The following is a 124,454-nucleotide window of genomic DNA, read 5'->3' as shown; positions in this document are numbered from 1 at the left end:
AGATTAAATCGATGAATCACTCAAGAATTGCAGTTCGAGCATGCGCACTACGATTAACAACCAAAGACTAAAAGAATGTGCTACTACGTTTGCTACTCGAGTCTGGCATAAACTCGTATAGTCGGGATTTGATTTGAACTGTCATTCCAGCATACCACAGTTGCAAACAAAAAAGGTCCAATCGAATTCCACCAATTCGAGGATCAATATTGAATGAACAATATACATGTATATCACCTCGATTTGCCGCTTTTGAACCGCACATAAGCTAAATACCGCCCACAGGCGAGGATTACGAAATGCATACGTAAAATAAGATGGGTACATTATTTCTGCATCGTTATCCCCATTCTCCCATCAGCGGTGGTTTAAAAAACACAACACGTTACAATGCCTTTTTGCATTACCGATAGTCGGCATTGTGACCTGGCGCTGAAAAAGCTCGTTGATTGGGCGGGGGGTAACAACTCGTGTATTGTGTTGTCAATATCACACAATATATATTCCGTAAGACTCTCATTGAAAAGTTGTGGGTACGTGCATCTACAGAGTAGGTCAATGTGTGAGGTCGTAGACAACTGGAATCATATACCTTGCTTGCGTTCACCTCAATACATCTAACAATAACATAGTATACGATATCCATGGTTCGTGTTCGTTTATGCCATACCGTTTTAAAATAGGCTGGATATAATGATTGTAAAACATCCCAAGACCTGGAAGTGTGTCCATGCTATTGTTCCACCTCGAGTCGAAAATTTATTAGATTGAAATAAATCCTCAAAAAATTCTCGATATCCCGTATATTTATTATATATTATTGCTTGCTATCATCAAGCATATACTTCAAGGATGGTAAAACTGTGCATATTTCAGAAAAGACTATCTTCCCCGCTCGTTCAACTTTACGAAAATACAGGAATTATGTTGAACGCTCGTATCATTGCAATACATGTGTGTTTGTCCTATAATACATTACCTGTTGACACGTTATATTAAGTTATCGGAGAAATCTAACATGTTATTTATAGTCACTTAACGCTCGAGAGTGCGTACAAATGACCCACCTACATATATTGGTTAAAGCAGAAGTGAAATTCTGAAGAGCGCCATCATCAACTTCAAGAAGTTAAACTTTTGTTTTTTTGAAACATGTACGAACATTGTTAAAACATTATGTATTCTACTACCTGACGTGCGTGTAAAGTGTGAACTCATGACCACAGTGTATTTAATGTACCAAAAGAACGCCGAGCGTCCTTTATTTGAGGCCAGCGTACTCACAATGTCACACTCTTTTGAGATATTACATAACATGAGACGCGAAAATATGTGTGATTTTGCCGATGAGTAAACCACGGTTACTAGAACTAGTAACTGTGAGTTAACGCAAGAGCCCGTGCACATTTCTAAACATATAAAAAGTCAGTTTATGCAATGAAAACTGAATGTCGGTCATTTGACCTAGGGTGGTATAAGGTGACTGTAACGTCAGCGGAAATATTCGCACCAATTTTACACCGCGTTGTATACAGTACATTGACACTGCTGCATACCAAGAATTCTTGTACCTTGTCTAAGATTCCTTACAGCTTCCGTGGTTGTCAGGTTATTTTCATGATGAAAAAACAAACCTTGGGACAAAACCTGTCAATACCGTTTTATTTCTAACGCCGGTCACATGAAATTCAGACCTATCTGACAATTAGGTATACCGTATACAGTCAGCGAGTCAAATAATATTAAATAAAACAAATAACATATTAGTTAAACAAGGCCATGACGGATCACGTGTTGATTTTATGATTGATTATCCAATGAGAGGTCGGGGGACAATAACACTCCCTCGAAGTCGTAACATTTAAGCATTAGATTGGAGTGGCAGTGACGTCATAACTGCATATGAGTGTGTATTTAATACCGCCCTGTATATATATTACCATAGCAACATATATATGCAAGCTAAATAACAACATTGAACAGCGTCAACAAATATATTGGCTTTAATCATTGTCAAAGACCTCTTGTTTCTGTCATAGTTGGTACAGACTGCGTTATTAATATTTCACATGTCAATGTTAGCGGGTCGCGTGTGTAGACTTACGTCTTTTTACGAAAGGTTTTTGTTTTCAATGTTATGTTGTATATGTAAACTTTACTTGAAAAGCTGTCACGAAAATTTTGTTTTCATCTACACGGGTGAATTGAACCTACTTCGCAATAACAGCGTCACAAATTACGATGGAGCAAACTGCGACTAATTTACAGTAAAATTTTGTTGGCAATCTGAATGTTTCTATTAACGAATATTAAATACGCAAATATACATTCTTGAATATTTTTTCTTTTTTTTCATTCGTGTTTTTTCTTCTAATTATTGTGTTAGGCGTAACCAATCAAGACGAAGTATTATTTAATAGTGTCTGAATGGTGGATGCCACTAGATACCCGTACCGTGCGTTTGTCTTCATTTAGCACCCATAGGCCGTTTGTATGTAAACACTTTTTTGTTAGCACTTTAAAAAATCGACGTATTGACCCCCTTTTCAAAAGATGTTTTAAAAATCGGATTTCTTAGAGTACACTCAATTCATGACACAAACCGGTGTTGCCATGGTATTCATGACACCTATATGAATCGCGAATAATGGGTCGCATACACTGCAATTAAGTGTATGTACGAAATGAACTCATCCAATAAGACCACGTTTGACAGTACGCACGCTGATAACACGCACTGTATCGTGTTAAACCTTTTAAAATCGTATGCATCTTGATTTGTGTAGTGCATTTATTCAACAATGTTTGAATAAATCAACATTTGTTCTATCCTATCACTCTCATCTCCACACCCTTGTACTACCTTGTCAACTAAAATATGTTTCCTTGCATGCTTCTCGTAGCTTAAAGGGTAAAAGTAATCTTATGTTTAAAAGATAGTAGTATCGCATTTGACAGTATGTAATACTATAACTATCACGGCTTAATGGAACACATTGATCATATAGTAGGTTAGTAATGTCATATTTCTCCGGGAATTACTTGATAACAGTTAAAAGGCGTTGATCGTCGATCCGCGTCGTGTTCGACGTGGATTCCCTGCAAGATACACAACGCCGATACACGAAACTCGGGCGCGCGCTCAGCAGCTACGATCACTGCCCGTTAATAATCTCATCATCACTGCCCAGAAAACCAATTCATCATAATTACGGTTTTTTGAATGATAATATCAATAACCATATTTGACAATAGTTAATTAATGTTGTCACTAATTAAATACTACATATGATCATGTTTAGTGTTTAATGATATTCATTAATTACTTCCTTATCTCAGCTAATGTCGATTTCCCAAAACATGCATAAATAATAATTAGACGATTATAAAAAACATTCGTGTGTTTATAATAACGAGGACTCATTAAAAATGTCATCGGTACTTTTTGTGATAGGTAATTATTAACTACAGCATTCAGAAAATATATGGGGGTCGTATATATACGTCTTACGTTTACTACTAGAGTGACGCTAACCACTTTTTCTTCTGTTGACAGATCAGAAGCCACTCGTATACCCAATACGCTCGTTACATTTTAAAATCGTGTCTTTGAGAGTGGTAGATACGTGCGTGCTTCTCCCCTGGGTACAATTGTTGAACCACATACGTCGACGGTACTTAGTGCTTGGTCGCATTTCTCACTGTCGCAAATTAGCCAACGTTTTAAATGCCACCTCGTTGAGAAAATAACCGATCCACGTAATTTTAAAATATTGTTTAACAGCACGCGTCGGCACTTTCGACGTATGCGCCGTCATTAATGTTGTGCCAAGTAAGAAGAATGTGGCTCTAGGTGGGGACGGCAGTATCACGAACAGATAAACGCCCGTGCTCAATCATAACAATGCGAGACCAGAGTCAACATTTACGTTTTGCTTTGGAGACAATACGTTTTTTGTCGGGTCAGAAAATAACACAAATATGTTTGTACTCTTTAAAAATAGCCCTTCATTTCGTTTCACGCGTAGCCATGATGTGTATTTAAATGCTTCATTTTGGGAAATGCTTAGCGATATATATATAATTTAATTCACTTACTTCTACCATGTGGCATAACGATTTCTTGTAGGATTTCGCGATAGTTGGGATCAAGGTCCTCCTCAAATTGTTTGTACCCAGGGTAGTCCTTGCTAGGATCGTACCAACCAGCTCCCTGAAACAAATGAAACAGGGCACCACCGAACAGCCAGCAGTCTCTGTACGGGGAAACGTCTTTATCACTGTGAATAATTGCGGTTGTATTCCACTCGAACGTACGCAATATTTCCATCATAAACTCGGCCATTTTTAAAAAGGGACCGTGAGCTCGTGTCAGTGTGCGGTAATCAGCCATGTCTTTCTTCGCAAATTCCTTTGCTTTAGCACCAGTCGTCAGGAAAGGTATTTCCCAGTGCGCAGCGATTCTGGCGAAGGCTGCGGCGGCATAGTCACACGCTGGTCCGAGAAATACGTCTACTTGTTTTTCCGTGATGAATTCTACGGCACGAATCGGAGCAACGGCGTTAGAACATCCAGAGTCCACTTTTTTAATTGTTATGTTCACATTCCGTCCACCGAAAAAATGTTCCGCCATCATCAACTTTTCAACAGCGATGTCGATCGCGGGACATGCCATTTCGAACCTGTACGGATAGTGTCGTATTTCCGGCGGTGTGTCAGTGTCCTTAGGAAGAATGACGGCGATTTGTATTTCGATTACATCTTCGCCCCAAACGTTGCTCTCCAGCGATACGTCGTTTGATTTCGCGGTTTGGGACAAGACAAAAATGAAAAGACAAACACAAAAAAGTGCGTGTGTACGCATCGTGTTTTTCAGCGTGTACTTAACGACAAACAGAAAACAACTAAATATGCTTAATATGTTAAATAAGAACACCGATTGAATTAGCGAGGCAATCGTACGTGACTTAACGTTATATATAAACAGCCCAAGTTAGCTTTTCTTCGCAGAACGTACAGTGTCGTGGCATCTCCCTGCCTGGGCACACCTTGATTCCTTCTCCCGCAATGGTCAACGCAGAGTTGAGTATCCGTCACGGTGAAAATCTACGAGTATGTAATCCCAAGTAGCGAACGACTTCGAAACGAGTTCACGTTCTCACGCAGTGCACTGTAGAGTTTCCGACTCACCTTGTGATCTGTGCCCACACACTTTGTACTCCTCTGCTTTGGTGTTTAACCCACGAAGATTAAATCGACGAATCACTCAAGAATTGCAGTTCGAGCATGCGCACTACGATTAACAACCAAAGACTAAAACAATGTGCTACTACGTTTGCTACTCGAGTCTGGCATAAACTCGTATAGTCGGGATTTGATTTGAACTGTCATTCCAGCATATCACAGGTCCAAACAAAAATGGTCCAATCGAATTCCACCAATTCGAGGATCAATATTGAATGAACAATATACATGTATATCACCTCGATTTGCCGCTTTTGAACCGCACATAAGCTAAATACCGCCCACAGGCGAGGATTACGAAATGCATACGTAAAATAAGATGGGTACATTATTTCTGCATCGTTCTCTCCATTCTCCCATCAGTGCTGGTTTAAAAAACACAACACCTTACAATGCCTTTTTGCATTACGATAGTCGGCATTGTGACCTGGCGCTGAAGGAGCTCGTTGATTGGGCGAGGGGTAACAACTCGTGTTTTGTGTTGTCAATATCACACAATATATATTCCGTAAGACTAATAATAAGGTGTATCGCACGTGAATGAAGAACACACTGGCAATTAATGTTAGTGTAAATTTCATAAAACTACGGGTGGCGCCGATATTTAGCGATTATTAGAATTGCGTTCAGTGGAAGCCGAATGCTGGCGATGTCATCATTTGCGATGTATCGCACTTTAGGTACACTTTTAACAACTAGTAACGAAGAAATGTCAGCAAGCTCAAGTAGGTGTGGCGCTACGTGACAACTCATATTTGTTCGTCTCTGCGAGCATTTCAAAACCGCTTGGTCGTTAGGTTACCATGTATACTCATTGCGTAAATCACTTTCTAACAAGTTGAAACTGTGTATGTCGGCGGATTTTCTTTGATACGACGCGCGACCTGTAAACATAATATATCTTTCATAGAAACACACGTTGCTTATTCCGCAACATACGCACACACTGTATCGTTCGTTTTTTTCTGAGTGCGAATCAAATTCAGGATAAAACGTAAAATATAACACTACCTACTTGTGTAGTAATTTCACGATTGCAAATTACGTAGTTTGTACACAGTAATACACAAAGTGCGGGTTCACTATGTACCATCTGCAAAACAATTTGGCAAAAGATTATTGCAACAACCCACCGAAATATATTTTATTATTATGTGTAATTAATTTTTATACACAACTATATTGTTGTAACTGATAAACCAATCTCTGTTAATCTCTCTTCTATACAACGACAAAGCGCCGTAATTATATGCTCCGTCACTAACGGATTTAATGCCGCATAAAAATAAAACTCCCATAACAACGCGTGGGTATGTCGTGAATCAGTAAAATAATACATTAGTTAAAAAAGAGGGAAGGTGAGGAGTTAGCTATTTAATGTAGCCCATTACGTGTTGTTAACAAAAGCGGGAAAATGTTACCTACATGTACATCTCGTCAAAAATCTGTGACGTCACACGTCCCAGAAAATTCGAGTTCATCGCTAAATATATAAACAAATAAAGATGTAAATTTGTCTTAAATTACTAAAATTATCAACTTATGTTTGTTTATGTCAGAAGATCGTCATTTGAAATAGAAAACGTAAAAGATAGAGATTACGTACGGTGAATCAGAAGAATATAAATAACGCCCTCAAGTGGCTACCCATAACATTGCGGTCCCTCTCTTCCGAGCAGGAACATCGAAACGCGCCACCAACGTACGTGTCTAACTAAACCACTCGATGAATGAGTTGATTCATAACGCATAGTGGACCTTAGTCGAAAGTGGCCGCTGAGACACCATTGATTACGAGTAAGTCATAATACTTGTTTCTATCCTTCGAATAGTGTTATATTCGCTCATGTCACCATGTTTACTGTTTCATATACCGTGGTTATTTAGCTCAAGGGAACAGTGGACGGGTAACGGAAACAAATGCAACATTATTAGAGAGAAAAAAACAAGTCTCGTGGTTTTTACAATGACAAACCTTGGTAATAAGCTAGTACTAGTACACCCTGACCACTTACGTCTTTAAATTATGTTCTATGTGTGGCCTTAATCATTCCCATATATTCTTGAAGCACTATATACTACAGAAATATACTTTAGACAATATAATTTAGACATATTGTATTCAGAAAGAAATATCCAAGCACTCAGTCTAGTCATTTATAAGATAACAAAAATATTCATATATTCAAGTAATCGACAATGAATCAATTAAATCTGACAGTCATTGGTCCGTCCAAAGTACCTAAATATCGCCACGGTCATGAAATTAACAGTTGTCCATCTATATTCTAGTAAAACAGTGAAACAATGATTAAATATTAAATATATTTTTTGTTAGCACTTTAAAAAATCGATGTATTGACCCCCTTTTCAAAAGATGTTTTAAAAATCGGATTTCTTAGAGTACACTCAATTCATGACACAAACCGGTGTTGCCATGGTATTCATGACACCTATATGAATCGCGAATAATGGGTCGCATACACTGCAATTAAGTGTATGTACGAAATGAACTCATCCAATAAGACCACGTTTGACAGTACGCACGCTGATAACACGCACTGTATTGTGTTAAACCTTTTAAAATCGTATGCATCTTGATTTGTGTAGTGCATTTATTCAACAATGTTTGAATAAATCAACATTTGTTCTATCCTATCACTCTCATCTCCACACCGTTGTACTACCTTGTCAACTAAAATATGTTTCCTTGCATGCTTCTCGTAGCTTAAAGGGTAAAAGTAATCTTATGTTTAAAAGATAGTAGTATCGCATTTGACAGTATGTAATACTATAACTATCACGGCTTAATGGAACACATTGATCATATAGTAGGTTAGTAATGTCATATTTCTCCGGGAATTACTTGATAACAGTTAAAAGGCGTTGATCGTCGATCCGCGTCGTGTTCGACGTGGATTCCGTGCAAGATACACAACGCGATACACGAAACTCGGACGCGCGCTCAGCAGCTACGATCACTGCCCGTTAATAATCTCATCATCACTGCTCAGAAAACCAATTCATCATAATTACGGTTTTTTGAATGATAATATCAATAACCATATTTGACAATAGTTAATTAATGTTGTCACTAATTAAATACTACACATGATCATGTTTAGTGTTTAATGATATTCATTAATTACTTCCTTATCTCGGCTAATGTCGATTTCCCAAAACATGCATAAATAATAATTGGACGATTATAAAAAACATTCGTGTGTTTATAATAACACACGAATGATAAATGATAAAATGTCATCGGTACTTTTTGTGATAGGTAATTATTAACTAAAGCATTCAGAAATATATGGGGGTCGTATATATACGTCTTACGTTCAATTACTAGAGTGGCGCGATTGTCTGCTAATAAATATAACCACTTTTTCTTCTGTTGACAGATCAGAAGCCACTCGTATACCCAATACGCTCGTTACATTGTAAAATCGTGTCTTTGAGAGTGGTAGATACGTGCGTGCTTCTCCCCTGGGTGCAATTGTGGAACCACATACGTCGACGGTACTTAGTGCTTGATCGCATTTCTCACTGTCGCAAATTAGCAAACGTTTTAAATACCACCTCGTTGAGGAAATAGCCGATCCACGTAATTTTGAAATATTGTTTAACAGCACGCGTCGGCACTTTCGGACGTATGCGCCGTCATTCATGTTGTGCCAAGTAAGAAGAATGTGGCTCTAGGTGGGGACGGCAGTATCACGAACAGATAAACGCCCGTGCTCATTCATAACAATGCGAGACCAGAGTCAACATTTACGTTTCGCTTTGGCGAGAATACATTATTTGTCGGGTCAGAAAATAACACGAATATGTTTGTACTCTTTAAAAATAGCCCTTCATTTCGTTTCACGCGTAGACATGATGAGTATTTGAATGCTTCATTTTGGGAAATGCTTAGCGATATATATATAATTTAATTCACTTACTTCTACCATGTGGCATAACGATTTCTTGTAGGATTTCGCGATAGTTGGGATCAAGGTCCTCCTCAAATTTTTGGTACCCAGGGTAGTCCTTGCCAGGATCGTACCAACCAGCACCCTGAAACAAATGAAACAGAGCACCACGGAACAGCCAGCAGTCTCTGTACAGGGAAGTGTCTTTATCACTGAGAATAATTGCGGTTCTTTTCCACTCGAACGTACGCAATATTTCCATCATAAACTCGGCCATTTTTAAAAAGGGACCGTGAGCTCGTGTCAGTGTGCGGTAATCAGCCATGTCTTTCATCGCAAATTCCTTTGCTTTAGCACCAGTCGTCAGGAAAGGTATGGCCCAGTGAGCGGCGAATCTGGCGACGGCTGCGGCGGCATAGTCACACGCAGGTCCGAGAAATACGTCTACTTGTTTTTCCGTGATGAACTCTATGGCACGAATCGGAGCAACGGCGTTAGAACATTCAGAGTCCACTTTCCTAATTGTCATGGTCACATTCCGTCCACCGAAAAAATGTTCCGCCATCTTCAACTTTTCAACAGCGATGTCGATCGCGGGACATGCCATTTCGAACCTGTACGGATAGTGTCGTATTTCCGGCGGTGTGTCAGTGTCCTTAGGAAGAATGACGGCGATTTGTATTTCGATTACATCTTCGCCCCAAACGTTGCTCTCCAGCGATACGTCGTTTGATTTCGCGATAAGGGACAAGACAAAAATGAAAAGACAAACACAAAAAAGTGCGTGTGTACGCATCGTGTTTTTCAGCGTGTACTTAACGACAAACAGAAAACAACTAAATATGCTTAATATTTTAAATAAGAACACCGATTGAATTAGCGAGGCAATCGTACGTGACTTAACGTTATGTATAAACAGCCCAAGTTAGCTTTTCTTCGCAGAACGTACAGTGTCGTGGCATCTCCCTGCCTGGGCACACCTTGATTCCTTCACCCGCAATGGTCAACGCAGAGTTGAGTATCCGTCACGGTGAAAATCTGCGAGTATGTAATCCCAAGTAGCGAACGACTTCGAAACGAGTTCACGTTCTCACGCAGTGCACTGTAGAGTTTCCGACTCACCTTGTGATCTGTGCCCACACACTTTGTACTCCGCTGCTTTGGTGTGTAACCCACGAAGATTAAATCGATGAATCAATCAAGAATTGCAGTTCGAGCATGCGCACTACGATTAACAACCAAAGACTAAAAGAATGTGCTACTACGTTTGCTACTCGAGTCTGGCATAAACTCGTATAGTCGGGATTTGATTTGAACTGTCATTCCAGCATACCACAGGTCCAAACAAAAAAGGTCTGAATACCGCCCACAGGCGAGGATTACGAAATGCATACGTAAAATAAGATGGGTACATTATTTCTGCATTGTTCTCTCCATTCTCCCATCAGCGCTGGTTTAAAAAACACAACACGTTACAAGGCCTTTTTGCATTACCGATAGTCGGCATTGTGACCTGGCGCTGAAGGAGCTCGTTGATTGGGCGAGGGGTAACAACTCGTGTTTTGTGTTGTCAATATCACACAATATATATTCCGTAAGACTCTCATTGAAAAGTTTTGGGTGCGTGCGTCTACAGAGTAGGTCAATGTGTGAGGTCGTAGACAACTGGAATCATATACCTTGCTTGCGTTCACCTCAATACATCTAACAATAACATAGTATACGATATCCATATTTCGTGTTCGTTTATGCGTATACCGTTTTAAAATAGGCTGGATATATGATTGTAAAACATCCCCGTGACCTGGAAGTATGTCCATGCTATTGTTCCACCTCGAGTCGAAAATTTATTAGATTGAAATAAATCCTCAAAAAATTCTCGATATCCCGTATATTTATTATATATTATTGCCTGCTATCATCAAGCATATACTTCAAGGATGGTAAAACTGTGCATATTTCAGAAAAGACTAACTTCCCCGCTCGTTCAACTTTACGAAAATACAGGAAGTATGTTGAACGCTCGTATCATCATTGCAATACATGTGTGTTTGTCCTATAATACATTACCTGTTGACACGTTATATTAAGTTATCGGAGAAATCTAACATGTTATTTATAGTCACTTAACGCTCGAGAGTGCGTATAAATGACCCACATACATATATTGGTTAAAGCAAAAGTGAAATTCTGAAGAGCGCCATCATCAACTTCAAGAAGTTAAACTTTTGTTTTTTTAAAACATGTACGAAAATTGTTAAAACATTATGTATTCTACTACCTGACGTGCGTGTAAAGTGTGAACCCATGACCACAGTGTATTTAATGTACCAAAAGAACGCCGAGCGTCCTTTATTTGAGGCCAGCGTACTCACAATGTCACACTCTTTTGAGATATTACATAACATGAGACGCGAAAATATGTGATTTTGCCGATGAGTAAACCACGGTTACTAGAACTAGTAACTGTGAGTTAACGCAAGAGCCCGTGCACATTTCTAAACATATAAAAAGTCAGTTTATGCAATGAAAACTGAATGTCGGTCATTTGACCACGGGTGGTATAAGGTGACTGTAACGTCAGCGGAAATATTCGCACCAATTTTACACCGCGTTGTATACAGTGCATTGACACTGCTGCTTACCAAGAATTCTTGTACCTTGTCTAAGATTCCTTACAGCTTCCGTGGTTGTCAGGTTATTTTCATGATGAAAAAACAAACTTTGGGACAAAACCTGTCAATACCGTTTTATTTCCAACGCCGGTCACATGAAATTCATACCTATCTGACAATTAGGTATACCGTATACAGTCAGCGAGTCAAATAATATTAAATAAAACAAATAACATATTAGTTAAACAAGGCCATGACGGATCACGTGTTGATTTTATGATTGATTATCCAATGAGAGGTCGGGGACAATAACACTCCCTCGAAGTCGTAACATTTAAGCATTAGATTGGAGTGGCAGTGACGTCATAACTGCATATGAGTGTGTATTTAATACCGCCCTGTATATATATTACCATAGCAACATATATATGCAAGCTAAATAACAACATTGAACAGCGTCAACAAATATATTGGCTTTAATCATTGTCAAAGACCTCTTGTTTCTGTCATATTTGGTACAGACTGCGTTATTAATATTTCACATGTCAATGTTAGCGGGTCGCGTGTGTAGACTTACGTCTTTTTACGAAAGGTTTTTGTTTTCAATGTTATGTTGTATATGTAAACTTTACTTGAAAAGCTGAGTTTAGTCAACTATTAAATACCGTGCGCGTGTCGATTATCCATAAAACTCTGTATTCCTATTGGTCGATTAACACCACGTGAAACCCGATTGACCTGACGATAACTGCACAGTTGCACAGTGATTGGCGTAAACACACGAACCAAGGAAAACAGTATGAATCAACAATATTCAATATTTCGCCTCATTTAGACGTACCGTATAAAATAGATTTTAATCAAAACAATGGATGCATATGTCGTTTTTCGATGTTGTACTACGTGACAACCACAAGTCGCGTTATAACAAAATGTTGATTTCATTATCTTACAATATACTCCTTTTCTCATCTAATATAGCCTGTGTAATATTCATTATTGTTTGAATAACAGAGCTCGAGTTAGGAAAAGGGCATCAGAAAAATTGCTGTTACAGTGTCACGTCGATGCTTGATTAATGTAGAGAACTCGATGCCGAGTTTCAGCCGGCGCGAGGTGGGTCAATTAACGAGGTACTGACAGAGTCGAGTACTTCCCAAAACGCATTAAACATATAACATGTGGCTTCAACAAAGGCGGCAATGTTTCAATTAAACGATACGAGGTTTAATGTGTGTTTACAGAATGACGTTGTCAGATCAACACTAGTTAACAAACACAATAAACGGATTATAATAAAACTGTCCAAAGACCAGTAAGGTCGTCTTTTATCCCGGCGACGAATATACATACACTGCGTCACGTCAATCGTGAAAGTTACGGTAGATTGTTTAGTTTTACTCAGTTTCAGAACTACGTCGGAATAATGAGGTGTATCGCACGTGAATGAAGAACACACTGGCAATTAATGTTAGTGTAAATTTCATAAAATTACGGGTGGCGCCGATATTTAGCGATTATTAGAATTGCGTTCAGTGGAAGCCGAATGCTGGCGATGTCATCATTTGCGATGTATCGCACAGTAGGTACACTTTTAACAACTAGTCATGAACGAAGAAATGTCAGCAAGCTCAAGTAGGTGTGGCGCTACGTGACAACTCATATGTGTTCGTCTCTGCGAGCATTTCAAAACCGCTTGGTCGTTAGGTTGCCATGTATACTCATTGCGTAAATCACTTTCTAACAAGTTGAAACTGTGTATGTCGGCGGATTTTCTTTGATACGACGCGCGACCTGTAAACATAATATATCTTTCATAGAAACACACGTTGCTTATTCCGCAACATACGCACACACTGTATCGTTCGTTTTTTTCTGAGTGCGAATCAAATTCAGGATAAAACGTAAAATATAACACTACCCACTTGTGTAGTAATTTCACGATTGCAAATTACGTAGTTTGTACACAGTAATACACAAAGTGCGGGTTCACTGTGTACCATCTGCAAAACAATTTGGCAAAAGATTATTGCAACAACCCACCGAAATATATTTTATTATTATGTGTAATTAATTTTTATACACAACTATATTGTTGTATCTGATAAACCAATCTCTGTTAATCTCTCTTCTATACAACGACAAAGCGCTGAAATTATATGCTCCGTCACTAACGGATTTAATGCCGCATAAAAATAAAACTCCCGTAACAACGCGTGGGTATGTCGTGAATCAGTAAAATAATACATTAGTTAAAAAAAAGAGGGAACTTGAGGAGTTAGCTATTTAATGTAGCCCATTAAGTGTTGTTAACAAAAGCGGGAAAATGTTACCTACATGTACATCTCGTCAAGAATCTGTGACGTCACACGTCCCAGAAAATTCGAGTTCATCGCTAAATATATAAACAAATAAAGATGTAAATTTGTCTTAAATTACTAAAATTATCAACTTATGTTTGTTTATGTCAGAAGATCGTCATTTGAAATAGAGAACAGAACGTAAAAGATAGAGATTACGTACGGTGAATCAGAAGAATATAAATAACGCCCTCAAGTGGCTACCCATAACATTGCGGTCCCTCTCTTCCGAGCAGGAACATCGAAACGCGCCACCAACGTACGTGTCTAACTAAACCACACGATGAATGAGTTGATTCATAACACATAGTGGACCTTAGTCGAAAGTGGCCGCTGAGACACCATTGATTACGAGTAAGTCATAATACTTGTTTCTATCCTTCGAATAGTGTTATATTCGCTCATGTCACCACGTTTACTGTTACATATACCGTGGTTATTTAGCTCAAGGGAACAGTGGACGGGTAACGGAAACAAATGCAACAGTATTAGAGAAACAAAAAACAAGTCTCGTGGTTTTTACAATGACAAACCTTGGTAATAAGCTAGTACTAGTACACCCTGACCACTTACATCTTTAAATTATGTTCTATGTGTGGCCTTAATCATTCCCATATATTCTTGAAGCACTATATACTACAGAAATATACTTTAGACAATATAATGTAGACATATTGTATTCAGAAAGAAATATCTAAGCACTCAGTCTAGTCATTTATAAGATAACAAGAATATTCATATATTCAAGTAATCGACAATAAATCAATTAAATCTGACAGTCATTGGTCCGTCCAAAATACTTAAATATCGCCACGGTCATGAAATTAACAGTCGTCCATCTATATACTAGTAAAACAGTGAAACAATTAAATATTCACTGAATTAAATAAATGGAGATACTTTTAAAAATGAATCAAATCTCATATACCTAAATCTACAAACAATATATTGGAGAAATTTGACAAGATAAACAAATCTGACTAAGGCCAGCTAACGGATACTTCAACCAAACATAGTATGGTGGTACAAATCATAGTGATATCCCAGGTTGTTTTGTATCGCTAGGATAATAAAAAGGCTATATTTTTTTATTTTGTCACTGTTATAAGAAGACGAATGATTTGAGTATTTTACCAATTTAGTTAGCCTAAATATTTCTAACATTGATAGGCGATTTTAATGAAGTTTTACACAATATAAATATCAAGACAGGTGACCTAAACGCAAAGATGTCATACCATAAATTGATTAAAAGCATTGATAATCTCAAAACCGGTAAAGCATCTGGTTTTGACAGTTTTTGTCCTAATATTCCTAGTTACCTCCCAGTAGAATTTAATAATTTGTTATTCGTTCACTAAAATACTAAACGATGGTTGTTTTCTCCATGAAGGGACTACATTTGCAATTGTGAGTTGTCCGTTTAATAAAACAAGGTAGTAAGGATGGAGCTAAAATTATCGTGGCATATCTTCATTGTCAATGATTACAGAAATATTCATTTCTATTTGATATAATAGAATCAATAAGTCAATCTATTAAAAATCTATTGTTATAAGTTAGCCAAAATTAATAGCAGGCGCAAAGCTTTTAATATTATTTAAATATTGCACTAGAATGCAAAGGCAAATCTTCGTACACCTAATGATTTGATCATGAGGGATTACTTTCTAAATATGGATATCTTTCTAAACAATTTGGGTAAAAGCTTCACAGGCAAATGTTCACTTGTTCATATCGGCGTTTCCACCTATTTGTTCCCGATGACCTGGCAGATTATTAGTATTAGTGTTATAGGTTTACAGCGCCTTTTAAACTAAAAAATAAATATTGCAACAAGTGGAAATTGTCAGTCAACAAATAACATTGAGGCCATCGGAGATCATCTTTATAACAAGCTCATTGTGTCCGGCCCCAAAAAGTCGTTCTGTACAAAACCCTTGATTTAATAGTTTAGTCGAATGAGTTGGGAAATACGGGGGTGAATTTCGATCATAGTAAAATTACAATCGTCTCTCAGATTCTGTAGTCCTCTTAATCTCAAGTTCAACTGGACATATCATTGAAATATAATCACTAAATTTAGGATTGTTAATGGAAAGTACACCATTAACATATCTGAATGATAAACTAAATGGTTTGGCTTATGTGTACTGTTGGTTTTTAACTAATTTCTGTAAAAAATCAGCTTCATCCAAAAAAAAAATCTGACAGCAAGGGAGCACACTTTGTTTTCATTGGAATGTCAATACAATGTTGAAAAATATATCCTCCAAACTCGATAATTTTGTTCAAGTTGAATATGTCAATCGTAACTAACCACTATGTATTGTTGTTAGATTAAAAATACAGTAAGAGTACAGTAAGGCAGAACAATACAATTTTTTATTGAAGCTCACACTTTTGTTTCGCCTTTCATGAACTAGGTGTGCAGTAAATCTCGGTATAATATGGAACCGATAGTTATGCAAGAAAATGTGTCAAGCGCATGGGTTGTATAGACGTTAATATATAGGTAATCACGTGATCACTGGGGATATTTAAATTTATTTTATTTTGCAAATTCACAGTTCCCTTTTAAGGAGGAGCATTCACTACTAACATTCATTTTACAAATGTTATTGGACTACTGGTCTAGTAAAAATGTAGTACCGCTCCTTTAAAAAAATGATTTATCGCCTGGTTGTCGTCGCTGTTCTGTCATCTTATTGTATAGTAGATTATACTCCTTTCTTTCTGTAGACGCGAGGATATCACCCGGAAATCAACTGATGTCAACATATTGTAATATAATATCTAACAATTGAGATATCTCCAAAATAAATGTATACTGAAACTATGCGATAAAAACTATCTTGCTACCTAAAATTACGTAACCCTTCGGACTTCTCCTATTATACCACACTGCATCACCCAACGCTGCTCCGTTTATGACCTAATTTAACTACCACGTGTAAAAAATAATCACACGCGTTGATAAATGATTCTATCCATTACATTTCGGTAACATCTGCATCTCGTTATGTACATGACTCCATTTTGGAATGTTGTGGTGTTCGTGTTATCGATCTCGACATGAATAATAATGCAAATGCAATGAATTAGTAGTCATGAGACAGATTCCAAATTTACCGTTTGTCAGCGTTGAAAGCATTACTACTTATGATATGTGATGTATGGAATGCAAATTTCCATCCCGGGTAAGTTTGTAATGAAGTAAAATCACTTCATATCTGGAGAATTAGTATGATCTAAACCTAAACGACACTTACATTATACGAAATCAAATAGTTGGATATCAAACAATCAACGATTATTTATATTTCACCGGATGATGACGAACGCCTTGGGGGAGATACAACTCAGGGATATTACACGCAAGACAAACGAGTACTAGTCTAATACACAGCATGGTTTACGACTTCTACTACTTCTAATTCATTCGTAAGTTCAGTGATTTTATTAATCTATTTGTCGTGAAAACAGATTATTTTTCACAGTTTATAGTCAGTAGACAGATTATCACAGTCCGACATCATGGTTCTCATAATTATTGTTCTCGTATCTCCACATAAATAGCCAGTATTGTCAGTTACCCCACGATGCTGCTGTTTTGCGTTGCCTATACAGATTTATTTATACACTGACTACATGATCATTTATATGCCATGTCACATGTACTCAGAGAACATTCAAATACAAGTAAAATAAATAAGTTTGATTTTTACTACAATGATTTCTAAACTGTACATTTCGATGAATTGTAAGGTTAAAAAAAACAGCACCGACATCGAAATAATAACAGAAAACATCGAAAAAAACATTCCGTATTTGTTTAAATATACTGGAAAGCGTTCTTTTACCGCATTCATGTAATGTAAAAAATCCAAGCGATGAATTCACGATTCAAAAGATCCATGCAGCAAAATGTGGCCGCCATATTGCTTTTTGAGTATGACGTACGCGAACTTCGAACAGATAGATGGATAGATGCGCACGCCGAGTGACTGTGAGAAACAGAGCGCATCTCGGCTAGAAGGAATTCTGTTTCAACACTGTCGTTGTGTATTTTGGAACGCATGGTGGCGCTATGAACTTGGGTTTCTGACGTTTATCCTCTAAAATCGAAGCTATTGGTTTTATACTTTTTTGTTTACAAAATGTTATTCAAAATTGTGTTTTAATATCCCGTGACAATTGTGTTATGATAGCGACTTCGCGTTCGCACATTCGGTAAACACACCGTTGCATCATTGCTTAGAATCAGCAACTTGCATATTTAGGGTGGAAATTATAAACATTTATTTCAGGAATTAGACAACGACTGCAGCGATTGGCTGATCGCATGTTTACTCTGCCACGCCTTAAAGACTTGATATTTAAGATAGAAAGTTTGTAACCTTTTGTAAGAGAGAAGGAGAAGAGGAAAGAAATGGGTGAATAAAGCTGGACTATCTGTAAAGAACTGATGTTTATTTCTTTGGGTCGAGTCTGGTATCTCTACGTCAAGTCAAGTAAGACCAAGTTCCTTGAACACGAAGCTCCTGTTCATAGCAATTGATTGACAATTGGTCTTCAATTTTTGTGATGGTATTGTAGTCATTTCTGATATATCTTGTGTCATTAACTATGGTTCTTCCCATAAACTTGCGTAACACGTCCACATGGCAACGCAAATAACAGTCGATAAAACTACACCATTTATCACACAACCGTAACTATCACCAATCGGTTTTCGCGCTGATGAGTTTTCAATAAACATTAATATTATTAGAAACTCATCAGCGCGACAACCGTGACAATAATGATCTGTTTTTCTAGTGATTTAGCTCGCTAAACCGTACGTAACTCCGGTGACAGTCATTTAATTGAGGTCGAACGAGGACACAATTACTTTGCTAAATGACTTCACTGTATTAGAACTTCCCTCAGAAAGTGGAACAGATAGAAAGCCACGAAATGGTCGTTTGCTTCTATTAGTATTTTGCTATGGACTTCTCGGTATGTACTGTTGCTATTTTCCCTGCATCCTACATTGCCTAGAACGCTATTTTGTGCAATTCTCTCATAAATCTGTGAGCAGTATACGCAAGCATCTGAAGTAGACGACATTTTCGCTTTACAGAGTATACAGCAAGTTATCGGGAATATCTTTTCCAGTGACGTCATATTGTTCTCGTTCGGCCTGAAGAAAATGGCTGCCACCAGAGTTACGTGGCCCGAAGCATTAAATCATGGGAAAAAGAACATCAAACTAATGTTTTTTTGTCACGGTTTTGGTTTTGGTGAGAGTTTAATATCATATTATGAATTGGCGTCAGCCTGATGGTGTGATACGAGAAAATAATCCCCTTTTTATTTGTGGTGTCATTTGACGTCGCACGGGTGTGTTACGCAAGTCTATCGGGGGAAACCTAGCTCTTTTGTAGCGATAAAAATCATAATGTCCTAAAATAACAAATTTAATGACACAGAATATAACAGAAAATTACTAAAATACTATGACAAAGACTGAAGACTGACACAAAAAGAGCTATGAGCCCATAGCTACATTATCAGTGGAGTCGACTGACTAGTGCAGTTGTTAGCATAATCAATTCCATATAATAAAATTGTCATATACATAACGTCAAAATATATAGTTAGCGTCACTTAAGTATATTATATGTTGCGATCCTATGGCCCCAATCTGTTAAGTACAGAATGGCATTTTATTTGACCGATTGGTTCTATGTAGCTCCTATGAAGCATAACGTGTCTTTACCTTACCTTCAGCGGCGTTGAAATATGCGTATAGCACGAGTGAGTTTGAGTAGGGTTTGTATTGTGGACAGACATTATTTTGTGAATTGTATTGTGGTGAGCCGACTTGTCGCTTCGAGTATTTGCTGTCTATGTGAATTAGATACCTGTGTTATACGTCGAACGAGTAATAAGGTATACAAAGGCCACTTGACGAGGTTCATATGATCTAATCAAACATGTAGTTCATGAAGTTCTTAGGTCAATTATCGCTAACGGCGCATTTCTCGACATAGAACACTTCCATTCACCAAAGGCTATAGCGTAATCGTTTGGGTAAGTGCTTACGGTAACATAGTGACAACATTAATGCAACTAAAACACGACACAACTGTCATGACAACCATAACATGCCATAAAAAGCTTCACATTGTTGATTCACCGTATCTAGTTATCAACAAAACACCCATTCTTAATCAATTACCGTCACCTGTCGCGTGACCTTTTCCCCCCAATGACCATTTGTCAACTCCCACTTTAGTTGACGATGAAGCGTGTATATTTCGGAAAGCCATTGATGTACGTTTCATAGAGGAACGACTCTTCACTTGTATCGAGTTATTATTAAATTATTTTCTGGCATATTATTGATAATATTATTTGCCTTATTTTTTCACAGTTAGTTAAATAATTTGGTGCATCTAGGCGATTGCTTTAATGTGGCAACATAAAAAAAACTGTCATAATGGTGGATCGCGTATTTGAAATGTGTGGATATATGTCTGCACTATAACTGTCGTGACTTTGATTTCAACCCTGCGCTAATTGCATAGTTCACTTTTTGTAGTGCTAATGGAACTTAATTAAAAGCAGTTGTTGTGTAGGTTCCGGTATCACACTATTCAACTTTGCTCATTACTTCGGAGACGGTAAACACAAGTACACGTGTTAAATAATTAGCATTAAATTAGCATATCTATGTACGGTCACTGGGTTCATAATGCGAAGAAGATGTCGTTTTTATTTTCAACTTTAAGTTTAATTTAAGCAATATATATTTGCGAATGCACTTTATAGACAATATTTGCTTAAAATATTGAAAGTGTAAAACAATGCACGCTTCGCCCTGCCTGCACGTAATCTGTAATATAATATGTGAAATTAGTTCTGCGCAAAATGCGTAGTCACAAAGTATCCGCTAGCTTGTATCAAAGCAGGGGGACCGTCACCTGCGCACGTGCGGGAATTGAGTCCCAAGCGACGATAACAACACAAGCTAAAAATGCAAAGGCTCTTGGGTAGACGCTTGTTTGTAAACAATGACACGCTATGGCCATCTGACGCATGCGCAGGCGACGACTCCCCCGCTTTAATTATTACAATCATCGAGCGTCGTGTAGTATGTTCTGATCTGGTTGTGCGATCTTCCTTTTATGTGACTTCGAAAAGGGCACCCCCGGTTAAGTCTAATCTCACATAGAATGAATATGCATCATAGACCACATGTTGCGTATAAGCCAATAACACCGCCAGTCGAACAATGGACATACACGGCACGTTAACACAAAACGAGTAACTATTGGTCATTGCGAGACATACAGGCGCCAATATGTTCGAATCTTATTAATTTCTAGACAATTTTCCATCAGAAATTGACAATCAATTCTATTATAGGGAGCGTGCTACTGTAATGTTCCATTATGACGACCACCACTGTGATAGTCAATGCGACATTTAAAGAAATGTTTGCAGCAATTTGATGTGGTTTTTTTTATGTAAAAGGTTGCACTATTTTATTATTTAGCCTGTGCAAATATAATGTAGTAATAATCGAAAAAAAAACCATGATCACAGTAATTGTCGTCGATGTTGTTGTTAAACGCGAAGTCAATAAAAAAAACATTTAATGAGTCCATAACTGAATAGACGAGTGTTTTGTGGAAACGTTCCGGAGATTAGGCATTTTAAGCGAGGATCCAATCAAGGCGACGATGTGAAGAAATATAAATAATTGTGTTTTTGGTCAATCATTATCGTGTTTTCGCTAAAGTTGGGATAGAGTCTGCAGGCATTGGTTCAGTGAAACCATGGAAGGTGAAACCGTACAAACATCGCGGTGTTATACAATACGCATACGTTCTTTGGAATAGAAGAGTTTTTATATTTTACATGTAAATCAGTCATAATGACGAAAAACTGACGTAGCAACGTTGATTCGTAGACACTTTTCAAAGACAACAGAGGCGCACCATTCATTCAATTCATTCATAAACACCTCCTGCATTAGATTGACATCAATAGTTGCGTCATCACAAAATGTGCCTGTCTCATCGGTCTTTAAACGCCGCATATTCTTTACAATTTACCTTGCATTTCACAAACAGTTTTAAAAGTCATCAAATAATGTTCCTGGTCAAGCATGGCATAGAATCTTACACGTCTGCGTGTATATGCCCAGTATACGTGGGGATACAACTCGTCTAAATAGTACATGAATGTCCCGTTTTGGTGTTTAGACTTCTGGCAGTCACACCGCGTGTCGCATCGATAGCGAACGATGTGATAACAGAGAAATCAATTATATCTCGTCAATCAACAATGAAATACTACTATACAGTAATATTGTTTCACGTTGAACGTGACTAAGATTATCGTGACCAAATCTGGATTAGCTTCCTGGCAGTCTGTTCAAATATTGTTCGATTTATTCATTTTTGGCGCCAACATAAATATGTTATCGATGTGTCTATGATTGTCGTTGGAATATGGATTTTTCTCCGTCAAAGTCTTCAATTGCTACGAAGACATTTAAGTCGACAAAATCGGTCAGAACACGGACAATGTGAAATAAGAATCAGTTTAATAACTGCCGCCAGACTAGTATGAAATTTCTTTTCACGTGCATTTTGGGCTATATATAGAATTTGATTCAAACTCTGAAACTCGCAGACATTTTTGTTCACATGGATACGTTACGATTGTAACACTATTGATAATTCGTATAGACCCCGCCAAAGAAATTCTACGATGACAATAACGGTAACCGAGAGGCGTGTTATAGTAACACGTCGAAACGCAGCAACGGTTTGAGCAAATGACATCAGCTGCAAATATGTCAAATATATATTAAATATGGCTTTTCAGTGGACTGAATTTGAAAATAAAAATTGTAAGACCCGAGGTTTAACAGAATTAACAATACATGGTTCATTTAATTTGCAACGCATCAACTTACTTCTAGCCTGGGGTATAACCATCGTTTTCAGCAGCTCTGAGTAATCGTGGTCCGCTTCTGTCGGGGAATATTCACTGAACGTCTCGTAACGTTTTTCGTCTGGGTACTCGATTCCAGCAGCTGTCATGGCTGCAAGGAGCGCAGCGTTGAAAAACCAACAATCCCGGAAAGGACGAGTACCGTCGTCTTGGTGTAATACTGCTATTCGCTTCCAATTAAAATATTGTAACACCTCCACAAACGCCTCTGCCATTTTGATGTGAGGAGGGTGAGCCCTCGTGATCATTTCGTATTCCTTTTGCGTCTTGTGTCCGAAGGTCTGGGCTTTCGCCCCCGTTGTTAATATCGGGATTTGCCAATGTGAGGCGAATCTTGCAACGGGCGCAGCGGCGTATTCACAAGCGGGTCCAAAGAATGCCTCCACACCGAGTCCCTTAATATTTCCCATGAGTTCCACAGCTCGTATCATCGAGGCATGGTTTGAACACTCGGAATCGACGTAGGCCACGGATATATTGGCATCCGTCAGTAGATTACGATCATTTCGCACTTTTTCTACCGCAATATCAATACCCGGTGCAATCATAGGTTTTACGTACGGGTACATGAGATCAATGTTTAAATTATCGGAAACGTGAAAATGCCCCGGCTCTGTAATCATTGCCCCGATTCGTATTTCGTACGAAGCGGCAACGGCATGCGCAATAAAGCTAACTAACAAACAGACTAAACAGAGTAATAACGAGAAACAGTGTGATAAAAGCCCCATTGCAGGCATCGATGCGTTCAATAGATATAATGGAAACCACACTTAGACGACACACTCACTGCAGCCAACACGATCCGTGATGTAAGCTCTATTCCAACTTTACGTCAAATATGCAAACTTCCCAATCCAATAAAAAACATCGACGGTTACACGGCATTTACATTCCATTTAGCGAATCGCTGACACAACGACCCGACTGATGCGTCGAATCATGGATGCCCAATCCACATGTGAATAGCTCTGTTATGCGCATGCGCATGCGAACTGAAACAACTAATTACTTCTGCCGTTTCAGAACTGAAAAGTACCTCGGAAGACTGGTGTGCATATTAATTCAGAACAGTTTTATCATTACCCAACAAGGCTCTCGCCATAGAAACAATCTGAAAACAAGAACCACGTAGTAGATCAGGTTAAAATATGAAAAAAAATGCTAGAAATGTTTGCTATAATTAATTCTGTAAACGCGTCTTTGAAATCTTACATCCGGGAATGTATATGTCAAATTCATATCACGGCTCGAGAAGAACGAATTTGTTATACATCGCAGTTTGCCGCCAGACGTATTGCCACCTTGAATATGTAATCAACGTAGTCGGATTAGGTAACAAGAGCTCGATCACGAACACATATTTTAGCTGTGAAATTGTTCACCGCAACTAATTTCCGCAATCATGATAGAGAAGCCATGATATTGTCTCCTTCCCGAACTGTATTTGTTATGAGCTCCAAAAACACATAGCTTGAGGAAACTGTTCATAATGAATAATACACTTGTCTTCTTCAATCTCGTTTTATAATTCAATGATGAACGATACATTAATACTGATAATAACATTTCAGATATAAACAGGATATGACGTAGAGATTCGGTCCACTTTACCCTGAAATCCTACCAAAATGCGGTTGGAAATGGAATCCAATACGGTTTATTATTCTTCGTATGTGGTGTTTTTGCTGTCACGGTATCGCTTTTCAACTCAAACGTGATAACTATTTCTATTTTTTAAGTTTGACACCTACCACATAATATAACTGTCATTTCATTGTTTCGTTACCAATTTATTGATCAACAAGACATTATTAACAATAAATAGACAATTATATTCCCTTACCAACTACAGTTATGCGCATTAGTCTGTAATATGGCGAACTGTTGGGTAATGTTTTGTCCGAATAATTATACAAAATATGCTAACACGATGTTATTGGAAGATATAAACCAATTAACCTTCAGTTACAGGCATGCACGTGTGATACTGTACGTACGGTAGCCTGAAAGTCTCTATTGATTTGCACTTGAATGTTAAAATGAATTGACATTGTATTATTCCCTGAAATGGTGACCGTATGGAAGCATTCGACACAATAATTAGTAAATCTCGTTTATTTATCGGCCACCTATTAACGATTACCGAGGCGCTCGCGCGAAAATAAAGCTTTTTCGAATCGGGTAATTTACAATGACAGACAAATAATGAGATGGAATTAAATTGAAGAGGATGAGAAAGTCCGTAGCGTGCGTTGACACAGCAGAGAAACTGACTTCATTTAAATGCACTCCGGCGTTTTATGGAACTTGGCAGTTCAGTTGCGATTGGAATCTCCAGGATACGACAAATTACTTATATACAAAGAGAGCGACAGTCACGTCAATCATACAGCCAAGGTGATATAATGGACAACACGGCGAGGCTGTCGCCGCTGAACACAGAGGCGATTTAGACTTTAAGTTGTAATCACGCCGAAATGAACAATGACAGTTGGTGCGTATTTCCTGATGCAGGTATGCCTATACACATTGAATGACAGAGAAATGCAATAAAGACGTAAACTCGTTATTTTGTTATTTCCATTGCATTCTGTAGCTATTATGCGATGCCAATTCATTTATTAAACACGCAGTTGTGTCGAATTGGTACACCATGAATCTGGCTGCGAAATCACGTGAATAACGGTAGCGTCAATTGGAAATCAACAGATCGAAGTAGGAGTTTATGTTAGACAAGCTTGTATTCTATGTGACTGGCTGACGTTAATTGCTGACTGATAAATAATAATATATAATATCGTACATATACATATCAATTTTTTTTTTAGATATCATAGAATTTAACAACAAAATATCATGCTATATATGCCGGATTGTTTCATAATTATATTTTCAATAACGTCTATAATTGGAATCTTGTTCTCATAATCCTATTAAAATAATTAGATCTCAAACTAAATAATGATGTAGTAGTATTCAAATTGTTCTCGTCGACTGTAAGTATTGTAATAATAAATGACGTTTATAGTAATGATACACGACGTAAGCGTAATACCCGATGAATATGCAATTATTACGTATATTATGGACATCTTTTTCAATTACAGCATTGTGTCGTGCACGTTATTAACAAAGCCCCTTTTAGCTTGTGTTAGTAATCGAGATCAAAAGGGGTGTTAAAAAACGATATAATTCTAACATTAGTTCAATTTACGGCATACTATAGGTTGTCATTGATATAATCGATGATCGTTACTTTTAAAAAGCGTCGGAATCTCATGCTTCTGTACCCGGGTTTCTTTGTCACGCCGCTGCATTTACTGTGATGTTAACACATCTTGTTTGACGCTGCTTATTCTATCACTCCTGTGTTCAACGCTTTACAACATACTGAATCAGAGTTGAAATGATATCGACGTATTCCGCTTATCCCTACATTTGTGGCAATACATGCAAGACTAAACATATGTTCATCTATCATGTCGACTTGAATATTTAATTATCACGCAGAGTATTTAAAATACTTATTCATTTACGCTACCGATCTATTCTCTAGAATTTAAAATGTTGCGAAAGTTATATAAATATATATATATTGTTATAATCAAATCAATCATAGTTCTGTATGTGATCAAATGTGTTTACGCCATGTTTATACTATATCACTTCTTAAAAAACGTATAACAGCAAATTTTGGAAAGTGCATATATTGAATGGAACATACTTAAATACTAGTCACAGTCAACAACGCACATTGTTACGATAACTAAAATTGCATATTTGTATGTATTTGTATGTATAAACATTAATACATCACACAGTCTGCAAGTATGAAATACTTTTAGAACATCTTTTTAGATGTTTACCAGTCATGCGCGTTTTACACAAAGGTTTTTCAAACATAAAAATGATCAATTCAAATAGGTAATACTCAGCAAACACTCATTAGATTCCTTCACTTTTCTCGGAGATTGTAGAAGTTATATATATATATATATGACCACAAAAGTCACAGAGACCATTGTTGAATTTAAGCATACTGATTAGGCTACATGAATGTAAAAAAACACAGTAATGGAAACTGAAGCAAAATCCCTATGACTGTTATGTTATCATGTTATTCTATATTTTTCAAGCAAATGTGGGGCATATCCAATTTATTATGATCATGTAACATCGATTTTTAATTAGTGCAAATTATAAGCTCTCATAAAATGTATATTTTTATATGGTTTAAAACAATTTACTATGAAATAATTAGTGTGAATTTTACACGTGAAAACCTTTAACATATTCTTAATTTTATACAAAGCAAATATTAAAGTTGTGCCGCAGCATGTCGTCATCTCCAATATTATTGTGAATTATACAGCACTCGAATCTAGATGGATTTCTTCTTCAACTGATTAATCGGTGCATTGAATCTCTGCTGCTATGTTCAATAATCTACCAGTATTTTCCTAATTTCCGGTATAACTATTCATTGTAATTCACAATGTGAACGCATCAGATATGAATGTTTCCGTCGTGGTTCGACGTATTATAGTGAAATGAAAACATACGCAGCCCCAACTGATAACATTTGTAAAGTTAACTGAACGATAACATTTTCGGTGTATTGTAAAATAAACCACTTGTGTGTGTCAAACACATATTCTCGTCACGATGTCCGCTTATTTTTTAATCTAGTATATACACCTAGTTGACAGAATTCGTGTGATAGTCATGATAAAGATAAACAAAGTCTTTTTATTCAGCGCGCCACAGTAGTTACGTAGCACGCCACAGTCGTCACACAGACTGTCACATGCGTCACGAAGCGCACTGCAGTTGCCACATTCGTCAGGCAGCGCGCGTCGTTGCGCAGCGCAGTGTTAGCACCCGTGCTCTCTTTAACTACTCGGTAATTTTTTGTAAGAGCTTAAATTGAGAAATTGCGCACTTCCGGTCAATTGGCGCCAGATAAAAAAAGGTCCGCGCGATGTTGATTTTTTCATGAACGTACCCTACGGCACTCAGCTTAGAGCGTTTTCGGCTAGATCGGCGGGGCGCGTGTAAAGAACGCTCACAGCGCAAGACGTAAGACGTGCCAGAGCAAACCCGGATGCGACGTTTCGATGGCGGCTTCATATAAAGAACATCATAAATATTGAAAAAGCGCATCTTATTTAATAGCCTTTCTGCTATGTAATATCCATTTTTATTCAATGTCATGAGACATGTTAGCTAGCAAACACTGAACGTGTTCACCCCCGCTTGGCCGTGTTCGCAAACTTGTCACTCAACTAATATATACGCATTCGCGAAATGAATGGTGTGATTTGTTATCTTTATAATAATATTCTGTCTACAAGTAAAATTGTTTTTTATCGTTGTCAAGTTAGGATTTGAGCGTTGTAATATCGGGTGATGATATGTTCTAATGAATGGTAATTGATAAATATGGCGCGGGCGTAGAATAAACTACCGTTAATAATAGTCTGTAAGTTCATGTTTAATACTGAGATGAAATTCAAATACACTATAATGAACGCTACACGGAAAGGTCCAAGAAAAAAGTGGGTCGAGTACAGCGCGTATTAAATGTAATCGACCGTGTAATTACAGTATGAACGTGTATGCCCGTTGCAACCGATAGGGGTTACCAGGCAGACATTTCCAAGTAGACATTTTTTTGCGATGAACGTGAGATTTGCAATAAAGTATAGAAGTACGAACGTCACTTCACTGGAGGCTGAGTTTGCACTGATTGCTTCAAAGCGTATAGAATCAATAATGAATCAAACAGACTGAATGGCGACTTTCGATATGACAGGACGTTCAATTGTGATTTCCGAGTCGTGTTTCAACCTTGTCTGTAAAATTCCATACACTGACGGCAGAGTGAGGAATGGTTTGAACGATCACTACTAAAACAGGTTTTGTTGGTATATCAACTATTGATTCAATGTACGATTCGTGAATTTGATACCAATGAGGGACAGCAGAATTGAGATACGTACGCCATCTTTGTTTTTCCGTCCTCATTATAGTCGTCCCCCATACGCAGTCACACGTTCGTATGCGATTAACGTGAGACAAATGTATAACTCATTGTGACCGTTTCTAAATTGATATGACTTTCCCCTGACAGTCTTTAAGATACATCGATGAGTGGTGATCTGTCTTAATCAAATGTATTACAGAGATGTTTGACGTCATCGTCGACATTTGAACTATCTGTTAATTTAATCGCACACGATTCGATAAATGTAGAAACTAGACGCATGACAATTTTAAAGGGCGGTGGCTGTTCGGGTTGTTGTGCATGCGCGGGAATTGAGTCCCAAGCGACGATAACAGCACACGTTAAAAACGCAAAGGTTCATGGGTAGACGCTTGTTTGTAAACAATGACACGCTATGGCCATCTGACGCACGCGCAGTTGACGACACCCCCGCTTTAAGTTAAATTCGAAGACTCATTATTGTTAGGCTCAATACTGTAGATAATTCATGCGGCACAATGTTCTATCAATCTGTTCTATACAATCTACACCAATCTGCGCTCGCAAATTAGCATATTCTGAAGCGAGCTTCACTTTTAGCTCGACGCAATGATCCCGGGACCCGCCGTAGGCGGCAGTATTTTCATGCGAGGTCAATTTAGGATCACCAAGTCATTCCTAAACGTGTAATTAGGACTGAGTCGAGAATCAATTTTGGGTCCCAGAAATAAACCAAAGACGCTTATTTAGGTATAATTTGCGCCGTCAAGACAAAGTTCAGGTTAATAAAATAAGATTGACGACGTTTTCCCAGTAGAAACAAGTGAAATTATTTGTTGAAAAAAGCGGAGAAAAATTGATACGCAAAAATCGTGACGTCGACTCTACGCATGCAATGCAGCGTCATGCAAATTGTCTACAGTACAAGTACACGCATCTTTTGATGACGTAGATTATTTTTTCCAACGAGCCTATGATGCCGTGCAGACATTGTACTAAAGGTAAGAGCCGTTGCCCTTTTCCACAAATTTTAATATATTCTCAAAAATTGCTTTACCTCTAAAACTCTGCACACCATGCTATGATCATTCAGTGTTTTCAACTAAGCGACTCATTACTTAGCAAAGCCGATTTTCAGGATGTATTGGCACATGATGTCATGAATCAGAGAAACTAATGACCAAAAATAAATATTGCATCGTATATAAATGATGACAGCGATTTACTAGGCCTATGGCCTGTGAACTCATATGTGTGTGATGTGCACATGCACGGTGCGACTAGTAAGAATTACCTAACCTACCGGTCCTCCACGGCCTCAGTTGTCACGATGCATCTCAATAAAATAGCATCTAAAACCAAAATAAGGCCGATGTGTGTACATACTTGTACATTAATAGTCTGGTCTATGCAGCCTGCAATAATGAAATTGCAAGAATGGCATTGGCAAAATGATGACCTCGGATGTAGGCATGAATATGATTTATAGTCTTTGCCCATTAATGTAATGTTATAGTGTCTATGAAGTATGTGATCATGATTAATCTTCATGATCTTTTGTGACCACACATTGATTATTCGGCATAGGCACCACACACTGTATAATATTGAGCAAAAAGTCATGCAAGAAATTGCATTTCATTCAACACATTGGCATGGCTGGCTGTATTCATTCTTACTTTTTCATGACCATTGTTTAGCCCACTACTATTTCTTGTAATTTAGGCGGATTTTTGACACATGCAAGAAACAGCAAGAGCTGCAATGTGTACATCAGGGGGCTTTTATCATGCTTGTGATGTTGCTATTGTAGGTAAATGGCCACAGCAGGAATGTACATAACTGTCATTTATTAGGCAGAAACTGATAGGGACCAATTCCATGTGCTCGTGTCTACATACACATGGACATCAGTGAAAATTTTGCTGTCGCCAGCTGCCATTTTTGAAATGGTGCCACCGATAAACAGTTCATGCCACTCACCTCAACCTTAAACAATGACATGTGTTGTCATTTGTTGTTAAGGCCAAATTTTATTTTTTATAGAAATGAGTTACCTTTTTCTAAAATGAACAAAAGTTGATATTAATATCATCATGTAAAAAAAAATGTTTAAAATGATTGTATTTAATACAGACTGAACATATTGGGGGAACAAATGAATCTAAAATAATAAAATCCCTGCCTAACTACCCAATATTTTTTACCCTAATACCGGAAACACCAAATTTGTTTTTCATTGGCCTCATAATGGTTTGAGATCTTTTTAACATGATCCACATAAATAATGAGAGATGAACTGAGATTCTGTACAAACAGGTCCATGCATTTACATTCTATGTTTCTGGTTTGATGTTGACTCATTTACAGCCCTGTCTTTGGTGATACCAGGATTTTACTCCTTATAGCATGTGTGCGGGCTGTCTTATGCAAACCAACAATGCTGTCTTTGCACATGGTCAATTCACTCCGGTTATATGTCAGATGACACATTACCATTGCCATGCGATAAATTCATTACTTTTACGGGTTCTATCAGTCTTATGAGATTGATATCATCAATGATATTCCTATGAAGTACAATTACATTCCATATATTCTCTTTGCACCTACTTTATTGTCTCTTCATTCTGAATGGACAGTTGGATGAACATACAATAGCCTAAAAGTAAGGAGGGTATATTTGTACAACACCCTGTAACTTTGCATGATATGGGTCTATAATACTGTCTTGTGCAATTTTGTAAACAGTTGACTACTGTTTTTGTACAGTTTATTGTTGCTGCACACAAACAACAAGATATAGTATTTTCAGCAATATGACTACTACCAAATTGGTTGTCGGTGGTGATACCTATCATTTGGGTCTTCCGTCAACACTTATGTGCTTTTGCACCACGAGTCGTTTCATGCACATCATACCAGATTTAATCATGACACTGTTGACAACACTAATTTACCTCATTATAATGTAAATGTGCATAACCTGTGTTTATTTGCAATGAGAGGATGCTTGAATGCATGGTAGTGCTTTCAGCATCCACTCACCAGTTATTTACAATGTGCCTCAAGATTTAATTATGGAAGTCCAATCATTTCCAAAGCATTATCTATTTCAACAATTTTCTTCCTGTTGAACACTCCTCTAAGCAACACCTTACTCAAATCATTCATTACGATTATATAATTCTTACCACTTACTTGTTTGTTTTTTTTAATTTTCTTCCAGGCGAGATAATTCAACCATCACCTGTATCTTCTATTGGTTAAACTTTTTACTTTATTCTTTCTTACTCGATTTTTTTTTGTAAACTTGTTGTTTATTGTTGGTGAAATAAAAAAAATAAAAACTGTTTTATTTCCTTGTTCATTACAGACAATTATTTTATTCACAATATTATTACATGGTTGTCTTTCAACTAGTCATGCTAGTGATGTCTAATAGCAACTGGCCAAATTACAATCGAGTCGTGGGTGGGTCACAGTCAAGTACAAATCTGCCATTCACTGCCAAAGAACAAATATAATCATTCTTTCCGATCAAGTACTTTATTCCCCCCCCTCTTGATTCAAATGACATAACCAAATAACTTAGGACATCACCTACTTTCTATAACACACAACATCATATTCACATAATTGTTCATACATGTATACATTGTCACAGCAAAATCAATTCCATAAATTTACCAATGGCTCAAGCAAATCATTTTTCCAAATTAACTATAGCCTCTTTTGTAAGCCATCTAATACTTTTGTCTTGTGTTGCAATTACATAACGTTAGTCCGAAAATGTCAGCCTTTATTATTTGAACACTCTGGAAAACACAATCCTAAGGTTACTATTATATTGTGCTGGTCCCGTTAACTCTGGGTTTACAAAGATTTGTTTCTGAGCGTGACCTACATTGCCAATTTATGGGTCGTTGATTGAGGTTTGGATAATGGTGGCGCTTATTTTGTTTATTCTGTTACAACATCGCAATCAATATACTAGTATGTTGCAACACGGCACTAGTATCTTATAACATACAAGTCACGTGTCTTGTGAGTACATTGCATTAACTGTTAGCAGATTTAAATTAGAACGGAGATCATTATGTATATGTTGTGATACTTCCTTATCCCACTTCTCATACTTCTACTGTTACACTTTATGAATGATGTTTGCTCGACGGATTTAGTGTAGTAATGTGCGCCGTTTAACCGCTTATATACTAGTTCTTCTTTATATGCGTGGTTTGTGGCAAACCACAATAATAAGTCACCACACATTAAATCTTAACGGAAACAGCGTGGGGTCAAATGTATATATAGTCGTGCATTCGATCAACGACAGACTGCACATTTAGTTAAGTGATTTTTTCAACACGTGCAGGAAATGAACTTCCATTTAAGTTCGTTCTATTATGAATGTCAATATCGTCAGGTCACGGGGAGTTTAAAAGCAAATCTCCCGTCGCGATGTCACAAAACTGTGTCACGATTTCGCAGTATAAGCTAGGGTAAGATAATCGTTACGTAATATATTGATACACAATTGATTATTGGTGTATATGGTACGACTTTGCACTGTTTTGATTTTGTTTCGCACATTTTAACACAATCCTTTTTTTTTATTAAGATCAAAAACAAATGTACAAACCTCGTACGTACAAACTTCGTAGGATATTTCCTCCGGAAAAACACAATTCATTTATGACAGCCATAAATCCATTCAATCATGGATTATTGTTAGCTTTCCTAAATATTCGCATTCATCTTTCCACCAAAACAAGGGGTACTTCGTCTTACAACGATAATATCAAAAGCCACGAGATCGACACCCGGGTCGAACTGACGCGGGCATTCTGGATGCTGTGAATAGTTTTGCATAATATGATTCAGCACAATCTATTAGGAAACGATATTGATCTCTTTGATTATCGATGAATAGTGGTTTGGATTACGTATATCGATTGCCAAACGTGAAGTTACAAATGTGTTAAATTACCACAGAGGGCGCCACTTAACATTATTTTGTTCCAGTGGTCTTGAGATCTTAGGATTCTTCGCACGCACATGCATACTTGTTTTCCCGACGGAGCGTTTATGAACGCTACTTCAATTGCTGCATGATGAATTTAAATTACCCACTCAAGGCTGTGACAGGTTGCGATTTCTGGCTAAAGTGTATCTGTCTGTGGTATGTTAATATTTGTCAATTAGTTGCCATTTCTTAAATTAACTAAGAAATTATATCGTATAACGTGAGACTAACATAACGCGTTAGCGCCCTCGTGCGGTATCATCAGCATGACATCCTTCCACATCTGTTATATTGCCGAACGTGGTTTTCTATTATCTGGCAAACTTTTGTCTATTTTGCACATGTTTTTTTTTTTTGTTTTTGTCTAGGCACAATGTCAAATTATAGTACGTGTCAATTATTCGTTTCAAGTATGAGTGCAATAAATGAATTCTTTTCCGCTGAGCCGTAAAGTTCTTCTTCACGTACTCGGAAAGGTTTAAAAGTTATGTAGTGACTGGGTTTATTTTTTTTATATTAAGATTAATTAATAGCACGGTAACAATATTTAACGTTCAACATTTAACATTAGTTATTTCAATACATGCATTAAAGGTTGTTTTTAAATCGACAAAACATGGTCTGAAAAAGAAAACAAACACTTCCCCTATTCCACCGTATTTGGCGCACTTTACCAAGATGCAAAATCGCAAAAAACAAATATGCAAAACTTGTTTTTCTCTGGCTTAAAGAAGAACTTTGAGCATGCGCAAACAGACACATACATAATATGTATAACAGCCGGCAATGGCCGAATACAATACGGTCAAGCCCAGAGAGCACAAAATGGACGTACATAAAAAGTGATCAATGGAAGTCTCAACAAAACATAATCAAAATTTGTAGTCTGATTGAATGTTCTGAAAAAAGACGTAATTATAGTATTTTTGAAAGCTTAACCGTCGCCACATCAACAGATTTTGAGTGCGAGATATTTAATACATCTGAACAAGTTCTGTATAAAAAAAAGGACACTCAATTTTATTTTGCAATATGTGATCTCCCTCTAGTGGCAGTAAAATGCGATTCCCCGCCATCGACGTAGTGGGGTGTTTTTTGTCATTGACAGGTTTAAGGTATTCTGGATATTAAATGTACGATTTCTGTAAGTATTACATGAAAATGTAATTTATCCACACTTTTCGAAATCAGTATCGCCCACCAATTTATGAGATGTCGCCTCATTCTTGTTTAAGAGCGCTATTACATACATGAAAAAATGGCAGTCGTCGGCACTTACGTGAAATGAATTTATTTTGTCCTGCAGTTTTGTGAAAGATTTTTCAAAAGTGAAAGTTCACAGCGTCGGTACTATATTCATATTTTCGATTGATTTTATTTCACTAACACCTGATAACTTATATCTGCCAATTTTGTGCCAAAGACTGTTTGGCAGCGTGTATTGAGCTATTGTTCATTTGTGATACAACTGACAACCTTTATTTATTATTATTATCAGTCATGGATTTGTTGGCATATTATTCTACGGGGTGAAAATGATTGATATACTACTATGTGTTTAATGAACTGAAGATGTATTTGTATTTCTAAAATGGGTTTCTTTTTTTTCAATCTCGATTCTTCACTAGTTGGTTCTTGTAAGAATTAGAAACCATAGAGGGGACCTGTTGAGGTTCAGGTAATAAGGATCTTAAAACACGGCATCGAAGCGGTTTAACAGAATACTTGTATTTGTATAAATATTACGTTAATTCTGTGTTTACATCTAAATATGTTCTAATATAAAAAAAAGCATGGCTATGGATCTGGCGTCGAGATAACGAGTGATTAATGGGGAAAAGCAACACCCGTGTGTACACCGATAAGAGGATATGTGTGATATCATAAAAGCTAATGTATTATTCATGTTACTTGAGTTAGCAGAAAGGAAACGGTGTATAATACAGCCCTTGAATAGAAATAAATACTGTGTTTTTACTGTGGTATAAATACACTGCATACAACGCATAAATGACGATTTACTCAATGTATAAGTACCCTCCACAAATGTAAAGTAGGGCCTGTTATCTGGCTGGTGATATCGTTATTTATAAATGTTTCAACGTATTAGGAATCCAATTGAGAAACACTGAAAGAATCTGAAAACAAGTATAGATAGATAGAGCACGTAAAATGTAAAACATGTAAAACCGTATTTTTGGAATGACTATAGTGACGTAGTGCACGGCGCAATGTCGCATTCGTGAATTCAAATCTCGCGTGTTGCGTGATTATATATGTTCGTATTGTAATGTAATGTTTTTGTTTTTTTAAGTGATTTGTGTATGATACATGCTCCCGTGAAAAATTGCACGTTGTTAAATAAAGACCAGCATCTTGCACAACAAAGCTAAGAAGAACGACTATTGTTATTAAAAAATTCCCGATTTTCTATGATTATACGCGATAACGTATTTGTGTGACATTTGAGCAGAATCTAAGCTCCCGTTTTTTAGTGGTTCTTTTTTTTTATTCATAGTGTTTTATATATAATACTCAGATTTTGACAATTTATTTTATTCAATATTGTTTCCAAATATTCTTTCGAAAAAAAAATAAATTTAATAAAAGCAACTTGTTTGCAAATCAGAATATTATCTTTATTGAATAGAACAATCTCTTCATAATGAGACATATTTAATTATTATTTTACATTCATGTGTGTATATTTCCATAAACTAATAAAATTGGGTTCAAAGGAAAGTTCAGAACTGACATTAGCTTGTAAAACCCGAGCATTGGATCATTTATTCGTGAATTGGAAACGGGTTTAATACCAACTAGGGATTAACAATTCCTGTTAACCTTGGCGTTGTATTAAAAAATAAACCACAAATACGTTGAACGCTGATTTTTGACTCGTTAAGCATGGATTTATAATTGAAACACGAACGTACATTTGATGGATAGAAGCTGCTGTCTCCTCATTAAAATACAAATATAATTTTGTATATTTATTTAATGAGCGTGAAAAGATTGAATCGTTAATGAATTGAATTTTTTTAGAGTCGAGCAAACTACTGCCGGGAACCTGATATCGTGTAAATTAAATGCACGCTGTATGTCCAAGGACACACGTGTAATACGCAATCTATAAATACTGTCTTTGACTTTTGACGTGGTTTACAGCGTGCCTAACAATGGATATAAAGCCACACCCTTGACACACGTGCATGAGTATTTCTACAGCTAGCGCGTATATTAAACGGCCACGCAATTCTGACATCGGTAGTATGCATCCTTATAATACATTGTTCGACGATTAAAATGTTTTTTGTAAATTGATGTGTCTTTTGAATAATGACGTAAATGTATTCAAAATCACAGAGGGCGCCACTTAACATTATTTTGTTCCAGTGGTCTTAGGATTCTTCGCACGCACATGCATACTTGTTTTCCCGACGGAGCGTTTATGAACGCTACTTCAATTGCTGCATGATGAATTTAAAATACCCACTCAAGGCTGTGACAGGTTGCGATTTCTGGCTAAAGTGTATCTGTCTGTGGTATGTTAATATTTGTCAATTAGTTGCCATTTCTTAAATTAACTAAGAAATTATATCGTATAACGTGAGACTAACATAACGCGTTAGCGCTCTCATGCGGTATCATCAGCATGACATCCTTCCACATCTGTTATCTTGCTGAACGTGGTTTTCTATTATCTGGCAAAACTTTTGTCTATTTTGCACATGTTTTTTTTGTTTTTGTCTAGGCACAATGTCAAATTATAGTACGTGTCAATTATTCGTTTCAAGTATGAGTGCAATAAATGAATTCTTTTCCGCTGAGCCGTAAAGTTCTTCTTCACGTACTCGGAAAGGTTTAAAAGTTATGTAGTGACTGGGTTTATTTTTTTTTTATATTAAGATTAATTAATAGCACGGTAACAATATTTAACGTTCAACATTTAACATTAGATATTTCAATACATGCATTAAAGGTTGTTTTTAAATCGACAAAACATGGTCTGAAAAATAAAACAAACACTTCCCCTATTCCACCGTATTTGGCGCACTTTACCAAGCTGCAAAATCGCAAAAAACAAATATGCAAAACTTGTTTTTCTCTGGCTTAAAGAACTTTGAGCATGCGCAAACAGACACATACATAATATGTATAACAGCCGGCAATGGCCGAATACAATACGGTCAAGCCCAGAGAGCACAAAATGGACGTACATAAAAAGTGATCAATGGAAGTCTCAACAAAACATAATCAAAATTTGTAGTCTGATTGAATGTTCTGAAAAAAGACGTAATTATAGTATTTTTGAAAGCTTAACCGTCGCCACATCAACATATTTTGAGTGCGAGATATTTAATACATCTGAACAAGTTCTGTATAAAAAAAAAGGACACTCAATTTTATTTTGCAATACGTTATCTCCCTCTAGTGGCAGTAAAATGCGATTCCCCGCCATCGACGTAGTGGGGTGTTTTTTGTCATTGACAGGATTAAGGTATTCTGGATATTTGTCACAAGGCTTGTTTTCAGTTAATTAATAATGGTAGCCAAATGAGGACCAAAAGACCTTGCCTTGTGTTGTGGGTTCTTTACCCATTATTGGGGTGACCAGGTTTGGAAATGTACACGAATTCGACACACACGCTTGCAATAACACGAAGATGTATAAACTTTCAACTCAATATTTAATAACACAACTATAAATAAAGGGGGAATAATACAAAGCGGGCATATACGGAACAACTGATACATATACACGCGGCTTCAAGCTCCAGTCACGAGTGACAAGTGACTGGAGTATGTGGAGCCAAAAGTAAGAAAAATATGTAAAATTTAACAAAACTATTTGGTGTTTCAACTAAGTGAACCGTTCATACCACAGTTGGCAAAAGTATGAAACCCAACAAAGCATTGAACAAAATAACACACTACGACTCTAAAATAATTTTAAAATAATCATTATGCATACCATGTCGACAGTACAGTTCATGTGGAAGCGTTGACCTGCTGTGCACGCTGTCGAAGTGGAGATGGACACGCCCTATTCCAGCTGGCAACGGAGCATTGAACCGGTTACACTCGACATGGATGTACTAAGAACCAAAGGCTTCTTGGCAATGTGGTTTAATAGTAATGCGTCAGTTCCTAGGAAATGTACTCAGCTCGCAGAACCATTGGTGACACCCACTATAGAAGACTGCATCCATGGCGATTTCTTAAAAAAGGATAATAGAGCCGGGTCTTCCGACGCACGAATGATGTGCATACTCAGCAACTGCGTGGCAGGAAAGACGTTGACAATAGATTTTCCATTCATTAAATACCATGCATGAATTAGCATAACAGACAATTAGCATGTAGATCCTTTTCAGTAAGCAATTAGTTGGTTCGTTGACATTGGTGGCGTTCTTACTACTCCACTTAAAATTAGCAGACGTACGCGCATTTCACCTTGAGTGGGGAATCGACGTCCCACGTACTCAAGACAATTCGTTGCTGGGATTATTCTGCCCAGGTTATATTTATCATTGCGAATGTGCATGCTCCATGGAATTAATTTTATAATAATTACATTACTATGATCTGAAATTACATATGTATTTTGGAACTTTGTGACAATATTAAATGTACGATTTCTGTAAGTATTACATGAAAATGTAATTTATCCACACTTTTCGAAATCAGTATCGCCCACCAATTTATGAGATGTCGCCTCATTCTTGTTTAAGAGCGCTATTACATACATGAAAAAATGGCAGTCGTCGGCACTTACGTGAAATGAATTTATTTTGTCTTGCAGTTTTGTGAAAGATTTTTCAAAAGTGAAAGTTCACAGCGTCGGTACTATATTCATATTTTCGATTGATTTTATTTCACTAACACCTGATAACTTATATCTGCCAATTTTGTGCCAAAGACTGTGTTTGGCAGCGTGTATTGAGCTATTGTTCATTTGTGATACAACTGACAACCTTTATTTATTATTATTATCAGTCATGGATTTGTTGGCATATTATTCTACGGGGTGAAAATGATTGATATACTACTATGTGTTTAATGAATTGAAGATGTATTTGTATTTCTAAAATGGGTTTCTTTTTTTTCAATCTCGATTCTTCACTAGTTGGTTCTTGTAAGAATTAGAAACCATAGAGGGGACCTGTTGAGGTTCAGGTAATAAGGATCTTAAAACACGGCATCGAAGCGGTTTAACAGAATACTTGTATTTGTATAAATATTACGTTAATTCTGTGTTTACATCTAAATATGTTCTAATATAAAAGTGCATGGCTATGGATCTGGCGTCGAGATAACGAGTGATTAATGGGGGAAAGCAACACCCGTGTGTACCCTGATAAGAGGATATGTGTGACATCATTATAGCTAATGTTTTATTCATGTTACTTTGGTTAGCAGAAAGGAAACGGTGTATAATACAGCCCTTGAATAGAAATAAATACTGTGTTTCTACCTTCGACAGGGTACATCATTGCTCATTGTTTTACAAATTATCGAAGACCGGTCTCAAAGGCAAATTATTTAATTCCTTATATTCAATGTACCAGCATGTAAAGGCAGCAGTGAAAACTCCCTGGGGGGTAACTAACTACTTTAATATTAGTATGGGTTTGCAACAGGGCTCTGTGATTTCACCTCTTTTATTTTGTTTCTACATTAATGATCTTCATGGGGCTTTTCAACGAGGTCATGAAAGTGTAGTTTACCTGTGTGCTTTGAAATTGTGTTACCTATTGTATGCAGATGACCTGGCTCTGTTTAGTAGTACACCCATTCGTTTACAACGATTATTGAATAATTTGGCAGACTATTGTTCAAAGTGGAGAATTACAGTGAACCTTAAGAAAACTAAAATTATTGTTTTTCGGAAAGGGGGTCGTTTAAAAAAACAGTGAAAAATGGTTTTGGAAGGGTAAAAGCATTGAAACTGTTTCAAAATATAATTATTTGGGGGTTATACTTTCCAGTTCTGGAAAGTGGTACCAGGCACAAAAATATGTTTCTCAACAGGCCAGTAAAGCACTTTTTTGTTTGGAAAAAAAGATACAGAATTTGGGTGGTGTGCCGCCTGATGTTGCTTTTCGTATATTTGATTGTAAAATCCTCCCAATTCTCCTCTACGGTAGTGCTATTTGGGGCACTCATTCTGATATTAATGATGTGGAGAGAGTACACAATAAATTTTGCAAATTTTTACTAAGTGTTAGTTTGGTTGCCACTAATTCCGCTGTTAGGGGAGAGTTGGGTCGGCATTATCTTAGAGTGTATGTAAATGTTGAAATTATTCGTTTTTGGTTAAAACTAATACGTGATGTTTCTCCACATATTTTAAAAGAATCGTATAAATTTCAACTTAATATGGCAGGAGCAGGTGCTATTTGCTGGGCTTTGACAGTTAAAAATCTTCTCTATAAATATGGTTTTGGACATATTTGGATTGACCAATATGTAAGTAACTCTATTGCATTCCTGGAACTATTTAAACAGAGGTGCTTTGATATTTCCAGACAAGATTGGAGCTCTGAAATTAATAGAAGTCTCAAACTAGTAACTTATTGCAAGGTGAAACATGAATTAACATGTGAGAAATATCTTACAAATATTGGTCAGTCTTATGCAATATATAGAAATGCTTTATGTAGATTAAGGATCTCGTCCCATGTACTACAAATTGAAAAGGGTAGGGCCAGTGGTACTCCACGTAACCAGAGGTTGTGTCCTTTTGGCTGTAATGTAATTGAGGACGAATACCACTTTACATTAGTTTGTCCCAAATATAGCTCCCTAAGGTTGAAGTTTATTGCACAGTATTACTTCTCCCCACCTACAGAGATAAAGTTTATTTCATTATTTCAGAATCAAACCCCGTATATACAATTAAACCTTGGTAAATTTATATTTTATAGTTTTCAAGTACGTCAGCTTATGCTTGAAGAGAACACTTAATTATGCAAATGTTATGTATTATGATTTTATATTTGTTTTTCTTTACTTGTTTCTGCGACCATTCCAATCTAATTTATTATGTATTTATTTGTATCTGTACATAAGGCCAATGGCCACAGTACGAAATAAAGATATATATATAGATACTGTGGTATAAATACACTGCATACAACACATAAATGACGATTTACTCAATGTATAAGTACCCTCCACAAATGTAAAGTAGGGCCTGTTATCTGGCTGAGGATGTCGTTATTTATAAATGTTTCAACGGTATTAGGAATCAAATTGAGAAACACTGAAAGAATCTGAAAACAAATATAGATAGAGCACGTAAAATGTAAAACATGTAAAACCGTATTTTTGGAATGACTATAGTGACGTAGTGCACGGCGCAATGTCGCAGTCGTGAATTCAAATCTCGCGTGTTGCGTGATTATATATGTTCGTATTGTAATGTAATGTTGTTGTTTTTTAAGTGATTTGTGTATGATACATGCTCCCGTGAAAAATTGCACGTTGTTAAATAAAGACCAGCATCTTGCACAACAAAGCTAAGAAGAACGACTATTGTTATTAAAAAATTCCCGATTTTCTATGATTATACGCGATAACGTATTTGTGTGACATTTGAGCAGAATCTAAGCTCCCGTTTTTTAGTGGTTCTTTTTTTTTATTCATAGTGTTTTATATATAATACTCAGATTTTGACAATTTATTTTATTCAATATTGTTTCCAAATATTCTTTCGAAAAAAAATTAAATTTAATAAAAGCAACTTGTTTGCAAATCAGAATATTATCTTTATTGAATAGAACAATCTCTTCATAATGAGACATATTTAATTATTATTTTACATTCATGTATGTATATTTCCATAAACTAATAAAATTGGGTTCAAAGGAAAGTTCAGAACTGACATTAGCTTGTAAAACCCGAGCATTGGATCATTTATTCGTGAATTGGAAACGGGTTTAATACCAACTAGGGATTAACAATTCCTGTTAACCTTGGCGTTGTATTAAAAAATAAACCACAAATACGTTGAACGCTGATTTTTGACTCGTTAAGCATGGATTTATAATTGAAACACGAACGTACATTTGATGGATAGAAGCTGCTGTCTCCTCATTAAAATACAAATATAATTTTGTATATTTATTTAATGAGCGTGAAAAGATTGAATCGTTAATGAATTGAATTTTTTTAGAGTCGAGCAAACTACTGCCGGGGACCTAATAGCGTGTAAATTAAATGCACGATGCGTGTCTAAGGACGCACGTGTAATACGCAATCTATAAATACTGTCTTTGACTCTTGACGTGGTTTACAGCGTGCTTAACAATGGATATAAAGCCACACCCTTGACACACGTGCATGAGTATTTCTACAGAAAGCGCGTATATTAAACGGCCACGCAATTCTGACATCGGTAGTATGCATCCTTATAATACATTACACGATTAAAATGTTTTTGTTTTTTTTGTGTTTTTTTTTTGTAAATTGATATGTCTTTTGAATAATGACGTAAATGTATTCAAAATGTAATAGGTGACGGCTTGTAATGGTCAGCTTTTGGAAGGTGCCGACCATCCAACCCCACCCAACACTCAATTTAATGTATCATTGTAAAAATAGTTCCAATCAACGGCATTGTCATGGTATATAAACGTGAGACATGTACTGACGACACCAATTATTTACCAAGCGTCGTATACTTATTAAAATCACACCTTGTAACAAACCCAATGTCAATCGAATACTTCATTTAAAAAACGATATAACGCTTTGTAGGTCTGTTATTAAAAAATCATTTTCAAGGTCTCATATCATTGTATAAATAATTACATCCGGGCTCCCGCCCTCAACACTCAACTGAATCAATATCCATATATTGCGAGTTTGATGCTAAATTTATTTCTAAATAAATTTTCAACAGGAACAGGAGAAACTTTCTTATTTACATTTTTGCCGCAGCTACCTTGTGTATATCCCCACTACAACCTCTAGTGTAATGTAATCGTACGTATTTTTACTGTATATAAAGGGGTAATTGTTCTCTGCAAAATCTTTGGTTTAATAATTTGTAATGTTTAACGAATTCATGTTAGCAAATAACATTTTGGTGGTCATATTCCATCTATGTGGAAAATGAACACGAAAAGTCCACTGGATGAACATCGTTGAAAATGTCTACTAAACTGTTTAGTGACTTACGTCGTTCATGAGACGAGTGGTGTTTTTCACTGGCATCCGAGGTGCCAACCAGACAACGTGATCAATCGAATCAGAAACGTTACATGCAACAATTAATAGTCTCCAATTATCTTCTGAACTGCCAAAAACGTATGCGCACACATTATAACAAATACAGCACAGAACGAATACTGGGCAAACTTGAAGAAAGAGCAAGTTTAACTCAAACAGTTCGCTAATCTTAGTGCTGTGTGTGTGGGTGTCTGTGTGTCGATACAATGTATTGAATGTATCATGCTTTACATAGACATCCAATGTCTTTGCAACTGCAATGAACAAAAACGGCAAGATGGTTGTGATGGTCAATGACATCGATTTGCATGGCGCTTTAATTGTTTCGAAAAGAGATGATTGTTCTCCTTATCTCGTAAAATCTTTTTGAAGAAAATGATTAGGTTACTACTGATTATGAATCAAGAACGCACTAATTGTAGGAATGTTTCTGTTTAATACATGTCATTCATTCTGTTTCTGGCCGAGTTTTATCAAACGTATTTTTAAGATCAGAAATGTAAACGATTTATCGACGCGCTGTCTTTTATTTTATTACACGTTAATTAAGAGCTCGTTAGTGAATTCCACAGTGTATATTTCATGATCGACACTTCGTCAATTCCCGCGAAGTTTATTCACCGTCGTTTGTATATCGTGGTGAACACCCAGGTGTAAAATGAGGTCAATTCCATGACCTCATTCGCAGTACGACGCTGAACCTATGTTTTCATTGGATATACCACATGTGATTTTACAAACCTGAGTTAATTACTGTGTTGGCTTGTTATAATGATGAGTACCAATGACAGCTGAACACCATGCCTGTTTTCGATTGTTGTTTTCATTGTTAGTTATTTGGTAATACGCTGGTTTTCTAACCTTTTCATGTATAATCGGATATTATATTAGTGCGCAATTTCGGTATTCTCATGATTATCTAAATAATATTCGTGTTTTCCTGATAGTATTCATAATTCTGTGCCTACAAAAAAGAAATTCGTGTCCGTGCATTCGTTTGTGCAGTGGCAGAATACTATTTCCGACCCTTCATTTCAACGCGGATTCTTTTTTTAAATAAAGAAGGCGTCTGCAGCACATTGGAACATTTTGATTTTTATGGGATTAATATTATTTATCAGATAAATATTAATATTAATTAATTAATTGCAACCAGCAATACTAGATTCGAACACACGACCGAGGCAAGCTCATGTCGTTGTAAGGCATTAGTCTTCAGTTAAAATTCCTATTGACAACAATGCAAAAACTGGAAATGTGATACTATTATACACATAGTGCCAATAAGTGAACTACCTAAAATTTAAAAAAAAATCAAATTAATAAATGGCAACATTACAGATGGTGGAAGTCACACAAATAAAGCCGATGCAACTACACTAAAATTGGCTGTATTTAAAAAGTTCATAATTATGATTGCACCATTTCAAATTTAGTTTTTTACTAAAATTTCACTTACATGTTTAGGCTTGGTTATTATTGTACTACGTTAAATAAGTTCAAAATAGACCGGATAACATTCGTACCCTACGTGACCCCGCACGATCGTACGCATTCTAATTGTGAGGTGAAACCTGTAGGCAGACCTACCACGCGACAGGAACTGCCCTGAAAAGACTTCTTGAATTATCATGTAGTGAACGCCGCCACACAGTTGCAATTACAAAAATGAAACTCAGGCTATAAAACTCATAAAAGGCATAATAGGAGAATACAATACGTCAATTTATTCAAATTTGGTAATTAATATATACATTTTTCAGTTTTTTTTTATTCCATACATACATACATCCATCCATCCACATCATATACGTGCTTCTTCGCCATGAGACACAATTTATAAAAACAGTGTATTAAATACAGTGTTTATTAGTCTAGACACTGGTGAATCTCTGATAAATGATTTATTTAGTAATTTATAGGAAAACATGAAACAAACCAGCAAATTTCCCAGTGTTAAGCAATTGGTGGCGATGGAGCTAATGCTCACGAGGGAATGGTGTGGCTTGCATAAAATCCAAAACATACATCTGATAGTCTCTACATTCAACTTATTTGAAGATGCGCTTGTCGCGTATCATGGTTAGAGGCCCCTATTCACGTATTCGGTTTTATTCATATAAAAAGCAATGAAGTACGATGAACCAGATGTTTACTGTGTAGACCCATAATTTCTTATTCAGCCGTTGATAAATGGATCGCTTTTATTGACAGCCACAGTGGTGCTGTTACCTCTGAGAATGTGGTTATGTTTTTCCCGGCATAGGTAATTTGCTTGTCTATGAACAGAATAACTCACAACCTATTCGATGCATTGTCACAACAGTTTTAGAGTCTTTGAAACCCGGACCAATATATTAAATTTTGTGAGAGCTCATGATCTGGTTGCAATAGAGGCAGTATTTCTGGAACGATTCTTCACCATTGTCAGATAACTGAACAAATTGTTGACGAATGAGCACGGCATTTGTTAGTGATCGCAATCAGGACATGAACCGATCGATTCGATTTCATGACAGATTTTAGACAGGGTGCCACTAAGACGGGAATGTTGCAAAGCCTCCCACCTCTTATGATAAATCAAAATGTCATGAACGTATTAGTACTATAGTCTTGGGGCAAGAGAAATGAATATGGATGTTATGGAAACATATTGTTTGGAAAGATTCTTCACCTTTTATTATATAACCACTAATTTAATGCCAGTTCTATTTAATATTGCACATTCTGGTTGTACGCACTACGCAAAGAAAAGTTCACAAAAAAAGCCCCTGATATTGTCTTTTTACTAATTGACTGTCATGTCTTGAGCTTCGTATATTGACGTGAATGTGTGAAAGCTATGCCAAAATGAAACTACACTGTAATTTGCATTTACCTAATCAACTGTAAAGTTTGTTGTAGGAACTACATTTTGCATGTTACCAGATAGGGTCATCAACAATTATTAGGTTTGCGCTTTTGAACTGGCTTCTAAATTAATCTGTCAAACCAGAGATTAAAACTACACAAAAGAACACTTAATTCAATCGTCTAAGTGTCATGTTTTAACCCCGTTTCTTTTAAAATTAGAGCGTCTAGGCGATATTTGTCGACAATTGAGTTAAAAAATAAAGCGATCGGAAATATTTTGATTAAAGTAACAATGCGGTATAGTAATTTAATTTATATTCTTACAAATTGCACGCGGATAAATTATAAACGCATTTTAGCATTCGTTTATTTATACTCAGATACCCCATTTAATAGGTCAATGTGTCGTTCCGGCAATTGTGGAAAATATTCGTAGCTGAATTGTACAACAAAAACTAATTTGTGTTTATAAAAGAAAATCATATTATTCAGTTTTATTTGTTTAAGTTTATGTAAATTGCATAACTGCTTAGCTATTGCACTGAATAAATCATATCATTGACATTTTGACAAGAACAATGTTTATTTATTCCGAGTTTACTTGTAAAAATGTTTACTGTTTATTGCGCATAACCTTCATGTTTATTGCACATAACCTGTATGTTTATTGCACATAACCTTCATGTTTATTGCACATAACCTGTATGTTTATTGCACATAACCTGTATGTTTATTGCACATAACCTTCATGTTTATTGCACATAACCTGTATGTTTATTGCACATAACCTGTATGTTTATTGCACATAACCTGTATGTTTATTGCACATAACCTGTATGTTTATTGCGCATAACCTGTATGTTTATTGCACATAACCTTTATGTTTATTGCACATAACCTTAATGTTTATTGCGCATAACCTGTATGTTTATTGCGCATAACCTGTATGTTTATTGCACATAACCTGTATGTTTATTGCACATAACCTTCATGTTTATTGCACATAACCTGTATGTTTATTGCGCATAACCTGTATGTTTATTGCACATAACCTTTATGTTTATTGCACATAACCTTTATGTTTATTGCGCATAACCTGTATGTTTATTACACATAACCTTTATGTTTATTGCACATAACATTAATGTTTATTGCGCATAACCTGTATGTTTATTACACATAATAATAATGTTTATTGCACATAACCTTTATGTTTATTGCATGTAACCTTTATGTTTATTGCACATAACCTTTATGTTTATTGCACATAACATTAATGTTTATTGCGCATAACCTTTATGTTTATTGCACATAACCTTTATGTTTATTGCACATAACATTAATGTTTATTGCGCATAACCTGTATGTTTATTACACATAACCTTTATGTTTATTGCACATAACCTTCATGTTTATTGCACATAACTTTTATGTTTATTGCATGTAACCTTTATGTTTATTACACATAACCTTCATGTTTATTGCACATAACCTTTATGTTTATTGCACATAACCTGTATGTTTATTGCACATAACCTGTATGTTTATTGCACATAACCTGTATGTTTATTGCGCATAACCTGTATGTTTATTGCACATAACCTTTATGTTTATTGCACATAACCTTTATGTTTATTGCGCATAACCTGTATGTTTATTACACATAACCTTTATGTTTATTGCACATAACATTAATGTTTATTGCGCATAACCTGTATGTTTATTACACATAATAATAATGTTTATTGCACATAACCTTTATGTTTATTGCATGTAACCTTTATGTTTATTGCACATAACCTTTATGTTTATTGCACATAACATTAATGTTTATTGCGCATAACCTTTATGTTTATTGCACATAACCTTTATGTTTATTGCACATAACATTAATGTTTATTGCGCATAACCTGTATGTTTATTACACATAATAATAATGTTTATTGCACATAACATTAATGTTTATTGCACATAACCTGTATGTTTATTACACATAATAATAATGTTTATTGCACATAACATTAATGTTTATTGCACATAACCTGTATGTTTATTACACATAATAATAATGTTTATTGCGCACAACATTAATGTTTATTGCACATAGCCATAATGTTTTCCGCACATAACTTGTGTGTTTATTGTACATAACATTAATGTTTATTACATATAACATAAATGTTTTGTTTTGAATGATGAAAGCCGGGCGCGCTGGGCCAGGCGTGATACGGAAAAATATTGCCCCGATGAGAGGGCGCAATTTCCAAGGCGTTACGAGGCCGGGTAATCTTCGGGCGGAGCTACGTCACAAGACGTTCTACGTTGCTTAGACGCGCACCACTGTACCATTAATTTCTATGGGCTCCATGTGCGCGCTGCTGTGGAACGCCGGTCGAGCCGGTGAAAATTCGAGAAAACAACGCAAACTCAACTTTGAAGTAATCCCGAACAACCGATTTTATATATGTTACACACACAGGGCTAATCTTGTTACACTGTTCAGGGGAGTCTCAACAACCATCCCAAAGTACCGTTTTCTGTGAGCTTTGGTTGCCAGGCGGTGAAAATGCACGGATGTCCGCCCCGAGGATACGAGGTATACGTTATGACCAGATACAGTTAATTTCTGAATTAAGTTTCATAATAAAACAAATACATACTTACTTACTATTCAATATATTCTTAAGGGCTGTATTTTTGTTTTATATTTAGAATCTCACGCCAATAGTATTAACAACTGATATGTTGACAGGACTACGTGAAATGTAATGAATGATATAATGTACATTGGCGTGCATTATTGCTACTGTATTCAAAAAGAGTGGAGCTCTTTATGAAATTGTTCTTTTGAAATGCCTGTTCGTCATTATAAGAGTTGTTCGGTTTTTATGCTTCGTGGTGAGCTTTTTTTCAAATCAGGACATCTCTGTTAAGACATTGTCATTTACAAAACTTAATACAATTTAGTCTTGTCACCGAAGTCGTAGGCAATGATCGACAGATAGGGTCGTGTAGCGATCGAAAGAGATAGAGTCGTGTGTAGTGTAGTGATTGTCGGAGAAGACGTACGCTGACTTATCACCTTTATTCTACATGAGAAAATTAATATATATGTAGCTCATTTAAACAAATGTATCGCTGAAAACTTTACTATATCGCAAAGGCATGACGGAGATGTTGAATGTGACAGTAGTCGCTCATCAAACAGCGTGAACAACATTCAGTGAACGGTACAGGCGACATTCAATTAATATGATTGCGTTATTAAATTTCAGGAATATTATTCAATTCACAATGGACGGGGTTTTCAGCCAAACGCGTCACGTCGTTAACTCATGCGACACGCGTTCGTATTCGAAACAATGTATTTTACATGAGTTTATACGTTGCATGTGACTTATAGCGTACACACGGCGCTATGACTGCCTCACACATTTTGACATTTGGTCTGCTTATTAAAATACACATATTGACTTTAAAGTGTTTAAAGATTGCATTAGACACGATTCAAACCAGCATGCATAAATTAAAATTAATTATGATTCAATCGCTTCCTGCAATAATAAGAGAATCGTAATGATGCAATAAAATATGACTATTATATACAGGTTCGAAAACAATTCGGACACATATAGTATGAATCAAAATCTCGGCTAATGGGGAAATGTCTGACAGCAGTTCTATTTTAAAATACCATTCATTCCAAAACGTTCCTAAAATTGAATCCAATTTATTCGAAGAATTATTTGCGTTTCGTTACCAACTTGCATTTCGTACAGATAATTGCCACTTTGCCCCGACATGAATAATCCATAACGACCCACCTGTATCAGTATAGATGTATAGAGCACACTAATAATGGCAACGTGTACGAGTTTACCTCGGTAGTTACCAGTAGCCCCAAATCACGAGTAAAAATAACTCGAATAATGAGTCGGCGTTTACAGCACGGATCATCCTGAACACTTTGACAATTGAAGCGACCGTCGGCTCATCAAATGAGCAAGCCATTAAATTCGCTACAAATTACAAATCTATGAGAGCGTGGATACTTGCTCCCACCGTCGTTGAATATGTTCGTACACATACATGGACATGCATATCTCAATGATGTCATCTTCATAGCTACAATTATTGCTGTTTTTATAGGCTTTTATAATGGCCTTTAACATCGGAAGGGAAGGCAGTTCAAATTTTCAACGTTGCGTAACATTCGTTGACAGCAAAAACTCATTTTAATTCATTTCTATATCAAACACACAACGACACGCATTCTATTTATATATTTCCTAAGATTAAAAAAGATTGATTTTCATAATTTATTTATACTTGACAAAATTCAAGACTTCTTCTTTCTTACATTTATAAAAAAAAATATGGAGAATTTGAGGGATCAGAAAAAATCAATTTCGGCATAACTGTTTTATCAGTTAAAGTGACTCTTCCAGATATGCGGAGATAAACTGTGGTTAAATTCATCGTTTCCCCAGATTCTTTGAACTTAAAATGTTTAATTACATCTGTGTGTCTTGTCGAGAGAATACAGTGTCCTCACATCTGCATTTTAGCTTGTAAACACAGAATACAACATGCAGCGGAATTTTAAATTTTCAGTTTATGACGTAATCTTTATAATAATCTTATCATTTATATGTTTCCCGAGAATAAGTCACTTTTATTTTAGGTGTCAGAATAATTTGCACTGAGAGAATGATTATGCAAATTAGTCATTTTCCCAAATTGTGTTTTGTCGTTTGTCAGGAACATTCAAAGTTAAATACATATCTACTTATGTTTTGTTTTCTGTTAAACTATTTGCTATGTTTTCTATATCTACAAAAACCGTCTGAGATTCTTGCCGCATGTTTTTTTCATTCGGGCGCAACGCAATTCGAGCTACAAGTATTTAAAACTTTTCGCCACATCCATTAAATAAATAAATGTTTTTCTTTTATCGAAGCAAAAACAAAAAATAAACAATATATATATTTCAAATTATTGTTGTCTAATACTCCACTAAGTAAAGACTATACTAATTGTAAACTAAAGACGTTGCTTTTACAGGATATAAAGCAATATTTGTTAGATGAAAACTTCAAACCATTAATACGCATGTGCAACGAGTGTTATTGAACGCGCCAAAAATAACCAGTGCACGTGCGTATTAGAGAATTGTATTATTTGACCAAACAAATACTTAGATGTGTGATACAAAGACAGCGTTCAGTCCTCAATTAATCATATTCCAATGTATCTATCATGCACAGTACCGAACAGTAATACAAAAGCGCGGTAGTCGTCGCGCTGCGCATGTGCGAGATCTATGGGTCTCATATAAACAAAGATTGCGACTTTGACTGTTGCGCAGATCAACGAGTACGAACTGAGACGTTTCCAAGCTTTAATTAAGTAATTTTCATGTGATTGGAAAGTATCGAACCGTCGGTAATCAGTGCAAGTCGCGCCCAGGTCAAACCTCATACTTGTGATTTCCATTTGAAGAACGCATTGGATTGTGGGAAAATCATTGTTTATCAACAAAAATGTCGCACATGCGCAGCGCGACGACTACCGCGCTTAACATTCGTCTGTTTTTGTCCATACTGCATTTGAAGTCAATATTTGGTTTTCAAAAACTAGGGCTAACATAATGTGTGTGAACTATTTTATTTGAAGAATTTAAGTACTTTTGTGTCATTTGTAGCTCTAATCAACATATTCTATTAATTTGTTAATACCAATATCATTGTTTTCTGTGATATACTAACGACTGTCAAACGATATACGTATTTACGATCGTATCTGAAAATCAAAAAACAAATGATGTTATCGAGCGCGTTTGTTTCCATTTGTGTTTGCACACAAAAAAACCACTTCATATGGGTTTAACTACATATTACAAAAGATGAAATCTGTTACTGTTTTGCTTTTGTGGCGACGGAAAATCAATGATATGCGTGGCCAGGCGCTTTATTCGCGATAATCAGTATTCTGAATGTTGTAGTGATGTAATGTGAGGTTCTTTATTTCCATGAAAATCTCTGGGGATTTTTCTAACTCGAGGTTGTTAACAAAATATGAAATGAAATTACCTGTACCTACTGAGAAGACAACATACGTGAGTTGCGTGTGTCTACGTACAGCGTGCATAGTTCCCGAAGCGAGCGTACAAAGTTCTCCAAAGCATTTGGCAATTATTTTGAAGACTTGGCGAGACAAGGATTTTTGTTTCCCTCAAACCATATTATTAATGAACAAGTTCGAACCTAGTCAGTTATCACATGCTCATTGCTGATGCCACACAGCATTGTGTAACTTTATGTTTAGTTCGTTAAAACAGTGCCTCAATTTATATGACTTAAAGGGAAAATAATTGAGTATCGGTCATTTGTCTAGCTGCGATATTGCCAGGGGCAAATATGAAATCGGTGAGTTGTGTTTCATTCCGTTACATTTCCACCCTACATATATGTAAAGAACCGTAACGATGCTGACGTTACATCTTTTATACATAATTAACAATTTTATATTAACGGCATTTCCTAAGATATCTATTCAACCTTTGGTGGTATTGCTGCATGTGGAAATGGAATGTTTATTTGTTTAAATAATAATAATATTAATAATAATAATAACAACGTCTGTCCACTGCTTAATGTAATAACGACTTAATTCCCCATATCGTCATTATGAGATATTTTTATTCTTTCATTACAATAACGTTGAAAATCAAATAGCGATTGCGAGGAAAAAATATTAGTGTATGTACGTAGGAATTTACAAGCAATTCATTAATTCGGAAAAATCGAAATTTGCATTGTTAGTACTACAGTTTTGATAATATCAATATATTAATTGGTTCTGATCAAATATATTTCGAAAAATAAATATTTTACAGTATGCGAAAGCATATAACACAAAGTAATTAGTATTATTAATGAACGAGCCGTGAATCACTTGCTACAATATTTGTGTTACAGAAGAGATGATTGCGTTTCACATATAGTTCATAATTGCAGTATTGCACTGTGCGTGAAATATTCGGTGTAATTTAAATCAAATTGCAATATAGTGAGAATAGTTAATTAGTATATTAGTAATTAGTTAATTAGTATGTTAGTAATACTTAATTAGTACCACTCATGTAGAACATATGTGTGTGTGACATCTGTCTGGGCGTTGAGACTAATAACTCTGTATACTTTTGGTAACATTAGTAAAAATAGATTTAAAAAAAAGCGGACTTGTAATATGACATTAGATATTGTGATATTACTTATCATTAACAGTTCCTGGATTCCACAATATAGCAATCACGTTTTCTTTGTATATAAAGGATGGTCTCGAAACAATTCAAACCCAAAACAGTGTCAAAGAAACAGTGAATTTATTCATTCGATTTCCTCTAATCCGAGATTCCAACCTACTGACTACAATTTTAAATAAATAATGGGCATTGCGCTGGGTCGTTTAATTTCAACTACTATATTCGATCGCTTGACGTCAGCATTTAATCCGCACCGATTACACTTGTGTCATGTTTAGATTGTTGATGAATTGTAAAGTCACCATCAGTGAACAGGTTATGAATACAGCTTCTGTTTATGGTTATTTCCAGTGATACACGTTAATATGTGTCGTTAAAATGCTTGTTTTACCGAAAAATTACAACTGACTTACATCGACAACAGCATTATCCGGTCAGTGGTAATCTCCATTGTTCATTTGTAATGAATTTAATTACGTAGAAAATATATTCATTGATTGAAGAGGTTTATCAGATTCTTTTTAAATTACTTCATTTACTGCCCCATGTGGTATTTCATTTGTAGACGCTTTTAATTAGATCTGATGTTAAATAGTTAATGAAGCATTATTTGATTTTCATCTCATTTCTTTGAATAACAAATTACACTGCGATTAAATAGACTAGCGCGTTAATAACTTTCCCGTCTTGTGTGTTGTTATGTGAACGTTCGTTTGATTGTAATTATTTTCAGCACCTAGGTTAAATTAAATTAAAAAGTATAGTAATTACAAAGTGATTGGATTTTAATGCATTACGTTAGGTTGTGTCAATATCACTGACTTGGGAGTAATAATAAATGTTGTCATTAAGTTATATTTTATATTTTAATTATATAATACACTCAATAGTATTTACCTTACCAAAATAATATTCGTAAGGTGGTAGTATGAGGTTATTTAGTGATTAAATTAAGACACACTAGCCATTATTGCGCGATAACAGGGCAAAGAAGGGTGTGTGAAATAATGGACGAGAGGCAGTCGAGCCCATTATTTACGCGAATATCCCCGTCCGTGCAATAATGAATTCCTGCAGCGCCATATTATAAGGGAAGTGAGCCAGTGAGGCGCAGCTGAACACATTGTTGCGCCTTGTCGAGCAAGGAGAACGCAGCGTTTCAATATTGAGCAGCGTTTAGTAGTATAATGGTCAGTAACCTGATGGACGGTATGAATGGCATATATATTTTCTGAACTCTAATAAAATAGTCATAAAACGGATTATTCGTGTAACTCAATATAAGTTTCACTGGTATGCATCAATGTCGTGTTTGGTGGTCATGGGGGATTCGCGTAGCATGACGTCATTCATTAATGACGTTAATGAATTTTGATAAGATAATTTAATACATGTTATTGATTTACTTGTTAACATTATGTACGGAAATATACAATGTTCAAGTTTCGAGCAAACATTATGCAAATGTCTTTATCTTTTGTTTTAAATGAAATTTTCCAAGAGATAATCGGACGGATGCGCTTGATGATTTGTATATAACCAGTTATTTATTGGATTTTACTCAAAACGTGACATCGTAAAGCAACATACGAACATTATTGATGATGTGTGTTAGAACGTCTCTTCTGTTGACAATACGTGCTCCGATTTATTCAATTCTATCCACAATCGGACACCAATACTGTAACGGATCTGTTTTTAAAGTACATATATAGATTTCAGTAAAAATATATCGAGATGATACTGACATCAGTTGCTACATAGATTGATTGTAATGTCAGACTCGCATTCGCTAACTATTCCAATTAAACCGATTATGATAACAGAATCCAGTGGTGCTCACCAGCGCGGTGTTAAACTGAGCTGACTCCATGTAAACATATATCAAATTATAAAATTTAATTTGAGCTTGTCAGTGGCGTTAATTATAGTCGACAGACATATTGGGTAGAGAAAAAATAGTTTCAACGGCGAAAACATTTCCGTGTTTCCGTATAGCTCGCCATGAATTGTCTGGGTATGAGTACGAACACAGTGATTTTCCGCAAAATGAAAAGAAGTTCTCGTCGAGACAAGCAACAGAAGGATACACGCCGCAACAAAAAAACAGGAAATTAAAGAAACACGAAGAGAAATGACTAATATATTGTTGATTTCTTACGTGACCCCGGACAAGCGTCTTTTTATTCTCCCCCTGTCTTCATTCGCATAATGCATTTCTATGTGAAATTAGTACTATACACGTGCACATAAGATGGAATAGAAACATGTTTAATTATTTTATCAATAAGCATGTTGATTAGACAGTACATTACTATTGTAGAGAATTGACAAGCGAAATGTTTTGTAAAGAGATTTTAATTGAATGCTACACAGATAAGATTGGGGATTTATAAATAGCTGTGGGTCTTGTAAGGTGTTTGTAAAATCTGGCTCACGATAACTTATCTGTACGTGGCAAATAATAGCAAAGGTTTATGTCATTTAAAGATGGAGTGCCAGTGAGGTGTTGGGTGGACGTACATGTCCTTTGTTCCGTACAGAAACATTCAGCTTAGCCCCGGATGATATTAGAGAAACCAATTACGGTACTTAAAATACTTTTGTACATCTCCGTGATTTACTTTCGTATTGTATGTTTAATTCACTTAACCATATAATATGTGTATACGACAAGATGATACGAGCAAGTATAACTAATAACTTCAGACAACGTGGGCGTAGAAACACTTAATGCACTTCGCTTTGAAAAGGCGTTAAATCAGTCATTAACTTTATTATGTGTACTCACCCCTGGCGTGTTTGCTTGCATCTAATAACATCGAGCTGTAGTTTTCTTTTTCAAAACTGTATTGGTCGAAATCTTGATAGTATGGTTCCGGGTAGCCACGTACGTCGTAAAGTTCCGACCAAATTGCGTTAATTTCCAGTGCGCAGATTCTACGGTTTTGATCCATCGGCTCGTCATCTGTTAGCATGGCAACGTGTTTGAAGTGGTAATATTCTAAAATATCGGCCATGGTTGTTTTCATATGGGAATACGAACTCATCATTCGAACGAGAAAGAATTCATCTTTTCTACCGAAATGATCGGACATTGTACCAGCCGACAACATCGGGATATTCCAATATCTGGTGTACCTTGCAACGGGCGCAGCGGCGTAGTCGCATACCGGGCCTAAGAACACGTGGACGGATTGCCGCATAACGAACTCCATGGCACGAACGGGACCGATAGTCAGCGAACATTCGGAGTCGGTGTAATCGACCACCAGCTCATAGTTGGGTAAATATTGGCGTACACGCTCGCTCTGGACTGCAATGTCGATCCCGGACAAAGTCATGTCCAAATTAATCGGATACGGGTTGTACTGTATTAGAGATCCTGGCACGATGACGGCGACGTTGATCTTTTCTCGCTCGCAATCACCTTGCAAAACGAGCAACATAGTAATCAGTGAAAAGACGGTGTTTAACCAAACCATTGTAGTCAGCTTGTAAACACCTCTACCAGATATACTGCTTATATTCAGTAGTGTAACTATATATCCGATTTACAACTAGTAAAATCATATGCCAGGCACACACGTACTGACTGTGACGTTGTCGTTACTGGAAATAAACGTCACCAGAGATCGTGTGCCACCAATACCAAATAATACGCTCTGATTGTGATATCGCATCCGTTAGAGGGCGCATGTCATTGTGATTAGTTCGAAACCAAATCGCAGGCCGTCAGAGCTTTGAAACATAGCTAAATATCCAAAATCTAGTTACAAGTGCATTAAGAGTAAGATAATGTATAATGTTTAATTTTATTACTTGATACCTCATGATGATAGACACATTGGAATATGCGTAAACTAAGTAAACTTAATAAACATGCTGATTACATCACGGTACTGCTCAAACAACGAGCTCACATGCATGATAGAAACTTATTTTTCCATCAGTCGAACATTATGACGTATACTGTAGAATCAACATTGTCTCTCAATCATATTTAATGAAACCATTAATATACAGTATAATCAATATTACAAATTTGTGTGTTTTTTTGTGTGTTTTTTTTTTTTATTTTCACGAAGAAATATTATGACACAACCGTCACCGTTCATTGGTGCCAGATTTATAATTCTGTTTTTATTCATTTATTTATATATGTATATTGAATTTATTATTTGTTTGATTTATTATTCATATCGGTAGATAACACTTCTTTGAAATGTACACGTTCAGTTGATTAAGTTGAATTAATATGTATGTTAGCACAGTACTAAATAAACGCATTGTGAGAGAACAGCGACAATAAGATATGGTAATACTTTATGAGCGAAGGATAGAAATCGAACATGGTGATATGAAATCTACATTTTCATACAAAAGGAGTCTTTTTATGCACAAAATTGGTAGATCTTTCACGCGTTCAGTCACTCATTGTTGTTTACGTTTATAGTGTAGGCTATGAAATCAACTATACTCTACACGAATCAAGGTTAAGGTCGCATTGTGATAATAGCAAGCTTAAGATAATCCACATGTTTTCGTTGGAGTTTAAGCCATGTAAACTCTGTCTCTTCCATTGATCCGTTAAGCAATAGGTTTGGGGAAACTCTCTTGACCCCGTTTTAAAAAATATTTACGAGTGAGAAAACATAACATTTCCACAAGTTATCTGTTTTCCATTACCTGTATATATCACTCTATAAAATAGATGTTGTGTACGTATTTTTTCATTAAATACATTGATCTAAAAAAATGCAGATGACAATAATGGCGTACGATCAATTGAAAAAAAAAGATATTTATTCACTTTCATTTTCAGAAGCTTTTGAAACTGTCAGTGTTGTTGTGCAAGCCATACCAATATTTTATGTCTTCACATTTCAAAATCGCGTTGGACGCATTGATATAAGCGTTACACACGGTACATTCCGCACTGCATTGTGAAATGTAAATTAAATATGAAGTCAAACTCCCCCACGTTTGTTCAAATTGCCGTAAAGATGTATTTATGGATGTCAACCGAGCACCGTTAAGTACTTTAAAGAATGAACTATAACGTTTTTATTCATGTCAGAGGCGTGAATAATCATGACCCGTGCTACGCAAATTTCGCTAACTGAACTTGAATTCAACTGAAATAAGTACCCCTTGACGTACAGGTAACTGCATATGTCAAGTCGAATTCAATCAATTGTCTTGACTGTTGTTAGAAAATGGAAGCCAATTGTGAATTTAAAGACTCATTTTGCGTGGATGGTAATCAAATATAACACACCAATCGGGAAAACACTTTATTTCGTTTCGCTGTGAAATGTCGGAAATGTCAAGTGCAAACATGTAAACATTTTGTGTAATTATATTTTAGTTTAAAGCCAAAATGTTCTTTTTGCCATCCTTGCTCATATTTATAATGTTGATAAAACATCGCAAAAGTGAATTCGGTCGTGAACCGTGATAAAACACTTCGTAGACACATATACATATATTAAAAATACATAGAGTTCAATCATATTGCAGTACATTGTACTGTCGTTTAAAACAAATATATTACATTAATAATAGTTAGAAAATGTTCGTAAACGTATTTGTTATATTTAATTACTGCCGACAATTTAGTTATTATAACGCGTTTTTTATGACGAAATATTATCTCAAATTACCCGCTGTTATTCAAAAATCAGGGTACTAAATAGTGAGTGAAAACAATTCGTTTTTTTACTTTGAGATCTATGACAGTTTTCCCCCCCAAAAAAACATCTTTCCCAAAATTCAATACTGTGAAACAAAAAAGAATGTTGTTTCAGGTTACCATGGAAACGTACGTCCATGATTGCACATAATAAACCAATGAACATTTTCATGCTAATCATGACCAACTCTCTCAAATTTACATAAGTGAAAACGTTAAAATCTTACTATATCGCGATGTTAAATTATTGCATCCCTTTACTGACGCTCTTACTGGCGACGGCAATTGACCTTTAGAATTAATTATCCAAACGTCTGAATATTTGTAAACATTATGCATACATAAACTAATTATAACCGTGCATCAACCAATCACGATTGAGGTAATTGAAAGAATAATACACCGGAATAATTTAATAAACTCTCACTGAATATAAATGAATATAGTAACGTGTTTTAATATATTTATACACCCACTTGCTGGGATGATTTTAGTTGTCACGTATCTAGGTAAATTTATTTTATTTATTAGTCTGAGCAAAACATGTTAGAGACACAGTATACTCCCATACGTGGATATGTCCTCACCTCCAAGTTTGTGTTTTGTCTAAAAATGTTATCTGCATTATCCGCAAACAAAAAAATACCCCATTTGAACAGCGTTTCAACTAAAAAAAAAATAATAAAGAAATAAAAATAAAAAGCAGCTCATTATACACTAATATTCTGTATGACCGTCGGATGTTCCAAAGAATATAAGTCCCCTCAACCGTTCAATATTCATGGGTAAATCCAGCTTTTTTTTCATTTTTAGTTTCAAGAGCATCCAGGGCAAATGCGCATTTACGATTGTAGAGCTACAGATTAAGTATTAAGTAGTGAAATCGCACCTTTTTTCGTGGATCGTTAAATTCACTCATTTGACCACTTCTCTGATACGTGTCAAAGATTGTATACATACATGACAAAGGTAACGAATTAGTCATTCTGACCCTACAGATATAAACGCAGTCAAGAATGTCCGTTTCAGTAGTTGTAAAATTTAGCATATTCTAATCGATTTCCATTGCAGGTGTTAATTCATCCACTAATCCAAGTAATTTATTTTATTTACTTATTTTGGTTAAGCAGGCCATCGATCGAAATAAACTGAAGAAACTAATTGGTTTGTTGGAATAATTTCTCGGGCGTTGACATTCAATATTAAGTTATGCATATATAATGACAACTAAATTTAATGAAGTAAATGTATATCAACTCTATGCTGTTGAAATCCTTGTTTGTGTGAAACTCACATCTTTCAGAAAGTAGTTTGATCGCGGGTTGGGTTTACATATATAGCAGTGACAATATTTTGTGTCAGTAGCCAATAGTATGTAAACTATTTTGGGGTTAAATCTGTTTTTTAGATAAACGGTAAAATGTCATTTTATAAGAGGTTACCATCGAGTGCTCACAATAAAACACATTTCCAAGAATATTGTTTATTTTTTAATACTTTCAGACATCAAAAAGTAGCACAATTATATATATTTCAATATTTCATATATTTTATTGAGATAATATTTTTGAAATATATTTCATTTTCCCCATCCTTGGAAACATGATATATTAAATATTAAATATGTACAAATAAAGACAATGACAATATTTTACTTGTGTGTAGTCTTCTAAAGTGATGTACCAAAATAATTTATTAATAGTCGAGAAAAACTCTTGTTTGTGTTTTGACCTTTTATTATAAGTACTATTGTGATCACCATACACGCTTCTAAATCTTTTTTACCATCATAATAATACTCACATATGTTCTGATTATTTATTTGTTTTCTAGGAATTATGTATGACTATATAGTGTAATGTTTTTGATAGTCGTTTTTGTTTCTTCTTGTGAATTGTCTTGTCAAAAGAATATTGAAATTGTACAACAATTTAATTTCGAATTATTGTCAACTAATGTATTGTAAATAAATGCATTGATATACAATTGTTTTGCCATTTTACGAGCCCGTGGCAGCGACTTATATTTCCATATAGTCAGGAGAACGTTTGACATCCCCATGATTTCAGGACTACGGTTTTTGGTGTGGCTTCATTGCTAATGATAATGTTGTCATACAGTCTGGTGGAAAGCTGTCTCAATTTTAGGACACAGATTTAAGTATGAAGAAATAGAAGCAGATTATGTAGTCTCCCTAATCTCTTACGCCCAGCTGGATATATCACTGGAATAAAATCACTAATTTTAAGATAGATGATCATTCACATATCCAAATGTGAACATTACAAAAATGGATTACATTGCATCTTTTGTTTGTAACTAATTTCTATAAAAAAATTAGCTTCATACAAATGAAGAAACAAATCGGACCGCAAGAAGTTTCGATACTTGTATATCTTCCAATCACAACTAATATGTAAATATGTCATCTTCAGTGTAGAAAAGTTTCACAACAATCTTGTTCTTAACACAGTAGATAGATCCGTAACCAATCATATTTATTTGCAAAAACTAAAACATTTTTTTTAGTAAAACATTCATGAAAGATGATTAACAAAGATTGAATGTGTCAAAATGGTGTCGCAATTATCTCAATGAACCAATTTTGATGGCAAAACAATCTCTACATTATGAAAATCGTAAATATTATGAAAATTTCACTCGACCTGTTTCGACTGATAATTATAGAATATTCTACAATAATCGATAATGAACATCGCACTCTGTGGTGTGAGTATATATTTCTTATAAGCATCACCAAGTAGAGTGGGCGCCCTCAACATTTAAAGTGACACAAAATTTGTTTTTGTGCCGTTGATAGATGGCAGTCTTTCAAAAAATAATATGTATGGTTGTTCAAAGCGGTATTTTATGGTGAGTCACACATTTTACAATTTTCATCAACGTGGCAGTCAGATGCGTAACTACTTACAAAATTGGCTACCAAACTCTAACACCTAACATTATATCCACGAATATTAGTTTCTTTTATGAAACTTTCGAAATGATTAGAATTTCAGCACTCTGTTAACAATATACCTCCACATACTCACGTACGAACACGTGTGTTCTATAAATACAGCCACGCAACATCAATGTTTGATATACCTTCAAGACTTTGGTTGTCGTTGGTAAATTGTATACAATTATAATTAAGTGTGCTTAGAACAAATTCATATAAAGCATGTTTTATTGGCACATATTTACCTGCATTCCATCGTAGAGGTAATACTTGAGTTTGAAATAACCAAATTAATAAATGACAATACCAAACTATTAATGACACTCTGAACATTGTCTAATAAGCGATTGTCATTATTGCCTCACAATAAAATCTCCGTGTTAGCATCTCAAACATGCTAGGGAACAACTATTGAACATTACAACGTGTCAGAAATTATGATCATTATATAATTATAAAAAATTACATTCATTACACAGATTGCGTAATTCTCCAATATGATATAATCTCCCTAAATCGGCATCATTCATTACTACATCAAAATGTGTGTTTCACCTCCAACAATATGTCTATTTAATGGGTATTTTCAAAATAATAATGTAAATTTTCTCCATTTGTGATGTGATATTAGATTGCAGATCCAACTTTATGTGAGTCGTTCAATCACGCACACCTACACATTGCCCCGGGTAATGTATCAGGGAACTAAGAAAGAACATTCTTCCCTCAGTGCATATTTCATGTAAATTGTTAAATGAAATGTCTGCTTTACATTTGTTTCTATTCAATTGTTTGATCCAAAAATATCGTATGGGTCGTTTAAGGTTTAGATGTTTTTGATTGGTAATGATAGAGAATTCTTTCCTAATTTTTAAAGTCTCTCAGATCGACCTTGTTTTATTGCGTGGTCGTCAATAATTACGGAATTATGTAATGATAAAATCGCAATTGTTGTCAACTAATAGTGTTCATTTGCCCAGATTCTTGGTGAATATCCCACCTCCGTATTACCATACCATACGGTACCATAACATTATATAATTGCTCTGATATGTAAATATTTCACTGCATATTTATCCGATATTGTCTCCAGGCATGCGTATACAAATTCAGCACAAAACAATTTAGAGGATGCTTTGGTTGAGCTAGTCACAGTAAAATGGTGTCTGTGTTTAGCTGTGTTGTCAAATTCTACTGTGAAGCGCCACCAGTGTTCATTCATTACAATGTTCCGACATAGAGATACAATTACATAGTTCACAACAAATCTATTGCGTGAAACACGGTGCGACTAAAATAACAAAACATTATTAATCTCCCTGCGTTTTGACAAATAAATTATTCAGTATTTACAAACTGCATGAATTAAAATATATTCACATTTTGACATTATCCAGCTACTTATTCTATAACATGGCACTGCACTTTAGATTGTTTGGCTTTTCTGGTAAAACTACTAACTCTATTTCCCCCAGATTGTTGAGAATGCTTTCCTCTAGGTAATCCACTGAATAAATATTTCTACATTATGAATTTTAACTCCAGGTCCTTGACTGGGATTTTTGGAATATTCTACTAATTTTTGTCAATCATAAACGTTGCAGTAGTAAGTATGTCTTATTAATATCGAGTAGAGTGGGCGCCCTCAACATTAGATTGAAACAACATTTGTCCTTGTCCTGTTGAGAGATATAAGTATTTCAAAAAAAAATGTATGTATAGTCTTCAAAGCGGTACTTGGAGGCCACAATTGTTGTTACATTTTACATCTAAGTGATTCTTCATGACCATTATCAGGTGTACAATTTAAAATATTTACGGGGTGATTACAAATAATTTGGTGAATTATTTGCATATTAATGATGAAGTGCCAGGAACATGAATCTTTTTTTTTTTTTAATATTGAGTATTTGATGCAGTGGCGACGTCGGGGGTTGACATAAATATAATTTAAAGAATTTTCTTTTACTAAAAGGCACGCACCTATACCTTTTTTGTCTTACCTATTTATCCGCGCTCAGTCCATACTTAATGATTTGGAACACCCAAATTATTTTTCGCGCCGATATCAAACTTTGAAAGACACTTCGAAGATTGTCTCACTGGCGATTGCGATCCTTATCTAGCTACACGTGCGCTGCAGATACCGTCATAATTGAACTGAACAATGATCGAACATCCCAACATGTCAGTGATTATGAACTTTTCATTATTATTGCATTATTAAACTGATAGAGTGATTCACTAATGGGATGTATTCTCGCTAAAATGCCATCCTTCATTAATATATATCAGAATATGTCGTTATTATGATATTTGATTATCTTTTTCTGTCAGAATATACGTAATTTGTCAATGACATCTTCATTATATCAATACCATTTGTGATAACATTCTATGTATCATTTCTTTATTAAATCGCTCAATCACGCGCACCTACACGTTCCCCTGGGTATTGTATCGGGGAACTAAGAAAGGACATTTTTTACTCGGTGAATATTTCATGTAAATTGTTAAATAAAATGTGTGTTTTATTTTATTTTAATTTAATTCATTGTGTGAGCCAACGATAACATATGGAGTCGCTTAAAAGATGAATGTGTTTGCTTGTTAAAGATTTCGCATTAATATCATTGACATCGGAACACGACACTGCACATGTTTTCCGTCGATGGAGCGACACCAGCGTTCAATATATTGCCTAGGTCTGGAGCTACACATTTCAGAACAATACAGACTACTCAATGAACCACAATGAGACTGAAATAACAAAACATTTTTAATATTACCGTTTTTTTTTTTTTTTTTTTTTTTTTTGTCAATTCGAGCACTCTATATTTACAAATCAAATTAAAATATATATCAACATTTTGACAATACCTAATCGATCATGTCTATATTATGATACAAATTATCGATTGGCACTGTACTTTAATCTGCTTGGTTATTCTAGTGAAACTATTCTTGAATAACCGCTCACTATTTCGACAGTCAAACAACTGAATAAATAATAAGTGAACTGTAATAGTTAAATAATTGTATTTAAATTATTTTGATATCATCAGCATTTCACTTTTAGTAGGTGTTATTATAACACACGAAAGCTTGTAATAAGAAACAAATTAGGCTTATAGTATATATTGTACTAAGATGGAATGCAGCGGGCGTTATTTTATTGAAAAAAAGTAAATCGACACGTTCACCTGTATGCTCGTGGAATTAATATCGAATTTTAGATTCAAAGTATCAAAAATAACATCATTAGAGTGCATACTACAACAAATTAGGCTTAGTAGTTTTGTCAAGAATAACTCAAATAGGATTGGAAAAGCAGGCTTCGTAAAATAAAACAATATACGTATGTAATAAAATGGAAAGAAACGACTAGTGGATGGCATGGGTAAAAGTGAAATGAATTATAACGCGTGGTCACTTTTAAGCCACGTGCGCAAGAGGTTCCGCAATATCATGACACGGCGACAATACCAAGTGAAATGTGGCCGTATATCGTTGTCCGTAGTCAAAGATGGCCTCGTCATCACGTCACATCTCGCATCACAACAATTCCATCAGATTTGCACTCCGAAAATCAAAAACAGAAATGGTATACATTCCACGTTTCACGTTGCTCTTGATAATAATTTCAAAATCGATCAGCCATTTATATGTAAATATTAGATTCCTATAGGATGGGGGTTTGTTCTCGAGATGTCTCATCGTCAGACTTACTACTGAGGTCTGTGACGTCAATAAGCCTATTACGCATAAACAAAGTTCCTTCCACCCTTGACCGAGTTAGGTGGCCCGAATCCGTTAGATTTGTGCGTCCCCTTAGGTTCTATCGGATCCTCACCCTCCAACCAATATGTCAGCTGCTTGCCCTTGCCCTGTGTACGAAGAATTTACAAAGACAGGTATGAGTTTATATAAAACAAAAACAAAAAAACAACAAGTAATGAGCTCCTTCAGATACCACGCATACCCACTCAATATGTTATTATTACAAAATGTTGAAGGTGATTTCTCGCTAAATCATGGGCCGACAAAAGGGATCCCACTTTGTAGAAGTCGATATTTGCAAGACAGAAAAGCGTACGCCATATTGATGTATGTAGCAAATCGTTATAATGGTTTGTTACATTCGTGACGCATCTCTCACTTGATTGTTCCCAGACTGTAATTATTATCGAGCATTGTTAATAAGGGACACTTCCGAAATCGACATATCGGCACAACTGTAGTTATGCTTTTAATTACTTATCTACGTATCTACGGTAAATAAAACTGAAGCAAGACGTGTCGCGTATCGTACAACGCCCCCTCTAGGCAATTAATAACTTGAAGATACGTTTCAAACATGGAGTTTGATTGGCGTCCGTGAAAACGATATCATGGAAATCGGCTCAAGTCTGCCAATTGAAATTTTACCCCAACCGCCCTCACACCCCTCTTCCAAATGTTGTCATGTGATGTTCTCAGGTGAAGCAACCAGTTGTGGATTGGTCAGGCTCGTTTTATAATGCCCCTCCATTGATTTGCGACATTATTTTTCAGCGTTATTACGTACCTTCATTTCCACTTCGCCTCGACATTTGAGCTGAAATGTTCCGAACGTTTCAAGGATTGCATTAGTTTCTTTGCTGACGTGGATTTTGAGCGCTGGAGAGAGGAACAAGTGAAAATATTACATACAATTTATATTTTTTAACTCGGTAGTAAAACGAACCTCGCTACAAAAAAGAAACATTCCACGGCTCTACGGCTGACAGCCATGGCCACTAAGAAAAATAGTTATGTTCTACATAATCAATTATTGCTTTCAATTCTCAAATTGACCAACAAGTTAAATTTTAGATTAAATTTACATTCAATATGGAATTTTGATTGGGTTGTTCTAAATTGCATTAAAAATTCAAGAATGTTTCAGTGAGGAATAGGGTTAAGAGTCATATGACCGTCTTGCAAATTGAAATACTTACGTAATCCGTTCGATTCCATCCTGGAAGCTGTGTTCACCGTGTCACCAAAAAGACAGTATCGGGGCATCTTAAGACCTACAACACCAGCGCATACCATACCTGCCATGACAGTAGACTGCTATTAACAACTTTTTTTTTTTTTATTTTTTGTAATTTTATTTGTTTCAAATAGACTAATTGACGTTTTAAATGTTAGAAAATAATTTGTGTCAGAACGTCTTAAAATTGTGTTTTGTTTTGCATCGTTCTGAATTAACTGCGAACGAGCTTGCTAGTCGCTGACGTAATATACAAGTGAGTGAGTTAATGGGTGGGACATCTAAGACGAACACATGGTGCATAGCGTTCGCTTTTACATCCAACACATAGCATAATACTGACGAGGAGCCAATCTGACGAGCATTTCAACTAACCTGAATGTACTCCTATGCGTAATTTTAACTTCTCGCCAGGTTTGTGTCTTATTTTGAATGTTGTAACAGCTACGAGTAAAGCTAGTGCCATTCTGCCGATCTCTCTGGCGTGATAGTCGCCGTTACGAATGGGTAGACCTGACACCACCATGTACGCATCGCCGATGGTTTCCACCTGCAATGTGCAAAATTGTTAAAAAAGCGTCGCTTTGTTACCATTGCCCTACCCCCTTAAGCTGCGCTTTGCCATGTACAATGTAAATGTTAGTATGATACAGTTCAATCTAGGTGTGTATGTTTATACGTATGAGGTAGTTGGCTTGTGAAAGTCCAGCTCGTCACTGTAAGTCTGCGCTCCTTACACGCTAGTTAGGGCCGTCTTATTTAGGGCGGTTTTTGTGGCGCGTTGAGCTGCGCGTCTGCTTATATTGACGAGATGTTTTGTCGTGGTCTTGGATTCAAATCCCGTGTCTGTGTTTATTAAGTTCGTATTACGCCTTATAATTTTAATAGTACTTTGGACAAAAACAGTTATAATTTGACATACCTTGTAAACGTGGAAATTATCAATAATTGCATCAAAACACGTGTAAAGGTCATTAAGTAAAGCGATGACCTGGAACAAAAAGGTATATGAACAAACACATCATTATTCAATTGAAACCATTGTCGTTTATATACTGCTTTGTTCTTATTCGTTTTCGTGGACATTGTTTTAATTTAATTTAACTTTTTTTATTTTATTTTTTGACAGATATATATAACATTTGTTAACTTTGGATGAAATGACGGTCGAGATCTCACCGTAAGCGCGAAAGCCGCACTATTCCATCTGACTTGTAAAACCACTGTTTTTGATACAATTTGATACAAGCTAAGAGGTCGTCAAAAGACACGCAAAATCAAAACATGCGGCTCTGTCGCTCTCGGTGAGATATCGGCGGCCATTTTCCCCGATACTCTATTTGAATCTTTCTTCCTGAAATGGACATTGTATAGTTCGATGATGCAAACGAAAGTGGAATTACGCATACGTACCTCCATGGGAGTACTGGAAGCGGAAAGGGCTGTAAATCCAACGATATCGCTGAAGAATATAGTAACGCTGTCGAATGCCTCCGCTTGTACGGCTTCGCCTCGTTTCAGCTTATCAGCAACGGGTCTAGGGAATTAATCATAGATATTTTGATGGGTACCTTAGTAATAACGATACAATGTTCTTTATTGGATTGCATCACCATGGTGCATAAAAAAGGTCAATAAAACAATCTGATTTAACAAATAAACCTACTTTGGCAAGACTTGATACAATAACTCTTCCGCTCTTCTCTTCTCTTCGTAGAAAGCTTCGGTTCTCTCCTCCACTAAGCTTTCAAGATTATTTGCATATTGTTCCATACGTTGTAGTAAATTGTCCAGAATGTTGCCAGTGGCACTTCGACTGTTACGTAACAAGGATAAAAAACTGATTAGCCTAGATATGTAAATGTAATCGTTAGAAAAAATTACCCGTGTATGTATAAGGTGTGTATGTGTGTGTAAGACGCAGACACTCCACAATCTACTTACTTATTTAGCTTCCTCATCGTTGTTCTGAGGGAACTGAAGTCTGGTCTCTCAGCCGGGTCCTGTGCCCAGCATTTCTCCATCACTGGATAAAGTTCTTCCGGACACGTGGCTTTATCTACACTTGGTCTGAAATACGGTTTGTTACTTGCTCTGACCTTCTGTACAATTTCTGTAAAAAATTGTAAAAAATGTAATGTGGAAGATGTATTAACATTATTGTTTCGAAATACAAATGAGCTTTCAGAACACCAAATACGAGAAATATTTTGCTGATATTTCAAAATTTTTATATTGTTGTCAAATAAACTTTAATCAAACAGGGAGGCATTCATGATGATAGTAAACCTAATGTAAAATCTACTGTATGGCAAAATGTTATCCATCTGACCGCGGTAACTTAAAATGGAAAATATATTTGAAAGTTTCTCGTGATTGTACCAATGCTGGAGACTTTACAGCTTTACATATGTGACAGTCGTCACGCAGCGCGCCATAGTCGTAATGTTGCGCGTCGCACAGATATTAAGCAGCGCGCCACTGGCTTCACGCGGCGCTCGTTCAAATATCAAGTTAATAAACAATGTAAACTACAAACGCTGTGCATGGCGCTTGGGTACTCCATCAAGCAGGACGCGACGTGATGACTATAGTGATTTTGTCAAGTGATCGCCTAAGGATGAAATGAGCCGAGACATTCAATTTGGCGATTGTGTTTACCTTTTGGTGATAGATCCATGTGAGATACGTAGAATGGACCGCATCGATGAACCACTTCTTGTAATATAATTCCAAAACTATAAACATCTCCTTTCTGCGTTCCACCAAGTGGCGCCTCCGTCATTCGGAGTAACTCCGGTGCCGTCCACAGCAATCCTGCAATAACAATATTGCAAAATGTTTACCTTAACACATATATGTATACATGCATTTCAAAAATATAGTTCCTTCTAAGAATAAGAAAAACTACTCACGCTGGTAATACTGGTGAGTTTCAAATTCTAGATCCTTGTCTTCGTCTCCAAGTTTAAACTGGTTCATTCCGAAATCGGTAACTTTTAACACAAACCTACTGTCAACAACACAGTTGGTTGATTTCAGGTTGCCATGGGAATTGATGACGCTACTGTGTATGTAATGCATGCCTTTAACAATGTCGTAGGCAAGTGAGTATCGGAACATCCAGTCCAGTTTGATGGAGTCATTTTCCAGAATGTCCTAAGCAAGTGAAAAGAGAAAACTGGGATTACATTTAATAGGATAAGCGCGAAAGAAACAATTCGAGATTACGATATTTTTATTATTATTATATTTTTATTATTTCAATCAAGTATACTGTTGTTTAACAATATGTAGAATAAAATTTATATTTGCGATTATTTTTTACGACATTATTTTTATTAGATCAATAAATTATAATGTTCTGTAAAATGAAATCTATTATTGCGATTTACCGAAACGTCAACCATATTTTTATAGGGCATATATTTGTATTACGGATGTAGCGGTTTTTTTTACGTTGTGGTGTTTACATTAGTGGTGACATAACGCGGTCGGTATTGATAAGCCTACTTAGAGTGTAAAGTGGGAGGGTCGTCTCTTGCGCAAGCGCGGGAATTGAGTCCCAAGCGACGATAACAACACGAGCTAAAAACGCAAAGGCTCATGGATAGACGCTTGTTTGTGAACAATGACTCGCTATGGCCATCTGACGCATGCGCAGGTGGCGACTCCCCTGCTTTAAAGAAATTTGGTCTTCAGCAGTTGGACGGAGCGAAGCAGATTAGGTCACACTTATTTCTTAATGAATTCTGGCCAGCTTAAAAGTCGTCCATTGACTAGCTTTATGGACAGAAGTCGGAATCACTTTGATTGGTTGGCTAGTTCAAGTCATGGCGCACCAAGCCAGAAGAGGCCAGTAACTAGCAGTGGGTCCAGCATTATGATTGGTCCATAAATTTCTCGTTGCTTGTTTAATTTGCCTATATCTGACAATTCATGTTGTTGTCTGTAAATCTGGCAACCGCTATATTGGCAAATACTAAAACAAAAATTTCCCGACTGTTTTTTTTTTTTCGGGAACTATTGTTTTCGACGTCCGACATTTTGGTCACAGCGCTTCTAAGAATTGAACGTATCTTGTCACCGATCATTTTTGTTTGTAGTCCCGTCGTTGCAACTTTTGAAAGGGCGGTGCTTGGATACATAGATAATAGGAAATTGTCTTCACGAATAAGTTTTCTCCCACCACACGTATCTATGGAATATAATTTGACAGCTACTTGGATTCAAGAGAGGCTGACTTCTAAGGAATAGTATAACTCACCTGCAGACTGCCTTTAGGACAGTACTCCGTGATGACGCAGATGTTCGGTGGGTCTATGCAGGCACCTATGAAACGAGTCACGTGGTCATGTTGTATATCCCTCATCTGAAAAAGATGAGTGAACAATACGACGTTATTCAATCGAATACAAATTCTCCTTTCATAAAGTCACGCGCTCTAAGAAATGACGAATTGCTTAGATGATGTCAAAATGACGTAGATGGACGATATGTTCAAACTACGGTTGGATGTGTATTTGTTTGATATCAAATATAGCAAATCGCTTAAGAAACAGCATTTGTTATCAACGAGCAACAACAGCTTGACGATTTGAACGGTGTTCCTTGCCTGCTCTTACGTCATAGAAATGTTCGCCGCTTGAGGGCGCGACTAATAGCAATGATGCATTAGCTAAACTGCCTTTAACATTGCAATGCATTACGCAAATTACAATAATCACGTAGGACTGACCCTAAAACGATCGCTGAGTGTATCGTGAAAAGCCCATGGCAAAATAGGGCACAGTTGACTGGTTCACAAACCCAAGAGCTCCACTTTACACTGACAGACGCGCAAAACAAAAAAAGCTAAAAGCTTAAAGACCAAAAGTTACGGAGACCCTCGTTTGTTGGTAAGCCGAGTACGCCTCTGGCGACAACACTTAAGGCATTCCTTTTTGACATTTCTTTCACTGCGGATTAGTGGAATTGATAATGCCGGTAGTGGAAATTAGTTGTTTTAGGGATCGGAATCAAGAGCTAATTGACATCTGTTGATGTTTTACAGACAGTAGCTTTAAATAGACCAAGCTGACTACCGTGATAGATCGTATTCGCAGCTGGCAATGAAACTCCATAGCATAACATAGGAAACGGGAAACTGAGGATTTGAAAGTCACCTCCGGTACTATTCACATTGACTGATTACTCAAGCAAAGTATTACCCAAATTGAACCGTTAATCCGTGAAATGGAAAATCTGGTGACAACTAGTCTACGATAATACAAATCGGCGCCGTATTTAGAGCCATTTCACATTTAAGTTGGATGTCAGAAACCACGGCATTTAATAAAGTTCACCAGAATGCACGTGTTGGTGCACGCGTTAGGTTCACAGCACCATGTTGGATGTAAAAACATTTGTCGTACACGCGCTTCAAAATTGCTGCATTCTGTGCTGCGTGTTCGTCAACTACAAAACGCTTGGGCTTAGAAAGTGCCGCCAACAAAATAAGACACGTCTGTTAACAGCAAAACACACAGACGGTATTGTTTATTACGCATCATGAGCAAAACGCGTCTCCCGAGTCGCAGCGCAGCGCGCAGGCAACAAACACGTTATTCTGTCCACCGTTGTATATTATCACGACACTGCTGGCGTCCAGGGCATTCCACTCGTTGACATCACTGATTTCCCCCTTAACGACATTGTCCGATAGCATATTATCGTGTCTGGCAGTAATACATGTTTTCATATTCATGGCAAATATCCCTGTGGATTTATTTCGCCGCCGGGCATAGCAGACAAGCGATAGTGGCCGAGTTAATTATACCCGTGTCTCATCGCCTACAGCAGGCGCGTCGCGTAATAACACCGATCTTTAAAAAAACAAGTGGTGTTTCATATCCATGTAAAATTCTCGTGTCAAGCGAAACCAGAGAATTAAAAACAGTAGCACTTATGAAATTCAATAATATTCTCTCGTAATTGGAGCACCTGTTAAATTCACGTCGTAGAGATCACTTGAGATCACCGCATGAATTCCCAGTATAAGCGCCGATAGCACGCTACATTTAGAGGCCATCTGACTTGTGATAACGAAAAGCCCATTTTGCAAAGGCTGTTTTTAGACGTCAGAATTGCAACAATGCATTCTACATAGTACATACACCAACTATTTTGTAAATAGTTAACTAATGGCAACAGTGATTAACAGTATTTTAGTACGTTTAAAATACTTTTTTAATTTATATTTTTCATAAAAACAATAGGTGGATATAATCTATCGTAAAATCAAAAAGTTATAGGCAGAAAAACAATAATGTAATGAGTGCGTATGTACCTGTACGTACGTACAGACAAATCCAAAACGCATGCGCACTGGTGTTTTCATTAATAGTTCTATGTTTGCTGCTGAAACAACGCTTTTGTTTTACGATAAGAATATCATACAGTTTTCAACAAGACGCCATACTGTATCAAACAAAATTATTCAAAATTACGCCAAACTTATTTCCCTCTTTACCAGCTACTACAAGCATCACATTATTCGTATTGCACGTTATTACTGTGACCAGTTAACTTCTCAGTGAAGTTTGATAATATTATTATCACCGTTCGTTGGCGAAGAAATCACTGAACGTAAAATTCTCACCAATTAGTTGGCGAGCTTTCTAATTCATTGTGTGGAACTCAGTGGTGCGGTGTTTAAATTATCTAAGTACATTCCCACTATAAGTACCACGAAACAAACGTTTAAGTGGAAATCTAGTCAGGTACTTCGGTTCGTGCCAAGATGAGAATTTCTTCCACAATGGAATAGTTTAATAATAATATCAGGTCGCAGTAACTGATCATGACGAGGCAGGAAGTGACACTTCATCGCTCCTGTCTTCATTCATGTGACATTCAACAATTGCGAAGGAGCATGCGCAGATCGTACTCACGTGTTTGAATTCCTTCTGAATATTTCTTGTTATCTCTATCCTCCTTTTGTTGATTCTTTTGATGGCAACCACACTGTTCTGTGGAAATATGTCAAGAACGGCTTTAAGTAGTTATTACAATTGTTTTATTTTAGCGGCAGTCGAAAGCTAGCATAGCTTTCACCTGAGATACGGAAAAAGCACATCTATGGCGTACGCGATATGTTAGCAGCCGGGGGGGGGGTCCCTGAATAAAATATGGTGTTAAAAAAGAAATCTCATGAATTCATATTACCTCAACTTGGATTTCAGTATGAATATAGGTTATCTTTTTTAAGTTTATGCAATAGAAAAGGGGTTTAATTTCACAAAATAAGTACGTGTTAGAGGCATTTTTGAAAAGCCATACTTCAGCATGGGTACCAGGTTCGACTTGGAGTAATCCCCCCCCCCCTCCCTGGGATTAGCAGCAGGCGCTAGAGATAAAAAAAAAATCCCAAAGAACGTGTGCCATGTTGTAAAACCATATGTTGCATCATGTGCACATCTTATTACATATATTGCGCCGGTCACTACTGTATGTGACTTTTATCTTTGATTTATTCGTGAAAATATTACGTCAATAACAATATATAACTTATTACCCTAAACATTCCCGTGATGGTGAATATTTGTTGGTTGGCGTCCCATACGGACTGCTGAGAATGATTACTCATCTGTGGAATAAGAAAACATATCGGTTAACAGCAAAAAAACTCAAATCTATATTGTGGCGCTAAACTGTAATAGATAGGTGAAAGCAGTATCGTTGAAACCATCATGATGAACTTTGTTTTTGGAATCGGTCATGACGCCGTGAATGGCGTCCCGTTAATCCTTGTACGTCATGACATCGTTGCTAGAGGGCGCAATTATAAACAGGAGCGAGGATGTTTTAGCCTGTAGATATGAGTGACTGCGCTTTCGTAGACTACACGGATTATAAACATGCATTACGTCACAGTATACCGTGATTGATAGTTGTAGTGCGTGATAAAGTTTCTACAATGTAGGAATTATTAAATTTATCATGAAACTTACATGACGTCTCAGACAACTATCGACGACGATCATACATTGCTGTCACGAATAAGTTGTGTTAAATCTAACATGAATAGTAAAACTGATGAAGGCATACTCCGTCCCCCCCATCTCTCCTATCCCTTTCGCACTTAACAGTAAGTTGGTCAAATTTTCACGAAGCAATCCAGCCACAGTGAGTAGCTCAGGGATATTTTCAAGACATACAGTGAACATTGTTTATTTAATGGTATCATAGTAAGCAAACTATCGGTCATTTATACAATTTGAAATTTGATAGCCTTATATAAGAGAACACATGTGTAAGGAAAGTATTTAGATTTTTTACAATCATTGAATACCCATTACATCACTTCTGACCCCTAAATCATCAAAATATTCGCGAAGAAAATAGAAATGCAATTTCCATTTCAGTGCAGTGTTTGCTCAATCCACTACAGTGAATAGTTCTCACTCCATCCACAGTGACGAGTGTTCACTCGATCAACAGTAACGAGTGTTAACTCCATTCACAGTTACGAGTGTTCAATTCTTCCAGAGTAACGAGTGTCCGCCCAATACATCAATACATTACAGTAACGAGTGTCCACTCCATCCACAAAAACGAGTGTTCAACTCTTCCAGACTTACGAGTTCCGCTCCATTCACAGTAACGATTGTTTACGTAACCATATTAACGATAGTTCACGTATCCAAAGTAACGAGTGTTTGCTCAATACACAATAGTACCGAGAGTTCAGTCTCTTCAAAGTAACGAGTGTTCAATCCATCCACAGTAACGAGGGGTTCGCTCAATGGATTACAGTAACGAGTGCTCATCCCATCTACAGTAACGAATGTTATTCCATCTATAGTAACGAGTGTTCACTCCATTCAAAGTAACGAGGGGTTCGCTTATTGCACTACAGTAACGAGTGCTCACGCCATCTACATTAACGAATGCTATTCCATCTATAGTAACGAGTGTTCGCTCCATCCAAAGTAACGAGGGGTTCGCTCAATGCATTACAGTAACGAGTGCTCATTAGTAACGAGTGTTCACTCCATTCAAAGTAACGAGTGTTCACTTCATCTACATAAACGAGTGTTCATTTCATCCACAGTAACGAGTGTTCATTTCATCCACAGTAATGAGTATTCGCTCAATACATTACACTAACAAGTGTAACGATGACATTAACGCGATATCCCTCGATACAATTTAATATTGAGTGTTCTATCCAACCATGTCCAACTCTGCTTTAGCCGTTCAAGGCTTTGTCGGTATATTGGTGGATTACGAGAAAGTCCTCTTCTTAACAAGAAAAAAAGGAGATAACAAATCCGTTGAGACTAGCGGTTATGATCGACAGTGAAGTCAGAAGCTAATCGCATCTGACGTAAACACGGCGCACTGGTAGAATAGACAATGTGTTAACTGAGCAAAATGGTGACGCAAACTCGACAATTGACAGCGCGTCCGAGATAAAAATATCGCAAAGTATAAAAAAAATACATCAGCTAAAACCATCATGATTGCTTCACTTTAAGAATTGCAGTTTTCACATTGATCAACTCGTATATTTAAGCGGATTGTTTTCATTTCAATGTATCACAAGTTGACAGTATAACTAGTACTTGTAGATTGCATTACTTTATTACGACCTCACGCTTTATAATAACAACTGTTACGGCACACGGCACAGGTGGATTTTACTGCGATCTATTTAACAGTTGACATCACGAAAACTGGTAGGTCAACATGTGGGTGATTATTTTGCGAAATATCGTAATAACATAAACGTGATGGGAATAGACTTAGAGCGACGACACATCAGTAAGTCTTAGCACTCGACTCCGTCTATTACCGGCAAACACAAGTGGGTAACAATATAATGTGTGGTTGAGGGAATGAGACCAGACTTATGTACGTGGAGATTAAATCATGTTAATTTTAATTGCAAACCGCCGGTAATTTTCATGTCATACTGCTAAATAAATGTCGTTGGTACATGGCACGCTTCCGCGATGCAACTGGGCATTATGATACTAATCCCTGTCTGCGCGCTATTCTGAAAGTTAAATTATTGCGTTTTTAATACAACATACCCTTCTGGACATCAAAAAACGGAATTAAGATCTGATAATTAAATATGTCTTGCAGTTATGTGATATAAGCTGGGCACAATCTTATATATAAGTATACATATATAATTACCCTTGAATTAAGACTAGTTTGACTTCCCCCTAGGCCCTTCTTCCGTCCACCTCTGCTGAAAGTAATCTCTTCCCATCGTATCTTCCACGTCATATCCGCCAATTCTGCCTCCAATCTGTATTTCCTGTGTAGTGACGCAACACGGGAAAAGTTAAAAGTAGGTAAAATAGCTTTCCATTTCATTCCAAGCACACGCGCGCGGCTTTTATATGCACACGACACTCGCGATACCTTCGTACTTTTTCAAATTAAGCAAAATATTCACCGCAAATAGTCTAAACATTTTGAATACATATATCATATAACTTCGTTGCAATATACGCCTATACACAAACAGTACAGGTAAAAAGTACAATAATTAATTAAATATATTAATTAAATATTCTGTACAAATTACTTTAATTAAAAGATGTTAGAATTGCAAAAAGAGTGGCGGTTATTGGTTTGTTTTTTATTTATTTACTCTTGGCACAAAAAGTGGATTGGTCACGTGTTTGTACTTACCTGTATAGCAAAAAAGATACCACAGCGAATACAGCTATGACGCTGGCAAATGCGATTGCAAGAATGACTGCCATGGACAATGGTTCTGAAGCAGATAATGTACATGAATTTGTTAAATATAAGTGTTCACATTCAACGTACATTTTTAGAAACAAAATTGCTTGTTCGTCAGGAATTGGAAGCACTACTGAATCAACCGGCGCAACACATGTTTACGTCAGAATCAATCGGCGTCATAAGACCCAGTCGTGTCTTGTAGAACTACCGGGTGCGGTATCGAAGAAACACTACCTACTAAATTTGAAGGCTGTCCCATTATCTTTCTTATCGAATGACACATTGACCCGCTTTCTGGTGTCACCCACATCCGATCAAAATCATTCACGCAAGGTACTCTCGTAGTACTTTTTTGTGAATGGATTTGTGACACAGCCGCCAAGAGCTTTTTTATTTCTACGCTGCCGGTTTGCGTTCAACTTACGTGTTCGCTTTCCCGCGGCTTTTGTAATTACATATTATCAGTTGTGTCGTTTACGTCTCCTACTTTTCTTCTGAAACTCAACAATCTCATTTAAGCCGCCGTCGTATTCGATCTCTGACAATTGTAAATTTTGAAATATATTCCAAACACGCGCATTATGTACCGTGGGCACATACGCAGATGAAATTCAATGTGCCTAAACGACAGGAAATTATCACGTAGTTCATTGTCAGCATGCGTAATGGTGCACGTGGCCGATTGCGACGTGTGCGTGACAGGCCTAGTTTCCTGTGGTTGCTGCGTAACTCTAAACAGCAATCATCTCTTCATAATCCCAAAAGGATGGTTGGCTTTATACAATGAGAGGAAATGGAAAGTGATGAGAGATCACATGGTTGCCAGGAAACAGAGTGTGTTCCGGCGCCAGTGACATCGTCAGTTGTACGGAGTCGTCTATGTTGCCGAGGTGAGCAACTTGTCTCACGGTTACGTATGCTTGATTTTTTACCACAAAATCGAAATAAAATAAATATTAATTTGATTTGTTCATCGTAGCGCTATATTTCGGTTAATATAGTGTGGCAACACGGACACAGTGTTTTCCGCACTTGACGTCACTCGGGTGAATGTTATGAGAATTCTGCCACGGCCCACCACACCAATATTTCCATGTTATTACCCTGAGCCGTGAACGGTTTTTTAGCACCCCCGCCGTGTCTCTGCTATCTGCGCTGTGATCTTCAGGAAGAGGAATGTATCATGTGAACACATCACAGACGGCAGATATGCATTTCGTCTTCCATACGATGATAAGAACAGACGCGAGGCCAGGACTGTGAGTTTATAATTACATTTATTTTCAAAATTACGGTTTGCAAGATATGTGCGCTGATATTTTAAATATTATATCTGAATACAACCATTTTCCGAGCAAATAATCAACGCGACTTTTAAAACTATACACATCTACAGTGAGTACGCAGTCGGGTCCAATCAATACTGCCAATAGCAACGTGGTATATTCGGCCTTGTTTTTTTTTTTCCAGACATTTATTCCTATGGTTATAAATGTTCACAATTCGAGTTTTAAGAGTAATTAAACCACCATTTTAAACTTGTTTGTTAAATCCCCCAGTCTGCGTTAAGATTTTCGCCTATGAAAAGGGTAGTAGAGAAATTCCCAAGTACATTTACCTCCGACAAAGGACACAATCAGCGGCAGTGCAAGCGTCTGGAAATATTGTCGAAAAAAAACAGTATGTAACTATATAACTTCTGCAAATGTGTCGTCGTGTCTGAAAACACCAAAAAATATGCTATATAGAATTGATTACGATATTTTTACAATGTTTATTTATTTTCATTGGAATAATCCAAGATATGTGTTTCGTCTGTCGTGTCCATCAATCTACCCGGGTCGAGCGAACAATATATTGCAATTAACAACTTGAGTAGCAATGAAAGAAAAGATATCAAATTCTTCTCAAGTTTCTCGAAATTTGGTTTAGTTCCATGTTGCCACAACATTCTACCAAGAATTTCAAAAGAAAATGTAAATAGCGAAACGATGAAATACACGACACAGACCAGCATTATGTTCCGTTTTAACTTAGTTCTCCGTTATACCACTAGAGGGCGCATTTAGTTGTACTTATGACGTATTTTCTTCCCAGTATCGCGTAACGCCCAAGGCATAGTATGTCAAGTAAGTCACATACCCTAAGGCAAATATTAATGCTGGCTACTGATATAACTGATGCAGAGAGCTACGGAAGCCGAACAGAGTTGGGGATTATAGGTGCGATTACATTCGTTCAACTTATGTCGAATGGTGGGGAATGCACCATGCTCAAAGCAGTAGACAAAGCCATCAATTGCGTTTAAAGGGCGCTGATCGTCGCGCAGCGCGTGTTCGAATCTCAAGTAAACAAAAAATGTCTTTTACACGCGTTGTGTACGTCGCTATGAGTCCCATATCGAACAGAACGCGTCGCTACGACCGCTGCCCTTTAAGTGGCTCTCTGACGATATGAAAAAAGGATAGGTTCACGCCTGTGTGTATACACATCTGCGAAGTGCTCTAAACCATGACAGAACTAGCCCTTATTTGTGTGCAATAATGTATTCAGTCTAATTTTATTTATCAGCTTTTTCAGTAGCATTTCGTCAAGATTAATATTTTTGATTATATTATTTAGTCTGGATTTAATGGATTGAATATGCATATTACCCATCATACTTTCATCCCTGCCAGCGGGCTCAGAGCCCATTTACAGTCTTCGGAAATGATGAATACGGCCCAACGGTCTCTTTTACGTGGAGATGTTAATTGAAATTAACAAACAGACAAACACAAATTTGCATCCGTCGTAGTAGAGGAACGCATACAATCACCTTCCATGCCTGCACGGTACGACATACGCATAGCCTCGCTCAGATAACTATTACCGTTGTCCGAGTTTTTAGTGAAGTCCGAGGTATAGCCTAACCACGCTCGATTCATTCATTGAGAGCAATGTCTATTACAGTTGCATTTCTTCGTAATATATGCAGAACACCTCCCACAAATTGTATGTTCACCATGTAAAATGATGAGAGTAATTCGTATGGCCGCCCACCTGGAAAAAGTATTCAAGCACTGAAGGTAGCCAGCACTGAAGTTGGTGTTGTTTAATCATTATTGTTGCAATCACTCGAAACCATTTGTATGTATTTTTTGATGGTATTCTAAATTGCAGCTTAGGATTATTTGTACAAGATTTCTCAGAAACCGTTCAAAATCTAAAGTTCTTATGATGCTTACAGGGTTCACAGAGAGGTGTTCTACAGAGTATACAAAGTGAGAATGAACTATTATTAAACTAGACTACATTGTATGTTCACTTACCCTTTTCAACGCACAGCTCCCCTTCAAAACCGCACACAGGTACATCGCTCGGTCGCTCCGAACCAGGCCAGTCGATTTTAATTCCGGCAACTTCTTCATACTCCTTTTTGATCCCGTAATAATTTGCAATAACCTGTCAGATAATACATACGAGATGACCATTATTTACCAATTTATAGCTGTCACCATGTTCGTAAATGTAGGGTAATGATGGAGCTATATTGCGTTCTGTTTGATGATGAAATTGATGCAGTTTTATTAATACGCCGCGTGCAAATGAATGGATATTATATTTCCCGCAGAGCTCGCACGACTTATCAAGTAAAGTCTTGTCGGTTTTATGTGATTGCCTCTCCCATTATTTTAGAACAAGTACTTTACTAACTTCCGCGTAACAAGTATACGTCAGTTTATATATACATGTATAAGTTACGACGGGTTGTAAAATCACTAACGTCTGTATTGACATTTTTAATGATTTGTAAGAACAAGGGTTCATCACATTGACGTGTCTCAGCTTGGTTTACCATTCTAATTACCTCATTTCCCGATCTGATACTATATAGATAGTTTAAGAGTGGAGACGTGTACAGAGGATTGAGTTATATCATAGGTGTATCTCTCAATCATGATGCAATGTGGAAACTAGCGACAAGGTTGCATTTTCATCGTGTTGAGTACAATAAATGGTATGTTTTTTTCTTGTAAAATTTGGCAGGTCTGCTACACTCCGTTATTATATTGCGTCTAATAATGTACCGAGAAAACTGTCTTGTTACAACCGAGGACAGAATGCGGTGGCAGTTTCTAGTACGCGTTAATTCGGGGCGCTTGTCATTCGCGCGCGCCAAATGCTGCGACTATGCAGCGCGTGAAATTAGAAAGCGTCACATGCAATTCACATTCTATTTTGTCAGCGGCTGTATAACTATGATATATGATGTGATCCCCACTCACGGTCTACCATCATTTTCATTTACTCATATTAGGATATCAACATTATTTGTCAAACCACGATTCTGGAAAATTGACTAACTGCACTTGGAGATCGCGTGATTGATCATCAGAGTATTACTCATACGTACATGCAGCATCAACACACGCAGTATTACCACGTATTACCATGTAGTCTATTAGCGCGTCGAATACATCAGTACTCCCATCGTAGACGTGTAAATGAAAATATGATCATTATTGATCTCTAAATCAAACGCCTGGTCGAACTCAATATTTGTTGTCCTGATTGTCAACTACCCCAAAATACATGAGAAAAAAAACCACCGTTGTATATATTGTGTTTACGTATAAAACGTTATAGTTTTCGAATTAGAAAAACAAAAATTAGTATGGATGAACTCAACTACATTTCTATTGACTGTGTGTATGTATTTAGATGACGTCATCGCCTCAAATCTCCCCAATTTGAATCGAATATAAAAAAAACTGTTACAGCTTAACTGTTGTAAGTTTCTTATTGGTATTCGTTTCACATACATGCATGCTAACTATAGCCAGACGGATTTCAGGAAACTAGTAAAAACCCTCGAGACGTTGTTATTCTTGTGAACAAACCCATCACTAATTGCTACATCGGACGAAGCGGCTATGCGTGTCGTGTTGATTCTGCGGGATATTTACATTTCAACGCAATACGGACACAAGTACCGTGATATATTTTCAATATCTTCACTTGGTATTGCATGCTGATGAATAAATTGGATCATAACTTATAATAAATTGATAATATTGCTTTTTCAGCGAGCGCACGCAATAGTATTCCGTCGATGAAAAACGAAAAAAAAAAACGATAAACTGCGAGACGGAGCAAGCGCAGTGATTCTTTGTAACAGTGGGTGTACATGCGTATTAGCAAATTACATATGATTGTTTCATCGAACGTAGTTGCGTGCTTCAAAAACGACGTGTTTAGTTAAGATCCCAATATGCTCATCAATATACCGCATCGGACAAATTTACAAAAAAATCAATTAAGATTTGCACAAAATCCGAAATCTCAGTATTGTAAAACGCTTGAGCGCGCCTCCATTAAAATTGAAATAAATCCAAATCGATTCATGACGTCATAGTTCTAATATTTGTATCCAATTGAATATATTTTCTGAAACGAAACTAATTTAAGACAGCGTCGTTTGAAAGACAATATAATAGCTCGATATCATTTCAACACAAATTTAATATCAGTCATTCATCATATTTCATATAGTTTTACGCTGTTATACAGCGGTTGTGCTCACGCATTTCATTGTGATCCACCCCATTAGGAACACGTGGGTTCAAAAGTCAGTAAAATGATCCATAGCTGGAATAGAAATCGGAGATTTGTAGATTTTATTAAAGACAAGAAAAAAAACTAATAAATTAAAATAATGGGAAGTATTATGAGTTGATGATCTCTGTATTGGTGAGATACAGCTTTTTTTTTTTTAGGATTGTATAATCATTGAGCGAAAACGACTAAACAAATCGCCGATAGATATTGAACATTTTGATGACTCGCGGTAACTACAGACGGACTATCATAATCCGTTTCCGATAGCGTGTTTGGTCGTAGTTTAAAAAAGACAGATAACGGAAAACCAAGGCGAAAGCGTCCAGCCTATTTCGTCACGAAGATTTTATCAAAACACTGTTTTGTTGAAAGTTCATTTTGTCGAATAGCCATTTTGTTGAATAAATATCATACTGCTGTAATCGCCTTTCAGATGGTTGTTATGGTAACATGCTTAGTATCTGTTAGAGAATGTATGAATCACATATCAATTTTTAACCCGCGCCCACTGTTGCTACGTACTTCAAAAACACATGAAGTCGTGTTTTAGTTAAGGAAAAAGATTCACATCATGTGTACAGTCTGAAAATATATTAATTTCAGGAAAAAGATGTTGTTTATGTTTTTGCTATTATTTATTAACATCTTTCCGCAAATGAAAAGAATTTCCGCGCTACCATGTTTACTCAGCAATTTGCAGAAACGCGTAGAAGAAAAACCTGTGAAGAATGTTACTAAATGTATGCAATTACTGTGCTCTGATTCGTTCAAATCGCAGCGCAACTTTCATTTTTCCACTGACAGCTTCCTTGTGTGTATTTATTTTAAAACGTAATGGTAATACATAAAAGGCGCCGAATTACTACAGGGTAATGTCAACGAACTATAATCCATATTCTTACTCAATGGACCCAAATTGTAGTACAACTGGAAATTGCTGAGAAAACCGTACGAATGCTGTTGGGCTCTGTAAACCAAACAAGCATGTACAGCGGGGTGCGTAGTAAAATTGCATAATGATTGGTATAGACCGGGTACTTTTACCTCGCAGGTGTGATTATGTGTTAGATGGTTGCATTTTAAGAGCAATCTAAATTATATTAATGGAAAAAGGCGATGAATGGAAAGCTGTACATTATGGCAATAATGCAAGAGCCGATATAAAAAATTACCACTCAGTCACATTCAGTCTGATCAGTTGCGAATTGCAATGTTCGTATCACCGGTGACGTCACACACATACATATATATATATATATTGAACACGACCTTTAGGCTAAGCTAAATCTGTTATCTTTATTCCGTGTTAGCGAGGCGCGTCCCCGAAGAATACATTTATATTTTGTATTAGATGTTTCCTCAATTTAATCTCAAAGCGGTAATGCATATGCATGTTTAAGTCCGTTTCAGTGCCAACGCAGGGAAAGAAAAACGCAATACAATCCAACTGTGTTTAATGTACAAACAAAAACATCGCATGAAATAAACATTTATAGATACACCCTAGACGTCTAAATGGATAATGTGCATAACTTGTAAACCATTATAATGCATAGTCAGCAAAAACGATCCTCCTTGCACTAAATGGAAAATCCTTCTCAATCCTTCTCAACTGCGCACTTCACGGCGAAGGAGAATTAAAACGTGTATTGTTTCAATGTAATGCATCGAGTTAGATGTACTTCTTAGAGAGGATCAGAGTATTTTTCCATCTCTAATAATCTCACATTGCCACGAGGCGTCCGCTAATATAAGTAATTGTACAATTTGTCAAAGAGCAAAAACGTGTAAAAAATATGAATTCAGTCAAGGGAGTGATAAGTTGCACGCTGATATCTGGGGCGGAACATAACCGGACGTAATTGTCTACTTTTCACTAAGGCTCAGTGCGCCATGCCACACTCATCATGTACATAACGTTTACTGTTGTCTATAATATGTAGTAGATATCGGTTACATCATGTCACATTCAACGGGAAATGCACATAACTTTTACCATCGTTCCCATTGTCATTGAAGTAGACCGTTGTCTATTTCGGTGATTATTTCTTTATCTCTAATTTCATCGATAGGCAATCTGACAATTTGTTAAAAGGCAAAAACTTGTAATGTAGTTCAAGTAGTGAGAGTGACAGGTGATTAGGCACAACTCAACACGTTCATCGTTTCAAGCGACAGTGGCGAGAGACACAAGCATCGGTAGGCACATCTATGTCGTTATGTAGGTATAATTCATATGTCCGTTCTCTATTGAGCATTCCGTAACCATTAGCGTAAAGTAACCATTATGGGAAATTTGATTAAGAGCGAATACGTTATGAAATTATATTATTAAATAATTCACGTGTCTGTGTCGCGTTGAATGTAACGGTACACGGTAAATGTGACATAGTTTTGTTAATTAGAAAACAACGGTTAGTAAGTTGCAGTGCAGTGCACCAATCAGTATTGCCTTTATCTGGTGCACGGTTGTCACACTCTGTCACTGAGCTCCAAAATGTGAACACTATCTAGCCAAGACTGCCAGGGTAGGAAAAAGCAAAAAAAAAAACAAATGTAACTCCAATTGCCCACGAACCTTTATCTATAATTTAAAATGGCAGGAAACGGGAGGTCAAATACGCTAATTGTAAACTTAGCCGTTTATGTTTGTACGGGGATTGTTGGTGTTATTGTAATGATATATCACTGGTAAAATACACCTTTCCATCAAGTCCTGCCCTCTCGCGATGAACCGCATCTATATATGACGTAAATGGATGACACGAATGCTGCTCAAAGATGTTGTTGATCTGTAGTTGTTCATCAATGAAGATACTTTCTAAGACGAACGATGTTAACAAATCACGATTGTCGTTTTGAGCCACGTTTCTTTCACCCATATACGTAATTCCGACGTAAAAGTGCTACGAACTCAGAAGCTCTCGTCCCCAGAGATTTCGAATAACAGATGGTTGTATCGATATCAATTTTCATATAAACTAAAAATCAATCCTGATTGGTGTACCACTCAAACACAGTACAAATTCAGTGTACCGTTTTTTTTTTTTTTAAATAGATATCGAGAGGCAGGGCCGGTCGTGTTGCAGTCACGGCAAATCACGCTGAAGACCACGTGATGTCTCGTGTTTGTTTTACATTACCACATAGAATAAAGCGAGGACATTTACCAAATTATAGGTACACCTGAGTGTGCTGAATTCTCATTCGATTGTTAGCTATATAGAATATCTTATTTTCATTTCAAATATTCAAATTGTAAAATATTTATGTAAATGAGTTTTTAGATAAAGGTTCCGTACATGCTGCGTGTAATTGTAATTGTAGTATATGACATATGTCTCTAGAAAAATCAAGTTGAATTTAGAATCCAGCTGTTGTGGAAATGTAATACAATTTTTTAATGTGGTTAATAGACCATCTTTCGAAAACCCGTAAACTTTTGATCATTGTTTTACTCAAAAATGTATCATTGGTATATCGATCGTGGTAATGTAATACAACCGAGGACAGAATAACGTGTTCTTTGCATGTACGTGAGTCTGAAGGCGCGCGTAATCCCAATGAGTAAAATACAAGCTAGCAATTTGTCAATTGTTTTTTTATTTACCACAATGTCTCGTTAGCGCTTTCGAATCCTGTGCATTTAAATACAAATATGTGTAAGGCGCCAACTACAGTTTACGCGCGGACGCAACAAACGGAAATGCATCATCCTTAGCGCGTGTGTAAGACGAAGCGTTTTCACAGTCATCACGCACAAGAAACAGTCACAGTACTTCGTCCTATGTTTTACATGAAACTAACATTGCACGGAATTGTCGCCTTCGATACTGAAACAAACGTAGAGTCGCTAAGCTGGTCCAATTCCAAGACACATTTGTATTACAATTAAAAACCCCCCATGACACAAAGTTACACGTGATCCCATTTTGCAATCATATCCCCACTGAAAACGACAATCAAAACCATTAACAGGGTAGCACTTAAGGTATTTCTAAAGGTTCATAAGTTGACTTATATGTAATTTATATTTGTAGCTCGTACCTTTGATCAATTTGATTTGAAATCGGGTTAAGTGAAAATCTTTTCTACTGAATAGTACTTCAAAGTGCCACTATACGGCATCAATTTCAATTCAAAATCTATAATTTGACACCTTTTGACTTGCCATTCAAACATGCTCTTCAACTAATAAATTTCCCCTTCAGTGCTTCGAGTAATCATATACAAATGGTAATCTTGAATGTGTTGCAATGGTTCTCGACACAAAATGATACAGGAACTGTGGCACTAGTCTTGTGTATACCGACCTCCTTAGTACGATTATTTTTATAACTAGCGGGAAGCCACGAAACAAGCCCTTCGTACCACACTGATAGCATTATTTATTTATTTAAATAATACGTTACAATGAATCAGTGTGGGGAGCGGAACTCGTTACCATGGAACCTATACGTCATATTTTGTCCTGCCAGTAGAGTTAGTATTCGTATAAAGCCGGACTTTGAAGGTTTCCTATTAGAGAACAAATGTTAAGAAGAAATCGCTTTTTTTCTCCAAATCGCGTTAGTTTCCTTCTATGCTCCATTCACATAAATGAAACAAGTAGTCACGTTACATGATCGGTGTTTGATAATAATGCAAAGCTAGCGACGTGGTTGATACATATCTGCGGGCGCGAGACATCCGGGGATTTACACCGCCTGGCAACCATCACGCTGGAAACAAAGGCCGACAACTTGTTGAGACTCTCCTGAACTGTGTAACAAGATTACCCCCAACTTGTGCAACATATATAAATTTCGTTGCTCAGGATTATTTCAAATTTGAGTTTGTGCTGTTTCCTTGACTTTAGCTTTTTTCACCGGCAGAGTCCATAGAGATACAAGGCACAGTGGCGCGCGTCTTAGCAACGTACACAGTTTTGTGACGTAGCCTCGCCCCGAGGATTGACATATAACACAAGTACTATGACTACCTAAAGTGAATATTCAATGATTCTCTCACGTGAAAGGGTCGCCAAATAAAATAATAGATGATGTGTTATTTTTTGCGTAGCTTTTCTAAACGACATTCTTATGGGAACAATAAACTTTGGAAACTGTAATTATTAAAATGTAATCATTTTGGAAATGCCATGGTGTTTCATTGATTATGATTCTATTAGATGAATATTTTTCTTAGCGCAATCTTTATTGAAGATGAACAAGTGGAGTAATACAGATATCTTGACGATCGTTCTTGTCATTCATTGCGGCTATTGGACTAAATTAAGATATACTAGGATTATGTATATTATCAATAATTAAACCCGATTGTATGCATCACGTCGTTAAGTTAGTTTCCTTATAAAGCCGTGAGTCGCAATTAAATCTAGTCCTGTTTCCTTCGTGGTAAAAATCACGTGTTTAATTAATAAAATTAATTATAAAAATACGCTTGCGGGTAAATGTGGAGCGCGTAGTTGTTTACTTGCGGCGTGTGACGACTGTGGCACGTTGATGATTTATGAAATGGACAATCTCGGCAACAAATGATACAACCAGCGCCATGCGAGATGCTGAGTTAACAGAGCTTTGAGTTAAGGACAACCTATATTTTTGTTTTTGTTTAACGTTGTATATTTTCCATAATTCGACGTTCGTTTAACTGATAATTAAAATTCGAGTTACGAAATTTGATAGTGAACAAAACAAAAAATATATGTTGCCCATAACTCGAAGTTTCGTTAATTGTTAATTAGACATCGAGTTACAATTTGTGCGTGGTTTCGCAAAAGTTGGTTTCTGAAATATTGGCGTGGTCATTTTTGTAACTTGATGTTTTCGTAACTCGGTGTCTGTGACTCGAAGAATTCAGCATCTTTGGCCACGCAAATTGAATGGCGCCGGTAGTATCTGCTTTTGCTTCCGATAACAGCACGAGATTTGTATACGTCGCGTGGCACGACATCGAACACGAAATAAGCGGTGTGACGACTGCGACTTTATGTTCCTGGTCGTAATTGGTCTCAGACACATGGCCGTCGTGATCTCCTTGGGAGCGAGAAAGTCACGAGACTTCTTTTGCCCCTAAAATAATGTTCAAATCTAATCTGTCATCGCTCCCACTGTCGCAAATGTCATGATGGGATACAAGACGGGATAGAGCGAAACATTATTTGTGGGGTGAGAATAATTTTTGAGTTTGAGCGCTTCAACCGAAATCTCGTTCTAAATTCGCGTAAACAGTCATTGTATTTTACACGCATTATACACAGTGACAGTGCGTTGATAATGATTTTGAGGAAACTTATCCACATCACATGTTGGTCCAAAGTACAGATTACAATGTGTAACCAGGCGAACGGTGCATTAGACACACAGACAGTTCACGCGAGACCACACATGTACAGCTGCATACTTACATCTGTATTACAAACGCACCTACCTTGAACATATCCCGTCATATCCCTATCCACCTCGTTAAGACCAACTAAAAAAAACAACCCCCCGAACGCAAACAGCGTGATAATGCTCAGATGAACTGAACTACTCACTGAGAATGTTCCATTGACTATGTCCGTCATCTCCAGTAAAGAATAATCCGCGTCTCGATCTCCATTTTCGTCTATGCGCACATCGCCGCTGATACCTGTTGACGGAAACGAGTGCTCAATTTAATATGTTATCCGAATTGTATGATGGGTAATAATATTAGCCATATTTTAACGCAGTGCTCAATATAGATTTTAATAGTAGATTTAACGTGTGATTAATAAATTAACAAATTCGCAAGAGTTTATCATTGTATAGGCAACATGTATGATGATTATATTACATGTACTATATGCGTATGGTTTATGAAACCGCTGCCTTTACTTTGACTATATGTGGCGCGAATATTAATATCCGCTCAGACTCGGCGAAGAAGATTTGTTACAACTAACTTATTGACGTTTTTCGGGTGCTACACGTACGACGACTGTTAAATTACGTTTAATCACGCCAGATTTCACCCGGTCAATAAACAAATAAAAATAAAAATAATCTTTAAAAATAATGGGTATTCATCGGTTTTTGCAATCGGAAATTAAGGTTAAGACATCATCGGTCTCATGGGACTGTGAGATTACATCAAAGGTTATCCAAGTCATTGTCACGATGTTCAGACGTGGCCAGACGATACTGATTTAACGGCAGCTAATCCGTCTCGAGTTGAGCGCAGCGGCGCATGCGTGCCGCCATTTTATTTGTTTTCTACTTCCTGTTTTTATTAACAATAACTTGCATCACAATGACCGCGGTACCAATGGATCAATGACGTAGGTTATCTCACAGCTTGTCACAGGGCTATATGACCTTGAAGAATTTGCATTAACTGCATTTCCACAGCGGGAGAAACGGAAATGGCGTAAAATTTCAATTTCTCCGTTCTAAATGAAAAAAAAAATACAAACGTCTTTCTCATAAAGTCGGCGGAAAGGAAGTACGTTGTAACTGTTTATCATGCATAAACCAACATACTATATATAACGAATTCCACCCTGCCGTTTTCTGTCGTCTGCAACCAAGTCTGTACGAAATAAACACATGCCAGTAATCATTGGGACGTTATTTTTTACCGCCAAATTATTTTTTAACATTTTCCAATTTTTACGTTTTTTTTTTAATATTTCTTTTGTTAATTTTGAAGCAGTTGGTCACAATTTCTCATTATCTACAGGGCTTGGTCACCATTGTTGAAAAAATATGGAAAAAATTAAAAGGATTTATTTTCTGAAGGAGACAATTGTTTACATTAGAGTCCAATGTTCCCTGCTGGAATACACAAAAGTATGCACGAATTGTTTATGGCTCATAATTTCTCTAAATAACCCGAGGTTTATAAGTTTAGCCAAATGGAGTCACTGTGTTTTTGCATTTCTTGGTTCTGTGGTGATTTTAGTGAGCAACGTTTATATTGCACATATGTTTAACTGAAACGTTCGGTTCGGGGGAGCAGAAGATACCCCCGTGAATAGTACATGACTTAATAAATTGTGTGGCGAAACCCAAAGGTTACGCTGACAGATAAATATATAACGACTGCTTTGACATGTTGTACAGAGTTTAGAAGCAGTGTGTAACGAAATTTTGGGTAGCGAAAACCATGTATTTTACAGTAAAATATCTTACTGGGTTAGGGTGGGGAATGATTAAAGAATCTCCATAACGAAAAACGCATGTTTCATGCGGAATAATAAAGTTACATATTTGATTGAACAAGCCCGGGAAACCGTAGTCGAAAGTTATTTCTAAGAAGGTGTAATTGATTTCACCGCCATACATCAATGTCACTTGTTCTATCGGCGTTTAGAGGTTCACTAATGCTCCGATATTAGGAACGCAAATTGGCGATACATTCCCGGTTGCTGCTTTTAATTCATGGAGCTTAAAAGCTGACAGTAACGTATCCGGCCCGATTTCTCTTCCGTGATATGCCCATTACTTTGCCATGCTGATGAAATCAGTTCATGATTTGACGTGACAGATCACGTGTTGAGTATACCTTGCAATGGACAAGGCTGTATTTTTTTTTTTTACATCAGATACAAAGCGGTATTTCGCGATATGATGTTGCATGGGTGTGGCGTGATCCTCCTGTGGGTGTGATATTTATGAATCTGAAGTTCATTGCTTTATTGCCATCGACATAGTTGCATGTAGATAATACACGAGAAATGTTTGCCTAAACTCACCTTTGAAAGTTCTACCCCACATTTTGTGTGTGATTGTATGGCCATCACGTGGGGTGCCGCCTTCTTCCAGGGTCTCATTGAGTGCCAAAGCATACAATATAACAGCATCGTGGAAAGCACCAACAAAACTGTTCACCTACAACGAGATGTTATTTTTTACGATAACATTATTATACAATTGTACATTGGATATAGAATAAATAAAACTGTGTCTGTGTGATATACACCATTGTGAGAAATGTCATGCAAAACTGCAAATCCTACATGTTTCAACATTAATATGCTCGAACGTACAAATGGTCACTTTAAAGTATATGTCTATAGTTGTAATGTATTTGTGACGCCCAAATGGCTATCAAATCTTTATGATATTATTAACAAGTGTCAGGCACGCAGGCAAGTATATAATTTACGGCACGCCATGCATTGCTCTTTGTAGTACTTCATAGATTACATTATTGAATGCACGCTACAATGTACGTCCTACTAATTTACCTGGCAAATGTTAGTTCCCTTTAATACAGGGTTTCGTATTGTGTCGTAGCATAAAATAAACTTGTCTGTCACAGTCACGAAGCCAAACAGAAGATCATTGGGCCATCGATTCTAAGAAGGCCTGTATTATTTGTCACAATCGATACGCGCCCGATGCTTAAATTATTCAAAGAACACCGTTGGGTAATGAATATACGATGAGTTTGCTCAACGAGCGTATTTCTGACTATGCATTAGACTGTATATTATTGATGGCTTGAGCAGTAGCTGTCAGGAAATCCTCAGATTTAGACTTAATCCTTATCGTGGCTTATGTATTCCGCTGAGTTTATCGCACGCCTCGAGCAGATTTAGACGAATAAGGCTTCTCTAATGAGGCGATGCTAAAAGAGATTATCAAATCTAGTTATTGAAAGACTTGACCTTCATGTATGTCATGTGACATATAGACACAGGTGACTAGACAAAAATTTTGACCGATACATAATACCCACTGTATATATCGTCTTAAAAGACATATTGATATAATGTATGTTATGATGGATGTGTTATGTAGTACATCGACACCATTTGTATCATTAGTCTGTATTATGTGATATATCGATATGATTTTTTAATTTAGGCTATGTTACAGTATAGGGTTGATGTAAAATGAACAAATGTTAGCTGTGGGAACAAACAAACACGACTAAAATGTATAACTAAATACAGGTGATTGACAGCTCGTGGCGAAGCCCTAAAGCTCACAACTCGGTCTGATGACGTCACAGCATGATTTTATCTGAAAGTTAAGCAGTGATAAACAGTTTTCAAAGTTAAACTGCAGCCTAATTTTCAGATAATTTCCAGCCATGACGTCATCAGTGTGAATAGTGTTTCTCTTTTTTGCACCTCGTACTTGCTCCAGGTTTTTCGCCATGAGTTGACAAGACTCAATTAAGACTCAATGAAATTAGGCAAACCTTAATAAAAAATAAAAAATAAATATTTTCTTACGGATTCATTTGCTTTGTCGTAGTCGAAATTGTAATCATCCAGAGCTCGCTGTTTCACATCTCTAGCAAATGCGTGATATTCTTTCGTATCAGGCTTTCTCAAAGTCAAAGTCATCAGGGAACGATAAGCTTCTTTCGCGTCCTCGTCTCTTCCATCGCCACCCTCTCCTCTCTTCCAACCAATATCTCCGAAGTAGGCACTGTCGAATAGTTGTATGTTAAAGAAGGCGTATTCAGCTCGACCAGTTTCTTTGTTTATCTTCGTCATCCCCAGGTCATGAGCGGCTAACATGATTTTTCTGACAGCCTCTCCAGATGCACATATCACCACAACTGTTTGGAGAACAAAACAAAGTTCAAACTATAAGGCACTCGGAAAGCCCAAATCTCTGCCACAGGTGCAAAGTACCTATCAATACTTATCTACCAATGATGAACCTCCCCTTTCCCAAACTTTCTGTCTTCATGGCAACTGGGCCCTAATCTCACTTAAAATCTAATTGATAAGTTTTTGTCTGAAAGGAAAGCTCTCGTAAATATTTCATGGTCGTTCGTACACAATTTGTTGAGTTATCTGTCAATAATAGAGACTCCGTGACAACGGGGTCCAGATCTTTCCCAAAATCTAAAAGAAAGTCCCTTCTAACACGTATGTCACCCATATTTGTTAAGTTACCCTGCTCATAGACAAGAAACTAAAATATAGTATAGGGAATAAGTGACACTAAAATGACTTGTGTGAATGTGACGTCACATTCTTATGGAAACAGCGATTAAAGGGCGGCAGTCGTCGTGCCGCGTCCTGTTCGATATGGGACTCATAGCGACGCATACAACGCGTGTAAAATACATTGTTTATTTACATGAAATTCGAACACGCGCTGCGTGACGACTACCGCGCTTTAAATATGTCACAACGCTCCTGCACCTACAGTATGCAAGAACAAAAACACATAATATTACCATATAGTGTTATATACGTTCTCAAGATGCGGGAATTTGACATTTGAAGTAAAATCGCATCATCTTCATTTCTAACAACATGGACTTTCCCTTTTCAATGTTAATTCGCAAGTCATCAAGATACTACCATTTGAAAATCATCGTAGACTTCTCAAAATTCCTCCGTATATACAACACATAGTGAAATGTTGTAAAGGCTCCAAGTTTTTGGGGCGAATATATGGTGTCAATTTGAAAATATTGTAATATTTTACCTCCACTGACACCCATTTTATACATACAAAAATCCCTATTAGATAAATGTGTATTGCCAATTAAGTTCTATACTATCTGTGTAATACACGTACATCACATTTCAGGTGAACAAAACACGGAGGTTCCAAAACAGAAGAAGCTTACAACAATCTTTTTTCTGCACATACTTTCACATTTTACTGATGGCCAAAGCATTCCGATTAAATAAATTGTAATTGTGATGTTCGGAACTTTATATCTATATATTCTAACGTACGTCGTAAACACCACAAGAAGGGATGTTGGGTTACAAACCCAAGGGATGTTGAGAAAACAAACACGCCTACAAACGGGCTGCAATCAAGACAAGAGTTTTAGAGAAAAATCTGTAGTATGTATTAGATAGTGTCTGATAAGTGGACACAATATATACTATTGTGCACGTATAATAAGACCGAGCGCTCGTGGCGAATTCATCTCATTAGCATATTTTTTTTCTTTTTTCTCAGACAGTCTTTTTTTATACAGTTTCTGCTTTATTCAACAGAATCTGGGAACAATGTATTGCGCACGACTAGATGTACACAGTTCCATCAGATAAGCATATCCAACTCTCAGTTTATCGTTGTAGCACGGAGTTCATATTTGGGAAGGGAACTATTTGTGATTTTATCGATTATTTGAGCGCGAAGATTGCGTGACAACATCGCGTGTAAAAATGGGAATATTCAATAGTGCATTAATCGTGAAGGAATATCTTTTTTTTTCATTCAATACATATCCCCTTATGGTTTTAATTTTTGTTTCATTTGCGAACATACACATTAAAGCCACTGATTGATCTACGAGAAACTTGGTACTAAACGTCAAGACATTTTTATTTAGCAATACAAATTAATTATAATGTCTTCTACTACAAAAAAGTAACAGTGTCAGTGTCATGCTGAAACACAGCAACATGTCTAACCACCGTAGTGTAAACTCACCGGGAACCCACCACCATGCACTAACACATTGCCACGCAATCAACGAACCATGACGCCCATTCATGCCATCTCACACGGAGAACATGTCAACTAAGAATCATAGCTCCACAATAAAGCACGCCGGCCAGTCAAACCGAGAAGCATCATCTTTTCTATAGGACCACGTGAACATCGCAGTGCCATTTCTCGAATCCACCAACATACACGCGCACACTAATAACAGCGTCGCATGGGAACACGCTCGTCAATCGTAGTGCCACGCTGAGAACACATCGACCAATTATAAAGTCGCAGTGGTAACGTGCCCGCCAATCACAATGTCACACGAGAACATGCCCACCAATCATTGGGCTGAACTCACCAACAAGCCGAGAAAAAACATCGAAAAAAACACGAGCTGCATTCATGAGAATAAAATCTTCTGTCATAAGACACATGTATGTCGTCAATACCAACCACAACTTAGTGTGTTTCATAACCCCGGTAACTAAGTGATTTGGTAATGACAAACCAAAGAATTCAAATGCTCAAATTTAAAGTAGTAATTTGACGTATATACAACATGCTGATTATCCAGAGAAAACGCCGATTTGAGACAGAAAGTCTCCATTAACTCGGGCACCTCGTTAGTCTTTGAAGCAATTCCCCCTGCATGTATGCTACCCCGTGGCCATCTCGATACATTCATCTATTTTCGCCGCAGGTCTCAAATTATTCACCACAAATCTTGTCAGTATCTATGTATGCATGTATATATGTATTAGAGACAGCAAGGCTACTATTTGGAGTCTGTCAATCAGATACTATTAATGACTAGTAGGTCACGGAGCAGAAAATTCACTTCTATCTGAACGCAAATTTCGCCCAATTACAATAACAGTGGTTATGAGTTTGTTTTTTCTTCTAAATGGCAGCTACGGTTGTTGTACCACAATATGTAGCGCTAGAGGTTAACCGGTAATTCGAAGACGATTCTACTGAAGCTATCTATGTAACGACGAGCACGTCGGATTAAATATACTCAAGTTGTCTTGGTGACACTTACAATAACAGAGAGCATGTCATTTTTTTTTGCCACGAATCCAGTAACAATTTAGAAATATTGAATAACATGTCTTCCAATCAAAAATCAAAAAATGGGAAATAACGTCGCCAGACACAGTATCTCCTATGGCGGCGCCAGGCTGTGGAGCCATGCACCCTCTCACCAAAGATACAGATATCTAAATTTGTAAAACAACAACTCGGGCAATGCCAAGTTAACGCCCACTAGTGATAGCAGTGAGGCATCTTTTGTTTACGCAGTGTAATTATTTTTTGATTAATGTCGGCAACTACGCATTATCACTGTGGCTATCCATAGCGATTATTTAACAGATATGAAATTGACATTTGTTGACTGTTCATGAACTGACACGGTGTACATAGGGATTCTGGTTGATACTCAAGTTTAAGTAGGTATCACAATGATGACCCTTTAAAAACAATAACGGAAGATATTACCAGAAAGACCCCCTAGGACGGTGGAGATACATTTTTCCCATAAATCAGGTATCGATGGACATGTTGGACATTATTTGTTGGCTGGCGTGGGTAGTCATCAACCGCCGGATTCTCAACTAAAGCGGCACTTTCCATATTTGGGTATATAGACAATCACGTCACGAATACAAACAAGCCAGAATGAGACCCAACTTATTTTTTTTTTTTGGATATATATGTACTAAATTTGCCCAACAGTATTTTAATTACACTCATTGTGATTGGCACCCCACAATGCCGTGTAGCGTTGCTATGGCGACATATCTTATAACCAACTGGTTATACCGGTATACATATGTTTCAGTATCCACTGACGGAATATTCGAATGAACAACAATAACAATGTAGTCACAGTTGGTGCAGTTGTGATGGAAATACGAAACAAATTGTTCAAAAAAATAAGCGCATGTTATTTGATTTCACCTACAAACAAATACACCAATACAGACTAGTCGGGGGTCTTGGTGCCCGTGTAGCGATATTGATACACACGCGACAGTCGATTCACTGATGTCCGCTCTTTATGAATACTTATATATTTCACGGTTTCGTGTATAGATTTCATCGTCAGAGGAACTGATTATTATTTATATGAGGGTCGCAAAAAAAATAAATCATGGAGCTTGTCGCGGTTGAAACAGAAATGTTTTGTACGTGCCCTTATGCAGTATAGGCAGCATTTGCTCTCATACTGTGGGTGATAAGTACATTAAACTCTTATTTCTCATTGGTTAACCCGGATTCCTTTTAATGTTGAAATGAATGATGTTTTCTCTGTATGTTTCAATTCTTGGATTATCCACTGCTTTATCTTCAACGACCTCTCATACGGTTTTATAAACACATTGTTGAAATACGTTCTTTACTAACAAACCCCGCAAATGGGTTTCAAATTTTAAAAGGCTATTATTGCCTGCACATTTCTTTCAACATGCTATTTCCAATGCATATTTGTTAAGACGTCTCGGTGGAAATAAAAGACACCATGGCTTTATATCATAGATGCTTGTCTACGATGCCATTTACCTGCACACCGGATGAGTATGTACCCTATGATTAAATTCATCATCGATGTGATATTGTCTATAAACATGGCTCGAGTATTTTCAAATATATCCCTAGCAAAATTTTACCCACGTGATTCGAGAGAGTATTTATTTATTTTATTTTTAATTTGAATATGGAAATTATGATGAAGCTACGGCGTATAATTTGTCGTATGACGAGAATGTGTCGTGCAGTATGAAATCACGTTGTTGTGGTTTATACGACTGGTTTGGGATAAATTTAGAATAAATCCGTCGCCAGCTTGCAAACATCCGACACCACGACGTGCTCCTGTTATCTACAGCCTGAGGTTAATTTAACAGCACCACGTAAATCATGCGATACTCACTCACAAATATTAACGCCGACGTTTAATACATCAAATCGATATTACCATTGTTCGGCAGGTTCTCGAACTCAAAAATTATCTTAACAATAAATCACATGGCCGATCCACAAAGAACATTATTACGAATTTGTTTTAGAGTTCTGTACGTAAATTTTAAAAACAATAGTGATATATCGCATAGTTTATTATTTTGCCCATTTTTGTAGTTTATCATTTCGGCATAGACTAAACCAAAGTAATGATCGGTTAACACAGAGCGATGTCAAGCTCCTGTGGGCCGACCAGCGACGTGGTTGGTTGCAAAGGATTGTTTACCATAGGTTGGATAACTATCCACGTACGAGTTGCGTGACAAGCCAATCAAACAATCCAGAATACAATATTGATATTGCAGTGCTGTCTGTTATCTCACCACTGTAATAATAAAAATACGACGCAAAAACAAGAAAAACAAACGTGGTGGAAAATATGCCACATAACCCTGACACACATGCATAGTGAATTCATAGGTGCTAATTTCGGTAGTTGGTGGAGAGGGCGGAATAGTAGGGGTGTATGGTTTGACAACACATGTATTTGGTTATTTAAATATATATTGACACTTGTGGGGGTGATTATTGTTTCGCGTATATTAATGTGTGTATACGTTGGGTTATCTGTATGTCGGTAAAATGTTCGTGCCGGCTGAATACGAATTTTGTTGTATTTTGGTTTGAATATACCTGCGCGATAAATGGAACGGGTGGCCCATTTGTTGGTGCAAAGTTCTGAACTAACATTCTAAATATGTCACCGTAATAGTTTGTGATTTATTATCTTTGTTAAAAAAAGAAAAAAAAATCTAATGGATTACTATGGTTCAGTGACTCTAGACACTTCGGGTTGGAAATTAACATATACAGTTAACCACCGCAATGCCGTGCGTAGTGCAAACTATTTGGTTCAGGCCGAGAGGGGAACTATTTAGCGCATTTTTTTCTCTAGTGAAAATATGTGATCATATCTACGAGGTAAAAACAATGTGCTTACTATGCGCGTGACAATTGTAGCCATACCGGGGTAGCTGCTCCGTAAAAACGATTCAAGTGTGTTTACCTGTGAACACTAGTTAGCAATGGATGTCACGTCAACCAGTGCAAAAGTCCAAAGTATATTTCAACAAGAGTACCAGCCTTGACATAAAAAATATGGAGCTAGAACGCTTTAAAAATGAACTGTCACCACTTTAAAAACAACTACCTACATTGGGCACTGAATAGGATGATATTGGACAAACCATTGTTGTGAATCGAATCAAATATGGGTATCATTACACGCATATTGGTTACAATGAACCATATACTCATTGTATGTTCTCCCCTCGGGCAAGAAAGGTTCAGCCAACCGAGGTGGGTCTAGTGAATAGTACGTGTGTTAACGGAAATCGATATTACTGTATAGTAATTCTGCAGTAGCCAGCGAATTAGCAATAATTGCAACTGACAGCAACAGTGGTCATTATAGCCGGGAGTTCGATTTTCGGAGAAACACGAATCAATCGTTAACTAAAACATCGCTGTCGATGCGTCCTGTCGTGTACGATTCGAGTCTCAAGCGACGCATGTTCACGCGCATTTGCGGTCTCAAATCAACTCTTAGTTTATGTTATTCTGAACTTGTTTTTACGACCTGAATTCCGAATTTAACACTACGATAGCGACTTTCTGTTTTTTTTTCTTTTCCTTCTCGGGGAAAACAACTGAAAACAACTGACTTTGACAAGAATAATCAGAACATAATGTACTCAATTTTGCACACCAATAAAAATGTTCATAATTATCGATACACGTGAATATTAAAGAAAAAAACACAATTTGCGATATTCTCTATATATTTGCATTTCATTTGTCTTGAATTGTGACTGAAAGAAGCTGAATGAAATTACAAACTATGTAGTGTGTTCAACAACTCATGTATGAACAATAACTTTAATAAGTATGAATTTATTTGGTAAAAATACTGCATTTCCCTTGATAAAAACGAAAACATTTCACAATTATGAAAACGGAAAAGAACTGTAGGATCGAGGATAATAAATAGCATTTTGGTCATCAACGTATTTTCTCTTAAATTGAATAAATAAATTTCCCAATGTTAATGTTACTCGTCACTCAACCTGGATAAGAATAGCTGTGTTGATTCGATGATTACATGCACACGCACGTCCATATCGACTAACATACAAATTTAAATTCATTCATTTCACGTGTGACTAACCAGTGTACATTTCATATGTATGATTAAATTAAACCTTTCGACAACCCTGTGTTACTATGACTTTTTGTCACAATCAGAATGTTTGCTTACGGTCACAATAGGTAACTCTCGAAGGATGCTCACCTCCGAGATTAGAAAACCGCAAGAAACGAGTTTGAAGGGACAAAACAATATACAGGGGAAATATCTGGAATAAATATCTGTCGAGAAATACGAGAAAGCAATTTTTTATTAATCACTCAGTGTTGTGGCTGTGGGCGAGCAGTTCGTGCGTGTCGCGAGAATTTCGCTGTCGTTACTTTGCATTCATTAGGAAGGTGTACGCCATAATATAACATATTACGTTGCTACGTTTTTTTTTTGGGGGGGGGGATATGCTTTTTTGCAATTTGTGGTGGTATTACAAATACATCGGTGGTTTATAAATGAAGATGTGTTGGACATGTTAAAACTGTCCCTAGCAACGACGTCAAATATAACAAATATAAACTTTGTATCAAATACGTCAAAACCTTACGAAAGATAAGGATTAGTTATTGATTACAACACTGTTTACCGGTGTTATCCAAGGTTTAATGTACGTTGACCCAGTTAACATAACATTGATCGATTATTTATTTATTGCATACTAAATGTCCACATTATGTATTGTGCTGTATTGTGAGTTGGAGAACAAATGAAGTTGCCATAGATACGAACATGTCACTAGGGAAGGCACGTAAATACGTCACGCCCTTTTATAACATGTTCTTGCATTATCAAACAATACAAATATGTAGCAAATACGTGAGTAAACACGCCCTCACGCAAACAAGCGTGCATAAATAAATAAATAAATAAATAAATAAATAAATAAATAAATAAATAAATAAATAAATAAATAAATAAATAAATAAATAAATAAATAAATAAATAAATAAATAAATAAATAAATAAATAAATAAATAAATAAATAAATAGTAAAAACGCATCGTACATTTACACACTCGTATGTTCGCTGACGCGCTGCGCTACGCTACGCCACGGACACATACGTTTCGTACAACACGCGCCACGTACATTAATACGTTCCGTTGGATACGCGCCGAGTAAACAAAATCAATGTCGTGGCATATGTAAACATGCCAAGCATGTCAAGCATGTCAACTCACATCGTTAGGTAAACACACAAATGTTTAGAATGAGCTGGCACGCAATATGTTACTGTGATTTATATGCGAGAACGTAAAAATGTTCTGGTACACAACCGTAGCCAGAATTTAGAAAAAGTTAAAATATTGCGATATGGGGTATGAAGCGCAATTTTATAAATGTAAATAATGCTCAGAATCAGGAACTCTTGCGAATTAATTTGTGAGAATTTGCATTTCATGTGATAGGTTCGAGATTTGAAAGCGAGTCAATATGCCTGACGCATGACTTTTAACGATAGCTGTCACAAAAAATACAAATTTTGACAGTCACACACCCTGGCACCTTCTAGAAGCTTTGTACTCTAAAAACAATAATTTCAAGTATTATCTTCCATATTTAATTTGAATTACTTGCATTGGATGAAGGGGATACATAACAAAAATTGTAATTGATAGTGAAGTTGTACCCCCTCAAATATACATAATAATGTCTGTCTGCCATCGCCAGGGGTACCTTGGTTTGTTTCAATTACTGCGAGCACAAAAAAAAATCATTACTGTAAAGCTTCGGGGGACTAATTATTTAAGTTTCACGAGAGAGTGGGCATCCATTGAAGAAATACACATATAATGCTTTTCTCTCTGCTTTCTCGTTTGCAAATAAACAGCACTTTGTGCCGCGACGAACGCGCTATGAATCTAATAATAGACACATTGGTCACACTGTAACTTGATTTCATTTCATTCACGGGAAACGTATGCCAGTAATTAAGGAAGTGTATTAACCTTTGAACACTCAGTCAATAAGCTCAATATGACGTTGACAATTTAAACAAGACTAATATATGCAGTGCAGGAGGTGAATGTTTAGGACTGATGAACAATAAATTCTATCCAGTAGGTAGAACGCCGCAATCACCCAGTTGTTGTAAAATCAATACGAGTAAATTCATGAGTAGTATTAGTTTGTCGAATCATGTCACAAATTACGCTGTACGACAGGGTTTTATGAAAATCCCTACAGTACAGTGAACTTAAAACGAACTTCACTATCACAATGTACGTTTGATACGATTGAGATCTGTTCATACACAAAAGACCCTTTCTTGGAGGAGTACTAAGAAATAAAAGAAAAACAGAAAATACTTGAAAGATGCTAGTACCTATGATAAATGTTCGATATGACATTGTAGTTGGTAATGGTAGTTAATTTTAATTGCTCGAAACGTCTGGTTTATACTGAGGATACCAAGGAATTATAAAAAACCGTGCAATTAAAGATAACATTAATTATTAATAAACACCATAGTTTTTGTGAATTACTAGCGTTGTTGCGTGAACAATATTAAACTTTTGTTTCATTGCGTTTCAGGACCAACCAATAACTATTAATTTAAGTTTCCAATATTTGTACGCACAGATGCTACAATGATTGTTTTTTTTGTTTTTTTTAATTGTACGAACAGCTCATCCTAATTAAATTGAATGATGCACGCGCCCGCTTTTACGACAACGATATACGTGCATTGAGACGAAACGTACAACATGGTATATATTTCTTCGCGTTTACCCGGAATGTGGATACAAACGCTTAGAAATTATACAAAGCAAAATCCAGAATTCTGAAAATCAATCACCGTGATTAAATATAGTCTGCGGATTATTACCACAGTACAAGAGGCAAATATTTAGGACTGATGAACTTTAAAAAAGCTGAATGCTATGATTATCCGTTTATAGAAAAATCATTATTAGAATCAATGGGTATTATGAGTTTGTCGAGGCATATTACAAACTATATCTGCACGACATAGTTGTAATGTGTGTATCGCATTACACTGAACGTGTTTTGTTTTGCAATATGGGAATCGGCAACAAAATAACGAATTCAAATCAGAATTAGTGAATTATGTTTATATATATGTATTCATTTAGGTTGGCTTTTGTTTTTCTGAAAACCAAATAATCAAAAATGTGCTATCAGCCATGCATAAGACTGGTGGAAATATGATATCAATAACAACTCACAATCAAATCCGATAAAGAAATTGATATAACTGGCCATATGTATGTTTAGAGAAAAATACATAAATACTACATATACCTATGACATGTTTCAGTGAAAGCGAATCACATGGTTCGTCAAATGTGAAATGGCCGATGAGATCTCGTTGGGAGCGAGAGAGACGCGAGACGAGTCTGTTTAATTAGTATTTTGTTCGCTCTTGCCATCGCGTTCTCATTTCTAAATGCCACGGTGACATAGGTCACGCGACTCTCTCGTTATCATCGAGATTTCAGCTGCGTCTAACATCAGTTGAAAACTGATTCCTGTTAATATTAACCTAATAGTCATGATGTTGCAAACAGTGATGGTTCCGATTAGTCACTATTAAAGCAGTACTGACCTGACAGGAGGATAATTGAACGTTTAATGCAGATACAGCGAGTTTCGTCTAAGTTGGCTGTTTACTAAACGAGTGATACATCAGTTGACGACATGTTGCAAATTTCCATTGAATAATGATCGAAACTTAAAGGGCAGCGGTCATCGCGTCGCGTCCTGTTCTATATGGGACTCATGGCGACGTACACAACGCGGGTAAAATACATTGTTTGTTAACATGAAATTCGAACGCGCGCTGCGTGACGACCACCGCCCTTTAACGTCAATCTTAAATAAAAACGTGTAATACCAGCATATATAAGTATCGCTTTTAATATAGTGACTTTTGAGTTATCACATCATGATTTTCCGTTGATGATATAATGTTTTTAGAGAGGAAATAAACAGAATACAAAACAAGGAACCGTCATGTTACGTCACATAATGTTATGACTCGTATTGTTAATGTACGTCGCGTAAATTCACGCCTCGTCACGTTACTTCGCAACAAGTCATGCCTCGCCACGTCGTGTATTGTTACAATTCGTCCGCTAAATCACCTACGTCCCGTTACGTCACGTCTAGCTACGAAATGCCGAGCGACTTCACTTCATGAAAATGTTGAATGTGAAATGAAAATGTTGAATGTAAGATAAAAATGTTGAATGCGAGATAAAAATGTTGAATATAAAATGAAAATGTTGAATGTGAGATAAAAATGTTGAATGCGAGATAAAAATGTTGAATATAAAATGAAAATGTTGAATGTGAGATAAAAATGTTGAATGTAAGATGAAAATGTTGAATGTAAGATGGAAATGTTGAATGCGAGATGAAAATGTTGAATGTAGGACGCAAAGGATGAAGCATGATGAAAGTATTTAATATACTGGACTGTTCTTTGACGCGTCATCATGTCAGTAGCGTGAGATCATGACAAATCACTATTAACGAGACGGGTGATCGTATCGCATTATCCCACATTAGTACCAATATTTACGACTCAAAGATTAGCATCTGACAAAAAGCTAATGCATCTCAATTGAGGTGTCGTTAAAAGGATCAATTATTACCGTAATAAACATTACTGAATCTCAACCACTAACGATTTTCTGTCAGGGCAATTGACGCTATAAAAACAGGCAAATTAGAGCGAACTCGACCGTACATAAATCGTTCGGGCTAGCTTTCACGCCGGTGTGATGTCAAACTCGTGCGACTCCTCGTCTCCGACAAACAATGAGACAGCCGGCGCGTACGAAATCGTACATGAAACGATGTTGTCAATTAACCTGTAGTTGATAAATTTCTTATGCTCGATTTCACAGCACTATATCTCGCATCGTAATTGAGAATATGTAGGCAGTGCTCACCGTTTACAACCAAATTACTCCATAATTACATGTTCGTTTTACGTTTACGCAGTTTAGTTTATTTGTTTACCATGGAGTTAATGGCCCCGATTCATGCAATACGTGTCAAAATGTCATACTGGTTAAAGGAATCATCATTTACTTCACCGAATCTGTCTGCGACATGTGTTAAAGATCAGAAAAGTGGCAACCATTTTCACTGAAGCCTAACGGTCTAATTGTGGCTCGGAGTACGCTGTATTCAACTACACTAACGTATTTATTACTTGGGAGATTTGTCTAATACTTGTAAACCTATAATGAATGTATACACAACAAAAGGTAGCCGAGGTACTGTGCTACTGCGTAGATTTGCTCTTGTTTGAGATTTGTTGAATAACGAGGCCGTATTATCGTTTACTTTTCACCGAGTCATAAAGAAAATTGCTTATCAACTGGAATTGTTCTAATGGAATAATACATCACGTGACACAGAATATAGTTATGATAACTGCATACGTACAGATCGAAATGAACTGTGTAGTAGATGTAAGCATGTACATATCATTGCATAGCATGTGTATAGCATGTACATATCATTGAATAGCATGTACATAGCATGTACATATCATTGCATATCATGTACATATCATTGCATAGCATGTACATAGCATGTACATATCATTTCCTAGCACGCACAAAACATGTACATTTAATTGCATAGCATGTACATAGCATGTACATATCATTGCATAGCATGTGCATAGCATGTACATATCATTGCATAGCTTGTACATAGCATGTACATAGCATGTACATATCATTGCAGCATGTACATCGCATGTACATATCGTTGCATAGCATGTGCATAGAATAGCATGTACATAGCATGTATATATCATTGCATAGCATGTGCATATCATTGCATAGCATGTACATATCATTTACATATCATTGCATAACATGTACATAGCATGTACATAGCATCTACATAGCATCTACATAGCATTGTATAGCATGTATATTCTTTGGTACAATGACTCAGTTTTGCATAAATAATACAGCTCGAAAAGTGACAAAAAACGCAGCTTCATATATAATATTTCTGTACACAAAACATTGCGAAATGTTGGTTAAATATCCATCATAGAGAGAAACACTCACTTGTTGAAATTGAAAATATCTGGGATGTTAATATTGTGAAAATATGAAACAAAAAAAATTAAATTAAATATGTGAAATACTGATATTTGATTGGAGACATTACGTTAGCGTCTCTTCAATTCAGCGTTGCTTTGACTAAGTCGTATGACGTTACCCAGTCATAACATGACATCAGCTGTCGCTGCACTGGTGTCTCTATTTTTAACATCTGTGCCACTTGTGCTTGAGAGGCACTTCTTTCTAAATATCTCATTTGAAAATCTGAATTGGGTAATTATTTTGTCTGTTTTTGATTTTAAAATATTGATATTCAGTTATCGTGTTGTGCAGAGTGTCATCAGCAGCTGTTTCAATGCATTTTACGTAACTGATTGTCTTCTCGTTTGGAGTGGAAATATCATATAACGTAAGTAAGACGTACGCCACAACAGTAATGGCTATGAGATGAAATGTACAAAAGTAAAAACAAGCACAGACAGACGAGTACAATGGAAAAGGATTTTACCGGGTGTACGCGTTGACGAAGAGGGTTCATGAAATATCCATAGGTTTATATGTGAAATGGGCATGAGTGAAAATACATAACATATTAAAAAAAATATTATTTCATCAGTTCAAATTTTTACAACAACACTCCAGAAAATCATCGTCGTGTCTAGGGGCGCATTTATCTATTTTGTAATGCTCCCCTTGCCCAGAATGACCCGGATTCACGTTAATGTAGTACATTTCGCTGACACGCTCTGGATTCCTGGGTAAATTGTAAGTTATCTTTCATTGGTTGCTTGGCAACAACGGATTTCTGTAGTGCGGATAAAGAAAAAATTAACAAATTGTGCATTGCTTTAAATTTATCTCCTGTTTTTGTTTTGTTTTCCAGACAGCTGGATATAGACATGTCCATGGCAAGGTTTGATTGGTGTGTTAAAATCATCAAATACATATATTTCATGTCCATATCAGGTTATCCATGGTTTAAACCGGATCTAAGGATAGACGATGTAGCGTCTGACGTATTTATACTCAGACAGCTGAGTTCAAATCATCTAATAGATTAGAGGAGTGACACAATAAATTACATTTATTTTTAGGCACAATGATAGTATCTGCTATTGAGGAACACCGTTTTTTTTTCCAGCAATGTCTCTGTGAAAAAAAAGCACATAACGGCTGATGTAATTCGTCTGATTAAGTTCCACACAAAATAATCAGATCTTCGACTCGAGGTTTACTGAATTATATTAGGCAGAGTACAGCTGAGATATGCAGAGTATATACAAGGATTTGCGAAGGCCGGATACAAGATAACACGGCAGTTAACGCAAACAATATCACTCTTATCTGCGGACAGGTATGTGGAGGTTTCAGTAGCTGTAAATAGGCGTGACCGCGCATCGCTCGAACAGTTGATACGAATGCAATTAAATTATCATGCAATGACGTAATTCATCTCAAGTGGGTTCCGGAAATACAATTCCAATGTTGATGTAACAGGTCATATGTTTGTTTTCGTGTTGTGAAGTATTTACATTGCACGGTGTGTAATGGAACAGTGATGATTTCAAATATGTTAGGAAACACTTATAAATGACATGATGTGAAGGATTATATATGCCACCGTCCCTCACTGCGATAGCATGCCATGTACAACCGAGGACAGAATACCGTGTCCGATTCGTGTACTTTCTGACTGTAGAAGCGCCTGTCGCACGCCAAGGGTCGTGTGCGCGTGCCGACGGTGCTACTTTGTGGTGTCAACTATTGTCGATGTATTGTAAAAAGTATGGAAGTTCGTGAAATAAGAAAGAGTTTCTATTGAAAAAAGGACATGGCGCAAAACGTTATTTTAAAACAACGTCATGCTATTGTGCGCATTCAACGCGTTCACAGACTCGCAGCGTGCGTTCAACGAGCATGTCATTATGTCATCAGTTGTAGTATTCTAGTATATATATGTTGCGTAATTGTGGGTGGTTCCATATGATCCTGGAGTGAAGTTCTCTAGTTACGGCCGAATAAGTGATGAGCTAGTGTTGTTTATTAGATTTTTGATGTTTTAACTCCCTATACATTGGGGTATAGTTTACATGACTTAAGCTTGTTTGCATATTTGTATGTGACGATAAGATAATTTGCATATTGGTGTTACGATTTAGAGAATGGAAGCACGGATGATCAAATGAGGAACCAAAACTATTTCATTTACAATTTAATGGACATAAACAAAGCTACAAATATGTGTCAAATATCAATGAAAACTGAAAATAAGGCAATATTTAAATGAAGTTCGGGCAATTATAAATGAAGTCTTGACAATAACAAATGTAATTAAGGTATTATGAAATGAAGTTCAGGCAATAATAAATAACGTACGATCAATAATAAATGAATTCTGCGCATCGATGTTGTCAAGGCAATAATAAATGAAGTTCGGGAGATAATAAATGAGGTGCGTGTAATATTACATAAAGTCTGGGCAATAATACATGTCAAGGCAGGGCAATAATAATTAAAGTCCGGGCAATAATAAATAAAGTCCAGGCATTAATAAATGGGGGGGGGGCAATAACAACGTGTGATCACACATTAAAATAATAGTATTATTGATTGTGTTCGCAACTTCTGTGCACACACTGAATATAATTTATAGCCGTAAATGACGTTAAGTACGGTATTATATTACAACTTATTTGATATAGATGAAAATATATTCATTATTAATGCATAGTAATCAGTTTGTAAAGAAAACAAATTGCATAGATTGATCAGAATCGAAATGTCAGGTGTCAAATAGATACATGAGTTAAGGGGTACTCCACGCTTGAACGGAAATTCCAATTATACACTGAATAAATACTGTACTGATATTATTACAAGCGTAAAGTGATTTATTGGAAATGTATAATTAGTTTTAATAATGATAGTGTGGTTGCTTGTTTTTGGTTACTGATGCATCTGGGAATGTATGACATTTGGAATTACGTAAGATGTCAGCAACGCCAGACGAATCTCGCGCGTTATTTCTGTTGTAGCCTGTAGTGTGGAAATGTACAACGTATAATCGATATGGTACAGATGATGAAACGGACAATGGCTTGTCAACATTTTTATTTTCGAATTCTTATTTAAAAAATCTCAGTTTCTATGAAGGTTCAACCCAACTTGTGTGGGGGAAAAGTTAGTTTGATAACCCGACTTTGTTATCTGAAGTTTGTAAGCAAGATTCATGTTTATCTAGAGCATCTAACCTTTTTTTCTTATTTTACATAAGCATTTTTGCATTGTTATATTTATTCTAGTCCCTGTATCTTACTGCCTGGTTCCAACAATTGGGATTTTGCTTGTTAATCGTTTTCGACCTTTAAACTTCAAAATCAATTGTATATCTATATAGTTTCAGTTTGTCCAATATTTTATTTTCATAAATTTTGACTAAGACCTAGAGGTAAAGAGGGAAATGTGGTAATTTGATTTAAATTAGCAATGCGTTAACAGATTTACCTAATAACGAGCAAATGTGACAACAAAATTATTGATAGCAATTATTCAAATCACAAGTTGGACACCCGAAATAAATTCGATATTGGTACCACTTTTCTCTCAATTTTCATTATCCAATCTCAGCGATTGGCCGTACGTTTGAATAAGTCAATTAGCACTGCCGTGGGACCTCTTGGGTTGCATGGATCGTGGTATCGTGGTAATTACAGGAAATGTTCGAAAACGTGTTATTTTCAAATGGTCATATGACACGCGCGAGATCGTGCTTTTTTTTCTTGCTTAAAAGAAAAATTGCATCGCAATGCTGTTACAAGATCTTCGCCAATGTTTCATATGTTTACATTGGATGTTAGATTTCCTGATACATTGTGTGTGCCATTGTTAAGTTTCAATTCAAAGACTTGTACAATTGTTGAATATAGAAACCCGTTTCTTGTTAAATATAACTCAACATTACACTCCATGCTAAAGTTATTGTCTTCAGTTCCTTTCACTAATCTCCTCAATAAAATGCCTTAGGGTATTGCTATTTTGCAAGGGCGCGTCCACTTACTTTTCCAAATCATTCAAAGCCAAAGTAAACTTGAACTTTCACAACTCGCATAATTTGTTAAAGATTAATTTTAAAATTTTGATCAAGATCGGTGAGCAACACAAAATTATGTTCATTTGATTCGTAACTTACAAAAAAAAAGTATTGTAAACAACATATCAAAATATATCTGTGCGACGTAAAAGTCTGTTTGAGTGTATTTGATTTCTAGTTATTTAGCAACGAATAAAGTGAATGTTCATTTACCACCAAATTTGACATTAAAATGAGTTATTTATCCCAACAATTACGCAGTAGCGTTATAGACATTCGTAACAATAATGCCACCATGCCCCATACTGTAATCACAGTTCCTGTGTACTATTCAATAATAGAACGGCCGTCGGTTAATAGGCGGTAAGAATACTCTTCTCGCTGCTTCATGGGAGTTGGACAATGCGCTAACATGCATGTCTGCAACGTACATGAATGAAATTGAACAGTGTAATTTTGTTGGCGCGAGTGAAAATTCCCTAAGATATTGATTCCCGTAAATGAATCGTGCAGTCTTTAATCATACGTTTCTTTTATGCGAGTCGTCTATTCATTATGCGGGTATCCAGTACGCATGAGTAGTTTTGCATACCCAGCGCACAGCCCCAATCATGCGAGTTACTGACGATGGACGTCAGCCAGTACGGATTTCTTATTCGCGAAGCAGTTGTCGTCACGCGGCGCGCGTTTCGCGTTTTCGGATAACCGAATAACGTCTCTTACACGCGTTGACGCGCCGCGACGACGACTTCCTTTAAAACCGGATTCAGTCCCCGTGGCTGTAACGAAATGTTACTTCACTTTATATTCTTACACGCTGTTTATGGTTATAAATGTCAACTTAGCATTCTTGTTATCACGTGACTTCCGTCATCAATGATAGTGCATGTACTCTCTAGTAGCGCAACCTTGTTAACAACGCATGACCCTTGCTCTGGCGACAAATCAAAACAAGTTACCGCAGAGTATACCAAGACCCAAATTATGTGCTATAATTTAGTTTTTCGAGCTCCATTTGGACTTGTCATATTTAATCATTAGTAGAATTAATTTCTGTCCTTGAGAATATCCGATTATTAAATTCCCAGCAGTACATATTGCTAACAAAGCCAAACTAATGTTGCAGTAATCTCACTGTTAGTATTATTCTTACACGGGCGTGCTGCATTGCGTACTCAGTTGAATGGTAGTGTTACAAAGAAATTATAACGAATACTCCACGATATGTGTACGGCAATTGAGACGTTACGTCAGCTCAGAGAGTGAGGGAATCTCGGGGGATAGTTAATTCGACTGTGTCACTCACTCTCGGCATGTCGCACGTTTCATCAAACATTTCAGTGAAGAATAAACAGGGTCAATGATATTCAAAACTGTGTTTAATCAATGTCCTACTAAAGGGACTGTTGTATGTTCCTACGGTCACACGTGTTTGTATTGGATCCATACCCATACAATACGTATAATACCCTAAAGACCGCGTATACAAACCATCCCCGTAAACACTGCACCACTCCGTCGTACAACTCACGCCGCGTAAAAATTGTACAGAATGTACAGTTTAATTTGTATTCACTGCCACATTTACAGTCTCGCAATCAAGGTACATTCTACTACAGCGCGTTCTGCAGCATGCATCGGAACTTCAAAGCTTAAATCTATTACTGTGTTCGCACAAATTAAGTTTTAAACGGCAAAATATGTGATCATACATTCCTGTTTTTTAACCTTTACAAAATTATGTCAGCGATAATGAGAACAAAACTTACTTCTAGCATTTGGTATCACCGTTTCCTTGAGTATTTCTGTATAATCAGGATCGTCCTCCTCAATAAATTTTTGGTACCCAGCGTAGTCCTTGCCAGGGTCGTACCAACCGGCTCCGTGAAACAAATGAAACAGGGCACCGCCGAACAGCCAGCAGTCTCTGTACAGAGACACGTCTTTGTCATTATGAAGAATCGCGGTTGTATTCCACTGGAAATGACGGAAAATTGACATAGTAAATTCGGCCATTTTCAAGAAGGGGCCGTGTACCCGAGTTAAGGTACTAAAATCGGCCATGTCTTTCATGCCGAATTCCTTCGCTTTGGCGCCAGTCGTCAAAAAAGGTATATCCCAGTGAGCGGCGAATCTGGCGACGGCTGCGGCGGCATAGTCACACGCTGGTCCGAAAAATACGTCCACTTGTTTCTCCGTAATGAATTCCACGGCGCGAATCGGAGATACGAGATTAGAGCAAGCTGAATCGGCCTTTCTAATAGCCAGAGTTACATTTCGTCCTCCGAAGAAATCTTCTTGCGATTTAATCCCCTCAACGGCGATGTCGATTGCAGGACATACCATTTCAAACCTGTATGGATAGTGTCGTATTTCTGGTGGCTGGTCAGTGTCTTTTGGAAGGATGACGGCCATTTTAACTTGAGTGAAGTCGTTGCCGTCGGGAACGATAGTTTCGGACGACGCACTGTGTGCATATTCGTACTGGAAGAACGCAAATATAAAGAAGAACCACCGATATAAAACCATGTAACCAACCATGGTTATAGTTTATGAAAACTGGCAATCCAGTAAAATGCGTAGGACCCCAAATACCGCGGTGTGCCGCAATAAGAGCGATTGCATATACACAAGGTGGTAATTCTAGTATACGGAAGAACGGCGTCTATTCAACTGCGTGTGGATCGTCGTCGTATACCTATCTCATGAGTATCTGCATAGGTGTACACGAGCCAGACATATTGTGTGCCTACGCTACGCTTACCCCTTTATGCTAGCAAGCAGCTTCGACAGGGTGTAATGGTTTTCAGCGAAGGCGACGGATGGTGGAACTCACGAGAATTGTGTATTAAAACGTGTCCATATAATGTAGTACCGACAGCATGTACCAACCGTACGGATTGAAAGCACTGTGTAACAATGGTTTGGCCCTTTTTCTCCTCAAGGATTAAGCGAACCACTCAAGCACCCAATTGCGCACGCGCATATAGATGACACCCGATGTTCATTTTTTAATAATGTACCCCCGATGCCGTGCGATAGTACACTGAGGCGAGTAATCAGCGTGTTTGTAGATAGTGCTGATATTTTAATTGGCGTGTGATCGCGCTTAGTCGATAGACGGGTTAGCTCAGTTCCGCATTTTTTGCTTGTTTTATTCGATTTTGAATCCGGGTGGGGGAATTAGTTTTGACTGTAACAGTCTTGTCGTTTTAGGTATTAACTCCGGGTAGATCAAAAAACGGTCACTGAACTTATTTGATAATTGTCTTCATATCGTCACTATTTAATAAGCGTCATCAATGTCATTTTGATGAAATGATTGGTATGCTCGTGAATGACTTACGACAATTTTTTAGAAAGAACTTCAGAATATAATGTTATGAACTATATATAAAATGTGATAATTTAACAAATCTGGACGGAAACTTTACTTTAAAACGTCGTGGCCAGAGTCACCGCTTGTTAAATATACTTGTGTTTACGTGCGCTTCGTGGCTTTTATTTGAGTGCCGTTTACAAGCGTGTACACGGAGTGTGAACAGTATTATTGTTTACGCGAACTTCACAAGCGCGCTTGGTCTCTTCGCGACGTATTCAACGCTTGTAAACATTGTTTGCTTTTGACGAAAATCGAACACGCGCTATGCGACAACCATCGCTCTTGCAGGCGCTAATAATAACGCCAGAGTATCATTAAAAGAACAAGCAAAAGCAACGGAACCGATTAGGTGACAAGCCGGCGAGAGATTTTTTTTCGCAATGTCACGCTACTAAACACGTTGACATGTAAAGACACCGTTACCAATTCAGACGTCCACAATAACGTGCTAACATGTGCGTGTCAAAACAATAACCCAACCTCTCATATAAATGGACAGCGAAATTTGAACATACAAGGCGTGAGTAGATGACGACGATGTTTTGCCGATTAGTCGTGGGGTTGTTAAAACTAAGTGATATTACAGGGGTTAAAGTCTAAGTCGGGTTACATTAAAATTATATATGACGCACCGTCCAAAAGAGACATATGTTGATAAATTTATTTGTGTGAGGTTGATGAATGCTACGATAAGTTTTCGACCTTTGACCAGACGACACCTGGGGGGTTTATTTCACTTATCAGATAACACTGACTAAGCAAATATCCTCATCACTAAGTAATGTATGTGCAACTTGAATGCGTTATATAGGTTAAAAAACGCCCTCTTGAGGTCGCCAATTTACGAAGTTCAGACCCTGGGGAGACCAGATGGTTAACCAAGTATGGATATGAAAAAAATACAGCAAACAAGAACGTTGTTTATGTCTCTGGTCGAATCGAGGCAGTTGATGAACTGACGACGGTTGTAAATTGCCAGTGCCTGTGACTACGTTGTAGTTGCTTCAGTATTTGGATTGATAATGTGAGCGCCCTCTTGTAGTCAGTGTTGTAACAACTTTGTTTTTCGTTAAGTTTTAATGCGAGATGTATTCTGTTCTAGAAAACTGTTTAAGTTTTAAAATCTTAAACGGAAGTTTATCTGTCAACCAAGTTAATGCACTATATATTGCTACGTTCACAGCTCTTGTTTACTAGATAACTGTTTATATATGTGATTTTGTATTGAACGCGGGCAGTGGCGGTTTTGGTAAAACTCTTCCGCGATGGCAAGATTAGTGAATTTTAGCCAACACTGCTCTGTGCATATATGTCAATATTAATATCTCAAGCAATAACATCAACTCTCGTTAGCACAAACACGCTATATTTTATTATAATTTCTTGAAATTCCAGAACAAAAAACCAAAAAATTCTTGTCCTCCTTCTTTATCGTGAAAGCAGAAGTTATTTAAACTGTTTGTCGCTGACTACTCCGATTGGCTTTCTCACGAATGATGTGAATTACTGTTTAATATCAGACAATCAAAATGGGTTTTTGAATTGGCGAATTTTAAATATTTGTTGGATTTTTGGCGGAATATTGTGTGAATTCGAAAATATTTTGAATGTGCAATTTTCTATATTATCTACATTAGAAAATGGATTTGCCCGAGACTGAAGTAAACAAAACATCATCTTACTCACTTAGTATTCAAGAATTGGTTATTTAGCGAAAAAGAGTGAAATAATGCGACTTTGAAACTAAAATTCATTGTCAATATTCATAAAGATCACGTACCAACACTGACAAGGTTGTAGATTATGAGATTACTTTTCAGTCTGCTGTTGGTATTTAAAAACAAAATAGCGCCGCGGTCAAAGGATATCGCGTGATGTGGATTCGACAAGTCATTATTCGTGTTCATTATGGGTATTATTTCAAAGCCAACAAAACGTACTTCCACGTGGTTGCACATTGCGCAGTATGTATATACCCTGCAGACATTACTGAGGAACCAGCTTGTGAAGTGTGGAATAATGTTCCCAAAGTTAACGCGACTGCTCACGTTGCTTATGCGGTATCCACATTATAACGAGCGCCACCAAGCGACCAACGCTGTAGTTAACAAGGCAGTTAAGTTTATTCCCACCTCAGATTATTGTTCCATGCCACGTATCGTGGAAATAAATTTTAACCTACAATAATGGAAATTGTACCCTCAAATGTGGAGGCCAAAGTCTCAGCTGTATTAGCATTCCTTTTTTCTCAATCAAATGCGCGGGTATTTTATTTCGACCTGGTCTGGTTGACGTCGGAAAATGTACAATGTTGTTATGATGGGAAGAACTTTTAATATGATTTGTTTGAATGCATGGCTTGCACTTACGATGAGCTTCTAAATCATTAAAGAGCGACAATATTGGCATTCAAATCCAACAATTTTTATAAAATAAAATTAAATTACGGTGTATTCAGGCGTGATTGAGAACTGCAAACCGCAATGCACCGCGCGGATACCTGTTTTTTCATCACCAACATTAAAGGTCGGTGTTTGTCGTACCGCGCATGTACGACATTTGTGTTGATAAAAGTTGGTTTTCCCAGAATCCTATGCGATCTTTTACTGTAAATCACGAGTACGAGTTCTGAACTTGGCGCAACGCTCACACAAATTACTGCTGTGATTGGTTGAGACTCGGTCACACTACATTAAACAAAAATAAATATTACACGGTATATTGCCCGCTAAGTGGATATTACACGGGTATATCATATGGATGACGTCACTACACTACTTAATGCGCATCGCCACTGCGCATAACAAATTGTCGCTCGCTGATTTCGTTTTCTTTGCCGTCGCTGTTATTTATTCTGTCGCAATGGCTTTGAAGAGGCATGCATAACTTTCAGCGTCCGAATTGGACAATATTCTTTTAGAGAATGGCAGCAAGAGGACCAGGATCGCAATAAATAATTAACATTTTCCACATTCAAACAATACCTGGAAAGCAAATTCGGTCACTTCGATATGGCTTTCAAAGGTATTATTATACATCTGTCATCGTAACGCCACAAGTCGAAGCGATATTGCACTGGTTATTTTCAGCCGACCATATTTGGAAATGCGAATCCCAAATATGGAACGATTACGCGCGTACGTGTCCTCTAATAATAAAAACAAAAATGGCAGCCCCCAGAGTTTGACCGGACCCCATACAAAATAGTTCGTTCAATCTGTTCTGAACATTTTGTATTTCGGTATTCCTATGATGTATATTATAACCAACCTCCGATGCGCCGAAATTTTGATTTATTCAACGGAGATGTTCGCAGCCATAAGTAAGTAGATTACAAGTCAAGGCAAAGGAGACGTTGTTCACAAAGCTGTCATTTTTACTGACGAGCTCAAGAAGCTGACAACATTACTTTAGTAGATATAACACCAGTGTTTTTGTCCTTCTACACAAAGTATAATTCAGTATTATGCTATATTTTTGTCGACGAGAAAGAGAAGGTCAGCGTGACTTACGGTGAAGTCGGGCGATAACAGTAGCATTATTCAGTTGGAGAGCGAATTGACCAAGAATTTCCAATGCGTCGACGACGGCGTGTCTGATGGCATCATGCACGCTGTGATTGGTTGTGACTCGGTCACATGACATTGAATAAAAATAGATATCACATGGTATATTGGCCCGCCAAGTGGATATTACATGGGTATATTACATGGATGACGTATTTTGACGTTGTTAAAATACATAAAATAAAATATTGCATATAAGTGCTGTTATTTTGTGGGAAATGGGTGTGAGTGATGTATGGTAGATGTGATTGTGCACGGTGGATGTCTGTTCGATGTGATAAAATGAATAACACATGGTCATTCGGGCAATATCACGATATCACAACAAATCGTATATTACCCTCACAAACATGTGTTATCATATGTCGCCCTCTGTCGTATCGCGTGAGATGCAACTGCGTAGAACTTTTCCGTGCGCCCCCAACGCCAAATGAAGTAGTTGGAACACGGATGCAGACACATTTACTGTGCGGTGTCAACGAGCCACGATATCTATATAGGTTCAAAGAGGATTAAAAAAAGAACCTAACGCTACTACTAGTGCTTCTTCGTAAACGAGATGAACGCGTAAACAAACAATGTATTTCACATGCGTTGTGTACGCAGCGTGAAACTTGATTGGACACGAAGCGACCAAAACACCGTGGTGTGAAAATGTCGCGAACCGTAAATCGATTTCTAGAAAATTTAATGTAGGAAATGATGCACCCAACAGCGATTAGCAACAGCTTGACCTCATGTATGTTTGTGACATTTTGAGATATCATAACTTAAATTTATATAGTTGCCGACGATCCGGGTCGTTCAAGTTCAACAAATCGTGTATCAAATAACCGCTCTAATATTTGAAGACAAGACGTGACATTACCAGTTTTAAACATACACTATAAGTAGCTTATTGAAGTGTGACGCCCGTTTAAATCCCGAAGCCCGCGATAAATAGTAGGATCAACCATGTATGTACATCCATGGATCAACAAATAAAATAGTGTCATGGTTATTGTCGTTGAATTGACCATACATTAAATTATTCGCAAGGTTACGGAAGTATGCGTGGTGATGCAGCCATCACTTCACTAGCATGTAATGACACATGGCGTCACTTAGACCGACATTTGTTAACACAGGTAACGGGAGACGATTATTCAAGACTATCGTAGTAAACTCGAGTGGCGAGTTGTGGACTCGGCGAAATATTGAACCGTAAAGTTGTTGCTATGACAACGTATTCTGAACGGTTGACATTGCAGGCTGCTAATTAAATTTAGCAGTGCGCTGTTGGCTGCATGAGATTCGTCTTACCGGATAATGAAGAAACACTCAAAGCAAACATAGTCCTTCGCCATTTTCTCGGTAGTCCTGTTATCACAATGTTGTCCGATTTCGCTCACTGCCTCTGAGAACACACGGTGTACATTTAATAAACACACTCCATAACGTATGTATCGCATACCATAATTTGCGCAATGCTTCGTTACCACTTTTATGTCATCAACGTAATTTCTGCAGTTTTTTTCTAATAAGAAAGCTTCGTTGTTTCGCAATCAGTCCTCAAGTCATTTAAAAAAACGTGTATTGAGTTTGTAAATATCAAAACGCGTCGCCATGGCAACACTAATGTGTTCAATATGACGACAGGTCTATTAAATGTTATCGTCTATTTCAATTGAGTAAGAGTAAGATCTCGCAGGACAAGACAATACATTTTTTTCAGTGAGAAACGTCTTGAAAAGGGCAATATTAGAATGAAAAGAGAAACTGGAGATAAAAATAGCCCAGATTGAAGCGTTTGTTTTTGTTTTTTTCATATATATATATAAGTATCCAAGATAGTAATATTAAATATCGTTAGCACGCTCGCTGTCTCCCTAGTGGCTTGCAAAGGACGTATACTTTGTAAGAATGTATCAAGAGAATCATGTTTTACAAGGATTAACCAATCAAAGAACACCATCTCCACGTGCTCAATTGTACGCTATGAATGCGACACACAATCAGGGGATTTTCAATCCGTGTACGCGTTAATTGGTTACACTGTACGAGGATCCCATCGTGTGTATACATACTTACGGTAGGAGTAAAAACATTCAGAATAATAATGTGCAAATTTTATTATGTGTTATACAGAGCAAATATTCAAATTTCTAGTGTAAAAAAAGAGAGGGAATCAAACTGTTTCTCGTTGGTAAAAACGTAATGGCGGGCGTTTTAACAGTCTTAAAACCTGCGATTTTTTCCTCAATTAGGACATTTTCTCATATATGAAAATTGTGTTTAGAAATTAGTTAAAAATTAAATATTGGTAATGGTATATATGACCTGTCCTCACTATTAAAATATGTGCATAATATTTCATCCATTTGAAACATTTGTCTATGTTTGTATCACAAAACCGTTTTTTTTTTTTTTTTTTTGTGATTAGTTTTCAAATGAACGGTTATATACTAAGTGTAAATATTGTCAAGTCATGTTACCGGTTACCAAGAAGTTACGAGTTGGATTCTATCCTCTTCTTGATTTGAGAGATGTCTATAAATTAGCGATTGGCCGTAAAACGCACTCAATGTCTTGATTGAAAAGATGTGTCCCGAGATGAGTGTGCCACCTGTGTTATGAAGACAATTCAACAGCGAACGTCTGTGTGACAAATCGTAAACGGTCACATCGATACAAACTCTTAGAGAACGTACAATCATTCCCAGGAGACTCGAAATTTGATATCTGCGGGTAAACAGAATGGATTTCCAATCAAAACTAGTATCACTTTTAGAGCATGCCAAATGGATATTGATCTGAAATGACGAAGTTCAACTCAAATCAAATTATAGGACCCTTTGTTTATATTCAGGTCAGTCAAAATATGCAATCAAAAAGTTAATTCTGGCGGAATCCCCTTGAGTTAGAGCACTAATTTAAAACAAAACGTCTCTGTGGCGTCTGTTTGGATGTGAAGTAGCTCGTCGTTTCAAAAATACTAAAACTATCAAAAAACCCCGTAAACGGCGTCCATTACATCCGTTCACGTCACGGAAACACATCTCGCTAGAGGGCGCATTTGTGAGAAACTGTGCATTGGTGTCAGCAGCAGCAGCAGCAGCAATACACGACTTGCGGGATTTAGTATCACGTGGTGTGCTTGTCCGATGACGTCATACAATTTGTTGTTGAGCTATATTCTTTAAAATTGTCCTCGGAAAATGTATCTATCACGCCGATGCTGACAGGTAAATGTTTGATTTGACATCCTATCAAAGTTGCATTTATTTGCCCAATTTGCTTGTATGCGCGTCAAAAACTTCGAACAACGTAATAAGACATCACCCATAAATAGGCTATTAGGAACACATACACGGTTATTATTTTATTATTTATTCTTTTCTCATAACTATAATTTCCCCAAAAAACTGTTCGGCTTTGTGTAGTTATACCATTAGTGCCATTAAATGTATTGTTGTCCTATTGAGACAGGGAATCGAATGTTAGTGTAGTGAAGTCATGCAGTTATAAGTTACTGTCAACGGATAACCCTCGAAACGTAGTTAAAATCGCCTAATGATATATCCCAACGTTATTTTACAAATTATCGGATATCGATGATTGCAAGCCAAACTAATATTACGTTGTCTACTTAAACAAAATGTCAAATTGATCTAAAAGCCTTACATTTTTGATTTTTCATGAATGTATGCAACTTCTAAAAGCACAATATAAATTTGGATTATATTATGTCACATCTAATAAAAATTAAAAAGGCTATGTTAAAATTTAACTAAGTTATATTAATCTTCAATCAAACTCTTACGTAGAGTATATTCAAACGAATGTTTTTAATTTCACCACAAGAGTTAAAGCGCATACAACTTTAGAAAATATTTTACTGAATGGCACGTCGCGATCCTTCGTAAGTTATTGAATGTTTCGAGTTAATTCCTTAAGCAAACAATTGCGTTAACATCAACTGTAATGACTTTACATACATCATTTCTATATCGAACTGTCATCTTTTATAATATTTCATATAATGTAGAAGATCTGTTCAAACATCCAATTTCCTAAAAGTTAAGTGAGACTGGTTTTACGTAACAGTGTTTGTAGGGGATTAGAATATATTACATACGGAGTGGCACACGTATGATGATAAAGATATTAATACTCAAATCAATCAATATTTAGGAGATGTCTGGTTATATTCGTGTATAATCAGAATAGTGCGCATTTTAGCAAAGATTTTTTTTATTATTTATGTTTTTTTCCTTACATGCACAACATCTTAAACAAAAATATACATAAACATATTTCGCCCGAACTTCCGGCGCTTATCGATTTATTTTTAAATGATGAACAGATTCGGGGGTCTGAGCTGGCAATAATTGTATTATGATATAATAATCAATAAATTTATGATTTCTAGTTATTCTGCGTTTTGCATAATCAATCTTTAGTAATTGCTACGTCTACTCATCTATAAATCTATAAAATAATCAGTATCTGCGCTTGCTTGGAATTCCAACGCCGTATAAAAATGATCTGCAATTTTCGAAATATTTACTCAAGGGGGTGTTTAGGATATTTCAAATTGGACGTTTCATGAAATTACACATATTTATTATTCTTGAGAAATTATTCTCGTTGACTTCTCGTATACTATATATATATGTGACCCATTAAATTCGTGAAAAAAAAACGATAATTTGTCAAAAGTTTTGTCTAGGGATTTTTATAGACTCATATAGACATGACAGGCCTCATTAGGGTACCGCACATCTATCGCAATTATTTCTACAAATATTCAGTATTCTAAAGCAATGTGTTGAGTGTGTCACATTGACGTCAGGAAGTACACATTTTCACATTATAGGGGGATTATTGTTTAGTTTTCACAAAGCAAAGAACGCCATTTTCAATTATCAAGTTTTTAAAAACGTGAATCTAATAATGGCGACGTACAACCAATCAGAATATCTATTATGAAGTACGTTCGGTTAAGGTGATCATTTCACTACCCGTCAATTATAACAGGTATGTGATACTTTGATTGTTTGGGAACTAAACTAACTAAACTAAACGTCTTTGAGAACGTTTGCAACTTACATATGTTTTGATTGGTTGGTTGCATGCACGCACAGAGTTCAGGGCCAATTAAACGACGTGTAACAAATTGTGACGGCTGGTAGAAGAATGTAAGTAACAATGATAACTTTTTGAATACAATACGTGTTGTGTGTCTTGATTACAATGAAATG

The 124,454-nt window shown here is 36.7% G+C and overlaps 4 protein-coding genes across 4 annotated transcripts; all 4 read right to left on the bottom strand.

Annotated features, from left to right (window-relative positions):
- Window positions 1–4,090: 4,090 nt before the first annotated feature.
- LOC144353768 (atrial natriuretic peptide receptor 3-like) lies at window positions 4,091–4,675 on the bottom strand. The gene has a single exon (XM_078010054.2). The coding sequence runs from the start codon at window positions 4,673–4,675 to the stop codon at window positions 4,091–4,093; it is 585 nt and encodes a 194-aa protein (XP_077866180.2).
- Window positions 4,676–9,183: 4,508 nt separating this feature from the next.
- On the bottom strand, window positions 9,184–9,957 carry LOC146729618 (atrial natriuretic peptide receptor 3-like). Its single transcript, XM_085495436.1, has one exon. The coding sequence runs from the start codon at window positions 9,955–9,957 to the stop codon at window positions 9,184–9,186; it is 774 nt and encodes a 257-aa protein (XP_085351562.1).
- A 9,496-nt stretch (window positions 9,958–19,453) lies between these two features.
- On the bottom strand, window positions 19,454–57,977 carry LOC102801011 (uncharacterized). Its single transcript, XM_085495435.1, has 3 exons — window positions 57,320–57,977; window positions 23,114–23,839; window positions 19,454–19,584 (listed from the first exon to the last, which is right to left on the bottom strand). Exons 1-3 carry the CDS (start codon window positions 57,975–57,977, stop codon window positions 19,454–19,456), a joined length of 1,515 nt encoding a protein of 504 aa, XP_085351561.1.
- Window positions 57,978–66,321: 8,344 nt separating this feature from the next.
- On the bottom strand, window positions 66,322–114,931 carry LOC100375976 (atrial natriuretic peptide receptor 1-like). Its single transcript, XM_002737264.4, has 20 exons — window positions 114,033–114,931; window positions 94,766–95,097; window positions 93,275–93,410; window positions 91,094–91,188; window positions 82,263–82,395; window positions 78,895–78,979; window positions 78,391–78,514; window positions 75,758–75,829; window positions 75,135–75,212; window positions 72,470–72,574; window positions 71,118–71,361; window positions 70,864–71,019; window positions 70,147–70,315; window positions 69,869–70,018; window positions 69,616–69,739; window positions 69,125–69,193; window positions 68,578–68,752; window positions 68,165–68,263; window positions 67,753–67,844; window positions 66,322–67,072 (listed from the first exon to the last, which is right to left on the bottom strand). The coding sequence occupies exons 1-20, from the start codon at window positions 114,802–114,804 to the stop codon at window positions 66,944–66,946; spliced, it is 3,339 nt and encodes a 1,112-aa protein (XP_002737310.3). The 5' UTR covers window positions 114,805–114,931; the 3' UTR covers window positions 66,322–66,943.
- Between the last annotated feature and the right edge of the window lie 9,523 nt (window positions 114,932–124,454).

This window comes from Saccoglossus kowalevskii, chromosome 21 (assembly GCF_978046115.1).
Source record: "Saccoglossus kowalevskii chromosome 21, keSacKowa6.1, whole genome shotgun sequence".
Classification (NCBI taxonomy): domain Eukaryota; kingdom Metazoa; phylum Hemichordata; class Enteropneusta; family Harrimaniidae; genus Saccoglossus; species Saccoglossus kowalevskii.
The sequence above is the reverse complement of the archived record's forward strand: the minus strand, read 5'-3'. Positions and strand labels throughout refer to the sequence as shown.

Bases quoted from the DNA above. Each gene is read 5' to 3' on its own strand.
- LOC102801011 (XM_085495435.1), bottom strand. From the start codon at position 57,977: ATGTTGCTCGTTTTGCAAGGTGATTGCGAGCGAGAAAAGATCAACGTC. The intron at 23,840-57,319 runs GTGAGTACACAT...TACTCTGTTTAG, and splicing joins TGCAAGCAAACACGCCAGGG to TCTGTTTGTTAGTTAGCTTT. The intron at 19,585-23,113 runs GTAAGTTGATGC...TTGTTATTTTAG, and splicing joins GGTTATACCCCAGGCTAGAA to GACATTATGATTTTTATCGC.
- LOC100375976 (XM_002737264.4), bottom strand. From the start codon at position 114,804: ATGGTTGGTTACATGGTTTTATATCGGTGGTTCTTCTTTATATTTGCG. The intron at 70,316-70,863 runs GTAAACACAATC...AATTTTTTACAG, and splicing joins CATGGATCTATCACCAAAAG to AAATTGTACAGAAGGTCAGA. The intron at 69,194-69,615 runs GTACGTATGCGT...TTTTTGTTCCAG, and splicing joins CTTCCAGTACTCCCATGGAG to GTCATCGCTTTACTTAATGA.
- LOC146729618 (XM_085495436.1), bottom strand. From the start codon at position 9,957: ATGCGTACACACGCACTTTTTTGTGTTTGTCTTTTCATTTTTGTCTTG.
- LOC144353768 (XM_078010054.2), bottom strand. From the start codon at position 4,675: ATGGCATGTCCCGCGATCGACATCGCTGTTGAAAAGTTGATGATGGCG.